The sequence below is a fragment of the Cebidichthys violaceus genome, unplaced genomic scaffold (assembly GCF_023349555.1).
Source record: "Cebidichthys violaceus isolate CVI_PGR_0920_01 unplaced genomic scaffold, fCebVio1.0.p SCAF_22, whole genome shotgun sequence".
In the NCBI taxonomy this organism is placed as follows: Eukaryota; Metazoa; Chordata; class Actinopteri; order Perciformes; family Stichaeidae; genus Cebidichthys; species Cebidichthys violaceus.
The window spans coordinates 10,000,550-10,144,728 of NW_027176395.1; the positions used below are offsets into that span (position 1 = coordinate 10,000,550).

At 39.2% G+C, this 144,179-nt stretch overlaps 5 protein-coding genes across 5 annotated transcripts; all 5 read left to right on the forward strand.

Annotated features, from left to right (window-relative positions):
- Positions 1–13,276: 13,276 nt before the first annotated feature.
- tunar (TCL1 upstream neural differentiation-associated RNA) lies at positions 13,277–21,623 on the forward strand. Its single transcript, XM_068717818.1, has 3 exons — positions 13,277–13,306; positions 13,673–14,065; positions 18,763–21,623. Exons 2-3 carry the CDS (start codon positions 13,994–13,996, stop codon positions 18,946–18,948), a joined length of 258 nt encoding a protein of 85 aa, XP_068573919.1. The 5' UTR covers positions 13,277–13,306; positions 13,673–13,993; the 3' UTR covers positions 18,949–21,623.
- A 33,588-nt stretch (positions 21,624–55,211) lies between these two features.
- LOC137877917 (uncharacterized protein C14orf132) lies at positions 55,212–108,584 on the forward strand. The gene is made up of 2 exons (XM_068718103.1): positions 55,212–55,529; positions 105,516–108,584. The coding sequence occupies exons 1-2, from the start codon at positions 55,503–55,505 to the stop codon at positions 105,750–105,752; spliced, it is 264 nt and encodes an 87-aa protein (XP_068574204.1). The 5' UTR covers positions 55,212–55,502; the 3' UTR covers positions 105,753–108,584.
- A 23,284-nt stretch (positions 108,585–131,868) lies between these two features.
- Positions 131,869–136,327, forward strand: LOC137877756 (B2 bradykinin receptor-like). Its single transcript, XM_068717834.1, has 2 exons — positions 131,869–131,929; positions 134,813–136,327. Exons 1-2 carry the CDS (start codon positions 131,895–131,897, stop codon positions 135,825–135,827), a joined length of 1,050 nt encoding a protein of 349 aa, XP_068573935.1. The 5' UTR covers positions 131,869–131,894; the 3' UTR covers positions 135,828–136,327.
- A 1,073-nt stretch (positions 136,328–137,400) lies between these two features.
- On the forward strand, positions 137,401–138,429 carry LOC137877878 (B2 bradykinin receptor-like). Its single transcript, XM_068718043.1, has one exon. The coding sequence runs from the start codon at positions 137,401–137,403 to the stop codon at positions 138,427–138,429; it is 1,029 nt and encodes a 342-aa protein (XP_068574144.1).
- A 2,244-nt stretch (positions 138,430–140,673) lies between these two features.
- Positions 140,674–144,117, forward strand: bdkrb1 (bradykinin receptor B1). The gene is given in 3 exon segments (XM_068717895.1): positions 140,674–140,762; positions 140,765–140,800; positions 141,666–144,117. Coding segments are annotated over 3 exon segments (1,179 nt in total). The 5' UTR covers positions 140,674–140,732; the 3' UTR covers positions 142,779–144,117.
- Positions 144,118–144,179: the final 62 nt, after the last annotated feature.

The following is a 144,179-nucleotide window of genomic DNA, read 5'->3' on the forward strand; positions in this document are numbered from 1 at the left end:
TATCTTTAGAGCTTAATAACTAAGGAACAGTTTTGAAGCAGGGTGAGTTTTCAGTGGTGGGAAAGTCCTCTGAGGCTAAAGGGGATGAATTAGTGTTCAGATCGAAATGCAGCTGTCGTCATTATTAAAGTGACATGACACAAACAAGCACCAAAATGAATAATAGAGTTACATGATTTGCATTTTATCAATTTAAGTAGGACCATTCCTTTAAATAGTGTCACATCTACTGCACTGACATATACTGTTGTTATCTGACAAAGACGAAAAATGGTGGTGTATTTTCAGTTACTATGGGTTTGGGATTTTTTTAAATATCCGTAAATCACGTTGTACTAATTCTTATCAAAGAATCATGGTGCTGAGAAATTATTGTTGTGACCACAGCAGTAGGCTCACCCATAGCCTACTTTATGAACCAGACAAGAACAGGTTGAGGAAGAGTCATAGATGTTTGTTTCTGGCTGCTGGTGGCATAATGCTAGTATAGCCATAGGCTCATTGCTAACGCTAGCTACTGCTACACCCCAGTGTTTCCGTTATATACATTTTGCAACAGCGGCCCTCAAGCCCCATTTTCTCAGGAGATTGCAACCCGTTAACAGACAGAATGGCAAAGAGGAAGCGAGGCTTAAAGGTGTCATTATTCTAAAGCCTTGTTATTGTAAGCCTTGTTATTACATTTATATCATGATGATAAGTTAAAGCAAAAAATGTAACTATTGCCACTTCAAATCCCATCGAAATAAAGTAGCCTACAATATAGTAGAATACAGTCTTCAGTTGTAAGATGCTCTGATTTTGAATATTGATTATGAATCTTTGATTTTCAAATGAATTTTATGAACCAAACATAGCAATCCTTATTCTATTCGAGAGAAATTTGAGATTAGATTAGAGGAACATCTGAATAATAATAAAGAGATCAACTTGTTTATTTCTTTCTCTCTGCAAGACAGAGACTCATCCAACTGAATCATTAACAAACCACAAATTGAACACTCAGACTCCCCCTCACATTTTCTGGCCAAATATAGAAAGCCTGGTACCATATGGCACCTCAGTGAAATGAAGTTCTCAGCAATATAGGCTTGAACTCAGTCCAAAGGTGCAACCAATAATCTCTCATGTCTGAGTGAGAACTGGTGTTTCTTTGTGTGCATGTACGTAAAAAAGAGAGAGCGGTCAGAGAGAGGAAGACTTATCTTCCTACAGGATCAGTACTATTGTTAAACCTCCTAAATCACCTGCAGTGAGCAGAGCAGAACAGAGCAGCCTGATGCTGCAAGATTTCTTATTTCATTTTTAATACCTCCAGATTGGATCCATCCAGGATTGTTATGCTGTAATCCCTTGGCTCAATATCCCCCATGTTCAATATGTTAATGTTTCCCACCAAATGGATCATTCGTCAGACAGAAATGGCAGATGGGCTTGCAACAGTTTCAGAAAAGACATATGTATCAACAACCCTTTCTTGAATCTCATTGTGCTTTTCAACACTCGACTCACCATCAATACAACAATAAATCTGTATATTTGTGTATCGGAAGAAAAGAGAATGCATTATAAGCAGGACCAGTGAGTTACCCCAGATTTTTACAGGCGTATAAAAGATGGTACACAGCGGAGGATGAACATTACATTGTCACCACCCAGAAGACCGAACATAAAAGAAGCTTTTGCATGTTTGAATTGCCAGAATCATTTCTCAACACATTATTTTTTTCAGTCAGATAATGATCTATTTCTCAGTTCCACAGTGTCCTACTTAGCCCAGTTATCTAAGTTGGAGAGAAACATAATCATTTGATGTGGAGGATGTTTCTTAGCCTTGCTAATGCTGCTCTGTCCTTGATTATTATCCTTATTATTTAATAGCTTAAGGCTAAATTTCCTGAGGATGAGATCGTTATTGCATTTCTATATGTTAGTGCTGTATTGAGCAAAGGCAATGCTGTGCATTTGTTGACTTGAATAAAGTGCAAAGAAAATGGTGAAGAAAGAGCAGAGGGAGAAATCCACCTGATTATCACATTGATGTTTTTCAACAAATATTTTCAAAGACAAGAAGACTGAAGGCGGTTCTCTACTTTCTGATTCAGGCCTCGTCATCTCAGTATTGACTAGCCTATGAGCTATTATGATGCTTTTGTATGCAACACATTATTTATTACTGCACCTTCTGTTATACCATCAGATACTTCAAAGACAGCATGCTGTTAGAGAAACTCTCCTAAGCAAACTCAAACTGCTTTTCTTCTGTTAATCAACTGTTTAAAATGATGAGTCTGATTCATTTGTAGGCTATTTTCTACCGGCAGCATGCTGGCAATGTGAGATTGTATCATCTTGATGCACTCATCCATTTATTCATGTCATTAATACTCAAAAACAAACACAAGCCACAAGATTCAGGAAGCTGTTTATTGCACAATCTACATCAATTTGTATTGTGTCAGTAGATGTGTGCAATATTTCACATATGCGTAAATGTCAAGAAAAAAATCGCACAAAGCAAGATGTTGTTTACTGTATCTATTGAAGTCAGAGTGGAGACGCATCCTATGCCTGTTAGCAAACGAAGATGGCCGCCACAACTGACTTTGAAAGTTGACAGTAATATTGAACGAGCTCAACATCAAAGCTGATTGCCTCATACCTTTTTATCCCAAGTTTCAGCCTGACCGATGATGAGGCTTTGTTTGTGGTGCAGACGTTTAGACTTTATAGTTTACGCTGAGGGAACGATGTAAACAGGAATACATTTGAATGTATTTAAATTGAAAGAAAACACGTATAAAGTGTACTATATGTGTGCTGACCTACAGATGTCTGAGGATAGACTACCACAATGCGCTTCTCTGTCGAATGTTCCGAGGATGAAAATTAAAGCTGCGTAGAGTGTTCCAGTCGGACAACTAGCCGCTCTCAGAAAACAGGCTTTCATACGTTCAGGCTGACAGGCTTTTGATGTAAGTAGCAGAGTCTGAGATTAGGCTCGGAGGATATCAGGCTGGCCTTTAGAGAAAGAGAAGAGGAGGAGAGAGGAAGACTGGGAGGAAAAGAAATGTGTGAGTGTCAGGGGGGGTGTACCTGATTTTTAAAGATGAGAGAGAGAGAGAGAGAGAGAGAGAGAGAGAGAGAGAGAGAGAGAGAGAGAGAGAGTGAGAGAGAGAGAGAGAGAGAGAGTGAGAGAGAGAGAGAGAGAGAGAGAGAGAGAGAGAGAGAGAGAGAGAGTTAGAGAGAGAGAGAGAGAGAGAGAGGGGGAAATGTCATATTGTTCATTCTTTGACCTTTGTAATAGTCAACAATTTAGCAAATAAAAACTATATTTTGTAGTTTTTGTGAAGCTTTTGATAATATCACACGGTCTTCCTCGGCTGATGGCGTTTGCCCAATAGTCATCAAATTCCAGATTTTCCTTTCACTGAGGTAGATTATGTAATCTGATCAAAAGCTCCAAAACAGCTTCAAAACCGACTTTGTGGTGAAATTGTTTTGTCAACTACTGTTTGCAAAGTCAAAACTAAGTGCTGATTCAAACTTTTACACCAACATGAATGAGAAACGCTGCATTTGTTGTTGGCAGATTTTATCTAGTTTAACTTGAAAACTTGAAAAAATTAAAACTGTAGCCTATTTTTCAAATGATGTTGTAGGTTATTCCCAAAAATCCTGTATAGTCTTTAATATATAGTTATGTTGTCTTCTAATAGTATTAGTTAAACAAATAGTAAAAGTATTTATTTTTTTCCTCATTTGGGGGACAACTATGGATGGATGGCATTCGGTTAGCCATTGTCACCATTGTCATGCCTGGTAATCAAATTGCTCCTAATCCCAAATTACATGTTAAAAGTATTTTACCATGCCCCCTCCGATACCACATCTGTCACAAAAACACATCATTTGAATATGCATGGAACAAACTAAATTAACTTTATGGCAGCCTTCCAGCTCAAACATTAATCTTTCATTCATTTTGAAATATTACATTCTAATCACAATATGACCACTAATTTATCTGCCATTCATCATCTTAAATGGAATACATAATTCTCTTCAAAGCCAATATGTGGAAGACTGCTAAAATCTTGAAGTAGGGGTCAAATCAGACTTCCAATGAACATATAGTATCTTATTTGATTATGAAGCTCCACAATGACATAATTGAATGAAAATGCAAATAGGAAGCCAAGGTTTATGTTGGCCCGCAAACTTTGACCAATCAAGCCTAAAAGCATTACTACAACTATTTAAATCATTTATAAATGATTTAGCTTTTTCTGTAGGTCAAGCGTTTTTTTATTTTTTCATACTATCAGACTTTAAGCCATTAGAGCACTGAAGCAGAAACAAAACTTTCAAATCAATCTTTAATGGCGTTTCTTGTTTTTTTTACATTCTTTAGCCCACACACAACACCGATTTGAGGTTACTAGGATCCCATTGCTACAGGATAAAAAGGAATGCTTTTACATCGTCTAGCCTCTGCTTATCACCTATCCATCTTTCCCAGATAGAATGAAGGAATAAAACATCTTTCAAAGTTTGGATTTTTTATTTCCCTTGTCTTGGCATCTATATTAGTGACAGGAACAGGATTGTGAGAGCAGCCGTCTGGCTCTCTGACTGGAGGACACCCATATGCTGCTGTCATGTTCTCTGCTAATTAGGATTAATGGCAGCCATGACACCACCTTACTCCTTAGCCTCATAGAACCACTCATGACTTTCAGCCATGTCTCTTTACCCGTACAAAAAAAAGAAAAAATGCCTGTGTGGAGATTGAAGTCTGGTGGAGATTTCTAGACAGCTTTCTTTCAAGACCAACACTTTGTGGTTTCTCAGACCTTCAGTCAGCATTTGATGTTTCTTCAAGGTTTCCTGACGCCTGATGGTTTAGCGGAAAAAGCTTCATATATTTCTTCTGGAATCAACAGAAGTTCTGGGCCTTGATACTGATATCCAGTGTGTTGAGTGCAGTGTTTGTTTAACTTTGATCGTATGGGGCACGACTCTCTGGCTTCTCGATAACTAATGAGGTGGCATTACTGAGCTGCATTCTCTGAAGGACAAATTAGAAAGTACAGGTTGAACAAGCGAATACAAACAGTCTAAAGAGAGCAGATGTGATGAGGAAAACCAGAGGCATTAATTGCAGATTACTTCTTCGCTAAGACCCTCAGATTCCATTAGCTTTACCCTTGAATCTAAAACAAAACACTAATACCTGGCATTTGTGTGGATGAGATTTTCTCTCACACCAATTTGCAGTAAAGGCCTTTGTGTCCTTAGATGTACCTCATGAAAGGTGTGCTAGTGCAGCTTACCCTGTGAAATTAATTAAAGTAAACTCAAAGCTTTCAGAGTTGAAACCTGACACCTTCTCAGCACTCTTTTTTTTAATCTTACTTTTACTTCAGAAATATATTTCTGCCACATTTACCTCTAGGTGTCATAAAAACAAATTCTTTTTTTTTTTAAAGCTAAACCTGAATTAAATGAGTGCCCCCATGACCCTGAGGGCTATGTTGTCTAGAGCCTAGAGCTCCTGGTAGGGTCTCCCATGGCAAATTGGTCTCAGGCGAAGGGCCAGACTAAGAATGGTTAAAAAACCCCAATGAAAAAACAAAGAAGAGTCGAGGAGACCCTGCCCGGAGGAAGCCCGGGGCCCACGTCTGGAGCCAGGCACAGTCGGAGGGCCCGACAGCAAGCGTCTGGTGGCCGGGTTTGCCACGGAGCCCGGCCGGGCACAGCCCGAAGCAGCAACGTGGCACCCCCCTCCTCTCCATCCTGTGGGCTCACCACCTGCGGGAGGAGTCTGGAACCGTACTCCTGGATAGGGGTTGGACTCTTTTCTTCTCTGGAGTTGCCCAGGGTGTGAGGCGCCAGGCGGGTGTGGGGATACTCACAAATCCCCGGCTGAGTGCCGCTGCGTCAGAGTTTATCCCGGTGGACGAGAGGGTTGCCTCCCTACACCTACGGGTTATGGGGGGGAAAACTCTGACTGTTGTCTGTGCATATGCACCGAACAACAATTCAGAGTATTCGGCCTTCTTAGAGAACCTGACTGGAGTCCTGTATGGGCCTCAGTGGGGGACTCCATAGTTCTGCTGGGGGATTTCAACGTGCACGTGGGCAACGATGGGGATACCTGGAGAGGCGTGATTGGGAGGAACAGCCTCCCTGATGTAAATCCGAGCGGTTGTTTGTTGTTGGACTTCTGTGCTAGTCATGGATTGTCCATAACGAACACCATGTTTGAGCATAAGGATGTTCATAAGTGTACGTGGTATCAGAGCACCCTAGGCCGAAGGTCGATGATCGATTTTGTTATCGTATCATCGGATCTGAGGCCGTATGTTTTGGACACTCGGGTGAAGAGAGGGGCGGAGCTGTCAACTGATCACCCTCTGGTTGTGAGTTGGGTCAGAGGGTGGGGGAAAACTCTGGACAGACCTGGTAAGCCCAAATGGGTAGTGCGGGCAAACTGGGAACGTCTGGAGGAGGCCCCTGTCCGGGAGATCTTCAACTCACACCTCCGGCGGAGCTTTTCTAGCATCCCTGTGGAGATTCGGGGCATCAAACAGGAATGGACGATGTTCAAAGCTTCTATTTCCAAAGCTACGGCGGTGAGCTGTGGTCTCAAGATCTTAGGTGCCTCAAGGGGCGGTAACCCCCGAACATTGTGGTGGACACCGGTGGTCAGGGAAGCCGTCCGACTGAAGAAAGAGGCCTTACGGGATATGTTATCCCGGAGGACTCCTGAGGCAGTTGCAAGGTACCGACAGACCCGAAGGGCTACAGCCACTGCCGTGAAGGAGGCAAAGCAGCGGGTGTGGGAGGAGTTCGGAGTAGCCATGGAGAAGGACTTTCGGTCGGCACCAAGGTGTTTCTGGAAAACCATCCGGAACCTCAGGAGGGGGAAACGGGGAAACATCCAAGCTGTATACAGTAAGGATGGGACTCTGTTGACTTCAACTGAGGAGGTAATCGGGCGGTGGAAGGAGCACTTTGAGGAACTCCTGAATCCGACTAATACGCCCTCTACTGTAGAGGCAGAGCTGGAGGCTGATGGGGGAGCATCATCAATTTTCCTGGTGGAAGTCACTGAGGTAGTCAAACAACTCCACAGTGGCAAAGCCCCAGGGAATGATGAGATCCGTCCAGAAATGCTGAAGGCACTGGGTGTGGAGGGGCTGTCTTGGATGACACGTCTCTTCAACATTGTGTGGAGGTCTGGGACGGTGCCTAGGGAGTGGCCTGTGGCAGGGTGGTGGTTCCCCTGTTCAAAAAGGGGGACCAGAGGGTGTATGCCAATTATCGCGGTATCACACTACTCAGCCTCCCTGGTAAAGTCTACTCCAAGGTGCTGGAAAGGAGGGTTCGGCCGATAGTTGAACATCGGATTGAAAAGGAACAATGTGGATTCCGTCCTGGCCGTGGAACAACGGACCAGCTCTTCACTCTCGCAAGGATCCTGGAGGGGGCTTGGGAATACGCCCATCCGGTGTACATGTGTTTTGTGGACCTGGAGAAGGCGTATGACCGGGTCCCCCGGGAGATACTATGGGAGGTGCTGCGGGAGTATGGGGTTAGGGGGCCACTTCTGGGGGCCATCCAATCCCTGTACGCCCAAAGCGAGAGCTGTGTTCGGGTTCTCGGCAGTACTCAGACTTGTTTCCGGTGAGGGTTGGCCTCCGCCAGGGCTGCGCTTTGTCACCAATCCTGTTTGTGGTATTCATGGACAGGATATTGACACGTAGTCGTGGGGAGGAGTGTTTACAGTTCTGTGGGCTGAGGATTGCATCGCTGCTGTTTGCAGATGATGTGGTCCTGATGCCTTCATCGGGCTGTGACCTCCAGCACTCACTGGATCGGTTCGCAGCCGAGTGTGAAGCGGTTGGGATGAGGATCAGCACCTCTAAATCTGAGGCCATGGTTCTCAGCAGGAAACCAGTGGATTGCCCACTCCGGGTAGGGAATGAGTCCTTACCCCAAGTGAAGGAGTTCAAGTACCTTGGGGTCTTGTTCGCAAGTGAGGGAACAATGGAAGGTGAGATTGGCCGGAGAATCGGAGCAGCTGGGGCGGTATTGCAGTCGATCTACCGCACCGTTGTGACGAAAAGAGAGCTGAGCCTCAATGCAAAGCTCTCTATCTACCGGGCAATCTTCGTTCCTACCCTCACCTATGGTCATGTGGACTGGGTCATGACCGAAAGAATTAGATCGCAGGTACAAGCGGCCAAAATGGGTTTCCTCAGGAGGGTGGCTTAGAGATAGGGTGAGAAGTTCGGTCATCCGTGAGGGACTCGGAGTAGAGCCGCTGCTCCTTTGCGTGGAAAGGAGCCAGTTGAGGTGGTTTGGGCATCTGGTAAGGATGCCACCTGGGCGCCTCCTTAGGGAGGTGTTCCAGGCACGACCAGCTGGGAGGAGACCCCGAGGGAGGCCCAGGACCAGGTGGAGGGACTATATCTCCAAACTGGCCTGGGAGCGCCTCGGGATCCCCCAGTCAGAGCTGGCTGATGTGGCCCGGGAAAGGGAAGTTTGGGGTCCCCTGCTGGAGCTGTTGCCCTCGCGACCCGATCCCGGATAAACGGTTGAAGATGAAATGAGATGAGATGCACATCCTAGTTTAAACTCTAGATGTTGACTAAATTTAGAGAATTATCTCTGTCCTAACCTCTAAGCACTGAAACCAATATTTAACCATTTCTGACAGTTCTGTTTGTCACATCTTAATATTAGATTTACAGATTTGCATCTTACTTTGACATCGTAATCTTTAAATTGGGCCCCTTGTCCATGAACAGAAACCAGTATATTTGGAAATTTCTGCTTTACTAACTTTACTTATTTAGAGATTTACACATAACATCATAATATTTCAAGTGAGCACTTAAACTATGCACTGTATTCAAGTTTAAAAGTATTGAATTTATTTAAATATATTTTGAGAGAAACAGCTACAGAAACACACTAATTCTCTTGCAGTGTAACTACATTTAGTTGAAAACTACACATTTTTTATTGTTTGGCCACTGTTACGTTAACATCATCTTATAAGTTGTTTTGGCTAACGTGTTAGCAAAAAGCTACTTAACATACAGGGCTATTGAACCATTACAATTAGCTGAAATAAGATGCTAAAATGTTTTTGTAGAGCTATAGGGAACAACTCCACAGTGATAATTATCTTCGGGTTCATCACTACAAACGACCCCTTTCAGATGATTGATCTATTGTTAAGATAGAAATATTGATTAGTGCAGCTTTAATAATTGGACTTTAAGTGAGTGTCAGAAAAAGCACAGTTCACTCTGTGGTCAGTATAAAGAGTAAAGACACACATTGCTTGATAACAATTTAGATGAGCATGCAAGTGCCTGAGCCTGAGCAGAGACTGACGTTATCTTATTGAATGGAAATTGATGTGAGCCAAAGGATAATCACCAGAAGAAGAAACACAAGAAGAACAAATTTAATGGACATCCTGATTAATTGTTATAAATGCTTGTGCAGGCAGCAACAGTCCAAGTTAGTTAATCTTGAGGCAGAGAGGAATGGGTAGTCTGCAATAAAATTATGCACACCAGTGGTTTCAGTTCGGAGGGAATGTTTCCTTTACATTTTCAATTTTATTGCTGTCCATTCCAGGTCATTTTGTGCGCAAAGCAACATCAAGCCTAAACTAATTTGTTGGCAGCTGTTACACATTCTAAACATTTCCATTAGCAACCAAACTCATCCAAGTAATGAAATATTGTTCAAAGGAAAATCTATTTCCAAACTGTTTTATTTAGTTTCACAACCCTCAGGATTTTCACCAGCAATGCTGTAATATAAAAATCATCATTCAGCATTAAAGATGACATCCGACATTTCTTCAAGAATCAGTGACTTGAAAAATGCTGAAAGAAACACAGGAATCTAAAACAAGCAAACTGGTACCCCAAAAGTCCTATTAAAACATTGATTCTGTCCTCTTTACTTAAGAGATATATTCTTTGCAGAAAGCCAAAGTCCCAACTGATGAATACTAACTATAAATATTCAAGTAGTGAAACTGCTTTTTATTTTTAAATGAGAAATGGGTGGCATGACCCGGGTGAGTCATTCCTTCTAAAAGACAGAGAGATAAGTCTCTTGCAGTTCAAACACTGAAAGCTTGTGTCCTTCCCTCTGGCAGAGGTGAAGTGAGAAAACAAAATCAGAGAGAGAGGACTGGGACGAGACGAGGTGCACATGTTTGCACCTCGTGCACAAACACACCAAGTACCTTTATTTTTTCACACATACACACAAATCCTGGCATCCTAACGCACAATCACACACACACACACACACATGCATTTGCACCTTAAGATAGGCTGACACTGTACATTTGTATTAATGTGTTGACATACACTACACCTTTTATTTGGCCTTTCAGGCTCTGTGAACCCCCCTAATGGAAAAATCAAATGATGGCAGATTAAAAAATGAGATGGGCTTAAACTTGCTCATACAAAATTCAGAGCGAATCTATTGCCTCCACATCAATATGGCGACGGCTGAGCTGGAATCTCGCAGCTAACGGCGCTAACAACCCTAACAGCAGCAATGTTGAGGACAATACTAACAGTGTTTACCAGGAACTGGAGAGTGGGTGCTACACTTCTGCGGCGAAACGCCTTCAGTTGAGACGGCATTATCAGCTGCATGACAACACATGCAGAACAGTAGCCGTGAGCTAACCAGTGGGACACACAAACATGCACTAACACACACCTGCAGCTGGCCCAGCAATGTGAACAAAGCACAGAGAAAGAGCGACTTCATTCTCTGCTCAGGTAGACATTTCTCCACTATACTATACTATACCTGGCGCCTACATCCACTATAGCCACTTGTTGAACTGGCCTATCCTAAATTACTAAGAGAACATATATTTTAGTGCATTTTATTTTCAAGTATCCAAATTAACATTTAAATACACAATATAAACAAAGAAAAGTTTCACTCTCTAAAAAAGTAAGAGGCAACATTTATCACTTTAAGTTTTAAAGCATTCCTAGTGCTGGATATTATGTGTCACAGTGTGTTTACTTAGGTAGTGTTAAACCAAGGAGTGTGGTCATTGAATGTATATTGAGTCTGTAAGAGGGGGTTTGAGGAATGTCTCAGGAGCAGGGGAAGAAAGTAGTTGACAGTGGTGTCTGCCCAGGACAATGGGTCAGGATCCAAGGAGGAGCTCATTGGACTTCAGCCAATCGTGGAGCTGATCGATAGGCTAAGGAATGTGATGTATGTAACTTTGGGGGGACAAAGGAGCTGTTTGTCCCCCGAGAGAATCAGACTTCCTTCGTACCATGGGGCAGATACATCAATCTGTCCTGTGATGTGAATGAGGTCTCATATTTCTTGAAATATTTTACTATCGATAGTGTAATTTGGTTTGTGATTGTTTTGGCTTCTGTTAACAATATTAAATACTTTTGATTTTGACCTGCTGACTCCTGCCCTGCTTGCTGATGGAACAAAGAGTGCAAAGGGGGGGGGCTGCTGCTTCTTCTCCTCAGTGGCCTTCTTCTCCTCTATGGCCTTCTTCCCCTCTGTTTGACAAATTTCTGAACATTACACTACGTGTGTGTTTGAGTATTTGAGTGTGTGTGTGTGTGTGAGAGGGCAGTGAGTCGAGGGGTGTTTCGAGCTTGTGAGTGTGGTTCACTGTTTGTTAGCCTATAGGCTACTAAGCCTGGTTTTCTCCTGTTGTTTATGAGATATTTTATTAAGAGAAATCCATTTTTCGGTCAATCTCTCTCCCTGTAATCACCTAATAAACAAATAATAATGCAGCTAGATCTTTCAAACAAGATGATGTTTCCATAAATAGAAATAAATGTAAGTTTTCTAAATGAATGATGCATCATCTTACAATCAACAGCAAACAAATTGCCAAAAATGCTAGATATTTTTTTACATGATGTGAGAATTACACCTGCATGTGCCACTTGTAATAAATGCAAGCTGTTGTGGGTAAATAATTAGCTATCTCGGCATTAAAAATGTTTTACAAGATTTTAAAAGTGTCACAATCCACAAGACGCGCTAGTCACCTTCCACAGAATGATAGCCTATCATATATGTTTGAGCCCAACCAGTTAAAATCCGTTAAAGGAAGGCAAACAGTACTAACTTCTGATTACTTCTAATTACTTTGTCCCATACAAATTGATATCCTGGCGATGTGCCCTCTCTAAGCTTTTCTATACTCTTTATTGCTCTATTTCCTCCCCCCTGACATTTTGTTAATCATTGTACACCATTTTGTTCAATAAATCGTGATTAAAGAGGGGAAATAATGCTCTCCCTTCTCAGAGTTGAGGGTGTATTTGTGCATTTGACTCCTCTCTCATAACTGTGTGCAAACCATTGCTTTTTTGTGGAATATTCCTTACTTTGACAGAGAAAAACTAAAACGTGAATGGTCCAACACAGCTCATTAGCTGCAATTGCTTCCTCCATTTTGTACAGCGACTCTCCGGTCCCTGAAAAGTGAACACTGTCAAGACAGCTTTTTATTGGTCACAGTGCGGATTTGCAGGTCAAATCTCACCAAACTTCAAAGTTAACTTTATCCCCACATCCACTAATCATGGCAATTCTATTGGAATTAAATAAATTCAGTGCTGGTGTGACCAGTACTTTAATTTGTACAATGTCTGTTTTGCTCTATGCATTAAAACACATGAAAGGTCTTCACATACAAACACCTACACACACACACACACACACACACACACACACACACACACACACACACACACACACACAACTACTACTCACTCTGTCTAGAACACACACCCATTAACTGACGGTTGTCCAATGGAGCCTGCACAAACACACAAGCACACCCTCACATACTGTACACACATACACTGACTGATTTGGCTGGTCAGCTCTGCATATTTTACATCAAACACAATCATATGTACACTCAGTATTATACAAAAACAGAGGAGACCCTCGCTCCTCATCCTGGCCTCTGTCACAAATGCCTCTCGTCGTCAGGCTCTGTGTGACTCCCCTGAGTCGGTTGCCAGGCAACCGTGGCTGCATTAATATGCGCTGGAGAAAGGGAGCAGGGGATACCTCTCGAAAGCAACCACAACAGCGTCAGTGTGAGGCAACGGGTTCCTTCACTGCACCCCCCCTGTATCTCTCTCTCTCTCTCTCTCTCTCTCTCTCAGCCGTCCAGCTTTCACGCTCTGCTCAGTTAGTTCGAGATAGACGCTCAGCCACTGGAGTGCAAGAAAAGGTATGTTAGGTTACACATCATGTTGGCTAGAGCAAGCAGGGGCTTCCACCACTTCAGCAGGGGTGCCTTTTTTCCATTTTTTTTTTTATTTCAGCATAAAATATTTAGAAGCCAAGACATCAGCTAAACATGTTTTACATTGCTGAGTAGTATGACAGTTTGATAGAGGAGATGAGCCTTTATTGAGGCTTGACAAGGGGGTCTTGGCAGAAGAGGCAAGACTGAAATCTCTCTTTTAAAAAAAAAAGCTTTGCGGAATAAAGACAAAAGAGGATGGAAATATTCACATGAAACAGCTTTGTCTGTCAGCTTTGTCTGCTCATCAACTGACTTAATTCTTTAACTTGACATCATCCTTCCTCACAGACGAGAAGAAGAAGAAAAGGAGAAGAAAGAAGCAGAGGTGGGGAGGCAAACAAAACAGATAAAGAGGAGGAAGAGCCAAGACGAGGTGGGCAGCACAGTTTTCAGTTCTCTCAACACTGAGGAGGAGAAAGTGACGGCAGCTAGAACTTGGCCACTAGTGAGATGAAATTCGGGGAGGAGACGCTGGAGCGCTGCAGGGTACAACATCCAACGAGAGCCCTAAAATTGGAGCGCCTGGAAGACGAGCCTGCCCTCTCTGGATCCTGTGCCCCTCCACAGCCCAAGGATGAGAGGGGTTGACTTTCACCTTAGTTGCCAGGGATGTCTGTGCACTACGGAAAGGCGTCCCCCTCCAGCATGTCAAATGTTATGTTATTCCTGATGCTTTGCAAGGTAGGTCTACACTGTCATCCCACATCCAGAGTTTTTTTTTCTTTTCTTTATTAAACCCATTATCATGTGCAGAGCAGCTGTGAACTGTCAACAAATACAGTTTTTAAATGCCATGACAGAGTGTAGCTATGAATTTATTATGCATCGTGATATATTCTTTATAAATGTGGGATATTTTCAGGCTCAGTTATATTTGTATGAATCATTGATTAAGGCAGCAGAGACACCCTGAATCATTCTCTTTTTGTCTTTCCTGTTTTACTCTTACTAGATTACTATTAGCTGTGTTTGTCCAGAACATCCACATGCCCCTCTAGGAGTTGTTCCTCATGCATGTTGCTAACAAGTTTAATTGCTTATTATGTAACAGCAGGACAATCTTAAATGTCTCTTGTTAGCTTTTTGTATATGGGAAAATTAATTTGTGACTCAACCAGTCCTTTGTTCAAATGAAGAATAGTTGAACTGAATTCCAAACAAAGCTTCTGCTAACCTGGTTTTGGACGGACTTACTACACTCTCCTCATATGGAACATATACACAGGATCATTTTTTTTTTGTAATACTATGTAAACCTTCTTTTTTGTCAAATATAGATTCCATGTTAATCAATTCAAATTGTAGATTCTTGCATGTCTAAACTTTTCTGTAAGGTCTTTAGCAGGATCGTTTTGATCAAAGTTCTCTGCAAATTCAGTTCTTGTCCCATCCAAAATAGATCTGTCACTTCCGTCTCACTCACAGAACAATGAGTACAGGTTATGGAAAATGGGTCACACTCACTGGCAGAATCTCATCCGATTCCACAACAAAACTGTGAAATCTTGTGATTTCTTCTCCTCGTCTTCTTCTTTTTTGATTTCTCTAAATATATGTTACATTGTTACTAGACCATATGTTTGTGTGTTTGTGATTGTGTGGTTGTCAGTGTATGATGGCCGCCAACCTGTGTATGTGTGTGTGTGTGTGTACACACACTCAGGAGGGAGCTGTTTGCTTATATTCCATTTTATAACAATGCCAAAAGCGACTTCTGCCTGTCATACTCTGTTAGCATCTACATGTCGTTTGACATGCTCAGGATTATTCAAGTGGCAAAAGGTTTTACTCTTCACTGATCTGATCTGAGGATGTTAGCTTTTGTTAGGTGTAGCAGGAGTGTCCGGATTTGTTGACCCAGGTATGGCATCGCCCCCTTTTCTACTTCTCCCTTTCTCTCGTTGTCTGTTTGTCTGCTCTTTTTATACAAATACGCTTCTGGCTGTTGCTGTACAAGCAAAGAACCAGGTGTGAGCTTGCCTTGTCAGGGAAAAACATCTCAAGGAGATGCTGCATGTATCATATTTGGATCATGAGTGGCCCTGACAGCGACAGACCTGCTCAGCTTTATCAAAGACGGGAAAGTTAAGACGTATTAGAAGTGTTGGAATGGTTGGAAATTACCTCTTGAGTGACAACTGGGATCAATACTGAGATAACTAAATCCTATCTCAGACTAGCACACAGTCAAATTACTAATCAATAAGAGGTGGATAAGTGGAGACTGTGTACTGTATCTTGACTGGATTAATAATCCTTTTCAGTTTATCCTGAGTGTAAAACAGAAACAGGGAGTCATTATGGGTGGTTAACGATTATGGCACATTGCAGGATTCCAGCACTGGCTGCCACTTGAAAACGCTCTCTGTTGAACACTGGAGACGTTGGTTGAGGAGGCACTGGAAGGCGTCCAGAGGGCTTGCTGTGTGACAGCTGTACTCTGTGGTAAAGAATATCTTCTCGGCACCTAGGTTTTGGCAGAGCCTGGACCCTCCTACTCCACCATCCTTCCTCCCTCTCCTCATGTAATAATAATGCAAACATACTACATAAAGGTCCAACTCCTTCTTCTAAGTATTATCAGTAATATAGTTAAATCAAAAGTAAAAGTACTTGTTCTACATTAAAACGTCCCCTGTGATAGATATATTATATGACATTATTGGATCATTAATACGGATGCATCAATGTGTAAGGAGCATCTTTATGTTGTAGGTGGTCAAGGTGGAGCTAGTTTTAACTACTTTGAATACAGTTAGGGAGTTTAGTCCAGTGGTTGCCAACCTACACAGTCTCGAGATAAATCTGATGCGTCCCGAGATGATTAATGAGAAATAAGAGGAAAAAACATATTTTTTCATACTTATTTCTCTGTCTTTGTTTTTTTCAAAAGAAATACCAAAAAAGAACAATAATTAAAATTAAACAATTTAAAAAGTTTAGAGGGAAAATGTGTCCTCTGAAGCATGACAAGGGACCCCAACTTGACACAACTTTTGTAGGTCCCAAGACAAAGAGGTTGAGAAGCACTGGCTTTATCTTGAACAAAATATTCTATTCGCTCATCATAGTTGTTTTATGCAAAATCTTGAAAAGTAACCTGTAACCATAGATTTCAGGTAAGTTTAGCGGAGCAGAGGTATAAAGTGTCAAAATGGAAATACTCAAGTAAAGTACAAGTACCTGTACATAAGTACAGTACTTAGTTCAGAAAATGTACTTAGTTATTTTCCACCGCTGCTTCTCCTCGTCCTCCTTCATCTTCCTCAACATCCTCGGGCACATTTCACCCCCCTTGTTTTTTTTTTCTTTTTTGCTGAGCGCTTGTTTATATCAGCAGCGAGCAGGCGTCTTTATGCATGAGGGCACATCCAGCGCGCCTCACAAAGATCTCCATTCATGTTGAGGGAAACCCTGTTTATAGTGCTCCCCAGGAGAGGCAATCAAAGCCCATTGTTACAGATCAGAGGAGGAGGGCACACTTCAACACAGAAACACAACCTGATGGGGGTTTTATGTGCGTCAAGAGAACAATGCATGCCGATGATTGGACATTGCTATCAATCACAGTCACCGTGTGGGATGTTAGCCTTTCAGTGAAGACAATCAGTTTCATGCTCTTAACCTTATATAAACAGGCCTGAACAAAAGGCCTTTGACTTTAACATTATGAAAGGTCTTTTATATAAACTTATAGGAATCCATAAAAGTAAGCCATTGCTGGTCCTTTTATAGTTGACTTGAATTTTCTAGGATTCTTCGCCAGGAAAAATAAATATTTAATGTTTTCTTTTACTTCAATGTGTGATCATGTGAGTGGACAACATCATATTTTCTAATGAATGATTCCTCTTCAGGTGTGTAGACAGAACGCAATACAGATGCCAAAGAAAACAAATGGTGAATATGATTGAACATGTCATTTTAGCAGGGTGTTCTAGCTGAGATGTGTCACTACATAATAACATTAAAAGATAGTGCAGATTTGTTTTTTTATTGCAAATTTGTTTTTATTATTGTAAGTCAGTACATCAACCAAAAAAGGTATGATCTGTACCCAGGTAGTACATATTTTTGTAAACTTGAAGCTAGAAGTAAAAAAAGATGTTGTTTATCTAAGCTTTTCACCAAAAGGAACAGTTCCCTGGTAAAATATACATTTTTAGTCTGCATTAGCTAACATGCCTTACTGTTGCTAGTCGGCGTATAAAACACATTGACCCGCAAAAAGAGAGCTTGCCTCCTGAGAGGTATTTGGATGCCAACTTGCACAAACTGCTGTGCCTGAGGGCTGAAAACATACAGCTAGTTTCTAATAATCCACTACGGGCTACACCAATCAATACAAACACACCTACACACACACTCTTGAAAACTCACACATGCGAGCTGGCACACTCAGAAGTTGTATGTGATCACAGCAGTTGAAGAAGTAACACAGCTAAAATTCAATAGAGTCTAGTGCAGTCATTTTGTACTCAAACAGCTGCCAAGTCTATTCCTCTGATGTCCAGCATGTCAATCAAGAGGACTGTCTGTTTTCAGAAGTACACAGTTATCATGTTTGCCATAATTTTCACTGTGTATATAGTGTGCATTTTTTATATAACATCTTTACTATATTATAACTGTATATATTGTGACGTGTATTTTTCTTGTATTTTTCTTTATCTTTTTATATAATATTAAGATTTTTTACCTGTGACCTATTGCTGCTCTGTAACCTATTGCTGCTTGTAACAAAATAATTTCCCCTCGCGGGATCAATAAAGTTAGTATCTATCTATCTATCTATCTAATTTATTGCGGTATAAGGTGAAGTTAATAGCATGAAAACAAGTGTTAAGAATAAGCAGAAAGGAACAAAACAACCATGTTTACATTACTGTATTTAATGTGAAGTATATATGCAGTGTATACGGCTTAAATCCTACTTTGATGTTAATAATACCTGAACGATAGATTAAGTATGGTATGCTAATGTTCATATACGAGTAGACCTGTAGTATTTGTGTCTCAGGAGTTGAACAGTGCCTCACTAGAATATTTAAATAAATGTCACTAAAATAACCATTTCGAAGTGAAAAGAAAAGCATTCCTATTTATTAAAGGAGAAGTAATTGGTTGTATAATTACTTCTTGAATATGTCAAGAAGTATTATACAACCGTCTTGACATATTCAACCACTCAAGTGCTTTTCATAGTTTAGTGTTAAAATATTGTATTGCCTCACTAACACTTTTATTTTTGTTTAATTGGCGTTATCGCTGTTCACTATACACTGTGCAAAGCCCATCTTCAAAAGGACGGAAGTTAATCAGTTGTAGTAACTAACTCACGGATTGTTTCTCTTTTCTCTCTTATCTCCTTGCTCCAGATTGGTCTAAGACAAAAACTGCAGACTTTTCCAGGGAAAATGGTAAACACTCTCCACAGTGATGAGGAAAAGGGAATCCAAGACAAGGAAAGTAAGGAGGAGAGCATCTTGGCCATGTTGGGCATCATTGGGACCATTCTCAACTTGGTAGTCATCATCTTTGTCTACATCTACACCACCTTGTAGGTCTCCAACTCTTGCTGTACTTCATCAGCGGGCAGATCAGAGCTCATCTGCGTTGTTGCAGCTACACTATGTTGACTGATTTGGAGATGAAGACGGGAGGAGCAAGGAATAGGCCGAACTTCCTCAGTGGTGAACTGAATCTACGACGATGTGATCTCCATATGGCATCCATCCTGCATAACTTCAAACAATTAAGACGATGGGAAACTGGCTCCTTCCTCTTCTCCTTACAGGTAGAATTATACAGAATACCTGGTGACATTTAACTTGTACATAAATGCATGACGCTGACAAAAGATGCTCAAAAGATGCAGCTTTTCTCAAAGACATGGACATGAAAGACTGCAGAGAGGGAGCGTGGACACTCTTGGGAAAATATGTTTCACATGTTTTTATTAACTGAAATATGGAAAGTACCTGACATGCTTCGATGGGATGATATATGTGGATGTACAGAGAAGGTAAACACAGGTATCTGCATTGCTAATTTTTTTTTCTCAAAGATTCTCTCAGTAAAACACAACATACATACATTTATATGAAACTTAAACAGAGTATAGTAAGGAAAATTGTTATGTATTTCTCACTGTTTTCGGTAAAGCTTTTTTTCCCTGGAGACTGAAGTGTTACATTGATAGAATTATAAGTTGTTTAACGTACATTTACTAAAACAAACGTCGTAAATGGCATAAAGTCAGTTTGAAGTGCTGAAATGGGTGCACTTGACATTTTGCTTGACATAAAATGAAGGGAGATCAGACAGATTAGTACAAAATGGCTTGATTATCTATATTACTTAAGTTTTTAATTGCATCACTTGAGGGTCATCAACACCAAGATAAGATGCATCCATTTGTGGGAAAATTATTTTAATATATTTGTCAAAGTCTAAGATCTGGAAGCTGAGGAGCATCTTCTCAGAAGAACCAAGAAAAAAGGAGTTTCAGCAAAATGAAGCTACTAAGGTTCACACTGAGTTCTACCATGAATTTCAGAATGCAGGACAATAGCAACATGCACATTTACAAACATATACATGGGCCATGATCACACTGTAATCGTTTTACCTATAAGTGTACATATAATTCAGGACAGTCTGCATTTTTCAGCCATGGATCTCAGTTTGTGCACCACTGATTCAAAACATAGACTTGTGCATAATGACTGTATGCCTTAAAACATGAGGAAATGGCTATTTCCATGATGTATTAATGATCAGGTTATTACTACTTTTCCAGACCTGGGCCAACGTTTCTTCATTTTTATCTTTCTCTATAGTGTAAGACAGTTGTGCGTTTTTTTTGCCACACTGGACAACACTGTGGATGTTGTTAAAATATCACAGGAATTTTTAGAGTAATGTTTTCCTCTTTGATTGACCAAACCTGTGTCATTTGTTCGCAATATCTTACACTCTTGTGTCTGGGAGATGATAAGCTGAATTTGATTTAACCCTGGACTGAAAATAAAGCAACATCTATGTACTTGAGGGTAAAACATTTTCAGAAAGTGTGACTAAGATCATTTACTCATGTATAGGTTGATCAGCTGCTGCGCTAGCATGTTTCAGTTTGTACAAATAGAATCAGGTGGGGTCATGTGACTCAACTGATATTCACTTGCTGTTTTTCATTCATTCTTGTACAAGAGGCCTGCAAAATGATCTGCTTGTAAGAATCTTCTCCGATAGCTCTCATTTATAGATTAATTTAATAAAAGTGCATTAAAGGAATCGTATAACATTTTGGGAAATAATCTGGTTTCCTGGCAAAGACTCAAGGAAGTCATTGTGCTCAGCCATGAGCACAATGGCGCATAACACCTTTCAAAACCATAACCTGTTAATTATAAACTTAGATCTATGTACAAATTATACTTATGTTTACTCTTCAATAATTGACAATTTTAAGTGCAACAATTTTGATTTTTGCATCATGTTATTTTCCCCATTTCCAGTCAGTATGCTCCTAGCTGTAGCTTCATATTTAACGGACAAATATCTGAGCGGTATTAATCTTTTCATCTAACTCTCTAAGCAAATAAGAGTATTTCCCAAAATGTCAAACTATTCCCTTTATAAAACTAAGTTATAAGAGAAGAGAAAATGCCTTTAAATAATGATGTACAGTATTTAGGGAATGTAAGGCTATAGACAACAACAGGCTACATTATGTGTAAAATATTACATTTGTTCGCCAGTCGACCACCTCATGATTTCAGAAAGTGCCTGAGATCAAAGTGTCTCAACCTCACTAGTCAAGAGGTGATGGAAATAAAAATAAAACAAAACAGTGAGAGAATCTTTAAAAGGCCACCGGCAATATAGCCAGGGGGGTGGAAGAAGAATGACAGAATTAGATTTCTATTTCATTGCTTAGTTAATAGTAGTAGTTAAGTCAGTTGTCTTGGGTGAGGTGCTCCTACTTGTCAAACGTAACAAGGAAAATTAAAACTTAGTAAGCACATGGACAAGCCTTATGAATGTATTCATATTTGATGTAAAAGTTATTATTATTCCTGTTATCCATATTGTTGACTTATCTTTCTTAAAGCTATGTAATCTGAACTTATTATGTTTTATTTATGTGTATGCTAAATATATTTAAACTCATTGAATAGTCTCTTGTGGGTGACAAATGGAAGGGTTAAATGTTTTTCAGCCTGCGGTTTGGTTAAAAAACATTAAATGAATACATCATGAAACAGAATTAATTTGGATGTTTTGTCTTGGTTTATAAGGATGAACATCAATAGTAATACATTCAGTTTTATGCAACATAACTCTAGTATCGGTGAGCATAAGCTACATTCATTAATGCAATATATATATATCAATTTTGAAAGATTCTTTCAGCATCAGGAAGTCTGAGATAAAATGCTTTTTGCACAAGTGGAACCTGTTAGCAATGAGAAAAAAATCTTTGAAAATCTATATTCTCCTGCATCTGACAGCTGGGTAAGATTACAACAGAGCCTTGAAGAAGAAGATGAAGGAAGAAACCAAACCTCAATAAAGAAGATACAGCGTTACATCCTGTGAGACATATTTATCTGTCTCCCTGCAAATCGATCTGAAAGATGGAGGAACAAAAAGAGCACAGAGCTAGCAGGACAAAGACACAGAAACCAAATCGCCCTGAACAAATTTATTTTTATTCCCTCTCCTTTTGCTTTGAGGTCATATGTGTGTCAAGATAATTTCCCACTCCATTAAGAGTGCTCTGTGACTGGTAACATACTGGAATAATCCTGTTGGAGGAGAAAATACGAGCCTAAAACAGTATGTCACCACTTTTTCTTTAAATATAATGGATTAAGCAATGAACCAAGAAAAAAACAGCCGTTGACTGAGGAACCCTAGCTGCTTAAATTCACACATGCCCAGAAGCCTGCTTTAAGCTATTGTTTCACCTGGATCCAGGAGCCAGCCAGCCCAGCCTTGTGAAATCATTGCCTCCTTTGAAGCTGAAAGATGCTTGGTGAACAATGTGCAGGAGATTGTGGTGCATTGCAGATGGATGATTCAAGTGAGCAGATTGTCCTCGCAGACGTTCCATCTCTATCTAGTTGAGCTGACGTTGTTTTGATGGTTTCACAGAAAAGCTGTGCGGGTGATTAATCCATCTACCGCACAAGCCACACCAAATCAACAAGACATATTCAAGGCTGGCAACGTCAGGCTGCTTCTGTTGTGATTCAAAAGCAACTCAACCTGTGGCAGCAGAATCACGTTAAAATTGAATGCCACATTGCAAAGCATTGTTTTCAGTAGGCCACAAACCCACTGTTGTTTTTCCCCAATAATCATAACAACAGAACACAGATTATTTCATTGCAAAACACCACCCTTCAAACATGATCACACCCCATGTGAAAATAATTCAACTCGACTGGGAAAAGGTTTAAATGTGTAATCTGTTTTTTTGGATATCATTTTACTGTAATTCAATCAGAACAGTGTGTTCACAGCAAGAATCAAAATAAGAATTTGATAACATTTATATTCTTTTTACAAATTGAAAATGTATCGCTTTCAAACATGGATCTAATGACGGATGAAAAAATTGAATGAGCTTTCATGACTGCAGCTTTACAATATAAAGCTAAAAATAAAGCTGATTAGGATCGTTTAATCTGAAGGGAGATCTTTTCCGAAAAGAAAGACAAATATCACTCGTACAAATAATAAACGTAATGCATCGTACCAAATTTAGTTATTCATACCAACATGAAACATAAATTGTACTTTTATCCCTTTGATTTTGTGACATTTTACACAAAAAAAACATTACATATTTTTCTGAAAGTGATATCAATCTGTATCTCTACTACAAAAGTGAGTAAGATTTCCTAAAATGTTGAATTATAGCCACAGATAAAGTGGGCAGTCCCCTTACACACCGGTTAGGGATGTTAATAATTAACCATATATTCGTTGACTGATTAATGATATTGGTTAAACAGTTAAAAGTGTTAAACAATTTATATTCAAAACAAGCATATTCAGAGCAGCGGCTTGTCACTTAAAAGAGAATAGCTTGTCCACCTTAAAGGTCATCCCACTTTAAGTGAGCCTGAGCTGGAGTTGTTAACTTGCTAACGTCAGGGATCACCCCATTCACTTTAATGAGCTGGTGGCAAACACAAAAAGGGAACCTGGCTTGGATGTTGAGTTGTTATTGTTTTCACCGACAAATAAAATGTACTCACACTGCACTGCTACGCTCTCACCTGAGTGGTTTGTTAAGAACTTCAACCGTAGCATTAACTACACAACAATAATATTTCAGCTAAAGTTTTCAGCAAGTTACTGTAAGTCATAAACTTTGAAACATTGCTTCTGCAGTTGCTTAGTGGAGTCAACAAAGCAGAAATACTGACAGCCCCATTCTGCTGTTGCTGACCACACTGTGGTCAAAGGTGGTATATAGTAAAATCCTGTCCTTAGGATTCAAGTATTTGCTGCCACCTTGCATCTCCAGTTAGTCCTCCCGCCACATTTACCGCCACAACATCAATGTGGTAATACAGCGGCAATCTCCATCAAATGAAATGAGGAAAATTCCACCATAAGTAGTCAGAGACCATTACGACAAGTTTCAGACTGTGGATTAAAGTAAAAGCAGGGGTAGAGCTTCCTCACTGCAACAGAGTCCAGTTTAATGCCCACTATGAACGAGTTAACCGTCTAAACACAAAATTAAAGACTCTTTAGAATATGAAATGTGTAGTTACCATCTATTATGGAAATCATCAAAACAAACATCGTTGAGGGAAGTTAATCTACAAACCAAATCACATTTTATGATACTAAAAACAGTGTACCTTAAACTCCTGGGTCAGTAGTTGGTTTAGATAGTTTGTATTCTTTGCGATCAATCAAATATTTCTAGCAGTGATTAAACATCAACACTAGTTTATGGTCAGTTGCACAAAATCTTTTTCCTTAATGGACCAGGACGTGCTTGTTTTTCTCGACTGGAAAAACTCACCACCTCACCTGTAAAATCCCTGTCATTGTTGTTTTCTTTTCCTTGATACATATATAGGCCCAACAGCTGAACACATACAACTGCACATTTTCCGGGGTTGTCAAAAGGCATTCTTGGAAATGTAGGAAACCACTAACTGAAGCTGATGCAGGTTGAAGGAGAGAGGAAACAGCATGAAGGTAAAATACAGCACCCTCCTGGAATATACTATAGACCAGCGGTAGAAACGTGACTGCGAGTGGGGTATCTAGGGGTGAAATCTCAGGTGGAGATCTTAACAGGACAGATTTTGGTTTATCATTCTGACAATTCCTTCGACACACTCAAATACAAAAAAAAAGAAAAGAGAGATGTAGATTAGATCAGAATCATGCCGAGTTCCAATAACCTTCTGTGCTCTCAGTCTACGGTGAAGTTCAAAAGTTTAAAGAAAATCTGGAAACAAAGCAACACTTTTTCTACCTAACCCGGTCACAGTTCACTCCGGAGTATTGATTTTGTGACTTCCCTGAATTCAAAATCCTTCCACAATTAGAGATCTCAGAGGATTTCCCCAACAGATATGTCCTATATAGATTTCCTGTCACAAAGGATGCACATATCCAGCTGCCTTTCTTCACATTTATTCATGCAGAGAAATAAATCCTGTGATCAAAATCAGGGAACGAGCTTGAAAGCCATGACTAATCCTGATATAAATGTAAAACTTGAGAGAAGAAAGTGTCAACGTGTCAGGTTCGGCTTGACTTTTTTTGTTTTGCATGGGAAATGTTTTTAGTCGTTTTATGCTGGAGATCAGCCTGTTGGCCAACATAGTTGCTTAAGATCACAAATATTTTTGGAGTTTTTATTGTAGCCCATTGGTGAGGTGAAGAGGATTAGTAAATTACAGGAGGTGCAACAAATATACTTTTCAATGGATTTGAGCAGGGATGTACTGGAGTGTTTCCCTCTTTCTTAAAAGTCTAGCTGAAATTAAATCCTTTACTGCTTGGACAGTTTCATTTTGACGTAGGCTAGAGTATTTGTTCAAAAATGGTAGGGTCTAAACGATAATAATGATGTCTAACATCTAATAATGATGCAGTGTGTTTACATTGGAGTTAATTGAAAGCGTTGAGGTTAAGTTGTTTCAGTACTTCCGATCATAAACCCAAATTGTGTTGCAAAGCTAAGCTACATTCCACTTACCACGAATAAGCTAGTTAGCCTGGCTTCCTCGAAATTACATGATCCAAAAATTGTTGTGGAGTTCAGTTCAAAGATTTGAAGTCACTATGAAGTTTGGAAGCTTGTTTTCTAAGCTAAGCGATCGCATGACTGTTGAAATGCACTTCAGTATGTCCATCATTAAGCGAACGCATCGCCATTAATATGGCTTAGATTTCCGGCGCTGATTCCAACTTTCTATGCATTCAAATATCTATTGTCCGCTTCAGAGTTGACAATGGAGCGCTCAATCACCAGTTGGGAGAGTGCCACAGCTAAAAGCTACTGATTCGAATAGTGACAATGGTGATTAAGTACAGTGTTCAGTTTGACGATTCAGTGTTAAAGATTTGTTTGTACAGGTAACGTTAAATTTTCCACTTTCTGAAGGAAAAAGAAACAGCACAATGTGTCCTCCCAAATGTCCAAATGTTTGCAAAGGGACTGAGGACTAATGTAGCTAACAATAACAAATGCTACGCGGGCTTGATGAAAGGGGAGACAGAAATGTGTTGTATAAAATGATCAGGGCTATGACATGCTCCAGACTCAGTCCATCCATAGCAACGCTGGCTCTCAGATGTTCGCTGCCGTAAGAAAACACCCATTTCCACAATTGTGTCCAAAAACCTGTTTTATGTTCTTTTGAAAAATAAAGGCATCACTATAGTTTATGTATCCTGACACAAAAAGCGAGGAGAACATAGTCTACATTTCAGTACAACTTTGATGTGAGGAATTTACCTGTCTGCAACATTTGCACAGTTTGAAAAACTAGGAGCTAAAACCTGACGAGCGGAAAGTAATGAGAAAAAAAGTAATTAGTGTCCCCCTCACTATCTCGTTCTCGTATCATTATGCTTGTATTAAGATCATAAAACACATGCAAACAACACACCCACACACCCTCTTCTTTCCCTAAAGCACATGTCACATATTGCTTTATTAGCAGAAGACAAGATGGGAAAGAGAAAGTCAGTAGAAGGAGAAGATGCTTCAAAGCAGTTTGTCTTGCATTTAGGACGCAAGCCAAGGATGCTCACTTGACGGGGCAAACATGCTTTGTAGTCATCTTTACCTTAGAAAGTGGGTAATCATTATCAACTCTGTGAACAGAATATAAAACTTTATGAGCCTCTGTTTGGTAACACACTAAACTGTATATTTTAGTCATTCGTATTTAGACATGTTGATTTTTGAAACACTTAAATGCTCATTCCAGCCACAAATTATAAAAATACAGAGTAGTGGAACCATTATGAGATTAAATTACTAAACAGTAATCAGTAAATAAAACTTACAGGGAAGTTAAAACATCTGTATTCAAAGTAAACAGGGCTTTTCTTTAATACATTCTGCTCCACTAAGGGGAATAAGTGTTGAAAACACCCTAAGAAAACTGTTAACATTCATTTTCATCGCAGCTCTCTGACCGAAAGTGATGTGCTGACTATGATTAATTATGTTAACATTTATTTAGTGTCTGGTGTTACAGAGCAGCATGATTAAGTAGCTCTCTTGTCAACTGTAAAACAACTTTTGCTTCTTTTCTATAATCCAGTAGTATTGTGTTAGCCGACTGCAAAGTCTTACAGTAAGAGGAAGAGTGGAAATCACGCTGTGCTGCAAGTTTAAGGGTTTAGCCTTAAAAAAAAAAAAACATGTCATTGTTTATGAGCTAATTATCAATCACAACTAACAGAATATGTAAAATTAGACTTCACTGAGTCGTGACATTACTGTGAAAGGATAAATACGATGCCTATTTAAACTTTGGAGAGAAAATATAGGCTGCATGGGAAAGGAAGGATCCCAGCGTGTAGTTTCTTTAATGGGTAAAGGAGAAGGAAAAGTGGAGGGTGGTACAGCTGTGGTGTCTCAAGCTGAGACCGGACGACTCAGCTCACAGTATCCGTCACTGTTGTCTAAACAAGGACTGCTGAGATGATCTATAGAGTGCAAACCGTGGGGCTTCAGCCAAACTGGCTATTATGGGAAAATGTCTGTTTATAAGCGCAGCATGTATGAAAAACTACTGATTCAAATAAAAGCTCCTTTATTTCTTTTTGCATTGGAACTCCAGCGTTAAATTCAAAGACCGCTGGTCAAAAAGTACAAGATAGATTTGATCTGGTGTGAAATCAATGCTCGCTTAGACTATGGATAAGCTCAGCAGAATGGGTTTTGCTCTTACTATACTTCTCACTTTGAGTCTGATTTGTACCCAGAGGAGAGGAATGGATGACTCCCTGGCCACATGATTTTAAGGCCGGGTAGAGGCAAGGTTTAAGCAGAAAAAAAGCCACGTACAGTATTCAAGGGTCGAAACACCCCAGTGCACTTCAATCTGTCCAGTTGTTGAGGTGGCACACGCGCCAAACGGTTGCTGGATGTTCATTCACTCATTCCTGCTGTTAGAAGCACATTTCTGGTATATTCAGGAGCATCTTATATGTTTGTATGATTTTTGCCCTGGTGCAAAGTCTTCACATGATAATGACAACATACTGTGTCTGCACATTCACTATACAAGTTCTATTTTGGGGAAACAGTTTTAGCTTATTAAATCAACACATAACAGCATTAGTTATGATATCAACATGTTAATAATATTTACGATTTTAGTCCTTCTTTCCATAAGGCACCCTTTATAAAGGATAAAGTTGTAACGACTTTATTGATGGTCAACAAATTATATAATATCGCTCAATAGATCATTTATAGTATATATATATATATATTGTGATGTCTTGAGAGGTCGGGTTCGGCTTCTGAGACGTGGGTGCACAAATTAGGACAAGCGGTAGTTTCAAACTCAAAATGCTATATTTTCAAAGTGTTTCAGCAAAAAGGTAAACTGAATTCCAGCAGAAAGCCGCTACAAAAAACAAACATAAATATCTTCAGTTAATTCTGGTTCATTGTCTTTAACATAACAAAACTCTCTCTTTTCATCTGCTGTCATCCTCCTCCCTCCTTCCAAACATTTCTCCTTTCTTCTCCACACCAGCACCTCCAGGGTAATCAGCCACCCCTCTTTTCAGCTGGGCAGTAAATAGTAAATAATAAACAATTGTGTTTAGTTAAAACCTATGAACCGTTAATAAAAGGTGCTTTATTCGAAAATGATGCTAAAAACAGATCTTAAAGCTTTTAGCTCTTTATTCAGTGGGTTTTGGGATGACAAGTTTTTCTCTACTCACATTGGTTTATGCAGTATAATGCATAAACCAATGTGAAAACAGGGATAAATGGCCTCAACAAAAGACAGAAATCCACACTATAGTGCAGATCAAAATGGCACTAGCTGATATAAGCTTTACTTGAAGAACTAGTAACACTTATCCTACAAAGGGATGAATTACATAAGAAAGTGAATCTTATTCCAACAGTAAGTACAGTGAGCATCCTGCATTGAATATGTCAAAACCAAAATCATAAGATTTGACTTGAAGTGTCTGTGCAGGGCTCTTCGTGGCAGCAAGAGGGATAACAAGGCTTATATCCTCACCACAGTAAGTCACAGCACTTCATGCTCACCAGCCAAAGTTAAAGTTAAAAAAACAGTACATTTTGATAACCTGACATGAAAAGCTTAAACTGTAAAAATAAATTGAAACCTACACAATAGATGCAACTGTAAAAATACGCTCTACATGAAAAATCTGGTTCCAAACTAATAGTTTGAATTACATAGAAAACAACACTATATTGATGAGTTACAACATGACTAATCATGTCAGGTGTTTGAGCAGCAGCAGCCGCAGCAGTCCAGTCCAGCTTTGGCACACAGTCACATTTTAATGGGGTCACAATCATCACAGTCGCTGTCTGCATGTTGGAATTGAGCACCCTCCTCTTTCAGGCTAAAAACACAGAGCTGTAGTCTTGCTTTGTTTGACATTAGACGGTGGTGTAAGGACAGGCGTAGGATACAGAGGAAGACAAAATAAGCATGCAGATGGCTGCCATGGAACAGAGGGGATGTCTTCATTTGAGCCACCAGAGTAATTTCACAGCTCAAAAGACAAGTCTGTTCTACGGAGGAGGGAAGAGAGAAGGAAAAAGGACACACACTGCCCTCTGCTGATGAATACTGAGAGAGGGGAGTCAATCTCAAGATGCATATTAAGCTGTTCTAATTGTAAATGATCATTTTATTGTATTCCATATATATTCATTTAGGATCGATTAATATACAGTTTAATCAATACAATGGTCATTAATCCAATACAGTGAAGGCTATATAATTAGTATACAATGAAGAGAAAAAGAAAAGCCTCGAAAATTAAACATATTCAAAACTAAAGTCATAAAAACAGCCATTTGCTGTGTTGTTTTTAGATTGGTTTGCATTCATAGACTGCTTGCATTAGATTGTAAAGTAAAGTGCTAGTGTTTCTGATATTTTGTCAATATGAGGTCATCCCAACATTTCACTGTGGTCTGCTTTAATATGCGACCCCACTAAAGACTGTCAGCTGCTGACATCTAGCTGACGCAAAAGGTAACTACTAAGAGTATCCAGGCAAACAGAAAAGATATACAATATGACAAGACACCAATACTGTAAGGGGAAATCAATTTTTTTTTCTGCATGTGTAGTTGCCGACTTATTTCATCGGTTATATTCTGTTCAGAGCTTTAAAAGTTTGACTTTGCTACTGATCTGTATTCACTCTGTTGCAAATTGTGCCCACTCCACTTGGGCATTGACATTCAACAGGGTGATTTAAACAGACAGTGCTATATTCAGGACAAAATCTCATCCCTGACTCTGTGTTCTAATATTATCGTTCAGGCAGGGATTTAAATAAAAATAATCACACAACCAAACTACAATGACATCTTCTATCCACTGGGATGTGGCATCATGCTGGGAAAAAAACCCATTAAATCAGGGACGTGTGGTCAGGCAAGTAAAAAACAAATAATGCTAAAATAAAATAAATATGAATATGTCTCTACTGATCTGTGCTATAAATGTAATTTCTGTATGATTCCAATCATTTCAAGCATTTTTATAATCAAAATTGCTAAATTAACGCATGTCCTGTTCAAACAGAGGAGACACGCGAGGTGAGGCAGCGACGAGCTGTGCCTCACCTCAGATTGCGCAATCCCTCACTAACTGGGTTGTGACGCGTGCCTTTTGCTTTCTTGTTGTTTGTCACCACTGTAATATCTGTAGACACTTTTATTATATGTCCTTTCTTTCCATAGAATAGGTACTGTATTTCATGTATGTGTAGAACATATTTAGTGTTGCTGATCTGACATTAAACCGCAGTGACATTAAACTGCAGTGGGGAGGCAAACACTACCTCTGCCTCAAAGAAGATGGCGTGCGAGAGAACAAATCAACAGCAATTCAACGTCGGACAGGTAAAGTAACCTTAAGTGTGTTTGTTGTTCTCTTTATGCATCCGTGGTTGTTACGCAGATTATCGCGGAATCTCACGACTTTCGCGGGTGGTGCCCGCGAGCGCTCCGCTTCTGAAACGCTCCCGGTGGGGCAGATCGGTGGGGCAGGTCGCGGCGCACACGCTCCCGGTGGAATCAAATATGTACCTTACCTATGTGTGTGTAAATAATGCTGATATGAAAAACAACCAGTAGTCAATGTGCAAGCTGCCAATTGAATGGTGATATAAGCTACTCTATTGGGTTCATATATTTGTAAATCTGACTCACCAGCCACGAACCTCACTGCACGTCACTGCATTAAACTGTTTTAAATCACTCTGCAGTATTGTTTAACTCTAGCAGAGTGCAGTTGTCCATCGTCGCAGGTGATCATGTCAAGACACTGGCTTACTCAGCTGAACTCATCCTGCAGGTAATCAGGTTTTTTGTCATCCACAAGCAGGAATCCAAAGAGTCAAACAACGCACACAGAAACAAGAGAATAATGCAACGACTGTGAAAAGAGCTTGAACAGAACCTGCACTGCAAGAGCTGATTAGTCATTTAATTGATTTTGTGAGTTGTTTAAAGAACCAACCAGAGTGCCACCTACCACAAGCTGCAGCTTAGCATGGTTAAATAAACACGTTTATTTAAATGTTGTCACAAAATGAAGAGACAAAGACATGTAAAGCTAAGCTGTTAAACACACCGGAGACTAACACACATGTCAAAACATAATTTAAAACCAATTTGACCCGAGTGCCCCCACCGGCGGGGGCAACGCATGCATCTAAAAATGAATCCACTCATAACGTGCACTCATAAGTAACGAATATAATGATGCCGCATACCTGCTCAAACTGCAGCTCCTGCACTACAAAGTCATCTCAGCTGTTTGTACACACTCCAAACACAACATATGACAAAGCTACATATAATACCAAGTAACACAATCGATATAGCACCCCCTAGGCAGTCCCACTCGCCACATTTATGCCAATAACGTTTTGAAAAATTAATTCAATGCTAACACCCATTAGCTCAGGACATCGCTAGCGACCAAACGGTCGCAGCCATTTTTTTTCACATTCCGCTACGACACAGCCTCGCAGTTTTACTTACAAAACAAAGCCATCATCATAATCCGCATAATCGATCACATCATAAACCAGCTCCTTACTTTGAGATGTTCTGCAGCAAAAAAAAAAAATTAATCCGTTCATGTTTACTGTCCATCTGTTCATCGGACGCCGCTCTGTGTGGATTCAAAGCTGGCGCTGCCGATGTGTGCCTTGTGTGCCTGCTAGCGGAAGGGGCAGGGTTATACGTCTCAGCAAATCGGATTTGAGAAATTTGACACTCGGGTAGTTTTTATTTTCTGATTGGCTAACGGGTTCTGTCATTCAAAGTCACGTTAGGTTGTTTCAACAGAGCAGGCTGTGACGCGTCTATGGAAGGTTCATTGGGTCAAATCGTCCCTTCACACAGGCTGTAAGGAAGAAAAAAAAACTGGAATTCAGACGATAAAATCCCATGGATGACAAACATTAACAGTCTCAGAGAGGATCCAGGCTCTCAAAATGATGCCAAACTGCTGCATATGGATATATTGAACACTATTAGTGATAAAAGAAGTGAAATATATAATTATATAGTATATAAAATTGCAATGAAACAGCTGGAACAAAATTACATTTTGGTTGACCTCGTTTGACCTCTCCGTACTAGATCAAGATGTACTAGATAAAGCTTCACTATATCAAAGTAAAACTTTGTTTAGAGACCCTCAACATATAGTTATATGATCTGGCAGAGCTGAAAAGCTTGGATTTACATGATTTCTAATAAAGAAATATCCTGAAATTGCTTTTTTTTCCAGTCGAAAATTTGAATTTTCAATTTGTGCTGTGTGCCATCTTAATTTACTCTTAACCAGTAACATATATACTGATAATTACACATATCAACACATCTCACAAGTGTTAAGGTTATTTTAATACCAAAAGTATTAAAATAGCCCTTACAGTTGCAACGCTACACTCATTATTGTATGGCTATGCTATTTTTGAGCTGAGGGCCTAAAAATCGGTCTAGGGTCCAAAAATTAATTAACAGGCAATTCCTTACTTAATACCACATAATGCTTTGCAGGGTACAAATGAAAATAGAGACATGAAACATTCATGAGCTTCATGAGATTTACACATTAATACTGACAGTAAATATGTCGTCAATACAGACTGTGTAACACCAGACCAATTTCTTAAGGAGTCTACAAAACGGATATGACCTTGGAATTGTCCCTCCTCCTCTTTAAATGTCTGGTAAAATATGAGTCCAACATGAAATACGACCTTTGGAGCCAGTAATTTTCAAGTGTCTGTTCCTTTGACTCTACTGACAAAATGAGAAGAGACAATTATTCCACTAGCTTGGGCCGAGAATGTGTCACCTTCTGGGGATGAACGGCTAATGTATTGCATCTTCTTGTACACATGAATAATTCATGATTGTTAATTGCACTATTGCACGACCTCATCCAACCCTCAAAAAGAAACCACATTATTACACATTTAATCTTGGACTCTTTGAGGATTTGGGAACATAAGGAGGAAACAAAATGTTCTCCTCATAAAAGGAGTTGTAAAACATAACAGGCATAACAAAGCTTGGCACTGTGGAGTCTGGGTCCCAGGGTACTTTAAGGAAGTGATATTTTGTGACATCTTTTCCATTTTGGAGACTTCTTTGAAAAAAGAAAGCAAAGCGTTGTTCAATTATGTTTTTGTTTTGAAACCGCCACACATTTCTTGTCCATTGATCAGTTTGGTGCCATGTTTAAGTGCCGCTTTTTAAGTTTTCTAGATGGTATTTGTCAAACTAGCAAAAGCACTTGTTCAATAAAGCAAAACTTTGTTGCTCTACTATATGATTAAAGGAGCATATAAAAGTATTTATGGAGATGATTCTTTTTAAAAAAAATTGTTTTTCTGAGGCCTTGACTCCTTGATATTATCTTCACAAACATCCACATTTTTGCTGTTTCCTGTTACAAGAAGACATTGAGCACTGTTTACAGCAAAAGGGTCCTCATGTGATGAGGACAGCTCAGAATCTGCTTTCACTAAAATAAAGTTGAGGGATGAGCTCATGAGTTTTTCAAGGTAATTCAAAAAGGCAATAAACTAGATAATTTCACTGCAGGTGAATCATTGTCACCTAATCAGCTAAATAAAGCTAACATATTTGAAATGATAGCATTATTTCTGAGCTCAGAATGACATTGTTTATCTCTCAATGTTGAGGCTCACACTGCACATCTTCCTTGCTGGAGGGAATGGCAGGGGAGGAATGGTTATGTTTGTGTCTGTGTGTGTGTGTGTGTGTGTGTGTGTGTGAACAGACAGGGTTGCTGACCTTTTCAGAAAGCTATCATTTAATAACACCTGACAGCCTTTTAGAGACCACTTACCATTCATCTGGGCTACAAGATTAGGCCTTCCAGTGAAACTACATAGTGATCGAATCATTGTCCCCAGACGGCACAGTGACAGCAAGAAAACACAAAATCAATATAGTAGGGATTCATATTTTAGGAAATTCTGGCAGCAACAGTATTCCATCCATCCATTTTTTTACCTGGTTAACTATCCAGGGTCATAAGGAGGTGGACTCTATATTATATTTGATAAGAGGTGGGGTTCTTTCTGGACAAGACACCAGTCTCTGACAGGGCTATCGCACAAGAGCCGTGTCCCATTTCAGAGCCTTTACCTTTACCTCCTCTACAAGTGAAACGTCTACTCTAGCAGAATCAAAACTACTGCAAGCTCGCCACTTGCAAATAATTTAAAATTTAGGATACAAAGTTGCACTATGTTGAGTGTGGAATCCACTACTGGGAGCTTGACTAATACGAGGAACTGTTAAAGTTACTATAAGGAGTTTTTAACTGTTTATGAAACTGCTTCTATATGACCTAGATAAGCAAACAAGAACATCAGCGAGAAGATTGGCCATTTCAACATTATTATTTTTAATGCTTGTTACTAGATGTTTGAGATATCAGACAAAACACTTAATGGCACCCAGCTTGGGGTAAACTATGTTTACATTTTCACAGGTAAATGTTAGCAGCAAGTAGTGCAATAGCCAGTAAAAAAGGACGCAGGAGGATTTTTCTTGGGATAATTTAATTGTATGGCTGATACTGGGCAAGATCAGCGAAGATAAAAAAGAAAGAACTGACCTAAGAAAAAATAAAAAAAGCTAAACCATGGACTGATCAACAGATCGATAGAGTTGAAAAGCATTAAAACCGATCCTGAACTCGTCCTTCAGTGATTTTCTCTTTGTCTCTATGGCTTAGCTGCAAAATCGAATGACACACTTGATATGAAGAAGAACTAAAGATTGCTCCTCTAGTTGTGGTGTGCAAAGTAGCTCAAAAACATCTTTGTTCAGCGAAAATAACATGCAGAGTGCAGAGGATGTTATGGACGAGGAGTTTTTACAGAGTAACATTTTACGTGGTAGATTTGAAAGTGTTTTGACTGACTTGGATATTCAGCCATTTTCAGACGAGTTCAGCAGGAGAGAGGCAGCTTGGAGCTTGTAGCTGCAGTACGCAGGATAGGGCTGGCAGGGACCCTCTAGAATCTGAGCTTCCGAGAGCAAACAACAACTGGTGGTGCCTTCACTCAAACTGCCCTCCAATGCTTACAGATATGGCATTATTCTGCTGTAATGAATGTCAGCCTAGGCAGTTTTCATTGGACACTGTCGACAACGACAACCCATAGAGAACAAGCCGTGTGTGCGATACTATGCATGAAAGTTTTCCTCCTCAATGTGACAAGTGTGTGCTGGAAACCTTCAGGATCCAGAAGATAAACTGGAAAAGACAACCAAGACCAGCAGGACGATTTTGGGGCAATTTGTTCATTGTATTTTTCTCATTTTAATCAGAATTCAGATTATTGTTGTATTTTTAGGTTTAGGTGTATTTCCTTCATGGAAATTTTGTGAATTTGTCACCTAAATCAGTGCTCGCACGCAATGCAATCTGGTACATGTAGGCACAGCTGGCACGGCTCCGCTGCAGGAGAGACCCAATTTTTCAGTCAATATAGCGCAATGGGGAATTTATTTCTTCAGTGGACTTCATTTGCAATCAGCACTGATTGGACATCCACATAAAAAGGTAACAAAATTAAAACATCTGTAAATCTCACTGATTACCACAATGTATACACAATGTAATGACAGTTTGTCTGCCAAGATAACAACTGTCCTCCAACGGCATCCAGTATTTGGAAAAAGAAACTGAGATTCAGATAAAAAAAAGAAAAATCGTCCAAAAATAGTCTAAGTACATTTCAGTGCAACAAGACAAGACCGATTTAACATTACTAACCAACTTCCACTAAACACACACACACACACACACACAAACGTCTGCACATACACGCCAGTGAGACAGGTTCACCGTGAGTGCTTGGCCACACTCATCCAGTGACACGTTTCATGCACCGCTGCAGCCAACACAAGAACTGCATACCGGAAACAGGCCGACAAGGATAAAAGCAAGAGCACGCAACCGCTCCTTTCGTCTGAGCCAGCTTCTCTCCCACCCGGCCTAATGTTTGTCATATTAAATATGAAGCAATTACACAGCCTTACACAAGCCACATTGCTTCTCAACCTCACTTTTGAAGAGAATATAAAATTCCTCTCCTCTCCCATGTTTTCCCTGCTTTAAGGAATTCAATATTCAACAACATCTGCTGGTGGAATCAGATGTCCCCACTCCCCACTTCTCTTCAGACCAAGTTTTGCTGCATGTTGATAGCGAGATGAGGGATAAATTGATCCCTCATCTCATTTGGATGAATAAATTAGTGGACCAGACACATTTACATGTAGATGAGATTATAGCCCTGACATACAAGCTCATTACTGGCCTCTGCTGCTGCCCCCAGACGTCATCACCCAATTGCATCCTAACTCATTCAGCCGGGTCGCTGCTGTGACTGTGAGAACAATACGTACAGTAACTCGCTGATGGATGTGATATATTAGAGGAAGAGAACACGGAGGAACCACAAGCCGCACATTATGAAAGATGAGTTTTAGTTACTGCATCACAGGGACCCCGGGGTGCTGATAAATGTCTCAACATTGAGGTTGAAAGGTTCTTAATTAAATGCTAAATAGCACATCTTCTGCCCACAAACATCATCAGAAGACAATCCTCGAACAATTCACATGCTGACCCCTAAAGTCTTTCCTTACCTGCTAGTATGAAGCATTGGACCTTGGAGGGCCTTTTATGTCCACAAATAAACCACACTGTTTATATGTAATCATAAAGAAATATGAATCAGGGATTGTACTGTAATCGGGCTCTAGGTTCCACAAGGAGACTGTGTACCCAACATCATCTAAAAATGTATCTACAAACAGTAAGTGCATCAATACTTCTACTCCACTACATTTTAAAGGGAATTATTTTTTCGCAAATACAGATATGACATTCAAAACATAATGGTGATCTTAAAAAATATGATGCATTGTTACAGATTAATACCCAACAGTATACAGCTGTTAAATTCAACAGCAAGAATATGTTTTGTAGCATCATTAGTAACAATGCTTTGAACCTTTTAATGAAGAGGCTAATAAATAATTAATTCATAACTGTGCATCAAATGACAATATGAAAATATTGTGACAATGTGTGAGTTTTAGCTCATTGTTGTCTGGCAAACAACTTTACTGTTTTGGTTCACTCTAACCGCTCTCATCGCAGGCAGCTGTTTCCAGAAAAAAACCTCTAAAAACCCACTGTACACAATCAGCTCACCACTAAACAGCAATGAGACATAGTCAGCGACTAGCTGGTGGAACATTTGCCATCTGAAAAGCCAGATATTTCCCTCAGCAGTCGAAAGAGAGCAAAAAAACAAAAAAGGACAGAAATTTGCTCCAAATAACTATTAATGATGTGTCGTGTCTGCTTGATGTGTAAAAGTCAAAGTGCAAGCTTGTAAATTGAAATGGTCAAATTAAATTACTACATTCAATTCTTTAGTATTTTCCACAGTCCTCTCGGACAACAACAGCAGGCTTTCAGGTGTACAGGATCAAAGCGACAGAGGTGAAATGGCCTGCAGCTATAAGTGAAAGTGAAAAGCCCGGACATAAACGGAAAGTGAAAAAAACACAACAGTGTGGAAAGGTAAAGGTGGCTCTACAGGGAAATCTGTCAAAGGGGAGGCTCAAGGGGAGGATAAGACCCCTGTCATCAGTGACCCGAGGATTCACACAGGCGTATACGCATGAGCACACACACATTCAAGATGCAGCATGAAGGAAAGCCTGATATCATCTGAAAACATATTATTTTCCATGTACCAAATAGGAATTATGACATGATAATGATGCATTGTACTCAAAAGAAAACAAGACAATAGAGTTCACCCATGTACACCCTTTCAAGGGCACAATCTTGGGAGTGGGCACATCAGCACCTGTCACTTCTCATCCCCAGATGTCTACACGGCCTATCTATTACTCAGCACAAAGCCATAACCTCCTGCTTCCCCATTCACCTAGGTATATTCATGCAGGAATCTGAATATGGGAAGCATGAGAAATGAGAGGTTAAGTTGTGGGCATGCTGGTGACAGCACAACAGGGGATTGAGGATGTGTTTTGGCAGTGACACGTTATAGCTCTCGAAATGTCTGCTGTTATGGCTTACAGCAGGAAAAAAGGACAAAGCCGTGCTGACGAGGACCTCGTGGTTGCCAGCTGATGGACAGGCCGTGCTATTTGTATTAAATCTCAGATGATAAGTGTGACTCCATGGGATAAACTGCCCTGTCTTTCTGGTGATAAGGCCTTGTAGCAAGAGAAAGACAAAAAAAACATCTTAGTTTTTATCAACACTCGTCTGTGTATTTTTTTTTTTTTTGAGAAACAAACAATAAGACTAAAAAATAAGACTTGTTTACTGTGAAAACATCCATTTTACCCATTTGGACCCGCAGTGGACGTTTCTGATGTATTCTTAGAGGGAAGCACACCACTGAACTTCATGTTAAAGAATTTGAGTAACATTTAATGCTCTTTTTATGTTATGGTGTCAATGTAAGTTTTTCACGTTTTCAAGACTTTTTCACGTTGCATATATTTTTGTTGAAATATTCTGAAGGGGAAAAAGTGAATTATAAATCAGCAAATTGTCCATGCATTCAACAATGTTAAAATAAAGTTCCATGGTTTTACTTTCTCCATTGTAGTAAGTTCTTTGCTAGAATTGATGTAAGATTCCTCTGAGCAACAAAAGTGTAGTGATGATCTTTTTTCCTTAAGAGGAAAAGGCCTGCAAATACCAGAGTGAGTTAGATTTAAAATTACTGTGTAATCAGTGAGCATGGACACATGAGTTATTCAACCCAGAAGGCAGCAGATTCTCAGGACACACATCATCCCATTTATTGTAAACATGAAAAATTGAGGAGTCAGGTTAGGATTTTGTGCTTATTTCATCATATTTACTTTATGTTTCTTAGCATCTTTAATCCTACTGTCACAATGATTTAAAGGGAAGCCAAATCCCTAGAATAAAGACAAAAAACGATGGCATGAGAGTTTTTACTTGTCTAGAGGCAATAGCAAGCGGCAAAGGAAGTTAAGATAATGTGAGGTTTCTGATTAATGACGGTGTGAAGGAAAACACGTCATGCAATTACTTGTTGTCAGTAATTGTCTTAGTGGAGTTTTAGTTTTGCCTCAGCTTCACTATATCGCTCATTAGATTGTAGATTTGCTTGTGTATTTTCTAAATTTCTTAATCAAGCAAATAATTTCACTCCATTGATTGAATGTCTTAACTGTATTATTGTGACAAAGGTTTCATATGTGATTAAATATATTTTTGAAATGATGACAAGCAGTATGATCTACTATTTCCAGAAGTGTATATTAAATTAAATCATTAAACACTGAACAATGTATTTTGACATTTATCTGCAGCCTCGAAATAAAATCTTGCTCTTATAAAACAACCATGAGCAGGTTAAAGAGTAACAAAAGAAATTGATACCAAAATGGACTTCTAATCAAAAAATAGGACATTTACTGTAGCGGATTTGATCAGAGATATGAATCACCCATTGTCCTTGAATGCAATTTGTGGTGCAGTACGACCTTTGACCAGGGTGTGTTGTGAGAGTGCATTCATATAGGTCACAAGGGAAGCCTATGACCGTGATGTTAGTAATGACATACGGAAGGAAGTCAAACTCAGTAGAGAGTAAAATCGGAATAATACATTGGCAGCAGGCGGTCTAGGAGCTGCTGCCTGTCAGTCAGTTATATTCAGAGCAGGAGTGTCTGCTTTGAATCACAGGCAGCAACACAACACTATGTTCTCAAACAAAGTCCCATAGACATTTTTTATTGCTTGGTTGCAAGACACTTTTTTGAGTGGTTCACTCCAAAAATCTCTAATAACCTCACTTTTTGTGTTTTTGTACAATTTAATGCACTTGTCCTACAGTGCCAGTGCTGTCTAGCTTAGTGAAGGTTATAATGTTCTGTGAGAGAAAGGTGATCAAAACCACCTGCTTAACATTTAAAGGCGCTAGAAAAGTTAAACAGTTCAGATGATGTACACACTTGATGTTCTTCATCTTTTTACTACCAACAAGCTAGTGGAATATTTTTAAATCACTACCTCTCTCACAGTAAGATGAATAATATACTGCTCTATAATGGCGCAAAGAGCGGTGTAGACAAGTTGCTATCCTAATGTGCAGCCCAAAAAAAACTAACCTTAAAATTACCATTTGGAGCCTTTCACAACATGCTTGATGTTTGGGCATAAATGCAACAAGGTATTTACTAGAAGCAGGTAGTTATAGGTTATCAGTCCAAACAGCAAACAACCCTATAGACCTCTAATCTGCAGAACAAGACCAACTGTCAAAACTGCCCAAGTCTGGAGGGAAGAGTCCACCTCGCTGCTGCAGGACTGTTTTGAAAACACAGATTGGGAGTTGTTTGCACAGAGCACGAACCTGGAGGAATATAGCTCATCTGTCTTGGCTTACATAGCCTTCTGTAATGAGACCGTGCTTACCACCAAAACCATCAAGGTGTTGAATAGACTGTTTGTGTCTGTGCATGCAACCTAACCTGTTGCAAAAGCTTGTTTTCAGAATTTGTTTTGGTCCACTTCGGTTTGAATGTAAAAATCAATCAGTACCAGGAAGAGCACAAAAATGACAAGAGGACATTTGAAAGTACATTTTTTTATAGTGGAAGACGTGGGTGAGTTGAGCCTCGGGCTAAGATGAATATCCCAGACGGACATACCCAAATTGAATCAGGTGATCATAGAAGAAGATTAGAGGCAGTTCATTTCCATTTATTTAGGATGAGTGACAGCCAGGTTGCAGAAAAATAATAAAATAAATTAGTTTTCCTGTGTCACATGGTTTCCCAGGGGGGGAGCCTTGTATTAAATGGAAGCAGATACTTTTGAGACCGTATTAAATATTGCTTCATGGAAGAAAAATATTATTGGCATGGCACTAAAAAGATCAAGATTAAAAATAAACCATTGGTCCAAAGGATGTGTTTTTGTTGCTGTGCATATTGTATGCTATCCCTTTGGCGATAAATATTGATCATTACCCAACATTATTCCTGGTAAGACGCACTTTATTGATACCCCGGATCTCGCTTAATTTGACAAATTTAAACTTTTTTTGGTAACACTTTATAATAACTACACACTATGAAGCATTAGTTAAGTATGAGTAAATACTCAATTCATCATTTATAAAGCATTGTTCCTACATTAACACTCATTAGTATACAATTCATAACAATTTATAAATGTTTTGTTCTTGATTAATAAGCTTGTCTATTATGTGTTTGATGATTGTGTTTTCATACTTTATAAATGATGGATTCCCCATTTGTAAATTAAGTATTATATATATTACAAACCAATTATTAAGGAGTTGTAGATGATTAATAACATCCTCTGTAAAGTGTTAGTAAATGATTAAGAACTTATTTAGATGTGCATTATACATGGATGTATATGTATATATATATATATATATATATATATATATATATTGATTTAGATATGCACTAAAGCAGGGGTGCCCACGAGGTATATTTGTGTCTTTATTATGCAAACAAAAACAAATGTTTTGAAAGCAAATTTCTCACACTGCAATCAAAAATCAAGTTTGCAAGTGAAAATATATAAACTGAAAATAAATTATGCTTATAAAACTAGAATTTTTGGCTGCAAATCAAAAACCTTTGCTTTCAAAACGAAAACCTACGCTTTCAAAACGAAAACCTACGAGTTCAGTTTGGATGTAGTGGGCATACGCTGCTGAATGAGCAAGGAGTTTCTATTGGTGGGTTCGACTTGGATCCCGGTATCTGCTTCCACTGTAAACACTGCATATGTCCCAATCCAGCGGCTGCATCCTTCAGTGGACCCAGCCCTCGCGATCCACGTCGGCCGCGTCCTTTGAGGACCACAAAAGCTGGACCGAGCGGCCTCCGAAATGAGACGGCCTATGCTACAGAGGACTTCCTGTTTGCGTCACCAGCTAACTTTATGCTGCCTATATGTTGATGAAACAATATAGGCTCCCGTGCCTAGATTGCCTGCTCAGAAGGATTATACTGTGTGTGTGTATATATATATATATATATATATATATATATATATATATATATATATATATATATATATATATATACTGTAAAGGTTTTAGTTTTAATCAGTTTTTCAATCATATATTCAAAAGTTCTTCATCGAAACACAACAAAAGTGAGGCTACATGTTAACACAGCAGCCCTCCATGTCGTTCTTCAAAAAAAGAGACTCCACGACACTAACAACATGAAAAGAAAGTGAAGTGCTGCTACATTTAAAATAATTTTGACAAAACAGACCAATATAATGTCAACTTACCTCCATGTCGCTCATCACAGTAACCTCCCATCAGTGTTTACAGTGGAGGCAGATACCGTGATCCAAGTCGAACCCACCAATAGAAACTCCTTGCTCATTCAGCAGCTTATGCCCCGCCCACTATGTCCAAACTCAATTCGTAGCTTTTTGTTTTGAAAGCATAGGTTTTCGTTTTGAAAGCGTAGGTTGTTTTTTTTGAAAGCGTAGGTTTTCGTTTTGAAAGCGTAGGTTTTTTTTTTGAAAGCGTAGGTTTTCGTTTTGAAAGCGTAGGTTTTCGTTTTAAAAGCAAAGGTTTTTGATTTGCAGCCAAAAATTCTAGTTTCATAAGCATAATTTATTTTCAGTTTATATATTTTCACTTACAAACTTTTTTGCGCCACAGACCGGTTTCATGTAAGACAATATTTTCACGGACCGGCCTTCAAGGTGTGGCCGATAAACATGACAAAATAAAATGATACGATCGGCATGAAAACAAATGTAAAATGCATAAAAAATACAACTCACAATAACGCTGAATCAGTAGGAGCCCTGAGCTTGTTTCTCTGCAACGAGACGGTCCCATCTGGGGCTAATGGGAGACAATGACACCAGAAGTGTATTTTGATTGCTGTCACTGTAGAAAATCCCGCTTCACAAAGACAGGATGTTGGAAATGGAAGCAGGGTTTTCAGTGCTTTTGTGGCGATATTTAATTAGACTCCTGATACTGTCTGTTAAATGAAGATTTCTTTTTTCTTGGAAGTTGTAGGCTCTTCTTCTGTCTCCATAGTGGGCCTTTTCCCCTTTGCAAAGAAGCTCTCCAAAAGTTTATTATCCATTTTCGCTAGCTTGCGGGCTTAATTTTTGAGGTAACGTATCACGTGACCGAGACAAGCGTCTTGAAATGTGTCAAGAGGCACAGGCGGATGAAATTGCGAGAGAATCCGGTCATTTTTCAAAATAAAACTTATTTCAGATATTAAATAAAACTTATTTCTCTGATAATCAATAAAACGGAAATAATATAATATTTATTCTTTCTGTGCGGCCCGGTACCAAATGACCCGCGGACTGGTACGGTGGTTGGGGACCACTACATTAGTGCATATCTAAATCTTATATATAAATGCATGAATAATATACATCTAAATAAGTTCTTAATTATTTATTAGCACTTTATGAAGGATGTTATTAATCATCTACAACTCCTTAATAATTGGTTTGTAATATATATAATACTTAATTTACAAATGGGGAATCCATCATTTATAAAGTATGAAAACATAATCACCAAACACCAGTGCATTGCACCATGCATTTTATACCTGGGCCTTCTGTGCTGTCCTACTTGAGCTATCTCCTAATAAGCTCATTATGACGCCACAGCTATGGTTATTTGTTTCTAGGGGTGTAATAATACATGTATTCGTATTAAACCGTTTGGTACGAGGCTTACGAACCAAAGAATACGTTTGAATAGTACTAGTGCATTTGAAAAATGCATTAGCTTAAATTGTGGGAAATATAATGTTTTCGGTGGACTGCGCTCACGTAACAGGCTTTGTGACCTCTGAACCCGGAACAATAACAAAAAACAGCTGAGGCTGCGGCACCACAGCTAAGCTAGTGGGGAAACAACAGCCCGAACGGATTCAATTGTCCGGACAATAACCCCGCGCATGACGGGATGCTTCGTAATTAACAGACAATACATATAGTCCAAATCAATGTAATTAACACAATGACAATAAAAACTCACAAGAACCAGTCACATATATTTATATGATAATAAAGCAACAAATCAATCCAGCAACAATGCAGCGCTACAGCACGAGCCATTCATATTATTCATAAAAACGACACGATAGACAAATTAACACAGTAGAAACGCTACTGCAGATGTAAAGACGCAAAATCAGTTAACTTACCACAGCTGCTCTTCACTTAAAAAGTCTCCAAAAGTTTTCAAAAGCACATAGCTTGTGTGTGTCCTGTCATGTAGCTGCCTTGGTTAGCGTAGCGTAGCTCCAAACAGCTCCAAACACCAACACTACTAGCTGTGGGCTTGACCAACCCTTTGATACGATGTCCAGCTTTTCTGGAAATGTCCTCCAGAAATCCGTTTAAAAAAACGCTAAAAATGTCATGTCAATGTCATAACTTCTTACATATGTTTCAACTTGAACTCTTAGTAAACACTAAGATCTGCTAGCTAGCTTTCTGTTTGACAAAAGTCACGATGGCCAACTGACCAATCAAGGGGCACCTTAATGCTGACGTACTTAGCAGGCTACCTCGGTACCACTGGCACGTCAAAGAATACGCCCAACATGTCAAACTAAAGATCTGATTGGTTGAAGACGATGACAATCAACAATATTGTCCCCATATACTTTAATCTGCAAGGTCTACCTAGAAGACCTCGGGCCTCTCTCCTTACATAGAGAAATAGGGGCTGAATCTGATTGGATAAGAGCTCTACTTAAAACAAGCTGCACTGGAAGCAGCGCTGCAGGCTGGAAGCAGAGCAACACAGGAAGACAGGAGCTGTACAATGAGAAAATAAGCTAATGGGAAAAAAATTATAGTACTTGTAGTGTATTTGTGAAAAATTATTAAATTATAAAATAGCTATAACTTTGTGATTCTGTTTAGGCCAGCAGAGAAGGCTTAGCTGGCTCTGACGGCCCACCACTGCCAAACACATAATAGATGAGCTTATTAATCAAGAATACAATATTTATAACTGTTATGAATTGTATACTAATGAGTGTTAATGTAGGAACAGTGCTTTATAAATGATGAATTAAGTGAATTACTCATACTTAACTAATGCTTCGTGTGTAGTTATTATAAAGTGTTACCCTTTTTTTTTTTAACAATTTAAGACAACAGCATTCAAGTGGTCAAATTAGTATATTATTACATGGGAAGGGGGACTAATGAAGATCAAGGTGTGTGATGAAACTGGGTCAAGCATGAAGGGATGAACGGATGGTAATCGATTATGTACTGGGAGGTGTGGTAACGAGGGATGCAGGGAGTGAGAATTGTGGTTCCTCTAATGCAGGGGTGTCAAACTCATATTCACTCTGGGCCACATCAACATCATGGTTGCCCTCAAAGGGCCGGTTGTAACTGTAAGACTGTATAACTGTAACTACTCCCTAACATGTTGTTAAATAACAGTCTCTGCATTTGATTATTGTTTATTCAAGTGTAAAAATATTGTACATGCAGTTATATAAATATAAAATTATATTTAAGCACATTTCTGTTATTATAACATAAATCCTTTTAATTTAGGGGTAAGAAACCCACATTACTCTATCAAAGATCAAACTTTTAAAGAAAATAACAAAGACAAATATCATCAAGCCCAAGTTCAAACCTATTTTTGTCTTTTCTCTGCATCACTAATGTCCCTCCCCGTCGTCATCCCATTCATGCAGTTACATCCAAGAGCTCCTCACTGACAGTCAGGTCTGCCTTCAGCCTCTTATAAACACTGATAGATGATAGATGATGTGTGATGTATCCGTGTTGTCTGTGCTTTCATCAACAGCTAATGAAAAAGACAAGTAACTGCTCGTCTCTTCAGCTAGCTATGTTGTTAGATTGCCTGCTAGTTCCTGAACTCGGACTGCGATGGTGTTTCTTCGCAAACTGACATTTGTAAAAGTCTGTATCTGGTTAGAGCACACCTGCTCACATACCTTTAAGCATGCACTGGGCTGTAGCTTTTGTAAATATATTCTGCTGCGATTGCAGTCTGCCTTTTAATTCTTGGACAATTTTATGTTTTTCTTGGAGGCTAAATTTAGATCCATGTTTGGTTTCAAAATGCAGACGTAAATTGTATTCCTTCATCACAACACTGCCTCATAACATAGAAGACAGACTGTTTTTTCTTCTTGAAGCACAAACATGTATTCTTTCACATCTTTCATAAAATTTTCTTCCCTCTGCATAGATTTTTCTCTTCGTGGACATTTTGGGATTATTTGTCGATCATTTTCAACTCAATCACTTGTTGGAAAACCACTTTATGGGCTGATGCCTCTCCTGTCCACCTGTTGTGTCTTTCTATCTCATAATTTCGACAATGGGGATATTTAAATTTTCAAGTCTAACTTTTAATTTTTTTTTAAATAAAATAAAATAATATATATATATATATATATATATATATATATATATATATATATATATATAATTATTATTATTTTTTTTGCTGCCAGATTCACAGGCCACGTAAAATGATGTGGCGGGCCGAATCCGGCCTGCGGGCCTCGAGTTTGACATGTCTGTTGTAATGAAAGAGAGGAAAAGAAGCAGAGGAGACGACATGGAAGATTGGATTAGAGTGAGGCATGGCCTTTGTACCTGAACCTACATTATAATGACTTAATTTAACGTGGCCAAAACCGGAGCACCGAAAGGAAACCCACCCAGATGTTAGGAAACCCACCCAGATGTTGAAAAACCAGGCAAACTCACAGGAAAAGATTTCACTCTCTATCCACTGAACCACTGTGCTGCCCAAGGCAGTTATACCTGAGCTATGAATATAACACACAACAACATATGAGTGGAAGCTTTAAAGTGTGGAATGATATGTTTGCCAGAGGCTGTTTCTTCAGATACTCTACACTCTTTGTTTATGATATATACCCATAGGCCTGTTAGTCACAACCACAGGAAACGGATGAATTCTACTGCTACATAATCGTCAGTGAACCGTGCTTGGCATCTTCAGGTCCTTCATGATGAGGTAATGTCGACAGTTCAAGCACGTGGTAGCATTTTTATGTGCACCGATTGGTCTGCTACCCGTCACCCCAGGGCTTTACAACTCATCACACCCACAGTATGGGACTGTCAAATCATTCTCTGCCTACTTTTATCACTCAGCTACTGTTGGGCCAACAAAAGCTGAATCTGGGATAAGAGATACGATCATTGCCTTCAAGTGAATACCGGTAACTCTGCTGAGAATGTGACAGAATAAGAAACAGACGGACAGATCAGAAACCAAGCTGTAATCGTGAACGTTTTAGTAGGAGAAGATTATTTAATTTTCATGGATGCTTCAAACACTTTAAGACCAGCTTTTGTTGGGATGAATATGATGTACACAATCCATAATTCCTATGGGTGCGTGGCCCCATTCCAGCTGTCATGGGCCATGGTTATACATGTGGGACCTTGATGTTGCTGCAGCAAAAGGAATGTTTCTGGTCAGACTGGTGCAATGAGAGCTGAAGGGTGAACAGACAGGGGTCAAACCACTGTGCGGATTTCTCCTCCATCTCAAGTGAACGCACACACATGCGCACACACTTGCTTGCTCCACCACCAGTATATTGAGTGGTATAAAGCAGAATGTGTAATGTATTAGGCATTAGTGTAAACCTTCAATTACCTTGTAAAGCATCACAATTGGTATGGAATTCCTCATAATGCAAATGTTAATGGTGGGAGTGATTTGGTTGATTTTCACCACCAAAAACATGAGGGGCTCAAGCAAATGAATAAAGATATATCATAAAATTTTCCATTTGAAATATGATTTAAAAACTGTATGATGTCACGCAAAGAAGTAAAGGTATTCTGGTCACAGATACATGTTGAAAGTTAGAGGATTACCTCTGAGAATCCTTTAAGTAAAAGCAGAGAAACTCTCTCGCTCTCATCAGGTTGAGATTGGCAGCTGGGTCTTTTGATGTGACTGGTAATCTTCCCCATGCCTGAAGAGTTGCCTGGTAGCATTAAAGCACTGTCCAAAGCAGTGGCACACAGGGAGCTAGGCTCATGGTGTTACGCAGATTAATTTTCTTTCAAAGTGGGAAAAGGGCACAAAGCGTCCACTCTCTTGGGACTCTACATACAACCTGAAACTAGGTATTTAGTCAGGACAGATTCCGTAAAAATATTCAGGCAAACACTAGCAGGGTAGCGGTTAAACTGACCTTTTTTGTGGCATAGTATCAACATATAAGGCTGGCACTAATCTACAGTGTATTTTTATTTGTGTCAACAAATATCACATAAATACCAAAACCAACAATGTAATATACTCCTTTTAATTTACATCTTCAGTAGGAACCAAATGGTTTGGAGCTGACTGCCACAGATAGGATTGGGAAGTCGGAAAGTATTGAGGAAAGAATTTAAACAGATTTGCTTCTGGTGTTTTAAATTGGATTTCAAACAAACACAGGACTTTCAACCACTACACTTCCAGACTAATGTTTGTGTCCCAAAGTGTTATTGTTATTGTGAAGTTATCTGCGTGATGTTTTTCCTAAACCTAAATCGAAAAAGTAACAAAACAAAGACAACAGGGTTAAAGCCACTGTGAGCATATTTTTGACCTTCTGTGGTCAAGGTGTATACACATTTCATAGCTACAGCTACAGAAAGTAATGCACTGTGATATATTATATATGTATGTATTCCCCAAAATCTAAAAGCATGTAATCCACGTAATCATTAACCTGCAAGTATAAAGACCGAAAACTCTGCTCAAGGAGTAGGTTTGGGTGTGTGGGTGGGTCAAAAAACACCAGATCAGGGACCGTTGACCAGAAGTTAATTTTAATTTTTTTGTCAGATATCTTCCGTATTTAAGTAGCTCCACTTCCTTACTTACTTAAATCCAAACAAAGATCTTTTCCCAAACCTAACCAAGTAATTTCATGTAAAGACTGAAGTTTATTTTGAAAAGACTGAATGTATGTAACAAGCGAAAATGAACATGAGTTGCTAGACATTTGAGGAGAATGCAAACAAAATGCCTTTTCGTAACATATATGAATTATTGTAACGTTTGTGTGGGAGTATTAAGAAGACAGAGAGCAGAAAAAAGGCTTAAAGCAATTCTACATAGTAGCTTTAGGTAACATATACAAGCATGATACAAATACAGTAGAAATATGCTCTGGCTTGTGGTTGCTACAGCATATTTGCATGAGTGCATGATGCAAACACACATACACGGCTCTCTTTCACCTGTGGGCATTGAGAAATGTGCTTTATCACATCTGACCGGTCTGTAACAGCCGCTGTCAGCGAAACAAAGCCAGAGAGGCTATTGCAATTTTGGACTGTGATATGGTTGAAAAGCATTAATTTAGCCAGAGCAGATGTGGTGTGCAGATGCACAGAGAGGCTTCTCCACTCGTCCTATTGGTTGATGAAAATCAAACAGGCTTGGCCAAGTGGAAACACACACCAAAAAAAGGCACCCTGACGATAGATGACTCCGGTCACATAAGGTACAAGTAACAAAAAAAATTATATTCTGACTGAATATCTGGAATATGAATTTGCAAGCAACTCATGTGAGGAATTCTGGAGAGGAACGTGGTGTTTAAAGCGATGTTAAGACGGCATCCCTGCTGTACTCATGGTCAAACACACACATGATGAATTTCGATATATTTAGTTGAGCATTAATTATGAATCACCTGCCTTGTTGGCTATGCATTAGTTGAGGGGAGCAAACTAAGACATACTGTACGGTGACTGCATATAGCACATGAAAAGTGTGTGTGTTGCATGATGTGTTTGTGTGCAGACGTGTGGTAGGCGGAGCATGAATTTACTCACATCTTCTGTGACAAATAATAAACCCGTGTGTGTGTGTGTGTGTGTCTGTGGGAGGAATGTTCAGTTCTCATTATGTATTGTTTCCCTTGCGGTTTTGGCTCAAAATCCCCTTATTTGATGCTGGATACATTTCTTTTTGATTGATTACGCATAGATTTTCAACTCCAGTAATGCTATTCATAAGTTCTGACATGCAGCTGTCACAGCCAAAATTACAACAAAAGTCTCCCAAGATTCAGGATATTTAGGATTAATCAAAGAGCATGACCAATCTTCCAAGAATCCACAAGTACACGGGCACACAGGTATATATAAATACAGAAAATCACACAAATGCAAACACATATTCTGGGCAATGCAGGCCTGTGTGACAGACCACATCAGTCACACCACAGGCATTCATAAATGGTGAGCAGGCCAGCTTAGTAGGTGGCATGACATTATTCCAACTCATTACCATCAACCTGGAATATTGTAACATGACAAGACCCAGTTTGATGCTTGTTAATAATCTATTTTTACCCCGATTATACTGTTGTGAATCCGGGTCAGTGAATGCCCAGTGGCATGTCCATCACAAAATAAAAGAGGCTGCAGAACAGATGAGGTTGACAGAGAAGGAGAACCACAAAGATACACATCAGATTAAACTAAACGTTAATGTGGCTGCAATTTTCTTGGATTCAAAGCACAGACTAAGTTGATGTAGCAATATGTTGGCTTATTCTGGCAACATGAACACGGATCTGATAAAGTTAGACCACATTGGCAATGTCAACAGGTGAGACAAACCTGGTCAACATTTCTTCTTCTGACACACTTACGATACAAAGTGGAACATGCAAATCATATAGGCACTCCTCTCATTGATCTGAAAGATCCACATTACCATAAAAATAGCTGCAGAAAACAAATGAAGATTACTCTTCATTCACCTCATTTATTACCAAATATACTGTATATGTGTGTATGTATAAGTGTACCACTAGAAATGTCTTGATAAAAAATTAAAAAGCAGGAATTTTCCTTTGTTTCTTATGAGCAATAGTAATGATAAATCAGACGACGCACAAATGATTTAGTGATATCCTCACAGTTGTGTTCTTGACCAGTCCTGAGATAATATCCAGAATCTTCTTTGTCTACAACCAGGACAAGACCCAGTAAAAATGTGGTGGATTCCGAGACGAGTCTTGAGATCTAGTAACAATAAGACTAAATACTTAATGTATAAAATTTAAATAAAAAAATAAATGTTTTTTACTCAAAACAGTCTCAAAATCACAGATTTCTTTTTCATAACCATGGTGCCAATACATCTCATTAAATACAATGTTTCACAAACCAAAGAGCCAGTCAGTTTCACTCTTGAAACTCTACAAGTTTGGCTCAATAATCAGTGTTCAGGCTATGATTTAAAGAAAACATAACTGTAACTTCAACATGCATTACACAGTTCTTGGATCATTAAATCAATTTAAGTTAAATAAGTAATTTTGTATGGAGCTAAATCCAGGTCAAAAGTTTTGATCATTTGAACCTGAAAGTTCAAGTTGTGGTCTTGAACATTGAAAAATACATCAATGTATTCAAAATAAAAATAAGTGAATGAAAAGGTTTTTTGGGCTGAATATAATTTTGATTCAGTTCTGGAATTTTTTTGAATACATTTTTTTTTAAATTTTTCACTTTCATATATATTTTGATATTTGAGTTCTTATATTTTTCAGTTTTAGATTTTATATTTTCAGATTCAAATCTTTTTTTTTGGTTTCAAATCTTTTTTTCATTACATTACATTACAATCTTTTTCACTTTCAGATCATTTTTTTTCAGTTCAGACTTTTGACCCTGATCTAGCGTGGGGGCGTGGCTTCACCTGAGAGGGGCGTGTAATCATGAGTGACAGCATAACAAAGAAGACTGAGGACCGTCCTCAACCGCGTTACCCTCAGGTAACGTGGGCACCACGAGAATTATGATTCAACCCTTTCTATGTACACTATATTCACGTGAATGCAGTGGGGGAAAAACTGGTTCGGCGGGAACCAGCTACTGGTTCGATTAATCTTTCGCCCCTATACCCAGGTCGGGTGACCGATTTGCACGTCAGGAAAAACTTTTCATTCACTTATTTTAATTTTGAATACATTGATGTATTTTTCAATGTTCAAGACCACAACTTGAACTTTCAGCTTCAAACTTTTTTTTCAAATGATCAAAACTTTTGAACTGGATTTAGCTCCATAATGTTGCCTGTAAACTCAATTCAAAGATTTTTCTTCTACTAATAAATCACAGCATCATTGGGGAATATGAATATGTGCTGATTTACTAACTGGATCACTGAGTCACTCAAGGCAAAGTGTATCCACCATCTCACGGTCCTCAAAGTAACATCATATTATGGAGAATACAATATTTGAATTCCTTGTCTCCTGAAACCTAAATGCCTGTTTTTCAGAGTACGGCTTATCAAAGTGTTTTCCGCCTGTAAAGATTAACATAAACGTACTGATCCATGTCAAACTAGACATTGTAACAAAGTCATTCTGTGTGTTTGCAGTCTCTTTACAACATTTATGTGCAGGACGGATTATAACTGGCAAAGTAATTTATGTTCTATTAGACATGAAGCCACTGTAATACAGAAGTTGATGAAAACTGAAAGACTTCTTCTCAGAAGCTGGACGTGAGGCTGTGAACTGAAGTGAAGTGAAATCCTCCACACTGGAGGATTGGACTGGATGTTGTGTATGCCTGCTCAGCGAAAAAGCAAACATGCGGATGGAGTCTTAACTGCTGATCTAGGAGATCTGCTTCAACCCCTTAGTTATGGCAAACTATCAAAAATGCAACATGGATTAAGCTAAGGATGTTAACATAAGCCAGTGCCCATCAGTATTTACCCCCTTACTCCAGGGACAATCACTTAAACTGTTGACAAATATTTTGTATTTATTTTTATTTCTGAAAGGACATATAGCTTTGTGTTTATGTTTGAGAAAAAAAATATTAAGTTTAAGATTAAAAGAGAACAAATAATATGTCTGGGATACTTGACCCATAGAAAATGTAAGTGCAAGCTGTCTGGTCTCTTTGAAACGGCTTTGTAGGTAGACTATGGTGTTACTTAACCAAGGAATACATTTTAGTATTCACAGTGAAGGCCCGGGACACTATTAAATGAATCACTCCTCATACTGTAAGGGCCTGTTAATTGGCTTTTTGAAGAGGCTGTCCAATGAATAATAGCAGCATCCTTTATATGTAAATTGAAGAATGTAGGTCACCGTGGCTAAGTGGAGAGCAGGGCCGCCTTTCAATCAGAGGGTCAGCGGTTCGATCCCCGGCTCCAGCTAGTCTCATGTCATTGTGTCCTTGAGCAAGACCCCAAAATTGCTCCCGTAGCTGCGTCTACGGTAAATAGATACTGAATTGTAAGTCGCTTTGGATGAAAGTGTCTGCTAAATGACTGTAATGTAATGCATGTTATCAGTTTTAGGTCACAGGTTTTCAAGCCTCTTGACAGGCTCTGGAGAAAGAAAGCTCAAGTGCGCATGCTCGCAGCATTGACATCTGTTCATCTACAGATACTGTACCTTCGAACATCACAATCACACACCTGTTGGGTTCCTGGTTGACTTTAGAGGCACAACTAGGTTTATTTCTGCATGTTACACTACATTAGTTCAGGTCAGGGACTGATGTTGGGTAATAAGCCCTTCTCTCGGTTAGTCAGAAATAAAGCAACCTGATATCAAGAGGCCTATGATGCGCCACAATAGTGTATTTTAAAATGGCAGAAGAAGCATATTGTCCATACAATATTTGGGGATTTTTTTTGTGATTTATTAATCATTGACGAACAAGCATAATAAAACAAAGAAAAGAAACTGGCACATTTGACCCCTTCAGGTGCATGCTAGCCCTTTACAAAAAAAGAGGTGCCTACAGTATGGTGCTGTCCAGTTATTGAAAAATAAAACAAAGCCCTAACAAAAGCAGATGAATAAATAAAATACGGTTATTAGAGGGAGCAAGGGGCCTTGCACAAACTGTTCTTACCTGGATGAAAAATATTAGGTCAAATATACAAAGAAGAACCCGTTTCAATCGAAAACAAACATTGAAATGACATATGTCCATGCTCTATTAGTATGATGTGAACATTGATTAAAACATGTTATAATCAGTTAAAGATATTACTTTCTATTATTTTATATTTCAAAACAGAAATAAATACTTCTCAAATATTTTTCTTGTGTCATACAAGACCTTGTGCCCTGTGACTTGAATGTGATGATACACAAGAGGCAAAAACTGGATCTAGTTCCCAAACCATGAGAAACAGACCCAGGTCAAAAGTACACAATGTATACACGTAAATGTACAATTCATGCACCTCCAAATACATGTAGTGGAGATCTGAATTCGAAGATATTTAAAATAAATAACGAGAGAGAGAGAGAGAGAGAGAGAGAGAGAGACTCCGTCGACACATGTGACAGTCCAGCTCCACAGCCTCCTCTGCCTCCCTCTCTCACTCTCCTGCTGTCTCTCGCAACCACATCTCTTCATTTCTCCGTCTGCTCAGCCGTCTGCTTTTTTTGTCACATCTCTTCATTTTCTCCTGCTTCCGTCTCCTTTTTATTGTAATACTTCATCTTCGACATGTTTTTCACGTGAGGTCTGCTAACTTGCGGAGAGCACTGTGGATGCCGACTTAAACAAGAAAAAGAAGGCAAATGCTCTGTCGGGGAATACGAGAAAAAACTACGCACGTTTGCTTCTTTCATTGAGTGCCTTGGATTGAACGGAGCAACACTATGGATCTGTCATTCATGGCTGCGCAGGTGAGATATCTTTCCTCCAACTTAACTAAAGATAGTTGGCTCGTCCGAACTTTTTATTACATTTGTCCATTTATTTCATGGGCGTGGCCGGTCAAGTTTATGTGGCGATTTGGAAATTTTACATTTTCATTACCTTAGAACTCTATTAATCGAGATGGATTACCATACAAAATTGTTCTGCTTCACTGGAAAATCAATTCCATATCGATAAAGGGATCTCATGGTATCTTACTTCCCTATTGGATTATTGTAGTGGTCTTTTAGTACATACGTTTATATGGCTTTAGGTTTGTTGTAGTTAAGGTTATGTTCGACATGGACATGCTGTACTTTAGTGCGATTTTGTGTCAGAATCCAATGTAGGACTGTGACAAAAAAGCATCATTAAAACTTATAAGACTTCATTATATTGAATTAATATATTTTTTATTTTGTTGCATTTTAGTTAGTTGATTGGACCAATACCATATGGCACATTTGTGTTACTTGTTCCTTTGCATATTAATACATTTTAATGTTAATTGATTTTGGTTTCATAGATATAACGTTATTGAGCATCTGCTTTGGACATGTGGTTTGTTTCCATTAAAAGCTTATACTGCAGGCTATTATTCCCTCCAGTCTCAGTGTCCGGCTGCTTATAGTTTGTCTGGTGCCATCTACTTTGCCATTTTATGCACAACTGCTATTGAAAGGGTTCAGAGGGTTAACTGTGCTGCCAATGGCTGTTCAATGGGCCAAATGCTCTCAAATCTTTTTAAATCTTGTACCCCTAAATAGAAAATGTATTGCCATCCTAGAATACATTTTGAACAACAACAGAGCATAAAACCTAAAGTCAAACAAGCCAAAATGATTCACTATCATTGTGCAAACTTGTAGTGAGTAATATAATACATATATACATTAAAATGGTGATACCATGTCTTCTAGGACTTTTTGTGCTCTTAGAAACTTTGTTTAGGTGGTAGTGCACAGGAAACAGGTTTACTGACAGAAGCACTGTGTAGGAGGCAGACCACTGTCAGCCCTTTGTGTGGGCAATCAGTTACTCATATTCACAACTGGGAATGGTTGAATACCACAGTGTTTGAAACCACTCAGCTGGAGCCAGTGTAGTAGGTTCCTTGTGGACTGATGAGGATGCACAGCAGCGAGCTAAACACTGTCAGTAATGGTGGAAGACAAGGAGCTGATCTTGGATGTTTTCATTTAAGCAATTGTGCAACAGTATTGTCCAACACATGGTAGGCATTACAAATAAATAAAAAATAGATAAAATGTATTGTAAAAATGAATTTGTTCAGTAACAAAGAAAATAAATTACCACCAGTGAAAGATCAACGCAGCACAAAATGTAATTAATTTACATTGATTCATTAATATTTAGTCTATGAAAGTGCTCAGAACAGATGGTGACCAAATAAAATGTCCCCACTAATGCCCTACTTTGTTTTAACACATAAAATATAAAAAAATTACTTCAGCAATTATAGGAATAACAAAATGTGCCTGTAGAGAAACAGGAAAGCTCACTTGCAGACAGGGAACTTTGAACAGTTGTATAGTTAATAAATTCACATATACAGCAGGATATTTGTGCAATTTAAATGTCTGTCTATGCAGATTAAGCTTCACTAAACACAACTAAAATTGACTTGGCACAGAAGTGTGGATTGATTCATATGTACTGAAATGGAAGCGTATCTGTTCCTTGAGACGTGTGAGCAGCGGATGTCAAAAAAGTGTTTAGTGTGGATTGGCCGTTTTGGTGGCAGGTGACAACAGTTTAGCAAGAAGTCACAACTTGAATGAGGTTTTGCTTCCAGTTCCCCATGACATCTTACTTATTTCTTGCTGCTCCTCCAGTTTTTTCCAGGAATCCATATCCTCCTCTCCAAGAATGCAGCCTATCCGAAAGCTAATGGCTAATTTTACTGAGGTGAAATTCTTTCCAGTGCCCCGAGTCACTCTGTAATGGTGACTGTGAATGAAGTCAGGCAAATGTTCCCGAAGTTTTCAACGTTGACTTCACAACGGATGATTTTTTTGTCACGGGAGTTCAGGATCTGGACCCAATAGCAACCACAGGACACAGAATACGGTACCAATATATCCATTTTCTACCGGCGAAGACAGGAATGCCTGTGTGGAGCCAGTGGTCCGACACAGGATGCAGGCCGGATCGACGATGTGGTACCCGTGGTCCAACACCGAAGGGTTGGCAAATCGACGGTGTGATGTCCCATGGCTCGACACCGGAGGGCTGGCAGATTGTCCGCTACTCTATACCCATAACAGAGAAGAGAGCGATTAGAGTCTGGACTAGACAATGGGAACTTGCGTAACTGCGGTAGCAAAATACCGAGGCAGAAAACAGTACGGACTGACAACCCAGGCCTGCAAGACCAGGGTAGATATACTGCCAGGCGGTGATTAGTGGGATCAAGATCCAGTGTGTCCAACTGCAGGTGGTAACGAGCCAGATTGTCCGCAGCTGTGCACCGATCAGGGGGTGTGACCATGGGAGGTGTCTGGAGGCAGGCCCGAGAAAACAAACACAGAGCACATGGCACACAATAACAAACAGGGGAATGACAGACACATGAGGAGAGGAGATCGGGGGAAAACAGAGGTTAACACACAAAGGGTCAGACAGGGATCCTGACATGTTTGCCCATTCAGCTAAGCATAGCTCTGCCGCCTGCAAATCACTGGACCTTCACTATCACTTTGTCTCTAAAAGATGACAGATGCTGCCATAACTGTTCTCTCCTAAAGACAGGGAAAGTTTTCAAAGAAGTCTAACTCAGAGGACCTGGTTACTGAGGATGACAAAGGAGAAGTTCAGAGGATGTACTGGTCGTTATTGCTGAGGTGTAATTTAAGAGACATGACATTAAACTCTTTGCTGTTATAGTAATCATTAATTAATTAATTTCCTGAAGAAACTAAACTTGGCATTCACATCCTCCAAGACAAGGACATGCATCTTGTGTGTACCTCGATTGGCCATAATTTTGCTGCATTTGCCACTCTTCTTTTTGTTAAAATGATTTTGTATGATGTCACAGAAACATGCCTAATAGCTCTCTGCAGAACAATGTGTACGCTTTTGTGTTTGGTGAATGATTTGCATTTGGTAGCAATGCCTCACTGGTTTGAAATGAAAAAGGGCATACTTCATTAGGCTGAAAGCGGTGGCATCCTCAAGCATTGCAAAACATGGATTAAAAGGTGACAATCACAGTGAAGCTTTTGAATACTAAACTGAGGGGCAATGAGGCAATTTGTTCCGTATATTTTTAAATAGACTGAATTGAGTAATGTAGGACTAATTTCCTGTAGCTCCTTTGAAATGGATATTGAGATTTATTTTTAACTTTCACTCACTTAAACATTTGTTTTTCCAGATCGACGACTGTGATTGTTCATTACTCTGTGTATACATCTTTGCACCTTGAGCAGGATGTCACTGTTGGAATGATTCAAAGGGTTTTCGGTGGTTACTAACTGATGTTGGGGTCAAGTTTGATGTGTTGTAGACAGGCTCCAGAGCCATCCTGGGCATTTTGCCAGTTACAGAGTTGCTTCAACTGATCTGATCTGCCACACAGGGTAGCAAAACCCTTACAGCTCTGTCGATCCAGTACACAGTGACCCTCTGGCCCTGGCCTTTAACTCAGTTTTGCATGTACACATGTGCACACATCATATTTGATACGTGAGTTTCAGAGACCTCTACGTAATTAACATGAGCAATACTTTCCTGAAAAACCTGTTGTATACAATCCTATACATGTCTGCTACCATCTGGTGGAGTTTCCATGCACAGCAGGCAGTAGCAGGCATTTAAATTCCATTTCCAAAATGGCAGCCGTCATGAAGTGACTTTTTTGTTTTCGGCAGGGAAATCGTTGCTAATTTTGAAACAGTTACGGTAAGAACAACATTTATAATGTTACTAATATTTCAATATGACTATTTACTGTATTGAAGCAAACTATAATTAGTTCATATTTCGTTCCTTATTTTATAGTAAAATCGTGTTGAAAACATAGGTATCAAATATGATGCAGCAGGTTTATAAAGTAATAATTCACCTGTAAATCCTTGTATTGTATTTCATTATGCAATCTGGATTATGCCATATCACAATGCCAAATACACTGTTTTGGTCATTTAATTTAAGTAATTAAAGGTAGTAAGCTAAATTGAGTGAAAATGTATGTTTCTAATGTATAAAAAAGAAAAACCTTGGCTATCATAACCTTTTGTTGTATTGCTAATTAATTAATTAATTAATTAAAAAAAAAAAAATTCAGAGTAAACAATCAGATGCAAGCACTACACAGGCAATCACTTCTCCCATGTCTACTGTGGGAAATGTAAAGTCCATTTTTGCCTGAACAAGGACAGAAACTGTGCTTTTCCTGCCACGAGGCGAAACAAACAGGTTGTAAAAAGGTTGCTGTTTGGGAAAAAATAAGAACCAAACCAACTGAAATGTTCCAAATGTTCCAAAAGCAATGAAAATCATTAGTTATTGTTTCTAAAATAAACATTGTTGTGATCAATAAATTGACAAATATGCCTGATGTATCAAATGTGATACAAAAAAATATCATGTATGTAAATACAAAAAAAATATTTTTTTTATTTTTTTGACTAAAGGTCCAATAAACACTTCAATATCAAAAAATTGGAATTGTCTGAATATTATATGATGTGTCAGGCTTTACAGGGTTAAAAAAAAATTGTACTATCGTGACAACATTTGATCCCCATGCGTAATAGAACACAGAAAGAAATGTCAACACAGAACTTTCTACAGGTATTTCCTTTATGTTACTTTCATGTCTGGACAGTTAACTCTTGAATGGAATGCTATAGGTCCGTTTCCATACAGTAGTCTCACCTCAGATGATTTGTCTTTTCATGACCGGCCATCAGCATTTCTCATTACTCAATTACTTATTTAGTGAAGCTGTGGCTCTGAGTCATTCTACCTGATAGGGTTGTCAATCTCAGTCATCTTAGAAAAGACAGATGAAAAGGAAAAGATGATGATGGAGGGAGCAATTTACAGCCTCCACACAAACATAGCCATCTGTGTTCACCCACAGCAAAGGACCAGGAACAGACAGGAGAGGCAGATACGCTTCACTTTGGTGCCATGATAGCACAATATAGTAAGTGCTAGAAAGTCAATTCAATCAGAGTAGATGATTTTAAAGTTAGTAGTTGTGTTTAGCTGGATTGCCTCGATGCAGTCTGTTCCACACTCTCATGCAGGTTACATCCAGAATTCCATTTTCGTTTGCAATATCATTTGCAAATGCAACTTTGATTATAAGGTCATAATTAAACAATTGGTCCAAAATTAACAGTCATATAAGGGATATATGATCTAGAAAGACTGGCTGACAACGTGGCAAGAAGACTTGTTTGTGCTCCACTGCCCCCCTGATAAGAAGCCAGATATGGAAATATGGTTGAATAGTTCACGGATGAGATTATTTTCCTATTAAACACATTTTGCAAAATAGCAGCTGCCACAAGGCCTATATCAAGACCATCTTTGTGCTCAATTGCATAAAAAATTAAATTACATAATCATGTTATCTTACTGTGCATTCTTCACAACCGGGCTCTCCCCTTGAAAGAATAAATCTCCTGGTCTCTAAGAGGAGGCTTATAATAATGTCAGACCATCCTTTTCATCTCTAGGAGTTCATTTCCCCTCTGGTGTTCAGTTTGCCATTTCAGCAATTGGTTTTATATTGTGAAAACTTGCAACAGCCCCGGTTCTCAGACGCCTTCCTCTTTTATGATCCTGCAGTGTTGTAAACAGGTAAAAAAAAACAACAGTTACCTTAAACCAATTACAAAGAGCTGTATGCACAAGAATAACCAATGCTTTAAATACATGAAAAGCAAGTGAATCTGTCTTTGTTAGGTCTGCTTTCTATTTTTAGTAGCTTCCCCAGGAATAGATGTGACAATTTGATGCCTTTTTATTTTAATTTTATTCCTTCATGTATCATTCAGATAAATCAAACAAAAAATTGCAAAATAATGTTAAAAATCAATCCACAGTGTGTGTGAATTAATTTGTTGTGTCTGTGTGTAGAAAATTAATATTTGACTTGACACAGCCAGTGTCAAAGGGCCAGTGTGCAATGTCAAAAAGTAAATCCTTTTAATGAGGAATCAAAAAACACAGGACATGATGTTTGTCTATCCTTTGTGCCAAGATGGTGAGCACTTCCAGGAAATTAACCTTGTTTTGAGTGGTTGACGATCGAGTGGGGGTTTTCCGGCTTGTGTGGGGTGTATCTTGGTCTGGTTTAGGTTGTAAAATTTTGGGACAGTTGGGCCCAGAACACATCATCAGTAATGTTCCCTTGTGTCATTGGGTGTTTCAGCCTTTCAGCACTATACACTCTCCCCAAGGGCGGCCAGCTGCAGGATGATCAGCCCTCAGGTTGTGTGCCGTGCCCAACTGTCCCGAAATTGACAACATTGAGAATGGTAGATGCTTGAATGGTTAGCAGGTGGGGATTCTCAAGTGGGTTATGCTGAAATATTTGGAGCCCAGCATGGGTCATTCCGCTTGATTCCACGTACTGAAGCCTTCAAGTGATGAAGGTGTAAGTCTGCTTTTCACAGCAGGACAACTTCATGGTTTGCTCTCACTTGATGGCTTTACTATATCTAGAGAGAACATAGCAAACACTGGAGGCAGGAGCATTTAGAACGAACACGCTTTCGTTGGAGGTTTGCTTTGAATGATGTCATCCTCCCTATAATCAAAACAAAGTAATTTAAAAGGAACAGTTTACGTTTACTAGCTGTTGCCGATAGTGGAGAAAGTCTAGTTGAATGAACAGCCCCAGGTTCAATCGCGCCCTGTTAAAATGAGAAATTGTAACGCGCTCATTTGAAACAATTGACGAACCACCAGGATGCTGCAGGTCTCTATTTTTGGCTGTGATAAGTGTTGAAGCAGGCGCCAGACCGCCTTGTAAACAAATTGACCGTTTGCTAAACCCCTTGCCTGAGCAGAGATTGTCCAATCATAACATAGCAACAGTAACTAGGCACGGCAGGCCAATCAAGCTTTGGATTTCTCTGAAAGATGAAGCAGACAGACAAGAATGGAACTGAGTATATAAAAGGTCTGAATGATGGTTTGTTTTATTATTTATTTATTTGTCTCTCTTTGTTGGATTTGGAGAAGTTGACACACCAAACAGCCAAACTCATTACTTGAGATAGTGTTACGTGTGTTAGTCTTCTTGCTTTATCCTCTGTGTTTTAGCACAATATCATGTATATAGCCAACTGCATATTTATGATCTCTTCACAGGGTTATTGTTTCAAAATGAGTCAGCTGGAAACATTAAAAAGTCAGTCAGAGACAGTGTTTTCAGTCAACTCATTGAGGTAATGTTAGCATAGAACAAGGGTAAGTAACCTTATGCGAGCCACCATTGGGACCCAGTAGCTTAACAAATGGCACACTAACAAGTGTGCAAGAGAGTCTTTTCGAAAAGTTGAAGTTCCCTCTCATCCGCATGCCAAATTATAAAAAAATTTCCCACCTTAATTCGGCAAAAACTAGAATTTGTTGCCTTCTTTCAGACATTTAATTTTTTGGATGATAAAAAAAAATGGTGGATGGTTGGTAGGCTTCATGATTTCAACTCAGACATAGATGTTTTCATAAGGATGGCAGCCGATATAGTACTCTCATATATAATTGCAATGTCCTGATTATGTACAATAATGTTGAAATGCCACACATTAACAAGAAGCTTAAAAATGGCCCTTCATACGTAAATGTTGCCAACCCCTGGATAAGAAAGAAAGAGGAGGCACTGCTAACGCCTCCCAAGGAAGAACAATCCTGTCCGGTGCTCTCAGAATCTCAAAACTAATTTTATTAGAGGATTAATGTTTCGACACCAGGCTTAGCTTCATTTAGCCTAGTTTGCTAGCTATAGCTGTTACAAATCTGTTAGCTTTATTTCAGCCTCTCTGAACAATCTCTGGCTGGAAATAAGAACCCAGCTTTTTTTTTGCATCTCTCTGAAATCAAACAACCCTATCTTCAAAAATCTATTTTTGAGGGTAAATGTGCCACCATTTTCATTGTGCCGTGCAAGAACAGAGACCCTGACAGCCATAGCAACCGCAATTAAGGGCAAGGCTTACCGATATGCAGCTGCTGGTTAGATTGGGGGGCACTTGCCAGATTACAGTGATGGAAATAATGTGACTCAGCTGCCACATTAGTCTAAATAATTCCCAGTGTCTTCATGCTATCTTAGCTTACAACATGTTTGCACTACAGACAAACATCTTCCAGCTGTTTTGCACCTGAAATGAGTGATAGCATATTGAAAAAAGTCCTGGGGAGAATGAAAGGGAGACTTAATGGATTGTGACAGCCAAGTATGAAGTAATAACATCTTTCCCTGACAGACCTAACCCCCCTAACTGCTTGATGGTTCCTATATAACCGTGGCTCTGATAGTCAGCAGGTATGAATTATGTATTCTCATATAAATAATCTATTTTTAACTCATACTGAGATCATTTCAAAGCAGCTTTATCCCTTTATTGATATGTTAATGAATTAAACTGATGTTTTAGGGTTAAACTTTGATGTATATTGACTCATCCTATTCATCTTTTTGAAAAAAAAGAAAAAAAAGAAAAAGACGCTCCACGCTGATTTTTACATTGAAGCGCACAGAAAATTCAGCTCATGAGCGGTTCTTTGAATGAAATGATGGGAGTTAAACAGTGTGCTGCTGCTTTACTTTTGTGAAGGCTGGCAAAAAGCTGAATGGCAGCAGCTGATTAAACACTATCAAGGAGGAAGCAGAGATGAAGGATCGTAGTTAAATATCACCACAGCTACTGTAAGTCATTGAGCTCATTATGCAGGTTTTTAATCATTAGCATGCCTAGCATAAAGTAATAAAACTATATGATCATGTTGAGTCTCAAGCACAGTTTTTCCAGTTTTCCAGGAGATGTTTAATCACTGGGTGCAAGTCCAGTAAATAACCCTTGTGAGTACAGGTGAAAAAATAGCTATTTCTTGTTGGTTTGAACACAAATTTATCAGACATAAATTTAAAGGGGCTTTTAGATTGTTTTCCATTTTTGGACAACAGAATTTCTGGTGCAGTTTTTCCACAATTTATGTCAGTTTTCACCCTTCAGCTTTAAAACCCATTGTGACTTTAAACAATTCCTCTGTAATAACACCAACAGCAAAACCTGCTTTTGATTCGATCCGTTTCACTGGGCCTTATACACTTTGAGTCTAACCTTGGGCTTTTTTTAAAGAAAGTTCCTCTGAAACAAATGACAGTGTTCGGACAGGCCTTTTTTCCTTCTTTTCCTCTCACTCACCTCTTGTTCAATTTGCAAAGAAGCTGAGGTTATATCGAACATAATGCACCATCACTCCCCAAGAAATACTATCGCCCTAAGAGGTAAATCTTAAGTTTGGAGTCCAAGGCAGACATTAAGGTTTCAATGTCTCAGCATGGAGCCACAGCTCAGGAACGATCTGACTGTATCTACACAGCAGCTCATTATCCTGGATTATGAGGACTCGCTGTAGTTCAGTCTCATAGCTCATTTGTGTCATAGGCATCTGATTATTAGGCCACAAATGGACTAGTTTCAATTTCCCTGCTGATGAACTCCTCAAAACATAAATTACAACTGTCCTCTGTGCTAAAGTATAATGTGTTGTTGCTGATATTTTACGCCATCTAATTTACAGCAGCTACTTTCATATAGTACTAGCCTCGCTTATGCTCCACAGCTCTTATTATGTTTTATATGAAACAAATCCAACTGCGACCTTCTCATTTCGGATGCATGCCACTTTAATGGCCAGATGATGAATCAGGCACTTACAGTCAGCTGTATTACGTATGGAAATCATTTGGAATGCCCGCTGGTATGCATGAGTGGTGGAGAAGTACACTAACTTAGATTTTTCTTAAAATGTTGAATTTTTTATGGTACTTACAAGGAGTTGTGAATCAATTCGCAGCTAGAGCTTGAAGCTATTTCTTGTAGATGCTGTGATGTGTTTGTGCTAAATAGGCATACCATAATGTTTTTTTACCATAGTGTAACAATGCACCAATCTTAGTAGGGCATATAGATCTATGGTCTCTCTCTGTTGCTGTTATGTTTCACTGTTCTACCCCTGAGCTATTTATAAAACATGACCTTATGAGGTTTTTGCCATGATTTCAGGCATTTTGCTCCAGTCAAAATGAGTATTGAGCTTCTCCATGTTGCAACCTGTAGTGCAGTACACCACTCTGGTGTGCAGTACATCCCTTATCCATTTGGGCTTACAGCTACTCTGTAAGCATTACACAACCCCCAGGGTCGATGCTGCGTGGGATAACCATTTACCCACCCCTGTGTAAAAAAAACCCAAAACATTCAAACACTTGCATAATTTAGAAGCAAATTATATTGTTTATTCTTGTAATTACTAATCAAAGACCGAACACATTCTAATTGAATTATTTTACACCTGAGTCTTGGATTTTATGCAATGCCAACAGTTTACACACAAACACACACTTATGTACAGGCAAGGCTTTGTCTCCTGGCACCCACTTCATTTCTACCTGTGATATATATCCCTCTCAGAGAGTGAAAGACACAGAAATCTATTTATTTATAGTCATAATTTGTGGACAGAAGGCCCTAAATAATGAATGCAGTGCCCTGAAGAGCAAGTGTGTGTGTTTGCATGTAAAAACATGTTACCATATGAACAGGGATTTTTTCTTTGCAAAGGAATAATCCACATACGATTTTTCTGTTACGTACATGTGTTTTGTTACATCATCCGTAAACTACCAAACATGTTTTTTCCTTAATGCCTCACACTTGCATAAAGACTTGGACATATACACAAACTGTAAACATCAGATTAATTCAAGACTGAGGGCAAGCAGAGTTAGGGAGCACATACTGAACTGTTACAGTATTTGAAAACACTAACTAGGCCAACATGGCACTCGCGTGACAAATTCATAACGCACCCCCTCCTCCTACCCCGTCCTCCTCCTCCCATGGGGAAAATACAGACAGCAACCATTCATAAATGCTGATGCCAACCTGCAGCGGTATATACAGTACTGTAGCAGCTATACCAGTGCAAGTGAGATGCTAATTCCATTTTACAGCAGTTGTGTTGTTATGCTGATGGCTATATAAACACTGAAGAAATATAGGAGCTGATTATGGCATCAACAAAAACAATGTAAGGACACTTTCCTCTTCTTATCCTAAACATCTCTTATACTTTTATCTGTGAGGTTTGCTTCAGCTGTTCTTAGTCGGATTCAGGAAACTCCCTTAATTGGACAAACAAAATGTCACCTGTTCATGAGGAGAGGCGCTGTGTTGAGATTTGGTCCATAAAATTGCCATATAAGGCTGCCTGTTCGGAGCCATTTGTGGGGAAGTTTCTTTCAGATAAATGTTACCAAAGAGTAAAAAAGAAGAAATGAACATGCAGAGCTCCAATTTCTGTTTTTAAAAATTAGCAAACAATTGCTAAATAATATGTTTCTAAAGAAAAGCAGTTCATGACTAACGTAGTATGAGAGGTGGTCATGTGACAGATATTATAAGACAGAATACTATAGCCTAAAGTAGGTCATGTTACACTGTTTGTGTAACAGATGATGATATTAGACAGCGACCTGCATAAAGACCCTGAGGCAGGTGTCACAGAATTTTACAAACTACTACTGAAATGTACAAGTTTATGTGCCGAAATATGGCAATAAAAAGTATGCAATCTAGAAAAAGAATGTCAGTAAAATGGCAAGCCATGATGATCATGATATGGTAAACAGAATGTTATTAAGTTTGTCTTAGATCTTTGATTTCTGTTTATTTCTGTATCATATTTAAACTTTTTTTTTCTTTCAAAAGAGTTTTCTTTTTTCCTGCTAATGACAACATGTACGACCACTCATGAAATTTGAAAAACTTGTGAAAAAGTGGTGAATGCCACAAATTCTCTCAAATCACTTGTATGTACAGAGTTCAGTGAAACAGTATTTAGACTGAATGAACTTTATCATATAGGCTAAGATAAATGGCCAGTAAAAAAAACGTACACTGGCTTATTACAACTGAACGAAGAAGAGTTAACATGACTTAGAGCCTGGTCTCACAGAAATACATGACCCGTTAACGCATTGCGTAGTGGTGTGCCTGTGTTCAAAGTGTGTGTCGGCACCACGAAAACCAATTGTAAGTCAATTTGTATCCTTTTTCTTTGATGGATACACCTATTAAAGACATTCACGTGACTATGCAAGGACAAATGTTTGTTTGAAAGAAGTGCTGAGCGACACGAAAAATAAAAGAAGAAAATTTGTGCCCGTGTACACAAATCAATATAATACATTTTGTGTCTCTTTCACAAACTGCCATGAGACTGGGTTGGGAATTAATGTGCACTGACGGTTATTGGACAGGTTTGGGTGATGTCATCCTGCATCAACTTAAGTAGTTTTTAGTATGCATACTAACTTTTGATTATACTTTATTTTTTGTCTTTTTTCCATTGTGAACAGAAATACATAGTCAAAACCTGCTTAGAATTAGTATGGTAGTGGGATACAGCTTTAACAGAGGGGATAATTAATCATGTTTCTCCATGAGATTGCACATTTGTGACAGATGCTCGCAGGCTATTACACAAGAGAGGAACAGAACAAGGGGAACATAATTGAAAGGGTACTTTTATATGTAAAAAACAAAGTGAAAAAGCAAACGATATAGGGATAAAGGCCCAGAAGAATTGAAAGGGTTATGCTTAATTTATATTTTACAGAAAGAGTGAAGGTTCAGAGAGGTCTGCAGCAATAGCTGAGGTTTGTAGAACAGGTTGACACTGTGCACAACAAGAAAGACTGCTGTGTTTGATTGGCTGATCAGACAAGTTGTTGGATTTTCATTAATAACAAAGTTACAGTACATTTATTCCAGTGATTTATTCCACACACACACACACACACACACACACACACACACACACACACACACACACACACACACAGGATTAAAGAGAAGTTAGTGGAGAAGTTTGCTGATACTGCTTAATGAGTCTGCTCTGTGTTTGTATCAAAGTTTGTGTTTTCCGGATTTAGTAAACATTGGCAAATAATATGCACTGAACAGACTCAGAACACTAAGCACATAATTATGTCTATATAGTACAGTGTGTGTGCATGCTTACTTCAATGCATGATGTATGTGCAAGATGGAGTGAGAGAAATTCCTTCCATCTGGCTATAATTTCTGAATCACTCCTGCTACCTTTCAGTCACATTTCCCAATGGAGTTATCTTGCAGTACTGAAAGACACAGCACTACAGTGCAAGTTGCTGTGGATAAGAGCATCTGCCAAATACTATAAATGTAAATGTAAATATTTAATGGTATGTGGGGTCATGCAGATCACTTTAGCTCTGAAACACAGAAATTAATTAGTCAGCATATTAAGAAGAGATCTACAGAAAGATGTAAATACAAATTGCCCAATAAAAACAGAAAAAAAGAATGAAGCTGCGAAAGATGCCGATGCCGAGTGTGATTACATTAACTTTAACACTGTATTCATATATATTACATGCACGCCATAACAAGTAACTAGTATCCTTGTAACTATTGCGTGACCAATATATACAGTATATTTTTCCCCAGAAAACAATGAATTGTGGGGTTTATATTGCAGTTTTTACAATATCCCATAGAGGGCGCTAGATGCAGGCAGAAAAGATCCATATTCAGCCGAGGTCAAAGGAAAAAACTTCTCTTCTTGGCAAGACCAACCCTGCATAGATTGTTGAAGCGACGATCGGTTAAGGTTAGGCATTGACATCGAGTAGTTAGACTCAGGATAGCCCATTGGTGCGGGCAAGGTTCCTGATCAAATCACGATACCCTGGACAACATGGACGCCTGGCCAATCCTGGCGCATGAATGATACACAGGGCAGGACTGCAGGTATGCAAGTTAGCCACACAATGAGAAGAAAGTTGTTTTAAAAGTTGTTGTTAAAGTTATTCAGGACAGGCGCAGGCGCAGCGTTTCGGTATTTTGTGGAAGAAGGTTATGGAAAACCAGGATTTGATGTGTTTTGATGATTATTCTCTGGTCAGTGTATTTCATGGATGTATGAAGAGAACTGGATACAGTGTTGGAGGCGACGGCCCATTTATTCCTATGAAAGTTGCTCAGTGGCACAAAGCAAAAAAAGTTTGACTTGAGTATGAAGTCACTCAGATTAACTGCACATACATCGTGTTCATTTTCATGACCGCAAATTGACTTATTCAGATTGTTAGGGAAAAAGCAAGAAATATATTACAATATATTGTAAATCATTCACAATGCTGCTCAGAGGAATTGCAGTCCACAGCTCTTCTGCGAACAGCAGGGAGTCTCTTGTTACATGCGCAGGCAGTACCTCCTTACAATGACCTCCCCATTAAGCAAATGAGTGTATGATGTAATCTTAGACAATTGGAGATAGTGCTAGCTACATACATTTAAAAAGGTGGCAGACAGCATTGCAAAGTGCTCATAGGGAACCAATTTAAACACAGATGGTGTCATTGTTCTCTAGCCATGGGGGAAATTATTAACATCCTGAGCAGAAGAGTGTCTAGAATGTTCACCACCTATATAGAATTGGCACGGTGGTGCCACAGCAGATTGCCGAAATGGTATAAAAATGGTAAACGCTTATTGCTGTTTGTGTTGGCGAAATTGCTAGCTCCATAATCAACACAAGTCATACCCACTTGGTACATACAAAGTGTTCACTAGGCATTATGGAACAAGATCAGGACATGGACAAACAACTCGCAAGTGATGACTTGTACTTTCGTAGTGGCCTAGGTCTATGGTTCTGGAGTATTAAGAGGAAATCCATAAGCGGAGAAGTGGTTGATTTAAGTGTTTGCACCGTTTGGGACATAATATTCCATGTGGGATGGGCCACGTGTATTGACAGAGCCTTGTTCAGAAAAGAGCACATAAAAACACAGTGTGGTAAGGTTGGTGATGAGGAATAGAGAGCCATCAATGAGGACATCAACACAGCTATGGCAGTCATCAGCAAGTCTGAAATGCCAGTCATCCATGGAGAGACAGTGTTAAACATGAGGTTGAAGTGTGGATTTCATATTATGTTGAACACCTATCAGGTAGTAGTGAGCAGTGTCCACCCTGATGGCAAAGTTTTTGTAGCTCTACCAACAACAGACAAAGGAAATATTAGGCTGTCAATCTACAAGAGGACCAAACACAGCATTCAGCTTGTTGGCTGTAATGAATGGTTTGGGGACAGCAGTGGTGAAATACAGAGAGAGCATGTTGTAAACACCACAGGGAAAAAGAAAGTGAAGACACACAGCAGAGGTGATCTTATGATAATGACATCATAATGCATAACAATAAACAGTGCAATCGTATAAGACATCATTTAAAAGACAACAGAGTGAGGTCTAGCACCCAGGACTGAACTGTGACCTGGACGCTTTGGGTTGGAGAGGAGCGCAGATCTCTTCTGGGCCTTGTAGGGTTTTGCAGTGAGAAAAGTGATATGAAGTAAATGTGAGGTTTGGCTGTAATGCTCATGCTGCCATTTTGTTAATTTTGATGGTAGAATTTCTTCTGTGTTGTTATTCATATTTAGCTGTGAGGAAAACACACTATAATCTTACTTTTAGCTCTGCAGCATTAATAGAGCTAAATGTATTACATTCTTCAAACAGTAGCTTTCTTCTTTGCAAATACTAAACCAAAGGGTGTGCATATCAATGAGATACTGAAAATAGTCTGCAGAGCAAATTAAAATATTTGCATTATGAAGTACTGTTGGATATAATCACCCTTTGCTTGGATTGGTCCCTACAAACAGGAAGCATATCACTGTGCTGAAACTTGCTTTTTGGATGGTGTTAAATGTATGTTTCTATACTGTGTGAGACACAGATTACAACAATATTTTACAATATATTGAACAGTGATTCAGAATTACAATTCTAAACTTGGTAGTTCAATAGCAAAAGCAAGATTTACTTGATGGTTGAGCTAAAGTGAGAGCTTTTCATCTCCAATCTGCTTGCTCTGTATAGTAAGAGTGGGTGCAAAGCATTGCCAACCCTGCTGCACCTCACTCTGAGCAAAGTCTTACATGAGTGGAGATTCAATTAAGGGCTACCATCTCTATGCCTGAAATCTATCTGTATTGCACAGTGAATGAGTAGGCATGGATGGAGCCGTAGGGGCAGCTGACGCCAGCAGCAGATACATAAGAGGTGATCTTTTTTTACCCACTCAGGTAGCTTTATACACAACTTGTGAAAAGCTCCTCAGAAACACTACCTCCCTCAGGTTTGATAATGATTTGATTGTTTTTATTACAGAACAAATCTTCTGCAATAAAAAGATACATGATAAGATATCTTTTTAACAGGCCATTTTGTCTACTCTGCCCTCATTATTTCCAATGCAAAGCAATGCCACACGTATATTTAACCATGACAAGTTAAAGAACACTGCAACCATTTGCAGCAGAAAATCAAACAAAGTTTTGTTTCCCAGCTTGCTTTCAGAAATGATTTTCTGACCTTTTTAAAAAACAATATATTCTTTTTGACTGATTGGTTTTCTTCTTAGACTTAAAAACGTGCAATCATTCACTCTGACCTCTGATGTTATATTTATGTTGTATGACCTAAATATTCTATATAATTCAGTGACACTGATTGTCTTTTACAGCAGTGGTTTACTATGGTTTTAAATTCAACACATTGTGTCAAAACTCAGGCCAAGGTTCAACACAGAGCAGAGCCTCGATATTGAGCCTATGTGCATTTTAGTTAGCAAAATAAACAAAAGACAGCCAAAAAATGCCAGGAGACAAACAGAGACAGTCTGACGACCACAAGCTTATATAGTGTTATGTGTAATCCGCACAGGTGAGCTGAATCTTCATGATGTGCATCAACTCCACCCTCAGGCTCCTGCAGGGAGAGGCTCTCCACAGAGTGGGGGTGCATGACAATTACTTTAATTGCATCCACATTTTGCACCCACGCCAAACACACATGACGTGTTTTTTAATCTAATAATTATTGCATCTTGGATTATTGATATTCTGTTTGTAAATTAATTATTTCCTAATGCAGGTTCTGATTAGAATGTTTTAGAATTAAAGGAATTATTTATCAGCCCAAATGGAAATAATGGAAATATTTCACCAACTTGTTAGTGCACAGGGATTTTCAGCCTCACAGATAACTGAATTTAAAAAACAAGTCACTTAAATTGTTTATTGCTGACATATTACAGACTCTCCTCCTCTCCATTACTATAATATTATTCATGGTACAGATTGAAATTGGAAAATTGCACAGATAATCTTGTGAATGAAGGCAGATATGGTTGTTTTGTACACACAGATCCATTATTTTCAACTAGATGGAGAGTCGGAAAACATGAAACCTAGGAGCATCATTCTAAAGTTGGTTTTGTTATAAGTCTCTCCACTTCTGTATAAAACAGATTTTTTTCATGAATAAAGTCAGTTTTCTTAGCAGCCATGAACATGCAAGAGATAACATCTGACTCTACTGGGTGTGTTTTAATTGAAATTGCTCACAATGTAAAATACATGAGCTCTGCATGGAGATTTTGAAGTGGTGCGCGACATTGCACAGCAAGAAATCTCTTTTGCTATAGCATGACGTGTTCTTTGGTGTAAACTGTACCATAGAACACATGCTGCTGCACATAATCCAGTTTATGCATATTTAAAATATCTGCTCCAATAAATAATAAATGGCCCCCAGGCTTTGGTGAAAAACATTTTTTCTGTAGATTTTGAAAAGTATCTCAAAATGAAGGTGTAAATGGTTAATGAATAAAATTAAAATATGTCAAAATAAAACAGAAATGTATTTTAGTAAAGGGATTTGGCAGTGCGAGAGAAGCCTTTTCATGATTTATCAACCTGTAAACTAAGTTAAACACCATAGTTTCTTTTAAAAATGAAGAAGCCGAAGAAAATGTGTTTTATATCATATCTTTGACTCTCTCGTCATTTATGTACATGTATTAGGTAACCTTATGTTAAAAAGCCTGAATGATTGTCCTCCTGATTGTAGTTCTTTAAAAAGCACTCCGAGAAACTGCTACTAAGTCACTGTTCTGCTTTTTTCTCCTGTCTTAAAAGAGAGAAGAAAGCATGAGCAGATTTTCAGCAGTGTGATTTTAAACCTCAGAGAGGTATTCACCACAATAATCATCTAAATAATTGACGTGTGGAAAGACTATTATTATTTGATACTGTATCTGTGATCTGAGCTTCTTAATTCCTTATAATAAAGACGAAAAATTGAATCATTGTCAAAATGTAAAAGTCTTTCACCTTTCCAGCTCCACTTATTCTTCACCCTTGCCTGCTGTCTGTGTTGTGTTTGAGACGCTGCTGACAGTTGTCATGTTTGGTTTCAGGATTTCTCGGGGCATCACAGAGCAAAGCACTACAGACTCAGACATACACTTACACATGTCAAGAGTGAGACACTCGGACAATAGAAACTTCAGCTTTGCAGACACACAGACACACAGCCTCAGTCTCTTTCTTGTCACTTGAAATTGTTGCCCCTGTGATCATCTGGCACTGCTTCTCTGTCCTCATCTGGCAGGAATAACAAATCACTGTTTGTGGTGGGTTTTAATGTTTAATGTTTGCTGACGAGTTTAGTTTCAAATGAAATCTTAAGCCATCACGCAACTGCTAATTAGTGGCCTATATTAGTGAGTAACAGCTCCAAATGTGAACATGTATTATTTCCTCCACTTGTCATGTTTTAAAGAAATATTTTTTTACAAGCCTTTATTCGTTTTTCCTATTTGTTGTACTGCTATGAAGGCCAATAATGGTAAAAAAAAAAAAATATCATATTGAGGTCAGGTACACCATTGAGAAAAGAAGCATGAAGGTGATACATTTATCATTCATAATATCCAAGAAGTATAATAAACTTTCCCTTGTGCTGCTCAATTTCCACTAAGCTGACAGATTGACCAGGGTGTCAACAAAGGATCACTTGGGCTACACTTGTTCTACTGAATTATAAGATGTATTGAAAAATGCTGCTGGGCTGCTGAAACAGGGAAAATCAATGAAAGCACAGTTGTAAATCTGACCAGTAGGAACCAGGCCTTAAACTACAGGTCTCACCACTCCTGCGCGGGTGAACAAGCATCCTTAAAACCTCTGTAAATCTCCCACCAGATTTATGGCAACACTAGGTGTATAGTATGGTACAGACCAAATATATTGTTTTCACTAAGTCCCTGCTATTGTGTTAAAGGAGTGGCTAATTTTTTTCTTCAAACCGCCAAGTTAACACAAAAGGGAAAGAGAGTTTAAAGAGCCCTGCAAAAGGGAAATACTGTCCAGTGTTTGACTATGTCTGAAATCACTCCCTATTTACTATAAAGCCCAATAGTTTCTTATTGCCATTTAATAGTAGTGTCTGAATTGAGTGTGGAATCTATTGCTGCCATTCGTTGTACTCGGAACTCGTAAAAAACAACCTCCGTACCGGAAAAGCTTCAACCAGACTATTGCGGTATGCATACATTTTTTCAAAAAGCAGTGATTTCTTAACTCCCAAGTCCACACATGAATTAAACATGAGATATTTTGTTCAGTGGTCCTCTTAAACACCACTGTGATACCACAGCACTTAACAGGAGGAGTTTTTATATATAATATGGTTTCTCCCTGCAGCAACATGTACTTACCTGACCCGTGTGGAAACTCTTTATTAGGGCCCGAGCAACCGACAACGTTGGGCCAGCGAAGGCCCTATTGAAATTCAAAGAATTATTAGGGCCCGAGCAACCGACAACGTTGGGCCAGCGAAGGCCCTATTGAAATTCAAAGAATTATTAGGGCCCGAGCAACCGACAACGTCGAGCCAGCGAAGGCCCTATTGAAATTGTAAGGATTTTTATTTTTATTAGGGCCCGAGCCACCGACAACGTTGGGCCAGCGAAGGCCCTATTGAAATTGTACTGATTATTATTAGGGCCAGAGCAACCAACAACGTTGGGCCAGCGAAGGCCCTATTGAAATTGTATTGTTTTTAGGGCCCGAGCCACTGACGTCGGGCCAGCGAAGGCCCTATTGAGATTCTAATGTTTCTTATTATTAGGGCCCGAGCAACCGACGTCGGGCCGCGAAGGCCCTATTAAAATTCTATGGGGTATTATTATTAGGGCCTGAGCACGACGAAGTCGGGTCGAAGGCCCTATTGAAATTCAAAGAATTATTAGGACCTGAGCACGATGAAGTCGGGTCGAAGGCCCTATTGTTATTCAAAGAATTATTAGTGCCCGAGCCACCGACAACGTTGGGCCAGCGAAGGCCCTATTGAGATTCTAATGTTTCTTATTATTAGGGCCCGAGCAACCGTCAACGTCGGGCAAGCGAAGGCCCTATTGAAATTGTACTGGTTTTTATTAGGGCCCGAGCAACCAACAACGTCGGGCCAGCAAAGGCCCTATTGAAATTGTAAGGATTTTTATTTTTATTAGGGCCCGAGCCACCGACAACGTTGGGCCAGCGAAGGCCCTATTGAAATTGTACTGATTATTAGGGCCTGAGCATGACGAAGTCGGGTCGAAGGCCCTATTGAAATTCAAAGAATTATTAGGGCCTGAGCACGATGAAGTCGGGTCGAAGGCCCTATTGTTATTCAAAGTATTATTATTAGGGCCTAAGCACGACAAAGTCGGGTCAAAGGCCCTATTGAAATTCAAAGAATTATTATGGCCTGAGCACAACGAAGTCGGGTCGAAGGCCCTATTGAAATTCAAAGAATTATTAGGGCCTGAGCACAACGAAGTCGGGTCGAAGGCCCTATTGAAATTCAAAGAATTATTATTATTAGGGCCTGAGCACGACGAAGTCGGGTCAAAGGCCCGATTGAAATTCAAAGAATTATTATTATTATTATTTCGCCTCTTAAATCGCATTTTTCAGGGCTTTATCATACTCAAAAACTCCCCAAATTTGACAGGCGTATCAGGGCTGCGTGAAAATTTGAGATTTTATGGGTCCCTTTTTCGTGGTATGAAAAAATGGCTCACTAGCGCCTCCTACAGCTTAAGAGACCACGCCCTTCATCCGACATGTCCGATTGACTTGAAATTTGACACACATGTTCACTTGAATTTGCTCTAGATATAGACCCTGAAAGAGCACTTGATGTAGAGCAACATAATGCATGTTTGCATGTGTTCTCTAGCGCCACATAGTGAATACAGGAACGAGTAGAATATTGGTGTAGCCCTTGTTAAAAATTAATTCAGACATCAGGATATAAATAGTTTTCTAAAACCAAGTTAAAACTTTACAAGTATGGGTAAAAATAGATATGGGAGGATAACATGTATTTAAGAGACTCATAACCTTTACAGTTCAAAAGTTGCAGTTCATGCAAATGAGCATAGTTTGTTTGATAGGTACATGATTCAGAACGTGTGTTCTCCCTAACAGCCTAACTTGTGTAGCAGTATGATATGTCAATCTTTGTTTTGACTTTGTTTAATTGGCTTGTCCTGAAACTAACAGCCAATCCGAGCCCATTCTCATGTAGAGGGGTGGGGCTTAGTCGTATGCGGCCAGGTTCAGTGTGTTGGAGAAATGGAGAAGCGAATTATCACCATCAAGTGAACAGTGACTATTGTGAGAGTGCAATAATGTTCACAACTTAATGGCTGACGACCAGTTATCCTATGGTTTGGACTGTTGTGATCTACAAGAGGTAAATACGAGTTTGTGTATTGTTTTCTATACTGTGACTAAATGTTAAAGTGTAAAACAAGTTGTGTTGCTAATCGCGGTTAGCATTAGCATCATAATTAAAGCTGCGAGCAGCGATGAACGGGCCCTTGCCTCCTCCCGCACGTCGGGGGTGCCGGCGGGACTCCAACGTATGCGGCCGAGATCGTCTGCAACAGTCGGACAACGCGCTTAGGAGTCCGATGCTTTTTTTCTGCTTGGACCGCGTGATGCAGGAAATTATAAATGCAAATAGTCCACAGCATCCTGTATCCGCTGTGTGGTGCTACAGAACATGCACAAACATGTATTATGTTGCTCTATAACAACTGTAGACGACATTGTGTAAAAGTCATGTAAATCAGATGCCGGTTGTCAAAAAACGCAGAATTACTTTGGCCAGCAGGTGGCGCTGTGAGTATTAGTGAAAATTAGCTTGTAGACATCCTCAGGCCATGAGTGTTATCAACCATGTGAAGTTTGGGACTGTTTGGAACAAGTCCGGATGAGTTATATCAGCTCCTTTGATGGGGAATCACGCAAAGTAGCCGCCCGCTACGGCTAAGCCATTCTGTCAAACGTAAAGCTTTTGATAACTTTTAATCACAAAGGTCTTGAGACTGTACCGACCAAATTTGAAGGGGATCCGACAAAGTGCCTAGGAGGAGTTCGTTAAAGTATAGCGACTAGAAATGAGCCTAAATCCATTGAAAAATGACACAAAAATGAAAATGGCCGACTTCCGGTACGGTTTAGAGCATGGTCCCAAGAGACTTATTTGTAAGTCTCTCTGAGATACATGTTCCTACCAAGTTTCATACAGGTACCTCAAACGTAGCACTGGGGCTGCTCTTTTGAAATATTGTAGGGGGTGCTATGGAGGCAATTTAAAACGGCCAAGCCAAACACCCATATAAAATATGTCCTCCCATTACCTAGAACACATGTATAAAGTTCCATGAGTTTTTGAGAATCGCAAGCCACTGCTCCATAAGCCTATTTTTTCATGGCGAATGATGCATTGCCATGGCAACAGCGTTCAACAAAAACTCCCAATATTCATGATGATGCATCATCAACGTGATAAGGCTATGTTTACAAAATTTCAGACTGATCTGGTGAACTGGCTAGGAGGAGTAAATAAAAGTATAAAATATGACATTTCCTTTTGCCAGTAGGTGGCGCTATGAGTTATTGAACATGTTTCAAATGAAATGTGCTCAGGGTTGAAGTAGCATCATGCATAAGAAATTTCGTGCAGATTGAATAATGTACCTTGGAGTTATAACAAGTTCTTTCTTCCCGGCCAATGAGGCAAAATGGCCGCCCCGCCACGTCAAGGTTGTTCAATGAAAACTCTAGCTTTTGATAACTTTTCATCACAAAGGTCTTAAGAGCATCCTGACCAAATTTGAAGTTGATCGCATGAATTCTCTAGGAGGAGTTTGTTAAAATACAAAGGCTGAAAACGTGAAAAATCACCAAAAAACTGAAATTGAGTGAATTACTGTAGCGCCCCCTATTAGATGAATGGACTGAAAATTGCAGGGTTTGTTCTGCCATGCGATGTGAACATATACTGCAAATATGGTGATTTTAGGATACACGGTTGAGAAGTTATGTGTATTGATAAACAAGCCACGCCCCAAGAAGTTCATTGGTCCGTATCTTCTAAACACTGTAAGATATCAACAAGCTTTTGATAATTTTTTGTGATCTTGATCCAATAATGATCCACAGCAAATTTGGTAGCAATCGGACTAAGTTTGTAGGAGGAGTTCTCAAAAATGAGTTTTTCACAAAATTCAAGATGGCGGAAAATTTTGGAAGGCGGAGCTTAGGGGTCTGAGAGGCTTTTTTTTTTAGATCTAACGGATCTGGACATGTGTGTTGAATTTCAAGTAAATCGGACATATTTGTGGGCCACCGAGGGGCGTCGCCGGTCCGACTTGTAGGGGGCGCTAGAGAGCCATTTTTTTTCACACAAAGATGCAAATTATATAATACCTCTATTTTCACCAGGCCTGACAAGTCTGAAAAATTTGGTGAGTTTTCGTGCATGGCAAGTCCTCCAGAAATGCAGCCAAAGTTGAAAAATAAAAATCAGAAAAAAAATTAAAACTGCAAGCAGCGATGAACGGGCCCTCGCCTCCTCCCGCACGTCGGGGGTGCCGGCGGGACTCCAACGTATGCAGCCGAGATCGTCTGCGACAGTCGGACACTGTGCGTGGAGTCCGATGATTTTTTTCTGCTTGGACCGCGTGATGCAGGAAATGATAAATGCAAATAGTCCACAGCATCCTGTATCCGCTGTGTGGTGCCACAGAGCATGCACAAACATGTTTTATGTTGCTCTATAACAACTGTAGACAACATTGTGTAAAAGTCATGTAAATCGGATGCCAGTTGTCAAAAAACGCAGAATTACTTTGGCCAGCAGGTGGCGCTGTGAGTATTAGTGAAAATTAGCTTGTAGACATCCTCAGGCCATGAGTGTTATCAAGCATGGGAAGTTTAGGAGCGTTTGGAACAAGTCCGGCTGAGTTACATCAGCTTTTTTCATGGGGAGTCACGTAAAGTAGCCGCCCGCTACGGCTAAGCCATTCTGTCAAACGTAAAGCTTTTGATAACTTTTAATCAGAAAGGTCTTGAGACTGTACCGACCAAATTTGAAGTGGATCCGACAAAGTGCCTAGGAGGAGTTCGTTAAAGTATAGCGACTAGAAATGAGCCTAAATCCATTGAAAAATGACACAAAAATCAAAATGGCCGACTTCCGGTACGGTTTAGAGCATGGTCCCAAGAGACTTATTTGTAAGTCTCTCTGAGATACATAATCCTACCAAGTTTCATGCAGGTACCTCAAACGTAGCGCTGGGGCTGCTTTTTTGAAATATTGTAGGGGGCGCTATGGAGGCAATTTAAAACGGCCAAGCCAAACACCCATATAAAATATGTCCTCCCATTACCTATAACACATGTATAAAGTTCCATGAGTTTTTGAGCATCGCAAGCCACTGATCCATCAGCCTACTTTTTCATGGCGAATGATGCGTTGCCGCGGCAACGGCGTTCAACGAAAACTCCCAATATTCATGTTGGTGCATCATCAACGTGTTAAGACTATCTTTACAAAATTTCAGACTGATCTGGTGAACTGGCTAGGAGGAGTAATTAAAAGTATAAAATATGACATTTCCTTTTGCCAGTAGGTGGCACTATGAGTTATTGACATTTTTCAATTGAAATGTGCTAAGAGTTGAAGTAGCATCATGCATAAGAAATTTCGTGCAGATTGAATAATGTACCTTGGAGTTATAACAACTTCTTTCTTCCCGGCCAATGAGGCAAAATGGCCGCCCCGCCACGTCAAGGTTCTTTGATGAAAACTCTAGCTTTTGATAACTTTTCATCACAAAGGTCTTAAGAGCATCCCGACCAAATTTGAAGTCGATCGCATGAATTCTCTAGGAGGAGTTTGATCAAATACAAAGGCTGAAAACGCGAAAAATCACCAAAAAACTGAAATTGAGTGAATTACTGTAGCGCCCCCTATGGGTTGAATAGAATGAAAATTGCAGGGTATGTTCCACCATGCAATATGCACAAATACTGCAAATTTGGTGATTTTAGGATACACGGTTGAGAAGTTATGTGTATTGAAAAACAAGCCACACCCCAAGAAGTTCATTGGTCCGTATCTTCTTAACGCTTTAAGATATCAACAAGCTTTTGTCATCACTTCATGTGATCTTGATCCAATAATGATCCACAGAAAATTTGGTAGCAATCGGACCAAGTGTGTAGGAGTAGTTCACAAAAATGTGTTTTTCACAAAATTCAAGATGGCGGAAAATTTTTCCAGCCGGAGATTAGGGGTCTGAGAGGCTTTTTTGTAGAGCTAGTGGATCTGGACATGTGTGTCGAATTTCGAGTACATCGGACATACTGGCCGAGGGGCGTCACCGGTCCAAATTTGAGGGGGCGCTAGAGAGACATTTCTTTTCACACATATATGAAACCTATATCATACCTCTATTTTCACCAGGCCTGACAAGTCTGCAAAATTTGGTGAGTTTTCATGCATGGCAAGTATCCCAAATATGCGCCCAAAGTACAAAAATAAAAATCAGAATAATAATAATAATAATACCCCATAGAATTTCAATAGGGCCTTCGCTGGCCCGACGTTGTCGGTGGCTCGGGCCCTAATAATAATTAAAGCTGCAAGCAGCAATGAACGGGCCCTCGCCTCCTCCCGCACGTCGGGGGTGGCGGCGGGACTCCAACGTATGCAGCCGAGATCGTCTGCGACAGTCGGACAAAGCGCATAGGAGTCCGATGCTTTTTTTCTGCTTGGACCGCGTGACGCAGGAAATGATGCAATGCAAATAGTCCACAGCATCTTGTATCCACTGTGTGGTGCTACAGAGCATGCACAAACATGTATTATGTTGCTCTATAACAACTGTAGACGACATAGTGTAAAAGTCATGTAAATCGGATGCCAGTTGTCAAAAAACGCATAATTACTTTGGCCAGCAGGTGGCGCTGTGAGTATTAGTGAAAATTAGCTTGTAGACATCCTCAGGCCATGAGTGTTATCAAGCATGGGAAGTTTAGGAGCGTTTGGAACAAGTCCGGCTGAGTTACATCAGCTTTTTTCATGGGGAGTCAAGTAAAGTAGCCGCCCGATACGGCTAAGCCATTCCGTCAAACGTAAAGCTTTTGATAACTTTTAATCACAAAGGTTAAGATTTATTAATTATAATTACTGTAGCGCCCCCTATGGGTTGAATGGAATGAAAATTGCAGGGTATGTTCCACCATGCAATATGCACAAATACTGCAAATTTGGTGATTTTAGGACACACGGTTGAGAAGTTATGTGTATTGAAAAACAAGCCACGCCCCAAGAAGTTCATTGGTCCGTATCTTCTTAACGCTTTAAGATATCAACAAGCTTTTGATAACTTCATGTGATCTTGATCCAATAATGATCCACAGAAAATTTGGTAGCAATTGGACCAAGTGTGTAGGAGGAGTTCTCAAAAATGTGTTTTTCACAAAATTCAAGATGGCAGAAAATCTAGGTAGGCGGACCTTAGGGGTCTGAGAGGCTTTTTTTTAGAGCTAGTGGATCTGGACATGTGTGTAGAATTTCAAGTAAATCGGACATACTGGCCGAGGGGCGTCGCCGGTCCGACTTGTAGGGGGCGCTAGAGAGCCATTTCTTTTCACAGATATATGAAACCTATATCATACCTCTATTTTCACCAGGCCTGACAAGTCTGCAAAATTTGGTGAGTTTCATGCATGGCAAGTATCCCAAATATGCGCCCAAAGTACAAAAGTAAAAATCAGAATAATAATAATAATTAAAGCTGCAAGCAGCATTGATCGGGCCCTCGCAACGTCACACACGTCGAGGGTACTGGCAGGACTCTGGTTGTTGCGGCAATGCATTTCTGTGACCATCATACACTGCATGCACAAGTTAGATGATATTTCCTGCGTCGACCAGCAGCATAGCAAGACCATGTTGCCAGGTCTTAAGCCTCAAATGTTTTGAGTGTACCTCCGATACAATCATAAATGTAAGCCTGTTAAGATCATTAAGAAAATGAACGTGTGAATGTGCTTCAGTATTTGTAACATAACAGACTGTCAGGTTACTGGGATGGAGTTCAACTCCCTGCAGTGTCCTACTGATTGTATTTGGACTTACATGAAAGTTAACAGAACAGCAGTGTCATTTGTTTTTACTTGAACACTTTAATTTGACACTGTTTTCATTTTAAGCTCTTCTGTAACTTTAGATTGTAGTGTGAAGCATTCATTATAACATTTAACGTGATTTTCATGTAGAAGCTCTAGACAGATCATTTATACTAATGCCCACTGACATGGTTTGAAAAACACTGTTGATTAACTTTTGTTCTCCAAGCATCTTAGTTTGCACATATTTAGATCAGAGAAGTCTTTTTCTCATGGTGTGCCCACAAACCCTGTTTGGGCCGCTGTTATTATAGAATTCTGTTTACGTCCGTGGTTGCCAGTAGGTGGCGCTATGACAATGAGTTAATATTGGCATGCAGAAGTCCTAAAATCACGACAGCAATCAAGCATGTCAAGTTCGGGGCAGTTTTGACAAAGTAAGGTTGAGTTACAAAAGCTTGATGGATGATGGCGAATCATGTAAAATTGTCGCGACACCAAGTCCATGTTATCCGATGAAACATCAAGCTTTTAGTAACTTTTAATCGTTAAGGTCTTTAGGTTGTTCTGACCAAATTCTAAGCTGATCGGATTATTTCCCTAGGAGGAGTTCGTAGTGCAGCACCTGGAAAAGGAAATAAAACCACAAGAAATTCATACAAAATTCAAATTGGCTGACTTCCGGTTGGGTTTAGAGCATGGACCCCTAAGACTTTTTTTTTAAGTCTACATGTGATACACCTGCTTACTTAATTTCATACATCTAGGTGAAACGTACTGCGAGGGCTGCATCGTCGAAATATTGTAGGGGGCGCTATCGAGCCTAGTTGCCACTCTGAAGCATTAAAATCACATCAGATAACTACATTCAGGATTTTAAATGTGTGACAAGTTTGATTTTGTTTTGAGTATTTTTAGCCCCTCAAAAACACCTTTGTTTTTCATGGCGAGGAATGCGTCGCCACGGCAACGGCATTTCACGAAACAACAAGCTTTGACTAACTTTTAGTCGCAAAGGTCTTTAGATTGTTCTGACCAAATTCTAAGTTGATCTGATTAATACCCTGGGAGGAGTTTGTTAAAGTAGAGCGCCTGGAAATTGCAAAAACGACACTAGAAATTCAGACTAAATTCAAAATGGCTGACTTCCGGTTGGGTTTAGGGCATGGCCCCAAGAGACTTTTATTTAAGTCCACATGTGATACATGTGCCTACCAAATTTTGTTAATTTATGTGAAACGTACTGCGAGGGCTGCTTCGTCGAAATTTTGTAGGGGGCGCTATTGAGCCGATTTAACACTCTGATTGAATAAAATCATATTATATAACTACATTTTGGCTTTGTGATCTGTGTGTCAAGTTTGCTTGTGTTTCGAGCTTTTTTAACCTCTCCAAATGACCATCGTTTTTCACGGCGAAGACTGCGTTACCACGGCAACGGCGTTCGACGAAACATCAAAAGCTTAGAGAACTGGCATTATGAACTTCTTACATTTGTGTGGAACAAATTTGATGTTGATCTGATTTTCCAACTAAGAGAAACAAGCCAAAGTATAAAGACTTTAACTTACTGTTGCCAGTAGGTGGCGCTATGACTATGATTCAAAATTGGCTTGCAGATGTCTTCAGGCCTGGAGTTTAATCAAACATGTGAAATCTGGTAAAGATCTGATGATGCGGAGTCGAGTTACATCAGTTTATTCGTTCATGGCGAAGGATCGAAATTCGCAGAGCCGCCACATCGCCACGCTTCGACAACTTCCTACACTTTTCACAATGAAGCATTATCAAGGTCTTAAGGCTTTTGTGACAAAATTTGAGAGGGATCCGATTAATCTGTGAGCAGTAGGGTGTCAAAGTACACAACCTATGACTTCCTGTTGCCACTAGGTGGCGCTATTACTATGATTCTAAATTGTCATATACATGTGTTCAGGGTCAGGATGTTATGACATATGAGAAATTTGGAGCAGATTAGGCAATGTACAGCCGAGTTACAACAACTTCCTGTTTCATGGCGAATGGTGTTTTTTTGCCGCCACGCCACGGACACATAGTTCGATAACTTTTTGATCTTTGAGTATCGTTTCACTGCCAAGGTCTCAAGAGCATACTGACCAAATCTGAAGGCAATCGGGTTTAATCTCTAGGAGGAGTTCGTTAAAGTACGGCGCCTTGAAACGGTCCAAAAACGTCATAAAATTCAAAATGGCCGACTTCCTGTTTGGTTTAGGATATACCTCCTTTTGACTTTTTTGTACGTCCCATCACGTTCCACATACCTACCAAATTTCATACAGCTAGGTGAAACCCAAAGTTGGGGCTACTCTGTAGGGGGCGCTATTGAGCCAAAATGTCATGCCGCAGCTGGACACCCCAATAATACTGGAATTTTCACCACGATTGAATTTTGTGCCAAATTTCAAAAGATTCCCAGTATCCCAAGCACCTCCTTTTTGCGATGAAACTGGTACGATAATAATAATAATAATAATAATAAAAAACATTAGAATAACAATAGGTCCTCCGCTCCGACTACGTCGGTGCTCGGGCCCTAATAATAAAAAACATTAGAATAACAATAGGTCCTCCGCTCCGACTACATCGGTGCTCGGGCCTTAATAATAATAATAATAATTAAAGCTGCAAGCAGCATTGATCGGGCCCTCGCAACGTCGCACACGTCAAGGGTACTGGCAGGACTCTGGTTGATGCGGCAATGCATTTCTGTGACCATCATACACTGCATGCACAAGTTAGATGATATTTCCTGCGTCGACCAGCAGCATAGCAGGACCATGTTGCCAGGTCTTAAGCCTCAAATGTTTTGAGTGTACCTCCGATACAATCATAAATGTAAGCCTGAGATCATTAAGAAAATGAACGTGTGAATGTGCTTCAGTATTTGTAACATAACAGACTGTCAGGTTACTGGGATGGAGTTCAACTCCCTGCAGTGTCCTACTGATTGTATTTGGACTTACATGAAAGTTAACAGAACAGCAGTGTCATTTGTTTTTATTTGAACACTTTAATTTGACACTGTTTTCATTTTAAGCTCTTCTGTAACTTTAGATTGTAGTGTGAAGCATTCATTGTAACATTTAACCTGATTCTCATGTAGAAGCTCTAGACAGATCATTTATACTAATGCCCACTGACATGGTTTGAAAAACACTGTTGATTAACTTTTGTTCTCCAAGCATCTTAGTTTGCACATATTTAGATCAGAGAAGTCTTTTTCTCATGGTGTGCCCACAAACCCTGTTTGAGCCGCTGTTATTATAGAATTCTGTTTACGTCCGTGGTTGCCAGTAGGTGGCGCTATGACTATGAGTTAATATTGGCATGCAGAAGTCCTAAAATCACGACAGCAATCAAGCATGTCAAGTTTGGGGCAGTTTTGACAAAGTAAGGTTGAGTTACAAAAGCTTGATGGATGATGGCGAATCATGTAAAATTGCCGCGACACCAAGTCCATGTTATCCGATGAAACATCAAGCTTTTAGTAACTTTTAATCGTTAAGGTCTTTAGGTTGTTCTGACCAAATTCTAAGCTGATCGGATTATTTCCCTAGGAGGAGTTCGTAGTGCAGCACCTGGAAAAGGAAATAAAACCACAAGAAATTCATACAAAATTCAAATTGGCTGACTTCTGGTTGAGTTTAGAGCATGGACCCCTAAGACTTTTTTTTAAGTCTACATGTGATACACCTGCTTACTTAATTTCATACATCTAGGTGAAACGTACTGCGAGGGCTGCATCGTCGAAATATTGTAGGGGGCGCTATCGAGCCGAGTTGCCACTCTGAAGCATTAAAATCACATCAGATAACTACATTCAGGATTTTAAATGTGTGTGACAAGTTTGATTTTGTTTTGAGTATTTTTAGCCCCTCAAAAACACCTTTGTTTTTCATTGCGAGGACTGCATCGCCACGGCAACGGCATTTCACGAAACAACAAGCTTTGAGTAACTTTTAATCACAAAGGTCTTTAGATTGTTCTGACCAAATTCTAAGTTAATCTGATTAGTTCCCTGGGAGGAGTTCGTTAAAGTAGAGCGCCTGGAAATTGAAAAAACGACACTAGAAATTCAGACTAAATTCAAAATGGCTGACTTCCGGTTGGGTTTAGGGCATGGCCCCAAGAGACTTTTATTTAAGTCCACATGTGATACATGTGCCTACCAAATTTTGTTAATCTATGTGAAACGTACTGCGAGGGCTGCTTCGTCGAAATTTTGTAGGGGGCGCTATTGAGCCGATTTAACACTCTGATTGAATAAAATCATATTATAGAACTACATTTTGGCCTTGTGATCTGTGTGTCAAGTTTGCTTGTGTTTCGAGCTTTTTTAACCTCTCCAAATGACCATCGTTTTTCACGGCGAAGACTGCGTTACCACGGCAACAGCGTTCAACGAAACATCAAAAGCTTAGAGAACTGGCATTATGAACTTCTTACATTTGTGTGGAACAAATTTGATGTTGATCTGATTTTCCAACTAAGAGTAACAAGCCAAAGTATAAAGACTTTAACTTACTGTTGCCAGTAGGTGGCGCTATGACTATGATTCAAAATTGGCTTGCAGATGTCTTCAGGCCTGGAGTTTAATCAAACATGTGAAATCTGGTAAAGATCTGATGATGCGGAGTCGAGTTACATCAGTTTATTCGTTCATGGCGAAGGATCGAAATTCGCAGAGCCGCCACGTCGCCACGCTTCGACAACTTCCTACAATTTTCATAATGAAGCATTATCAAGGTCTTAAGGTTTTTGTGACAAAATTTGAGAGGGATCCGATTAATCTGTGAGCAGTAGGGTGTCAAAGTACACAACCTATGACTTCCTGTTGCCACTAGGTGGCGCTATTACTATGATTCAAAATTGTCATATACATGTGTTCAGGGTCAGGATGTTATGACATCTGAGAAATTTGGAGCAGATTAGGCAATGTACAGCCGAGTTACAACAACTTCCTGTTTCATGTTGAATGGTGTTTTTTTGCCGCCACGCCACGGACACATAGTTCGATAACTTTTTGATCTTTGAGTATCGTTTCACTGCCAAGGTCTCAAGAGCATACTGACCAAATCTGAAGGCAATCGGGTTTAATCTCTAGGAGGAGTTCGTTAAAGTACGGCGCCTTGAAACGGTCCAAAAACGTCATAAAATTCAAAATGGCCGACTTCCTGTTTGGTTTAGGATATACCTCCTTTTGACTTTTTTGTACGTCCCATCACGTTCCACATACCTACCAAATTTCATACAGCTAGGTGAAACCCAAAGTTGGGGCTACTCTGTAGGGGGCGCTATCGAGCCAAAATGTCATGCCGCAGCTGGACACCCCAATAATACTGGAATTTTCACCACGATTGAATTTTGTGCCAAATTTCAAAAGATTCCCAGTATCCCAAGCACCTCCTTTTTGCGATGAAACTGGTACGATAATAATAATAATAATAATAATAATAATAATAAAAAACATTAGAATAACAATAGGTCCTCCGCTCCGACTACATCGGTGCTCGGGCCCTAATAAAAAACATTAGAATAACAATAGGTCCTCCGCTCCGACTACGTCGGTGCTCGGGCCCTAATAATAATAATAATAATTAAAGCTGCAAGCAGCATTGATCGGGCCCTCGCAACTTCACGCACGTCGAGGGTACTGGCAGGACTCTGGTTGACGCGGCCATGCATTTCTGTGACCGTCATACACTGTGTGCACGAGTTAGATGATTTTTCCTGCGTCGACAAGCAGCGTAGCAAGATCATGTTGCCAGGTCTTAAGTCTCAAGTGTTTTTAAGTGTACCCCCAATACAATCATAGATGTAAGCCTGTTAAGATCATTAAGAAAATGAATGTGCGTGAATGCGCTTCAATGTTTGAAACATAACAAACTGTAAATTTACTGGGATGGGGTTCAACTCCCTGCAGTGTCCTGCTGATTGTATTTGGACTTACATGAAAGTTAACAGAACAGCAGTTTCAGTTGCTTTTACCTGAACACTTCAATTTCACACTGTTTTCATTTTAAGCTCTTCTGTAACTTTAGATTGTAGTGTGAAGCATTCATTGTAACATTTAACCTGATTCTCATGTAGAAGCTCTGGACAGATCATTTATACTAATGCCCACTGACATGGTTTGAAAAACACTGTTGATTAACTTTTGTTCTCCAAGCATCTTAGTTTGCACATATTTAGATCAGAGAAGTCTTTTTCTCATGGTGTGTCCACAAACCCTTTTATTAAGTTCAGTGTTCGGGCAGCTGTAATTATAGAATCCTGCTTACGTCCGTGGTTGCCAGTAGGTGGCGCTATGACTATGAGTTAATATTGGCATGCAGATGTCCTAAAGTCATGACAGTAATCAAGCATGTCAACTTTGGGACAGTTTTGACAAAGAACAGTTGAGTTACAACAGCTCAGGATTTTAAATGTGTGTGACAAGTTTGATTTTGTTTTGAGTATTTTTAGCCCCTCAAAAACACCTTTGTTTTTAATGGCGCGGAATGCGTCGCCACGGCAACGGCATTTCACGAAACAACAAGCTTTGAGTAACTTTTAATCACAAAGGTCTTTAGATTGTTCTGACCAAATTCTAAGTTGATCTGATTAATTCCCTGGGAGGAGTTCGTTAAAGTAGAGCGCCTGGAAATTGCAAAAACGACACCAGAAATTCAGACTAAATTCAAAATGGCTGACTTCCGGTTGGGTTTAGGGCATGGCCCCAAGAGACTTTTATTTAAGTCCACATGTGATACATGTGCCTACCAAATTTTGTTAATCTATGTGAAACGTACTGCGAGGGCTGCTTCGTCGAAATTTTGTAGGGGGCGCTATTGAGCCGATTTAACACTCTGATTGAATAAAATCATATTATATAACTACATTTTGGCCTTGTGATCTGTGTGTCAAGTTTGCTTGTGTTTCAAGCTTTTTTAACCTCTCCAAATGACCATCGTTTTTCACGGCAAAGACTGCGTTACCACGGCAACGGCGTTTGACGAAACATCAAAAGCTTAGAGAACTGGCATTATGAACTTCTTACATTTGTGTGGAACAAATTTGATGTTGATCTGATTTTCCAACTAAGAGAAACAAACCAAAGTATAAAGACTTTAACTTACTTTTGCCAGTAGGTGGCGCTATGACTATGATTCAAAATTGGCTTGCAGATGTCTTCAGGCCTGGAGTTTAATCAAACATGTGAAATCTGGTAAAGATCTGATGATGCGGAGTCGAGTTACATCAGTTTATTCGTTCATGGCGAAGGATCAAAATTTGCAGAGCCGCCACGTCGCCATGCTTCGACAACTTCCTACAATTTTCACAATGAAGCATTATCAAGGTCTTAAGACTTTTGTGACAAAATTTGAGAGGGATCCGATTAATCTGTGAGCAGTAGGGTGTCAAAGTACACAACCTATGACTTCCTGTTGCCACTAGGTGGCGCTATTACTATGATTCTAAATTGTCATATACATGTGTTCAGGGTCAGGATGTTATGACATATGAGAAATTTGGAGCAGATTAGGCAATGTACAGCCGAGTTACAACAACTTCCTGTTTCATGGCAAATGGTGTTTTTTTGCCGCCACGCCACGGACACATAGTTCGATAACTTTTTGATCTTTGAGTATCGTTTCACTGCCAAGGTCTCAAGAGCGTACTGACCAAATCTGAAGGCAATCGGGTTTAATCTCTAGGAGGAGTTCGTTAAAGTACGGCGCCTTGAAACGGTCCAAAAACGTCATAAAATTCAAAATGGCCGACTTCCTGTTTGGTTTAGGATATACCTCCTTTTGACTTTTTTGTACGTCCCATCACGTTCCACATACCTACCAAATTTCATACAGCTAGGTGAAACCCAAAGTTGGGGCTACTCTGTAGGGGGCGCTATCGAGCCAAAATGTCATGCCGCAGCTGGACACCCCAATAATACTGGAATTTTCACCACGATTGAATTTTGTGCCAAATTTCAAAAGATTCCCAGTATCCCAAGCACCTCCTTTTTGCGATGAAACTGGTACGATAATAATAATAATAATAATAATAATAATAATAATAATAATAATAAAAAACATTAGAATAACAATAGGTCCTCCGCTCCGACTACGTCGGTGCTCGGGCCCTAATAATAATAATAATAATTAAAGCTGCAAGCAGCATTGATCGGGCCCTCGCAACTTCACGCACGACGAGGGTACTGGCAGGACTCTGCTTGACGTGGCCATACATTTCTGTGACCGTCAGACTCTGGATGACGCGGCCATGCATTTCAGTGACCATCATACACTGAGTGCACGAGTTAAACCGTATTTCTTGGTACTGGCAGGACTCTGGTTGACGCGGCCATGCATTTCCGTGACCATCATACACTGCGTGCACAAGTTAGATGATTTTTCCAGCGTCGACCAGCAGCGTAGCAAGATCATGTTGCCAGGTCTTAAGCCTCAAATGTTTTAAGTGTACCTCCAATACAATCATAGATGTAAGCCTGTTAAGATCTTTAAGAAAATGAATGTGCGTGAATGCGCTTCAATGTTTGAAATATAACAGACTGTTAGTTTACTGTGACAAAGTTCAACTCCCTACAGTGTCCTGCTGATTGTATTTGGACTTACATGAAAGTTAACAGAACAGCAGTGTCATTTGCTTTTACTTGAACACTTTAATTTAACACTGTATTCATTTTAAGCTCTTCTGTAACTTTAGATTGTAGTGTGAAGCAGTCATTATAACATTTAACCTGATTGTCATGTAGAAGCCCTGGACAGATCATTTATACTAATGCCCACTGACATGGTTTGAGAACCACTGTTGTCTAACTTTTGCTCTCCAAGCATCTTAGTTTGCACATATTTAGATCAGAGAAGTCTTTTTCTCATGGTGTGTCCACAAACCCTTTTATTAAGTTCAGTGTTCTGGCTGCTGTAATTATAGAATCTTGCTTACGTCCGTGGTTGCCAGTAGGTGGTGCTGTGAGAATGAGTTAATATTGGCATGCAGATGTCCTAAAATCATGACAGTAATCAAGCATGTCAACTTTGGGACAGTTTTGACAAAGTACAGTTGAGTTACAACAGATTGATGGATGATGGCGAACCATGTAAAATGGCCGCTACACCAAGGCCATGTTTGATGAATTCTAAAGCTTTTAGTAACTTTTAATCGCAAAGGTCTTTAGATTGTTCTGACCAAATTCTAAGTTGATCGGATTAATTCCCTAGGAGGAGTTCGTAGTACAGCACATGGAAATGGAAAAAAACAGGAGAAATTCATACAAAATTCAAAATGGCTGACTTCCGGTTAGGTTTAGAGCATGGACCCCTAAGACTTTTTGTTAAGTCTACATGTGATACATCTGCTTACCAAATTTTATACAGCTAGGTGAAACGTACTGCGAGGGCTGCATCGTCAAAAAATTGTAGGGGGCGCTATCGAGCCAACTTGCCGCTCTGAAGCATTAAAATCAAATCAGATAACTACATTCAGGATTTTAAATGTGTTTGACAAGTTTGGTTACGTTTTGAGCATTTTTAGCCCCTCAAAAACACTTTTGTTTTTCGTGGCGAAGAATGAGTCGCCACGGCAACGGCCTTTCACGAAACAACAACCTTTGAGTAACTTTTCATCACAAAGATCTTTAGATTGTACTGACCAAATTTGAAGTTGATTTGATTATTTCCCTAGGAGGAGTTCGTTAAAGTAGAGCGCCTGGAAATTAAAAAAAACGACAGTAGAAATTCTATCAAAATTAAAAATGGCTGACTTCCGGTTGGGTTTAGGGCATGGCCCCAAGATACTTTTATTTAAGTCCACATGTGATACATATTCCTACCAAATTTCATACATCTAGGTCTAACGTACTGCGAGGGCTGCTTTGTCGAAATATTGTAGGGGGCGCTATTGAGCCGACTCTCCACTCTAGAGCAATAGAACCATAACATGTAACTAAACTTTTGGCTTTAAATCTGTGTGCCAAGTTTGCTTATGTTTCAAGCATTTTTAGCCCCTCAAAAGCATTTTCGTTTTTCACGGCGAAGACTGCGTCGCCGCGGCAACGGCGTTTGACGAAACATCAAAAGCTTCATGAACTGGTATTATGAACTTCTTATATTTGTGTGGAACTAATTTGATGTTCATCAGATTTATCTACTAAGAGAAACATGCCAAAGTATAGAGACTTTTACTTCCTGTTACCAGTAGGTGGCGCTATGACTATTATACAAAATTGTTCTGTAGATGTCTTCAGGACCACAGACTCATCAAACATGGGAAATCTGGTAAAGGTCTGATGATGCGGAGTCAAGTTACATCAGTTTATTTGTTCACGGCGAAGGATCGAAATTCGCAGAGCCGCCACGTCGCCACGCTTCGACAACTTCCTACAATTTTCACAATGAAGCATTATCAAGGTCTTAAGGCTTTTGTGACAAAATTTGAGAGGGATCCGATTAATCTGTGAGCAGTAGGGTGTCAAAGTACACAACCTATGACTTCCTGTTGCCACTAGGTGGCGCTATTACTATGATTCAAAATTGTCATATACACATGTTCAGGGTCAGGATGTTATGACATATGAGAAATTTGGAGCAGATTAGGCAATGTACAGCCGAGTTACAACAACTTCCTGTTTCATGGCGAATGGTGTTTTTTTGCCGCCACGCCACGGACACATAGTTCGATAACTTTTTGATCTTTGAGTATCGTTTCACTGCCAAGGTCTCAAGAGCATACTGACCAAATCTGAAGGCAATCGGGTTTAATCTCTAGGAGGAGTTCGTTAAAGTACGGCGCCTTGAAACGGTCCAAAAACGTCATAAAATTCAAAATGGCCGACTTCCTGTTTGGTTTAGGATATACCTCCTTTTGACTTTTTTGTACGTCCCATCACGTTCCACATACCTACCAAATTTCATACAGCTAGGTGAAACCTAAAGTTGGGGCTACTCTGTAGGGGGCGTTATCGAGCCAAAATGTCATGCCGCAGCTGGACACCCCAATAATACTGGAATTTTCACCACGATTGAATTTTGTGCCAAATTTCAAAAGATTCCCAGTATCCCAAGCACCTCCTTTTTGCGATGAAACTGGTACGATAATAATAATAATAATAATAATAATAATAATAATAATAATAATAATAATAATAATAAAAAACATTAGAATAACAATAGGTCCTCCGCTCCGACTACGTCGGTGCTCGGGCCCTAATAATAATAATAAAAAACATTAGAATAACAATAGGTCCTCCGCTCCGACTACGTCGGTGCTCGGGCCCTAATGATGTTATAGTTCTGGAAAAACATCAGAAACTTGGGAACAACATGAACCAAGCCACAACTCCCATCAGCCAAGCAAACAAATAACAAAATATCATAAATCATAACTCAATATCACTGGACCTGACCAGAGAAAACAGCTGCTACGTGCTAGCTACGAAAATGCATGTCCGCTTGACGCAGATTACGGAGATATCCTCCATTTCTCTCCCCGGTAAACCATCGCAGAGATATTCAGCATCAAGCACAAAAAAGTCACACAGCTTTATCGAATATTGTACTCACTTTTGGTCGAATCACAGCGGAAAAATTAAATATTTCCGTACTTCCACGTCTCTGTATGTCCAGCTGCATGTGCTCCGTGTGAATCCGTTCGATTCGTGTCTCTCCGATACTGGTCGGCTTCTGGGGAGGGATGTAGTCTCAGCAAATTGGATTTCAGATCTGACATCAGATGGGACGTTTTTTATTCTGATTGGCTATTAGTGCTGTCAATCATCTAACTTTCAATTCCCTGCAATTCTATTGGCTTATAGGAGGGCTCAATGGCGAAAATCTGAGAAAGGGGGGCTGAGCTGCAGCCCTGAACAGAGAGAGAGGGCTGGATCTGAAAAAAGTTGAATGAACACAGAGTCTTAGAAAGAGCTTAGAAAGGGCTTAGGGCCTTCAAATAAAGCCCAAACTGCTCTATTTAGATGTAGTGAACACCATTAGTGATATATACAAGTGAAATATATAGTTTGGTACATCATAAAGTTAAAATAACACACATTGTGCAACATGTGTAAATATTGGAATCCTCGCCTGAAATTTCTGTACTGTATCCTCTCTAGCTTATGAATGCTTCACTTTATCTAAGTGAAAATGTGAATAGAGACATATAGTTCTATGATCTGGGACAGCTTGAAAGCTTGGATCTACATGATTTCTAAAAAAAAAAATCCTGAAATTGCTTTTTTTTTCAGGCGAAAGTTAGAATTTTAATTAATCTTAATTTACTCTTAACCAGTAACATATCTACTGATATTTACACATATAAACACATCTCACAAGTGTTAGGGTTATTTTATTACCAAACGTATTAAAATAGCCCTTACAGTTGCAACACTACACTCATTGTAGTATGGGCATGCTATTTTCGAGCTGAGGCCTAAAAATAGGCTGGGGCTTAACAACTGGTTTCAAATGCACAGCTAACAGTATAAAAGCACAGCTAACAGTATGAAAGCAAAGCTAACGGTTATTATGCTAATGCTAACGGCTAATCGCGATTAGTAACACAACTTGTTTTACACTATAACATTTAGTCACAGTATAGAAAACAATTCACAAACTCGTATTTACCTCTTGTACATCACAACAGTCCAAACCATAGGATAACTGGTCGTCAGCCATTAAGTTATGAACATTATTGCACTCTCACAATAGTCACTATTCACTTGATGGTGATAATTCGCTTCTCCATTTCTCCAACACACTGAACCTGGCCGCATACGACTAAGCCCCACCCCTCTACATGAGAATGGGCTTGGATTGGCTGTTAGTTTCAGGACAAGCCAATTAAACAAAGTCAAAACAAAGATTGACATATCATACTGCTACACAAGTTAGGCTGTTAGGGAGAACACACATTCTGAATCATGTACTTATCAAACAAACTATGCTCATTTGCATGAACTGCAACTTTTGAACTGTAAAGCTTATGAGTCTCTTATTGAAATACATTTTATCCACCCATATCTATTTTTACCCATACTTGTACAGTTTTAACTTGGTTTTAGAAAACTATTTATATCCTGATGTCTGAATTAATTTTTAACAAGGGCTACACCAATATTCTACTAGTTCCTGAATCCACTATGTGGCGCTAGAGAACACATGCAAACATGCATTATGTTGCTCTACAACAAGTGCTCTTTTAGGGTCTATATCAAGTGTAGACAACATCATGTAAATTACATGTGAATCGGATATTGTTTGTCAAATAACGCAGATTTCCTTTCGCCATGAGGTGGCGCTTTGACTTATATGGAAAATTGGCTTGTAGACATCCTCAGGCCATAACTGGTATCAAGCATGGCAAGTTTGGGACAGATTTGAACAAGTCCAGTGGAGATACATCAGCTTGCTGTTTCATGGGGAGTCACGTAAAATGGCCGCCACGCCACAGCTACACCATTCAATCAAACGTAAAGAATTTGATAACTTTTAATCACAAAGGTCTTTAGATAGTACTGACCAAATTTGAATTGGATCCGCAAAATTCCCTAGGAGGAGTTCGTTGAAGTATAGCGCCTAGAAATGGTCAAAAATGAATGGAAAATTCAAACAAAAATCAAAATAGCAGACTTCCAGTGTAATTTAGAGCATAGTCTCAAGAGACTTTTTTTAAGTCTCAATGTGATACATGTGTCTACTAAATTTCATACATCTAGGTGAAATGTACCGCTGGGGCTGCTCTTTTGAATATTGGTAGGGGGCGCTGTCAAGGCAATTTCTAAAAGAAAAGGCAAAACCCCATATTAGTTATTTATGTTTATCACCTTTGACACATGTGCAAAGTTCCATGACTATTTGTTCATCCTAAGCCACAGAAAACTGAGCTTCCATTTCACGGTGAATAATGCGTTGCCATGGCAACATATTTTAACGAAAACTCACAAAATTCATGATGAAGTATCATCAATGTCTCAAGGCTTTTCTCAGAAAATGTGAGGTCCATCAGATGACCTCGCGGCCCGACGTTGTCGGTGCTCGGGCCCTAATAATTCCTACAGTTTCAATAGGGACCTCGCGGCCCGACGTTGTCTGTGCTCGGGCCCTAATAATAATAATAATAATTCCTACAGTTTCAATAGGGACCTCGCGGCCCGACGTTGTCGGTGCTCGGGCCCTAATAATAATAATTATAATAATAATAATTCCTACAGTTTCAATAAGGACCTCGCGGCCCGACGTTGTCGGTGCTCGGGCCCTAAAAACAATACAATTTCAATAGGGCCTTCGCTGGCCCGACGTCGGTTGCTCGGGCCCTAATAATAACACCCCATACAATTTCAATAGGGCCTTTGTGGCCCGACGTTGTCGGTTGCTCGGGCCCTAATAATACCCCATACAATTTCAATAGGGACTTTGCTGGCCCGACGTTGTCCGTTGCTCGGGCCCTAAATAATAAAAATCCTTACAATTTTAATAGGGCCTTCGCTGGCCCGACGTTGTCGGTGGCTCTGGCCCTAATAATACTTTGAATTTCAATATGGCCTTCGACCCAACCTCATCGTGCTCAGGCCCTAATAATCATTTTAATTTCAATAGGGCCTTCACTGGCCCGACGTTGTCGGTGGCTCGGGCCCTAATCATAAAAAACATTAGAATCTTAATATGGCCTTCGCTGGCCTGACGTTGTCGGTTGCTCGGGCCCTAAATAATAAAAATCCTTACAATTTCAATAGGGCCTTCGCTGGCCCGACGTTTTTCAGTTGCTCGGGCCCTAATAAATAGAATAATTATACCCCATACAATTTCAATTGTGTAAATAAAATATACTGCCTCACATTTATTTGAAAACTTACACTTGTGTTGTAGTCCAGAATGGGCAAAAACTCAAGGGGTATATGTCTTTTTCAAAGCACTGCAGCAGTGTTCATAAATGTTTTCCACCTTGCATGAGCCACAGCTCATTTTCTACTCTGTGAAACCACTGATATCCCTGGACAGATAACTTTTAGGCATGAATACAACTGTGTAGTGCTGTGAAGTCTAAAACTGTGTGACCTGACCTAGAGAGTGAACTCCTCTCTGTACTGGGCAAGTATTGTCTTTTATTTCATATATAGGGAACTTTTTTGTATAATAGCTGTGGGTATTGCTCATTTCAAAACCAAACATAAATCCAGAAGTAAAGTCTTTGAAATCAGTACATTTACAGTACGTACCGTACAACACTCTCTCTTAAACAGCAATGTTGTGTGCCCTTGTGTCCTACAGTAATCTGTTCTAACGTTATGGCTAAAGTGTGATTTCAAAACAAAAGTTGGATAAAAATCCATAAAAACCAAAGATGACATCATATGGTGACAAAGCCCACAATAACACCCGTCCATGCAGTCAATAATGCAGAAAGGGTTGTGACAGCTGTGTGTTTTCACTGATTGTGCGAAAGGCACAGCAGGGGTCCGCCTCTCTGTGCCTGTTTTCTCTGTTACAATTTGTTCTCTCGAGAACACCTTGAAGTTTGTTTTCCACAAGGACACAAGTATCAATTTTGCGATTTGACCTCATATTCTCCCTGAGAGCAGAAAAACAAGTTATTCGCTCTGACTTCGTCTTAACAGCCAATGCTTGAGTGCTTTTGTGGGTAGGTACATATTTTGATTTCCCCACTACCAAAAGACATTTATTTGGGCTTTGCTTGTTTTCTCAAAAGCCATTTCGCTGAGCACTTACTTGTGGCGATATCCCACAGGAGGCAATTAGAGTTCATTCTATTTCAGAATTACTGTGATCACCCGTGAATGGCACAGCTCGAGGAACAGCTGGGATGAATAAATCAAAGCTGTGAGAGCAGAGCAGGTGGAATTGTACAGTGAAAGGAGCTTCACTGTATCGTCTTCCATAGATTGGTTGTTTTTGGAGTAGTGCACAGGTGTAGGCATCACTCAGAGCCAAGGAGGTGTGAAATATGCAAGTCAGGAATTTTCTCTTGTGTTGGTTAATGGACAATAGTTGTTTTCCATATAATACACACAATTTAATGAAACAGTTGTTTATTTTTAATCCTATTAATTTCACTCATCACCTACAACATCGAATCAAAAATGTAAACGTCAGATTGTAGTTTTAAAGGATCAGACAACTAAAAGTGTTTTCTCTCAATAGCTTTCATTTCAACTACTTTCTTCTGCTGGAAAAGGCCCTTTGGAAGATTTCTAAAATCAGTGTTTGTGCTAATGCTACCTTTTTCTTTCACAATTAAGTGATGTAAGTCAGAAAGAGATTACACAAATTGCTCATATTTTACATTCAATGTTTGGCTCTGATTCTTGTGTTTATCTCGCTGTAGATTAACTAATTTACTCTTAGTCACTTGGAAGGATAGGAAAGCTATTGGATATCCAAAAACACAAGGTGTAAATGCATCCAAGAAGCATTTCAGACAGATTGAAATAAAATAGTTTGAACCACCTCGGGAGCTGCTGAAGCTACTGTAGTTGTAACTAAATTGCTAAAGTGCAGAAATCATTCTTCAATTGTTTTAGCAGTTACCAAACAGCTTGAGGTGCATCACCACCACCCTCTGGACTGGGATAGGGCCAACCCTGATTTGCATGTAGCTCAGGAAAACTGCAACAGATTGCAATTAGATTTGTGATCTGGCCAACAAAAAAAAAATAATATATGAGGCTATGTGTAAATGAAAGTGCTTTAAATCTCATCTGGACTATTTTTGGATATGAGACACTTGAGATGACAAGTGTAAATGTTCTCTATCATTCCACCATTTGGCAGCAACTGATCACAATATGCTAGTGTGGTTTGTTTTCCAATAGGGCCATCCAATTTAGGACATCTCAAATTTGTATCTATAGATCTATAATCGCCACTCTCCCTTTTGTTTACCTGGTGTGTTTAAACAATTAAAACAGGTTAACATTAGTTTAAAAAAGTCCCACGAGGTTCACATTTGCTGGATCTTTATTCTTGAAGAGTGACAAGCACCAACTTGTTGCCTTCCACTGTTGGTACACACTGGAAGAAATGGTTTACAGAAGAATAAAGATACAAATTGTACAATTTTAATTGTGACCTTCAAGAGACAATTTCTTAGTTTGAATGTGATCCAGATCAACTTCAGTTTTAATCTAAAGGTTAAAACAACTACAACCTATTAATGAGACCACTTTCATCTTTGCTTAAGCTGTGTGTTCAGGGGGCTCATTTCTAAAACCCTTTCAAACTGAAATGTAGTACCAACTTTTCTGTGTTACCTGTCAGCAATGCCTAGGGGATGACCTTCATGGAATGCATAAGTGCTCAGATGCTTTGGGATGCTCCTAATCGAGGTCTCTATTTCCCCTCTTTTCCATTAACACTTAACCGCTTGCTGCAGAATATCCACATGGGAGATGTGAGCTTGGATGACTGGATAAAGGAGAAAGTCTCTTGAAAAATGATGATATACCACTGACATGTCATCGAACACCATCTCTGCCAAAAATAGCAAGCAATCAAATATTTAGATTCAGTCTTACTACTGGAATATGTTTACACACACTCGCAGTATCCACTTCATTTTATATGGTACACTTCCACATTTATGCAAACAGCTCACTCCTGTGGACAATGAGTTACTTATAAATTAAATATTTAAATATAAAGAATGCAGACAGGGTTGAGAGCTTCAGTTATCATCTGAGTGAATGTTAGATTAAGCTAGATGTATCTTTGAATGCAGGATAAGGTTGTCAACATTGTGGTGTCTCCAGATCACAGTGCGGTAGGATTTTGATAAATAAGAAATCAAATCAGCAGCATGTTGATGAGAGTGATGAGATGGGCCAAGACAAAATTGAAATAACAAAACTTGTGTAGTTCAATGTAACAATATATGTCAGAAAAATAAAATGTTTTTAATGTCAACACTTTTTCACAATTTTCTTTAGAAGTTAAGGACAGGAGGGCAGTTTAAAGCATATTTTTTATTATTTAGCTTTTTATGTTATTCAAATTAACACCTCTTGAGCTTGAGCACTACCCGGGGCAGTTGCGTATATCACAATGAACACTAAATAAGGATATGTTAAACATGTAGCAACATATTCATCTTGCATACCCACATAATTGCAAAAGGCTTAAAGAGGCTTAAAGGTCATCATAACCATTTTTAACTAAACTAAACATGATTCCAACACAAAGCAACTAAATGAGCACACACACGCTAATGGTACATACACATTAGCTGTCAAACATATGTCAATATAAGGCTCCACAGATTCCAAAGGTATAAGTCTGATCACTCTACAACCAAAAATCTCTGAACTAGCTGCCGAAAAATAGAAAAAATAAAGTTCACTAACCATTAATTATGTCTTACCTTTGCTGTTTTGCGATCAAACATTGTGTTAGACGGCAAATCAATGCTGAACATTGCTACTCCAATGTCCTATGTCATCTTTGAGTCGATTCCAACTGTTTGTATTTATTTGCATAGCATGGAGGAGTATTTCCACCCTGCCTTCCTCCAGCATTGAACAACCTATCTCAGTCTTCCATGTGAAAACATGGTCTATGTCTCCACCTGGTGGATGAATTGGAGTACTGCACTCATCCTAAAAGCATTTCCTGCGATACAGGTATGAGCTGGTCAAATAGACCAATGAAAAGGTTTTCTGAAATTAAATCTTTCATTTATGCTGTGTTCCATCATTTACATATACCCAATAATATACAGATAATTACACCATTGCAAACATCTTAAAAGTGTTACCTTTACTATGATACCAAGAGCAAGGGTCTGAATCAGAAGCCTATAGGGCAGGAGTCACTAATAGGCGGACCGCGGTCTAGATCCGAGCCCAGACGCCGTTGTATCCGGACCCAGGACCTAAAACCGATAGATAATTGAGAATTATTACATTTTGACAGAGCACTTGTATTTTACCGGCGCAGCTTTTTCAGCCTTTACGGCTCTTGTTCAGCGGCGTAAATTCTGACAAATTTCCTGACTCAAGTGAGATTTACACACATGGGGGAGACGAGGAATGAGAACGAGGAGTAGGATAATTATTACGTAAGTCAGAGAAGTTATTTCACTTGACGTTCTCCAAAGAGAGAAAAGTGGTCAGAGAGACCAGTCTTTAATCAAGAATGAACAAACTCTTATAGGTGAATTCTTCCCACGGACAGTTGCAATAATTGTTAAAATAGAATTGATGTGTACTTTCTTTATTTGATTTGACAGTTGTTGGCTACACAGAGACGTTGTTACTACTACTAGGCTTCTTGAATACATATATATATATATATATATATATATATATATATATATATATATATATATATATATATATATATACAGTTGTGGTCAAAAGTTTACATACACTTGTAAAGAACATAATGTCATGGCTCTCTTGAGTTTCCAGTTATTTCTACAACTCTGATTTTTCTCTGATAGAGTGATTGGAACAGATACTTCTTTGTCACAAAAACCATTCATGAAGTTTGGTTCTTTCATGACTTTATTATGGGTTAACAGAAAAAGTGATCAAATCTGCTGGGTCAAAAATATACATACAGCAACATGAATTAGCAATTTTGGTGACTTAGAAAGTTGTGTCAATGAAATGAGCTTCATAGCATGGCCTCTTAACTTCTTGTGAGTGATTATGAGTGACTACAGCTGGTGACTTCTCTGAGGCCATTTAAATAGGGCTCATTGGATACAAACGCCCACAAACGCTACAATGGGAAAGTCAAAGGAGCTCAGCATGGATCTGAAAAAGCGAATCATTGACTTGAACAAGTCAGGAAAGTCACTTGGAGCCATTTCAAAGCAGCTGCAGGTCCCAAGAGCAACAGTGCAAACAATTGTTTGTAAGTATAAAGTGCATGGCACTGTTTTGTCACTGCCACGATCAGGAAGAAAACGCAAGCTATCACCTGCTGCTGAGAGAAAATTGGTCAGGAGGGTGAAGAGTCAACCGAGAACCACCAAAAAGCAGATCTGCCAAGAATTAGAAGCTGCTGGAACACAGGTGTCAGTGTCCACAGTCAAGCGTGTTTTGCATCTCCATGGACTGAGAGGCTGCCGTGCAAGAAGGAAGCCCTTGCGCCAAAAGTGGCACCTTAGGGCTCGACTGAAGCTTGCTGCTGATCACATGGACAAAGATAAGACCTTCTGGAGGAAAGTTCTGTGGTCAGACGAAACAAAAATCGAGCTGTTTGGCCACAATGTCCAGCAATATGTTTGGAGGAGAAAAGGTGAGGCCTTTAACCCCAAGAACACCATGCCTACCGTCAAGCACGGTGGTGGTAGTATTATGCTGTGGGGCTGTTTTGCTGCTAATGGAACTGGTGCTTTACAGAGAGTAAATGGGATAATGAAGAAGGAGGATTACCTTTAAATTCTTCAAGATAACCTAAAATCATCAGCCCGAAGGTTGGGTCTTGGGCGCAGTTGGGTGTTCCAACAGGACAATGACCCCAAACACACATCAAAAGTGGTAATGGAATGGCTAAATCAGGCTAGAATTAGGGTTTTAGAATGGCCTTCCCAAAGTCCTGACTTAAATCCCATTGAGAACATGTGGACAATGCTGAAGAAACAAGTCCATGTCAGAAAGCCATCAAATTTAACTGAACTGCACCAATTTTGTCAAGAGGAGTGGTCAAAGATTCAACGAGAAGCTTGCCAGAAGCTTGTGGATGGCTACCAAAAGCGCCTAATTGAAGTGAAAATGGCCAAGGGACATGTAACCAAATATTAGCACTGCTGTATGTATATTTTTGACCCAGCAGATTTGATCACTTTTTCTGTTAACCCATAATAAAGTCATGAAAGAACCAAACTTCATGAATGTTTTTTGTGACAAAGAAGTATCTGTTCCGATCACACTCTATCAGAGTTGTAGAAATAACGGGGAAACTCAAGAGAGCCATGACATTATGTTCTTTACAAGTGTATGTAAACTTTTGACCACAACTGTACATCTGCTCATAATAAAGAAATGTTTGAATGGATGAAAGGTACATGTGACATGTTGTAGCAGGAGGAATCAACAGTTACTAGGTTGCTGGACTTCATCATGCTCATTTGAGCAGCAAGTGCATCACAGGATGTGTCATGTCATTATTCACCACCAGGGGCCAATGAACAGAGAGCAGCAGAATGCTTTCTAAACAGTGTTTTTCCCTGTGTGAGGGAAGACCGGAGGTATGTGTGTGTGTGGTAACGTCTTTGTGTGTACATGAGAGAAAGAGGGGGGGATGAGAGGGAGTGAAGGCGAGCAAATGAGCAAGCAAGACAGCATTTTTGTGTTCATTCCTCCGAGGTATTTTTAGCATTGTTTTTCAACATCTTCATCAAAGTCTGTTTTCCAGTCTGAGCGTGGTACAGGTCTCTCATGCATTTCTCATCGTCAATCATACCCATAATCACACACAACCACACACACGTAAAATACTCTCTCTCTCTCACACACACACACACACACACACACACACACACACACACACACACACACACACACACACACACACACACACACACACACTAAAGCATTCAGTTGCTTGAATGGCTAACCTGCACAGGGTGCCGAATGTCCCAAGCAATAAATAATTTTCACTTGCCACATCTGAAATACATGCAGCGGTTGTGGGCGTCATCGTTTCTAAACTTATCCGTTTACGGCCATCCACACAAATATGCTCCCCAGAGTTTTCAAACTTATCCGTCCTCAGGAGTGTTTCCAAACTCCTCCGTTTTCGGTGCTCGAAAACGTCGGCATAGTGTGGACGCTCAGCGTAAACGTAGCAAAACATATGCGTTTTGAAATGGAAACGGAGTAGTGTGGATGTAGCCTAAGTCATGTCGAACTGGATCTGATGTTTTGAAGCTGTCTCCGTAGGTCTACTGCAAGGAGCAACATTCTGAGGAAGAAATACTGAATTCTTGATTTAAAAGATTACTTAAGATATTTGTTTTGATTACTAAAAGTAGTCAAATTTGAATATAGTCCAAAAGTACTGGAACCAGGATCATTAATATCCTGCCACTACATAAGGTTTTAAATGTGGAATGTTACACCCCCCTACACCCTCAATCTCCTTGAAAAAAATCAGAGGACATGTCCTCTGTGTCTTAAGTAGCTACAGCCCTAATAGGAAAAGCAAAACCTGCATGAAAAGACAGATGTCCAATGTCTTACTTCTCTCCGTATACCCTCTCCTTCAAATGAAGGTTGACAAGAAGTGACAAAATTTAAACTTTTCTCTTTACTTTTTCTCCTCCTCTCCTAGATCCCAGTCATGACGGGAGCCTTCATGGACTCCTCGCCCAATGATGATTACAGCGGCGAGCACTCGCTCTTTAACTCCTCGGCCAGTGTCCACGCCACTGCCTCTGCCGCCTCGGTACACGGTCAGCAGGATGAGTCGCAGTCCATGTCTAGCGATGCCATCTGGCTATGGATCGCCATCATCGCCACCATCGGCAACATTGTGGTGGTTGGGGTTGTCTACGCCTGCACTTTCTGATGAATATATGCTTACAAAGACAAACTCGCACACACACACATACCGAGTTTTGTGGAAATCTGGACCCCTGAGTGAGGCAACACTTTGTAGACAGACACTTTCTCTCTCTATCTCTCTCTCTCTCCCTTGCACTTGGCTTTTGGATCAGTTTGAGCCCCTAAGGGTGTGGAAGTTGTGATACTAGACAATGACATATAGACTGCTATATTTCTTCATCAGAGGGGAAGACTGTGACTTGCCTGCATTCATCAGCACCAAGCTTTTTTTGGATGCTTCAACTGGCAGTTTGAAAAGAAGCGTTTGTGTTCGACAGCTCTTTAGTTAAAAACAGAAACATCAGACCTGCACTCTCAACCAAAATTCAAAGGAACATGTTTCTTTCTTTTCAGCTAAGTTTGTTTCCATGTTTCTCCTCAGACAACACCCTCATTATAATGCAGAGATGAGAATGGAGATTAAATGGGGCTTAAGATTCAGGTTGATCCAGGCCATCTTAAACATCTACCAGGTAGCTGCTTAGCAATTGAGGTCACTGCTGTTTAATTATGCGGGAGATGGTGAGTTTTAAAACATTAAGAAAGTGGTGGGATTATGTTCATGCCAGGCAGCCCTGAGGCCCTGAACGTTGGAGCTCATTTAAGGATTCATTTGTAGATAAAACATGGTGTGATCATCAGTGTATATAGCATCTAAACAATTTTACTGACAGGAAACAAAAAACAAACATCTTTAAAATCTCATAAAAATGGTTAATGCAATGCTAACTCAATTATACGCAATGAATGACTTTATGATTAGATAAGTGGTGTAAAACTAAGTCAACCCCTTTGAAATGGATATTCTTATTGTCAAAAACTTACAGTAATATTCACCAGGGATTTGAAGAAAATCTAATTGTATTCTTATGGTCTGTTGAGTCATGTTTAGATATTATCTACAGATGTTAACAAAATGCAATTAAAAGCACAAATTGAATCGCAAGATGACGTAGCCTACTTAACTGACTGCACCTAATTATTTTTTGTAGTTTGTTTATTTGTTTTTTCAAAGTACAGCTTGTTTAAAAGTATTTATTATCACTCAAAATGAATACTGTGAACAGGGCAGGGCAGATTGGAAGAATGGTAAATGTATGTGTTCAAAAGTAATTTAACACTGACCATATCCGTAGTGAACTTTGTGATAAATGTATGCCAATGTGAGGAGGGAGAGGATGCCACATTTTTAAATGAAATGTAGTCATATACAGTATTAAGCTGTCCCTCTAAATTTGTCACTGTTTAGTAAATTTGCTTTGTGTTACTGGGGAATCTGGAGGCAGCTGTCTCCATGGCAACTAATCCTTGTCCTAATTGGACGCAACTTTACTCTGAGACTCAAGAATCAACCTGCAGCCACTAATGCAATTTGTGCTCTTTATTCTGAGCTGTTAAAAATTGCTTGCACACAAAGAAAATCACAGCAAACGTTACACTGCATTAACACAAATATGACATCTGGAAACCATTAATTGTGCTTTGCTAACACTGTTTTATTTACATTTGTTTTAAGAATGAAATAGGACCATAGGACAACTAATAATAATGTTAATAATTTTGTTTTTTGTTGACAAACTGACTGACCTATATATTTAGACACAGAGAGAGAGAGAGAAATAGAAAGAGGGTATTCTTTTTTTTCAGCAAACTTATTTCTTCTGGGATTTAGGAGTAAATACATTTTTATGCTTTAGGTTAAAAGATATTAACCTGTCTTGTAAACACAATACTGTACATGTTCAAATGCCCATACACTGCGGATTACAATACTAGCTTACTGTATCAACTGTACCAATGTAGTCTTATTATGACTTCTGCAATGTTCAAAGAAGGACTTTTCAAGACGGTTACTTTTAATAAATGGTTGATGTAGAAATACTGTATTTAGACATGTTGTAAACCACATACACAATGCTCCTTTTGTAAAGACATATGCTGCTAATACAATTTCTGTAATAATGCATTTTAGTTTTTCTCTGTTGACAAAAGAGGCACAGAAACAGTTCATCTAGACCTTAAGTGTCAAGTGAAGAATTATCACTGGAAACAATGTTGGCTAAATGCAAACTTCTGGCTTTGTTCACAGTGCTTGGTCATGTGAGAAGGTGTTTTAGCTCTATCTTTTCTCTGCCTGAATCACCTGGCAATGATCCTGGTGAAGCCAACCCACTGAAAGACAGCAACAGTTGCTGCTAAGCCATCAGGTGAGGTTGATGCTAAACTTAGATGGCACCATCTGTCATTTTGACACAGGCACAAGTTGTTTAGAAACCACCAGGATGTAATCCTCTGTGGACCCCTGCTCCCCTCCATCTCTCTCTGTCTTCATATTTGTTTTGCTGAACCAACAGACTGTGAAAGAAGTTAAACATACAGTGGTAAAATGATGCAAGATGGTTTTACCTACTCAAAGAAGTTGAATGTTCTTATGTGCAAACATCCGCATGCTAACATGTTTAACAAGGTATAATGTTTACATTCACCATCTTAGTTGGTAAGTAGGGCTATACACAAAAGCACAGATGAGATTGATGGGAATTTCATTATCACAGGTATGTGTGCATATTTTGTGGTCATATTTTAACTTGATGGTGGCAGGAGATAAAAAGTTAAGGGATCACTAAAGTAAGGACAATTTATCCTGAGGGGAACATGAATGTTTCTACCAAATTTTCTGGGAATCCATAGATGTTGAGAAGTTTCACAGAATCGATTTTGACCAGTTGATGACCAGTTGATGACTAAAAACCTCAATATGGTAAGACAATGTAAGATGGTTTAGTCTATTTCCAAAAAATAAATGTTTTTTTTATTTTTTGATACATTTGTCCAGTAAGTTTGAGATTCACTTCAAGCCAAAACTACTGGATGAATGATAAAGTAGTCTAACCTTTCTATCATGACTTTACAACTTACTGAGATCAATAGCATCACAAGTGATTTTATAACTGTAACAGGTATATGCTGAGTGGCTTACTTCCAGAAGTTAGTGGTTGCAAATTCCTGTCATCCTGGGAAGAAGTGATGTCAAAATTATTGGGAGATCACATTCATAATTCCATGAAACTGCTCTGCTCTTCCTTTATGCCACCTTACAGACTGAATCAGCCCTTTTGATACTGAAAAAGCAGCTTGCTTTCATAATATGTCGATCAGTTTCCTTTAAATTTGCCACGGACCTCTCTCATCCCCCTCAGCAGAGGAGATAGAGCTGTAAATTAAGTCGGCTACAGACGATCCTTGAACAACATTCACATTGCTTCCGTTGCTTGTTGTGCTTTTCCTCTTTATCCGATCAAGCGACTCAATTGTTGGGAGTCCCAGGGGCGTTGCCACAGCCGACAACTCCGAGAGGCCAGGGAGTCACAAAAAATCCCTCAGAAAGAGCAGGGTAAAATGGACAACTATTGACCTTGCCTGGTCTAATCTATGCTAATGCATAGTAATCATTAGACTTTCAGGTGATGGTTTGTGAGAAATCCACAGTGGCTAGACTTCATTTATATGGTCTATGCGAGAAGAAGCTGGCCTTGCCTGTGAATAATAGATAATGTCGTTAATTTAAAGCCAGGATGAGATTAATCGGTCTGAAAGTATGAGGAGAGGAAAGGAGAGAGTGTGAAACAGGAGAATGTAAGGAGAGGTTGTCTTCTCCTCCTCTGTTGCCCTCGAGTCTCACAGGATGTAACACTTCAACCCAACTCCTGTCCAGTCGAGAGTGACAGCTTGGTGATGAGGTGCGGGGTATGCTAGTATATGCTTAGACACATCTTGTCAAACTGTCACTTCAGAGACATATGAGAACGTACATTATGGGCCTATACTTATCCAGCGCCTTAACAAAGGCTATACAATATCTACTGTACATTTATACAATGTGTCTCATAAATATGCCCACAACAGCAAAGTCTTATATGTGACAAAGCATTGCAACAGCAAGAGGAGAGAGGATGTCTATTACATCATGCAAGTGTCTGTGCTCACACTATATGAGGGTGTACAGTATTGGTTCTTTTTGCTCTCATTAGTTCTTATTTCACAATAATGTCTCACTGATTATAATATAATTGGACCAGCTTTTGATCACTCAACTATCTCATGAGATGACATCATTAATTTAGAACTCAAAAAACAAGACCTTAAAGCAGTTCCATGCCTGGATGGTTGGGTGAATTTGTATAAATAATTCATTAACGAAAGTTGTAGCATTTAGGAGGATATTTTTGCAGAAATGGAATATAATATTAACAGCTATGCTTTCTTAAGTGTATAATATCCTGTAAATAAGATTTGTTATGTTTTTGTAACCTAAAAATGAGACGTTTATCAACATACGAAGCGGGTGCCATGTTTCTACAGTGGCCCAGAAAGGACAAACCAAACACTGGCTCTAGATAGGTCCATTCACATTTTCATGTTTTTACATTGACTGTGGTAGTCCTCCTCCAGTAAAACACAGTTGTAATAATACAAAATGTGTCTTCATAGGAAACATCATAATGGTCGACAAATTATTCTAATAAAAAAAATTGAAAAGTCTTTATGTGCTTACGACAACATTACAGTGCGTTATAAACTATTTCTAAATGTCTATAGGGTAGCCCTACTAGATATGGGGGTTACAGTTAAGAGTTTTTGTTTTAAGAATGGGACTGCAGAAAATATATGATCAATACATTTCCCTTCTCCATGCACCTTTGAAGAAGGTGACGTTGCGCCAAATAATCCACCTATTAATTTTGGATTGCTACATACTTCATCATATGCTAACAGAGCTGACAGAGCTACCTACAGCGCTGTCCCAGAAGTTGACAGACTGCACCAAACATTCAAAAAGTTGGTTTGGTCTATTCAGGCTCTAAATTGATTTTAGAGCTTTCTAACTTTTTTACCTCACCAGATGCATTAGACACATTAGACATTTTTTGGTAATGATGTTGTAGCCAACAGTCAGTCAATAAGATACTGTTGTGCAGCAGGGACCTGAGGTCAAAAGTGTAATGGCTCTCCCCAGGTAAATGAGCTCATTGCAGCAGACCACAATAGAGCATAATAGAGATACATTAGTTTGCTTCAGGTCAATTAATTTGTTTCTCTGACTCAGTTTTCTGATTAAGTTGTTATCAGAATCAGTAATGGGCTTTTGATCACAATGTTTCCGGCTTGAGGTCAGTTTTGAGGAATAAAAAAAGAGTACTTGTTACCATCCGATCAACAGCCTGCCTCCACTCCACAACATATTTGTTGAATTCTGATCAAAACAGGCACCGATATGACACAAGATATCAGAGCGCAACATGTATCTTACTGTGTTTGCATCAACTGTAATCACCTCCGACGTTGGAATGATAGATGTTTCTGAGCGCACAAGCAGGATGGAGTTTTATTTTGTGGTCCGATGACGACGTGAGTAACTGACAGCTGTCATCACACTAACAGAGACTTTACAGAGATTTCACCAACTGGCTTTGTACCTCTTGGTAACATACAAGAGGGAAGATAGGGTAGTGAGAAAATAATTTTAGGTTGGCTGCTACCATGGAAACAGCAGGCTGTAATGGTTTTGGACAGCATCTTTGGCTTGTGGCAGCCACTTCTGGACCTTGATTTTGTTTGTTTCTATCTTGGGTTTTCTTCTTTCCACTTTTCTTTCTCACTCTAATCTCTAATGATGCTGCTCATTACAGATGCTAGTTAATATAGCTAATAACCTCTGATGAGGAGCTCACAGAGCAGCACCTTCAATTCTGACTAAGCAGAACGATTAAACAAGATGATAAGCCCTGTGAGCATCCTGCAGAAATTGACACCGGGTAGTTAACTGATAATGTGCATTCTCAATAAAATTAAATTTGTTAATTTCCCTCATAATTGAAAGCTTACCCACTGATTAATTGGCATTTGTTAGGACACAAGATGCAGGCAAAATATAAAAGAAATCATATAATCCACTGCATTAAGCTTTCTATTCTACCACCAATTGCATTGGATGGTAAATAGTGTGCCATGTGCAACAGAGAACAGAGAGTCTTTAATGCAATCCCGGGGGCTCCACCACCCACTGACAGTGCTGCAGCCTCGGTGAAAATGCTTCATTACTGTTACTCCATGATGGGAGCTCAGCATCACCCGTCATCCAAAAGGCAGGAGCCCTATTCTTTTGATTTAGGATGGCTTACTCTCTCTCTCTCTCTCTCTCTCTCTCTCTCTCTCTCTCTCTCTCTCTCTCTCTCTCTCTCTCTCTCTCTCTCTCACTCCTATTAGGTGAGAAGAGAGACAAAGTCTAGCTCTCTGCCTGTCATCTCATATCGAAAACATCCTTAGAAAGAGAAGGCATTTTATGAGGAAGCTGCCCTTTGAACAAGATGGATACAGCGCTGCCCACCTGTGCCCTGAGCTAATTCTCGAACATATTAAGCTTGTTACAGTTATTATTTTCGTATATAACCTTCATTTTTATCAAGGAAGTTGATATAGAGCAGAGCAATGGCGGGAGATTCAAAATACCAGGGACGCGCGGTCGTCATCATGAAAAGTAAATAAATATGAATATTTCTCTACTGATCTGTGCTGTAAATGTAATTTCTGTATGATTCCAATCATTTCAAGCATTTTTATGATAAAAATTGCTGAATTTGCGCATGTCCTGTTCAAACAGAGATGAGACACGCGAGGTGAGGCAGCGACGAGCTGTGCCTCATCTCAGATTGCGCAATCCCTCTGTTACGTGTTGTGTTTTCTCCCCTCCTGCCCTTTCTTTCTCTCTCCCTCAGTTCCCTATTTAGGTGTCAATCAGTTGATTGGGTTCCACCTGTGGGGGCCGGTCGTGCCGCTCAAAGGATTACACCCCCTGCAGGCTGGCCAATCGACAGAGGGAGAGCCACAGATAAAAGCAGGAAGACTCAGGAGTTCAGCGGGTTCTTCACTTCACATTTTCTGTCAATGCTGAGAGTTGGATTTGTTAGACTTTGTGGTGAGAGGTTGCGGACAGTAGGTGAGTCTGGGGTACCCTGTACATTGGCAAACACGTAGTTGACTTTCTGTGTCTAGATACACTAGGCTTATTGGGCAGTGCCCCATCTGTATTTGATTTTGGTCGAGTACTGTTAGATAAGCTAGAGCAGGGGTTCTTAACCTTTTTGACCTCGGGGCCCAACTTTTCAAATACAAAGTGGCCCGGGGCCCATTCAAATATTAACACTGTATTGGTTTAACTAATTGATCTCACTCTTGGTTTGATTTGTATTCAATAACAAAATCAAATTCACTTACAGTTTAACAAGCAAAAACCTTGTCAAATAAATGACATGATACAATGTGATCATCACATTTATTTATCATGTTTATGTAAACCTGCATACAACAAGACGCCCAACAGGCTAACAATTCATGGAACAAATCAATGTAATACAAGAACAAATTTAAAGGCTCAAGTCAGGCTTATTAACACAAAAATAACAATTAGATTTTACTACAGAAAAAAAGGAGGGACTCTCAAAAAAACGAAGAAAAAAATGGAAATTTGATAAATATGTGGTAATAAAATACATTCAAAATAATAAGTTTCAAATTAAACTAGAAAATTTTGCAAGAAATTTTGACAGTGTGGCTTCTACTGCCCGAAGACGTCGCAATATATACGCACACGCTGATGTTACCGGCAGTATCGTTGAGGTTTGATTGAGATAATGCTTCTCTCTTTTCTGCATTTTAGATTCATACTCTTGAAAAAGTTAAACCAAGTTAAAGCTGACGCTTTTATTTTGAAAACTTACCGGATGCTCTATCCCTTATCGGTGTCTGACTTCCTGCCTGGGTCGATCTGCTCTGTGTTAATTGACGCGATAAACCTGAGCCTTGGGCTCTCGCACGCCCCCTTCATTGAGGCAGAGTAGTGTTTGCCTCCCCTTAATGTCAGATCAGCAACACTAAATATGTTCTACACAGACGTGAAATACAGTACCTATTATATGGAAAGAAAGGACATAATAAAAGTGTCTACAAATATTACAGTGTGTGCAGGAATGAGACAGCAAAAGGCATGCGCTCAACCCAGTTTGTGAGGGATTCACAGTCTGAGGTGAGGAACAGCTGGTCACTGCCTCACCTCACTGTTTCCTCTCTGTTTGAACAGGACATGCGCTAATTCAGAGATTTTGATAATAAATGTTTGGAATAATACAGAAATTACATTTATAGCGCAGATCAGTAGAAAAATATTAATATTTATTTTATTATAGCATTATTTGTTTTTTATTTTTATTTCATCATCACACCCTGACCGCACGTCCCTGCGTAGAGCTCTGGGTGAACACAGATGGCTACAGTTTGTACTTCCTGATTCAACAACAACAGGACGTCAGTGATGACAGGAGGAACATCGCCCCAAACGCGCCGCCCCAAACGCGTCGCCCCAAACGCGCCGCGCAAAATTCGTGTCACTGCAGTCTCATCGTGTCTGTGCAAAGACTTTGTATGTAATCTCATCACGCGAATAATTCGCCCTGCGATCGGTGTGAACACAGCTGGCAGCCTCGTGGGGAGGGGAGGGGGGAGCTGCGCTCATGTGATTGCTTGAAAATGAGGCTGACATCTGATTGGCTACAGATAGGTCCATGTTAAAAAAAACGTATTTGTGAATCCGGCCAGGCAGGGGAGTCTCAAAAAACCCACCAACAAATGTGAAGAGATCCACAAACAAATACACACAAATCCACAAACAAATAGAAAACATCCACATACAAATGCAGAAATATATTTGTTCTGCGTGCATTTGTGAGTCACATTTATTTGTAAATCCTTCTGTAGACAGACAGACAGACAGACAGACAGACAGACAGACAGACAGACAGACAGACAGAGTCACTGGTTGCCATGGTGACGACGCAGGGCCTGGAGAGTCTGTGAGTCTGTTTGTTTATAAACATCAGTAATTAGCTGAATTAAGAACACCTGTGAGCTTGGCAGACTTTTCATGAGAAAACACTGGAAAACACCTGTCAAACAAATGCACTTTATACCAAAACCATGAGTCCAATCAATAAAATAAGTGCACCGTGAGAGAGATAAGACTCTGCCGAACGCACTGGTATGTTTTTTATGTTCATAGTGTTATAAATGTGAGCGCCAGCGCAAGTTACAAAACTGGTACCGTCTGCTTTCTTTGACAAATTTCTTTTCTGATTTAACATGGGGTCTAATGGGGCAGTCGGTTGGAATTCATGTCGCTCCACGGCTGTTTGAGCCAAATGTGTAAGTCCGTTGGATTCCATAGACACTTTGTTGCGACCAGCACAACATTTCCAAGCTTTTTGGCCAAAAATGGTGTATAAAGAGTAACAATTGTGGGAATGGGAGCAATTTGTTTGGAAAAATCACAGAACATTTTCCTGCTCTGCTTCACTCTGACCGTGATGTCATCACTCTAGCACTTAACGAGCTGCGCAATACACACCCATTATAAAATCTGAAACAGACCCAAAGTTTTGCTGAAACTAAATCGGTGACTTCATGAAAACTATGCTAGCTAGCAAAATGTCCATTTGGCTCAATAACGTCCATCAATTTGTCTATGTTTTAAACTTTGAATCATGTTTCTACGTTAAAGTATGGCTGGTCAATATGGGTCCAAAGTTAAGTGTTTTTTTTGCTTTCTTCACGCCGAAATCCCATTCAAGTCAATGGGCCGATTTTTCATCGTAGATCGCGATTTTCGGGGAAACCGCTGGACGAATTTCTTATAAAAGTCATAGCTCACGATTCCCGATCAAGCCGCACGTGTTGAATTACTTTTTGAGCAGGTGTTGGCAACGCTGTGGGACTAGTTTCGCGGCAAACTCTGATGTGGAAGATGGAGAATAAGAATAACTAGAAAATGCATTTCCTGCTGAAAATGCGTTGGAATGCTGAAAGCTGAAATGAATTGCAAAAACATTGCTGAAAATACAGAAATGAGAGACTACCTGTCTGAAAAATGTTGAAGCCCGAAAGCATTTAAACTGCACTGCTGAAAACCCTTCTAGTTGAAACGTCTAACTATGGTGTCAGTAGCTGAAAATATGAGAAAGAAGAAGGCTTTGAAAGTTGAAGTTTAACAGGATTTGAAGATTTTCTCCATAGATATCTTATTCAAAACAAATTGCAAAAAGTTTAATAATTCAAAAATGTAGATTTCAAAAGTCATATCACCCTCTCCTGAAAGAGCTGAAAATTTTGATATTTGAATGGTTTCTGTGGTTTAAACAAAGTGTAGTAGTAGTGATATTTGTAGTAGTAGTAGAAGTTGTAGTTGTATTAGAAGTATTGTTCAAAGTAGAAGTATTAGTAGCAATAGAGATATTTAAAGTAGTAGTAGAAGTTGTAGTTGTAATAGAAGTATTATTCGTAGTAGAAGTATTAGTAATTCAAAGAAGTAGTGGAAGTAGTCGTAGTAATAGCTGTGGTATTGGTTGTTGTATTTAATATAACAGTAGTAGAAGAAGTAGTCGTATGAGTAACAGTAATGACAGTAATTGAAGTAGCAGTAATAGCAGTAGTAGAAATACTAGTAGCATTCATACTTTTAGCTGTAGTAGTAGTATTAGTATTGGTAATAGCATGAATAGTAGCAGTAGTAGTAGCAGTTGTAGTATAAGTAATAGTAGTACTGGTAGTATTAGCAGTAGTGGTAGTAATAATTGCAGTAGTAGTAGTAATAGTTGCAACAACAAAAGTTGTAGTAGAAGTAGTATTAGTAGTATGAGTAGCAGTAGTAGTAATACTAGAAATATTAGCAGCAGCAGCAGCAGTAGTAGTAGTTGTCGTAGTATTAGTAAGAGCATTAATTATTTCAACAAAAAAAGCCTCATTTTGAGCTTAATGTTTAAATACAGTTAATCCATGGGGCTTTTATTTTGAAAGGGTGGGGCTGGGTGGGTTAGACAGGAGGAGAGGAGACTGAATCATAATGTTAGATAAACACAAACAGGTTATTAAATGACAGGCTTCATCAAAAGCATTTCAGTTGGAATTCATTCGGTGGGGCTTGTACTTTAAAATGGTGTGTGCGTGTGTGTGGGGGGGGGGGGGGTCCTCTAAAAGTCTCTAATACCTGAATGACTGTATAAGAGAGACACACGCAGAGAGAGAGAGAGACACACGCAGAGAGAGAGAGACACACGCAGAGAGAGAGAGAGACACACGCAGAGAGAGAGACACACGCAGAGAGAGAGAGAGACACACGCAGAGAGAGAGAGAGAGACACACGCAGAGAGAGAGAGAGACACACGCAGAGAGAGAGAGAGACACACGCAGAGAGAGAGAGAGACACGCAGAGAGAGAGAGACACACAGAGAGATAGAGAGACACACCGAGAAAGAGATACACACGCAGAGAGAGAGAGACACACCGAGAAAGAGATACACACGCAGAGAGAGAGAGACACAGAGAGATAGAGTGAGGCTTGTGTCTGTGAGTCTGTGTGTTTATAAACATCAGTAATTAGCTCAAGTACGAACACCTGTGAGCCTGGCTGCCTTTTCATGAGAAAAGACTGGGAAACACCTGTCAAACAAAACCCCAAAAACCCCATAACCATAGCCCCTATTGCTCCAATATTAATACTGGAGAGGGAGGATGACTTGAAGAACAGATCATGCGAAAATTGTGTCTGTAGTGTAAAAAAAAGTGGCTTCAATGGCAATTTAGAAATGGGGTGCGGTTGTCTGTGTAAGACTTTTTTGAAGTACGTTTTAACATTGGGGTCTATGGAGGAGAAAGTTGGTTTTCCTCTCAAGTAAAGGCTTTTGTGCCAAATGTGTACATCTGTGAGATTCCACAGTCATATGTCTACAAGGACAAGATTAGCTACGTTTCCATCCAAAAATTATGCATGTAGAGTGAAAATTGAGGAGTCAGTCGCAAAAGACAAATATTTTTTTCACAGGAATCTCAAGCTTCTCTTCACTCTACCGATGACATCACGCACTCTAAGCTGCGCAATACACACCCATTATAAAAGCAGAAAAGGACTGAAAAACACATAAAAGCTAAATTGCTACAGCTCAAAAAGTATAAAAGATATCAAAATGATTATAACATACAATCATTGATCAGGGTTTTCTCAACATTTGAAAGTTTAAATGGTGTCTGTAGCTGAAAGTATGAGGAAGTAGAATGATCTGAAAGTTGAACAAGTTTAAGAGGATTTGAAAAGTTTCTCCATAGACATCCCATTCAAAAAAAAAATTGCAAAATGCTTAATAATTAAAAAAGTTGAAAGATTAGAAACATAAAAAGACATAGCACCCCTCTCCTGAAAAAGCTGAACATTTTCATATTTGAACGGTTTCTGTAGCTTAAGAAATGTGGACGTTATTAAGTGCCAAAATACGTACGGAAGAAATAGTTGAAGAATAAAGATTCGAAGAACAATACTTGGAATGCTGAATCAGCATTCCAACAATAATAAGCCCGCAGGATTACAGTCAGTGTGCTTTGGCACAGGCAGTATTACTGCCTTGTGCCACAAAGCCACACTGAATAAGCCCGCAGGATTACAGTCAGTGTGCTTTGGCACAGGCAGTATTACTGCCTTGTGCCACAAAGCCACACTGAATAATAATAATAATAAGCCCGCAGGATTACAGTCAGTGTGCTTTGGCACAGGCAGTATTACTGCCTTGTGCCACAAAGCCACACTGAACTAGAAAATGCATTTCCTGCTGAAAATACGTAGGAATGCTGAAAGCTGAAAGCTGAAATGAATTGCAAAAACATTGCTGAAAATACAGAAATGAGAGAGTACCTTTCTGAAAAATGTTGAAGCCCAAAAGCATTTAAACTGCACTGCTGAAAACCCTTCTAGTTGACACGTCTAACTATGGTGTCAGTAGCTGAAAATATGAGAAAGAAGAAGGCTTTGAAAGTTGAAGTTTAACAGGATTTGAAGATTTTCTCCATAGATAGCTTATTCAAAACAAATTGCAAAAAGCTTAATAATTCAAAAATGTAAAGATTATAAATATGAAAAGTCATATCACCCTCTCCTGAAAGAGCTGAACATTTTGATATTTGAATGGTTTCTGTGGCTTAAAAAATGTCAGCAGTAGTGATATTTGTAGAAGTTGCAGTAGAAGTATTGTTTGAAGTAGAAGTATTAGTAGCATTAGAGATATTTATAGTAGGAGTAGAAGTTGTAGTTGTAGTAGAAGTATTATTAGTAGTAGAAGTATTAGTAATTCGAAGAAGTAGTAGAAGTAGTCGTAGTAATAGCTGTAGCAGTGGTTGTTGTATTTAATAACAGTAGTAGTAGTAGAAGTAGTAGTATTAGTAATAGTAATGGCAGTATTTGAAGTAGCAGTAATAGCAGTAGTAGAAATACTAGTAGCATTCATACTAATAGCTGTAGTAGTATTAGTACTGGTAGTAGTATGAATAGCAGCAGCAGCAGCAGTAGTAGTAGTAGTAGTAGTAGCAGTTGTAGTATAAGTAATAGTAGTACTGGTCGTATTAGCAGTAGTGGTAGTAATAATAGCAGTAGTAGTAGTGGTAATAGTTGCAACAGCAAAAGTTGTAGTAGAAGTAGTGTTAGTAGCAGTAGTAGTAATACTAAAAATATTAGCAGCAGCAGTAGTAGTAGTTGTCGTAGTATTAGTAAGAACATTAATTATTTCAACAAAAAAGCCTCATTTTGAGCTTAATGTTTAAATACAGTTAATCCATGGGGCTTTTATTTTGAAAGGGTGGGGCTGGGTGGGTTAGACAGGAGGAGAGGAGACTGAATCATAATGTTAGATAAACACAAACAGGTTAATAAATGACAGGCTTCATCAAAAGCATTACAGTTGGAATTCATTCGGTGGGGCTTGTATTTTAAAATTGTGTGTGTGTGTGTGTGTGTGTGTGTGTGTGTGTGTGTGTGTGTGTGTGTGTGTGTGTGTGTGTGTGTGTGTGTGTGTGTGTGTGTGTGTGTGTGTGTGTGTGTGTGTGTGTGTGTGTGTGTGTGTGTGTGGGGGGGGGGTCCTCTAAAAGTCTCTAATACCTGAATGACTGTATAAGAGATACACACGCAGAGAGAGAGAGACATACAGAGAGATAGAGAGACACACGCAGAGAGAGAGAGACATACAGAGAGATAGAGAGACACACAGAGAGAGAGAGAGAGAGAGAGAGAGAGAGAGAGAGAGACACACGCAGAGAGAGAGAGAGACACACAGAGAGATAGAGAGACACACAGAGAGAGAGATAGTCATATGTCTACGACAAGGACAACATTAGCTACGTTTCCATCCAAAAATGATGCATGTAGAGTGAAAATTGAGGAGTCAGTCGCAAAAGACAAATATTTTTTTCACAGAAATCTCAGGCTTCTCTTCACTCTAGCGGTGACATCACGCACTCTAAGCTGCGCAATACACACCCATTATAAAAGCAGAAAAGGACTGAAAAACACATAAAAGCAAAATTGCTACAGCTCAAAAAGTATAAAAGATATCAAAATGATTATAACATACAATTATTGATCAGGGTTTTCTCAACATTTCAAAGTTTAAATGGTGTCTGTAGCTGAAAGTATGAGGAAGTAGAATGATCTGAAAGTTGAATAAGTTTAAGAGGATTTGAAAAGTTTTGCAAAAAGCTTAATAATTAAAAAAGTTGAAAGATTAGAAACATAAAAAGACATAGCACCCCTTTCCTGAAAAAGCTGAACATTTTCATATTTGAACGGTTTCTGTAGCTTAAGAAATGTGGAAGTTATTAAGTGCCAAAATATGTACGGAAGAAATAGTTGAAGAATAAAGATTAGGATAACAATACTTGGAATGCTGAATCAGCATTCCAACAAATATAGCCTTATAATAATAGTTGTAGTAGTAGTCTTCATTTTTGCATGGCAGAACCAGAAGTTGTTTTTCATATTTGTGACAAATGAACAATAACAACAGTCCACACATTGGGCTCTCGGCTCTGCCTCGTTACCTCCGTTCACAAAGCTGTACTTAATGAAGTCAGGATTGTAAATTTAGACTTTTCGGGGGGTTTGGCACCACTTTCGTCTTCATTTTTTTGTTTTAAATTAGTGCTCGGCAACGATTACAATTTTTAATCTCATGATTTTCTGCGATTAATCGCATTGTTATGCGCAATGTTCAATAATGAATTCAAAAGTAGTGTATTGTGCAGTTTTATTTTAAAAGTACTGCTATATGAATAAAAGTACAATAACATTTGGTTTGCACATTTTAAACAAATCAGGTTCTTTTTAACAGCAGTATTCCTTTACACAGTTGTTAAAATATAGTTATAATGATTCTGATAATAGATATTCAGCCGGTGTTCACTACTTTATTTTCATGTTTGTAATAGATGTAATTTGAAATATACATCTTGAAAACTGCAAACCTATCTGTCATGTTTTTTATGTTTGTTAAATTCTCAGTAGAATAACTAAATGATATGCTTATTATACATATTCCAAACAAAACAACTTTAAAAAATCAAAAAAAGTAATTTAAATGAATTATTTCTTTTTTGCTTTTTTTTGGTCAGAAACATATGCAATGCTGAGTACCGTGTAATATGTGTGGTATTTGCAGTGACGTGAGGTTCGTGGCTGGTGAGGCAATGACACTACATAAGTCAGATTTACAAATATATGAACCCAATAGAGTAGCTTAATTCACCATTCAATTGCCAGCTTGCACATTGACTACTGGTTGTTTTTCATATTTCATATCAGCATTATTTACACACACATGGGTAATGTACATATTTGATTCCACCGGGAGCGTGTGCGCCGCGATCTGCCCCACCGACCTGCCCCACCGGGAGCGTTTCAGAAGCGGAGCGCTCGCGTGCACCACCCGCAAAAATCGTGAGATTCCGCGATAATCTGTGTAACAACCACGGATGTATAAAGAGAACAACAAACACATAAACGGTTACTTTACCTGTCCGACGTTGAATTGCTGTTGATTTGGTCATATTTCCTTGTTTTTTGAGACGTTTTAAGCTTGGATATAGAATCTTACATTTTTGTGGTTCAAGCAAAATATAAGAAGAAGAAAAGTGTAGAAGAGCAGCAACGTCAGAACAAGCATAAACCCAACCCGTGGGCTCTCAGTCGCCCTCTTCTTTGAAGCAGGGTAGTGTTTGCCTCCCCTGTGTGCTTTTTCACTGCGGTTTCTGTCAGATCAGCAACACTAAATAGGTTCTACACATACATGAAATACAGTACCTATTCTATGTAAAGAAAGGACATAAAATAAAAGTGTCTACAAATATTACAGTGGTGACAAACGATGAGAAAGCAAAAGGCACGTGCTCAACCCAGTTAGTGAGGGATTGCGCAATCTGAGGTGAGGCACAGCTTGTCGCTGCCTCACCTCACGTGTCTCCTCTGTTTGAACAGGACATGCGCTAATTCAGCAATTTTGATTATAGAAATGATTGGAATCATACAGAAATTACATTTATAGCACAGATCAGTGGAGAAATATTCATATTTATTTTATTTTAGTATTATTTGTTTTTTACTTGTCATGATGACAGGTGAGGCCCTACCTCCCCTGACTGCATGTCCCTGGGTATTTGTTATAAATGTAGTTGGTACATAGAGTGATAAGAAGCTGTACTTGGAGGGACTTAGAACCCAGGGGAATGTCGGTGAAGTATGGAGCTAAATCCAGGTCAAAAGTTTTGATCATTTGAAAAAATAATTTGAACCTGAAAGTTCAAGTTATGGTCTTGAACATTGAAAAATACAGCAATGTATTCATAATAAATAAAAATAAGTGAATGAAAAGTTTTTTTGGGTTGAATATAATTTTGATTCAGTTCTGGATTTTTTTTTAATACATTTATTTTTTTCATGTTTCACTTTCATATATATTTTGATATTTGAGGTCTTGTATTTTTCAGTTTCAGATTTAATATTTTCAGATTCAATTTTTTTTTTTGGCAGGAAGAGACGCTACACAAACACACGAACAGCTGTTCACCGCTTGCTGCCCGGTTCTTGTGTTAAAAGTGTCCGCTTAATAATAATAATAATAAAAAAACTGCGTTAATGGACAATAAAATAATTGTCGGCGTTACTTAATTAATGTGATAATAACGTGTTCACTTGCCCAGCACTATATTAAATACTTCTCCATAACTTTCGCTACAGGCTAGCGGCTAGCTGTGTGTCTGCTTCTGCTTATTGAAGCTTGTTAAACAACTAACTGACGCATTACCGCCACCAAGTGGTGGGAAGCTATAATGTAACTGAGCGTCTCATGGATAACAGTAATATCTCTGGTGTCTTCAAGTGATAACCTTTGCTGTCCCGTGGCCCACAGGTGCAAAACTGAAATTTTTCTGTGGCGCTCGCGGCCCAATCGTGGGCCGCGGCCCCATGGTTAAGAATCACTGAGCTAGAGAAGCCATTTTGTTTGTTTGGTTTCAGAGGTTAGTTAGATAGGCCAAGTTTTGTTATATTGGTTTCAATTGTTTGGCACGACCACACCTGTCCCATCCTCTCCCACTCTGTGTTAAGACTCATTCTGATTGAACTGTACGTGAGCAAAATAAATATTGTTTGTGGTTCATGGTCTATTTGTTTATTATTTTGGTTGCTTCGTGTTACTCCCTCACCCTCCCCTTGACCAATAGAAAAGGACGTAACACCTCAGAAACTGGGTTGAGTGCATGCCTTTTGCTTTCTCATTGTTTGTCACCACTGTAATATTTGTAGACACTTTTATTATATGTCCTTTCTTTACATATAATAGGTAATGTATTTCACGTATGTGTAGAACCTATTTAGTCCTGCTGATCTGACAGAAACCGCAGTGAAAAAGCACAGAGGGGAGGCAAACGGTACCTCTGCCTCAATGAAGGGGGCGTGCGAGAGCCCACGGGTCGGGTTTATCGCGTCAAGCTACACAGAGCAGATCGACCCAGGCAGGAAGTCGGACACCAAAAAGGAATAGAGCATCCGGTAATTTTTCAAAAATAAGTGTTTAGTTTATTGTGTTAGCTTGCTCACTAGCACAAATTAAAACTAAGGCTGTTGGGAATACCATTAGTTTTGTATGGTATTTGGTTATAAACCAAAGTAGTGGACACATTTAAATGTTGATGGCTGCACTGGTGAAAAGTTAGGGGAATAAAAGTTTAATTGTGTAGCACCTTGTATTGCACCTTTCAACTACAAGGCAATTCACATTGACAAAAAACTTCAGTTAGACCAGAGAGACTACAATAACAAGAATGATTAAAAAAACAAAACAAGCTAGACTTGAGGTATCACCAAAGTCATTACACATACAGATATTTACAGGAACATAATGCCCTTTTCCAAATTTCCTGGCAATCCATGCAGTAGTTTTAGACATTTCACTGAAAACCACAAATGTCAACCTCATGGTGGCGTTAGACGAAAAGTCAAAGTCATTAGGACTCATCTTTTGTGAACATTGAATATCTGTACAACATTAAGTGCCAAGCCATTCTTTAGATATTGAGACATTGCTTTGGATAAGTGAACATTTTTAATCTGTTGGAGGTATTGGAGGAAAGGCTGGAGGATCACCAAAATTACTATGATTTATTCTCAAGGCGTCATGGATATCTTTGCCAAATTTCATAGCAATCCAACCGATGGTGGTTTAGACATTTTACAAAAAACATGACAACCTTGTGGTGGTGGTAGTTAAAGTCAGGGGTCTCTAAATAAGCAGGATTTATCCTTTAGGGACCATGGATGTCTGTACAATACTTAATACTCCTGAATAGTACCTGGACTGCAATTACAACCAGCACAGCTGTTCTTATACTGCTGGCTACAACGAAACACTTGCAAGTCCCAGGCAAACTTCATCAATTATTTATCATCCAGCAGATATGACGTTTGATCTATAAGTGGAGGTAACATGAAATATAAGTCCTAGAGTGTACCAGAGGAAGCCTGTCACCATGGAAACTGACATGTATCACTCCGGTTGCCGACGCACCCATTGGCAGACACAGTTGGGTCTCACTTACTTGGTTGCTGGCCAAAATTAAAGTGGAAACCACTGGGGGGGGGGCTAATGGGGGATACCTTGAACAGAGAGCGAGACAAGCAAAGAGATGGAAATGACAGGATGATTGAGAAGAACAAAAATGCAAGAGAATTGGGAGGGAAAGGATCGGGATTAACAGTGAAAACCTTTGTGTTGTGATGAATGTGTGACAGGTGTTCTCTCAAAAAAGAGATTGATCGATGCTGATCTTTGTCATCTCTAGCTCACTCTGAAACACTGCTTACTGTTATTGGCAATTCCTTTATCTACCATGTTGTTAAAGTACACAATTATTATGATCAAAATAAAGCATCAAAAGTTGTAATATGGAGAGTGATCCATGTCAGTGTTAAAATTAGTAGTGGAAAGTAACCGAGAAAATGTACACAATTTTGAGGTATTGAGATTCTTTTCTATTCTAATATTTTACTTTAAGTATAAAGTAGCAGAAAACTTTTTAAGTACGGAGTGAATGTACTTACCGACTGCTCAAAGTTAGTGTCGGTTTCAGATTTTAGATGGGTCGGATGAGGTTCATTTTTGGTCAGAAATCATCAAATTCATATTCTCACAAACCAAATATTTCATTATACCCTCGATCATGTCTGATGACAGTCACTTGGACACCAAAGTATTTATTAATTATTTTCTTACATGTTCTAATGTTTATGTGTGTTTTCAAAACAGGAGGGCCAGCTGCCCTCTCACTTTTTCTATTTTGTTTATTGAATTATCATGGCTCAGAACACTTCATAATTCATCCCGTAGAGGGCTCTATATCAATTTTTTTTAAGGCGGAGGTCATTCATAGAGTGGGGTGTTTTAGGCTTGTAGTTTGTTGTCTGTCTGAGACCTCTCCAGACAGAAGCAGAGTCACTTGCTGAGAGCTGGTTTTGCAGTTTCTCAGAGTACAGTTGTTTAGCGTCTCTCACCGCCTTACTAAACATGTATTTTGCCTCTTTGTACAAGTCCTTGTCCCCACTCCTAAATGCTTGTTCCTTGTGCAGCCTTAGCTGTCTGAGTTCTGCTGTAAACCAGGGTTTGTTGTTGTTGTTGTTGTAACTCACCCTGGTGCTTGTTGGAACACAGCTGTCCTCACAGAAGCTGGTGTATGAAGTTACAGCCTCTGTGTATTCATCCAGACTGTTGGTAGCAGTCCTGAAAACATCCCAGTCTGTACAGTCCAAGCACGCCTGAAGATCCTCCATAGCTTCACTGGTCCACTTCTTGAATTTCCTCACCACAGGTTTACAGAACTTTAATTTCTGCCTATATGAAGGAATCAGATGGACCATGACGTGGTCAGAGTGGCCCGTGCAGTACGAGGAACGGCGTGATAGGTCCCGCTTATTGTGGTGTAGCAGTGATCTAGAATGTTCTCTCTGGTTAAGCATTTAATAAACTGTCTGTATTTAGGGAGTTCATGACTGAGGTTTCCTTTGTTAAAGTCACCAAGGACAATAACTAAAGAGTCCGAGTCCGGGTTGGTCCGCTCCACACACCATATCTGTTCGGCAACTGTGCTTCCTGCACGTTGCCCTGCAGCGGCATGTAAACACCGACCAGTATGAATGAAGCAAACTCATGGGGGGAGTAAAATGGTTTACACTTTATAATGAGAGATTCCAGATCAGGAGTATTCCAAGGTGAGGAGGGAAAACAGTACATGCATTATATACTGTATACTGTAGAATCAGAACCAACTTTAGGGGAAAACATTTAACTAGTTCTAAAAATACGTGTGCCAATACATCATAAAACTGCAGGAAATGCAATAATTCTAAATAGTATAGTGTGATAAGTTACACATATATGTACACTATATACAGTATGCTCAGACTGGTTTTTGTCTTTTTTATATACTAAGAGATTCATATACAAAAATATCTATTGTTCATGCATACAAATCATAATTTAAATTATTTTAATTCTAATATCATTGTATTCAAGGTATACTGTATTTCTATAGTCTGATTACATGACTAAGACATAACTTAATTGCTTAAATGAAGATTAAAAGAATGAACGTTTTAACAAAATGTGTCTTTACATTGTTCTTTCATTACATCAGTAAAAAGTTGTAATTTTTCAAATGGAAACGATGTTTCATGGATACAGAGGTGACAAGTGAGTGATATCCAGTAACAATCCTCTCAAGCTTCACCATACCGTCAAGTCATTCAGTAAAACAAGCAGTCATCTCTTTTGTCCCTCTGAGGCTAACATTTGTAGTCTGTCAGTCGGCATCAGAGTAAAGAGACACAATATTCGACTGGCTAAGACATGACGTGCTTGTCTGCCTGTCTGTTTGTCTTGCACTACATTTTAGTTTTAATTTAGCAGACTTTCCTTAAATGGTGGAAAATACCAAGTTGTCTCATAATAAGCAGTTTCTATTGTGTCATATTTTACACTATGGACTTGAATACAGGTGTTTTTTAAGAAAATTTTGAAAGTTGGAGTGTGTAGCAAAGTGATTTGCTAAGGTGGGTTAAAAACAAATAAATACTTGCAGGAATTGGTCTGATGCATTTGGGAACATTCTGCTATTTCTCAATAGCATTTTCCGATGTTGACAAAGTGGATGCTCACTTAGAAGTTATGTAGTTTAATGAAATCATTTGGAGTCATAACCACGATTAGTCACTCTACGAGCCTCTGGATGATCAAATATTAATTCCTAATCAAGTGGCCTTTCCCAAATTGTTTACCTCTCACTCAGTTCTTCTCTAAATTACTAACTCTCACTGCCAGACACATCAGTTTGGTCATTGCACAAAAACACATTTATTTCACCATGAACTGCAGATTTCCTGGCATAGCTAAAATGTTAGCTGGGGAGGGTTTCTGACTTTGAAGTCACATAATGAAAACAGAACTAAAATTCAGACAACAGATGTTCGGATCGCCCACCAGTTTGTATTGCATAATGTCTTGTGACTGGTTTGTTAATATGGAAAAAGGGATGTGAAATTGAATCCTATTTGTACTGTGTTTGATTTGCTCATTTTGCGTTGCCTTTATCTGAAAGCAAAAATGATACATCAGGATTTTGAAAGAAACATAGGGACGACACAAATCATTTTCCAGAACCTCTCAGCCTTTTGTATAGAAACTTAAAGTCTCTGTTTCTAAATACTGCAATATTGTGTGTTCTATGTATTTTATGCCAGGAACATTTGAGCAGTCAGACGCACAGCATTAGTAGCAGGGGTTGAATTTAACTTTCTTTAAAAAAATGCGTGTTGTTTCCCGGCTGGCTGCATTAGTGGTATCACACAGTGTTCGCTTGCATTAATGGTTTCTGACGTGTGTGTGTGTGTGTGTGTGTGTGTGTGTGTGTGTGTGTGTGTGTGTGTGTGTGTGTGTGTGTGTGTGTGTGTGTGTGTGTGTGTGTGTGTGTGTGTGTGTGTGTGTGTGTGTGTGTGTGTGTGTGTGTGTGTGTGTGTGTGTGTGTGTGGTTATGAAAGAGGGGGCGGGATCAGCATAGAGTAATAGAGCTCACAGCCTTGAAAAAAACGCTAAGCAGACGTGCAGAAGGAGACAGGAAATGAGCTGAGTATTTTCGAAGTGGAGCATGAGCCATGCCGCCCCCTCGTCCAGACATTTGTTATATACCTCATTACGCACCACTGAGACATAACTAACGGCAACGGACAGTGTTGTAGTCTGTTGTTGTGATTACTTAAGCTCCTTTCAGTTTGCTGTGATTAATTACTTTACAAAAGATTAACCGTCACTTAGGATCCAATGTAATGGATTCATAGAGTGTGTCTCTACAAATTTACTAAGAGTTGTGCCAGGAAAAAGGTTTAGATCACACAGATTAGGATGATAAATCTAATTAATGTTATGACTGAACTTAGACATTGTGTTTTAAAGGGTCATGTTTTTATAATTTTTACATATAATTAAGGTTTTATTTGAGTTTTTTTTAGATAACCATTGTGTTTGTGGTGCTCATAGATAGATAGATAGATAGATAGATACTTTATTCATCCCCAGGGGGAAATTTGTTTGTTGCAGCAACAAACGAAGTTACAGAGTAAACATAACAATATTAAGTATGAACAATGCTCAATATATACCATATACCATATATATATATATATATATATATATATATTACACAACCTGACCATTTGTGCAATTAATTTAATGGCTAAGGCAATTACCAGAAGTGCTGTAATTGTTTTTGAGTGCCAAAATAATGATTTGGATCAGTTGTTTGTGGGAATAGCTGCCACCTTTTCCAATCTGGTTTTCCTTATTCCTTATTTGCCTCATTTAGCTTTTATATATTTAGCCTATTAAAATATTGCTTAATGTTGTTTTTACTACACTAATGCTACTTCAGTCAAAGCAAATAATTTACCCAGACATCCAGCTAGTCACCTCTCATTTTAGATTCAGCATCAGAGGTATGGAATGAAAAAAGAACAATATTTGATTACTTACAATTCCACAAAGAGGGCTTTCCATGGTCATTTTGTGTATGTGAGGTATTTTGTTGATTTAGAGTAAGCCTATACTGTAAAGCAACTCAAGAGTTGTTTCTATATGTGAACACAAATCAAAATAGCTTTATTGATTAAAGCTGTTCATGCCAATCATTTCCAGTTCAGAGAGTAGTTTAGAGAGAAAATTATGAACAAACCAGATGTCATTGTCAAGCAAGGTGACCGGAGAAGCCTGCAGGTCTGTAGGATGTTGGCTGAAGATCAACAATTCTTAAATATTGTGAGAACAAACCAGGGAGAGCAGTGCAGTCTGAAGTAAAAGTCTCTCAAGGAGTTGCCTTCTTGATATCATATTATTAACCCTGGCCAACCCTGTTACATAACCTTGCATTCCGGTGTTTGGATATCAACTTTCCTACACATTTGGTTCCAAGGAAATGTTTTTTGAAAAGTGTCGTGAGTGGGAAATCAGTACTGTGTGATACAGTCAGTAGTACTTTAATCATACAAGTATATAAAAATCCAGTAACAACACAGGAACAGAGAAGAGACCGTTAATAACCCACAGAGTGACACAAACTGACTGTTAAATCTATTGGTGTTCTGACTTCATCCACCAACATCAATGATACAAGTGGATAAAAAACAACCATCAAATAAGACATTTAATTTTGATTATTAGCATTTCAAATGGGAAAAGGAGGAAACAATATCCCAGTTGCAAAACCAGGAAGCCTCATGACTTGGCTGTTAGTAGATTGTATGATAAACAACTTGACCTGTCATGGGAAACAAATGTTGGGTGAGAGAATGGTGCCAGCACCAACTGGAAATAGGCAACTGGGTGCTAACTGCTTCCGCCTGGCTACCAGGTTCACTCCTTTTATGGGTCTCTCCCTAAAAGCATGTGTAATAACAGCTACACTTTTAATTAAGGTATACATTGCAGAATATCGCAGTGTTGCTCTTCAATGTCTCTGCAACAGTAAGTGGCAAAAAAGAAAATCATCATTGCAACGGAAAGATCAGTCATGCGTTTACTGCTCTCTAATCATATGAATATGACACAACAGATTATTGACTGCTTTTAAGCCCATTGTCTATTCTAATCAATGCTAACTCAAAAATGGCCTTTGGTTTAAAGAGCATTCCCCCTATTTAGCTCTTTATGTCTCTCAAATTACCATGTTTTTGCTGTCTCTGAGATAAATTAAAATAGCAGTCCTCTGATTAAGCGCTGATAATCACAGGCTTGATGATAGAGCCACCGGTCAATCTTCCTGCATTGTCAGCGATACACATGAACACAGTGTAGAAAATCAGATTATTTTTCTATTATAAATCTTAGTTTGGTAGATTAGACAGAGATTGGAGGGTCAATATTGACATCACGGAGAGGAGAAGGGTCTGAGTAGCAGCAGAGCAGCGATGGATGATGATGGGCCATTTTCTCAGATGTCTTGTAGAAGCCCAATATTTCATCTTGAAGAGGAGCTTGAAATGGTTAAGATTATCATAGACTTTACATAGAAGCAGCAGCAATGTCAAAGCTTCATTGTACATAAGTTCTTGCCTCTTACCAGGAGTTCAGGCGTAAAAAGAAATTGAAAACTTGCATTGAGACATGATTAAATAGGATTCCGGAAGCAGGGCTCGCAAATTGCTTTAGTGAAACGGTGACAATCATTTTATTCTCCATAGTGATCACATGGTAAACAGTAGAAATATGCAAATCCCTTTATAAAGATTTGTCAGGAATGTGTGCACTGTGCCAACGCAGTGACTTTATGTTTGCTTCTTTCTGCAGGAACAGGGTTTGGAGGCAGGTTTCCCTCAGTAATCAAACATTTCACTGCATAACATTGTTCCTATTATGATACACTACTGAAACCACTCAAATGTTATACTTCAGACCCAACTCTGGCAGAGTTATTCACTGTAATAATAATAATAATAATAATAATAATAATAATAATCTTGCAATAAAGTAAATGCAGTGCAGTAAATGTATGTATTTCTCTCTAATGTAGTCAAAGCACACTTTAATGTCGATATAACATTGTGATCACATTATGTGATGGGAAATGTATTTGAAATGATTGTGACTATCATTATTGTTTCCCACTAAATTTCCAATAATTCCTCAAATATATTATTCATGTTGTTTATGATGAAATTGTCAATAATAATAATAATAACTTTATTTACATAGCACCTTTAAAAACAGAGTTCACAAAGTGCTTTGACAGACAAACCAGCAAAAATAAGTCAATAATACCTACAACTGTAATACCTACAGTGTTTTGACTCAAAGGCAGAAGTCACCCACTCAATTTGAAACTTTAAATTCCAACTGAAGTGGCTGCATACAGAAAAATCGTTATCCAATGAAAAAACTCCAAGCAAATAAACATTAACTTTGCCTAATCACAAACACATAGACATGCTGTGTTAGATCTGACTCAGAACGAGAGAGAGTGCAAAAGAGAACTTGAAGTTGGCAGACATCCTTTTAATTACAGTTTTCCATAAGAGAGTGAGTCAGAGACGGACTGAGGACAGCAAGGGAGGGTTGCTGAAGCAGTGTTGCCAGACATCTGGACTTTCCTCATCTGAATGTACTCAGGAAATATGACTCTCCAACTTACAAGGTATGTAAGGCTTAATTTGTTGTTTATTATATATTAGGAAATGTTCATACCATAATAAAATATTTTCTGTATAACTTTATAGTAGTTTTGTGCTTTATCATCTCTTTATGTGAATAACTATGTACAGAAACCTATTCAAACTGTAGTGACGTGTTCAGATTTATCATATATCAAGATGTGTTGGGTTACAGAATATATGGATACATAGCACTAAAAAATACAGTGAAATAAAGCAACACAAACTAGGAGATGAAAAACCCAACCGGTAAAAATATATTTTGTGGTACATGTCAGTGAGCAGTAGCCCGCTGTGGTTTTTTATAATACAAATTCTGGTTAAATGTCCATAAATGTTTTGTTTGTACTATCCTAATACAAATAATTTATACATGTGTTGATTGAATGGCAATCATATCTGAGCTCAGTTGTGGCACAAGAAGATAAGAAATCAGACACTTTATAACAAATATTAATAATAAAATATTAATAAAATATTCAAAATATATAAAGTAAGTGTTTCAATTTGCAACAGTTGCTCACGCATTTAATTTGCCCACTGCCACAGAGCTGGTATCTACTACTTACAGTAATAATAAAAAACTTGTCTGTGACACATTTTATGTAAACCTATTGTCACGGAGGGAACTCTTGATGAGGACTCGGACGCAGGTGTTAAGGTTCAACTGACGATCTTTTATTTTCAACAAAAAAGGCTCAGGAAAATCCCTGGAAACATAACCTCTTTTAGCGAGGCAGGAAAACAAACTTACAAAGCAGAACTAAAAAACTCCGATTTAACTCAAAGAGTAGTAAAGTAAAAATGGCAAAAGCCAAACCAAAAATCACTTCGCAAGGAAGGTAATAATGCTACAAATAAAAAGGCTCTGATTCTACTCAAAGAGCTGGATGATCAAAATGGCAAAATGCAAAACAAGGTCGCTCTTACAGAGAAAACTAGAAACAAGAAACGAGAAACAAGAACGGGATAGACAATACTCAGGCTTGGACTTGCTGATATCATGAGGCGGGTGTGCAAGGCAAAAGGACATGACACACTGGCACAGGACAAGGGGAGACGCAGACTATAAGTACACATGAGGGAAGTGGGGGAGCAGGTGGAGACAATCAGGAATCAGGGAAGACAATCAGACTGGTGACACATGAGGAAGGGCAAGGAACCTGAAACGAGAGGAGAGTTAATTTCCAAAATAAAACAGGAAGTCACAAAACAAACGTGGAGACAGGACAAAAACTCAACTTGACATACAGGTGTGACACCTATGCTTTTAAATGCCAGCTGTACTGATTGTCATTGATTCCTAATACATTTAAAAACATTCTCATCTGCGTATCATTTAGAAATGTCGTTGACTTTGACAAAAAAAAGATTTTTGGAAGAAGATGATATCTCATATTGTGCAGAGCAAAGTGAAATACCCCCAGGGAAATTAGGACAGAACAGAGCCCAGCATGTTGCTCATTATTGGGACATGGTGACCACTGTACTACGATACATAGACGCAGGTACAATGTAAATGCTTTATTGGTGGAGGCAGGGCTGCTGGTTGAGCATTGTAATAGTTCCAATTGCAGTTAGATATACAGTTTTGGACATGGACATTTAAATAGATGGCTTTGTTATGAAGTTGGTGCTCAAAGAGCTCAGAGGATATGATGAGCTGTCTGTAGAGGCTCAATTATTAGTCATGTGGGTGTGTTATAGCTTTCTTATTTTATTGCACTACAAAGCTCATACAGCTTGAATGTGATTAAAAAGACTGTAAAGCAGTTGTGTTCATCTTTGCTCCTGTGGAAACATTAAGGCCAACTCAGGGAATTACCCTTATTAACATTTCCTCAACAACAAATCACACAGTTAAACCCGGTGGATTTATTACTTTTGGACAAAGCCTATAATTATTTCCCACCATTTGCAGTCTGTGTGCTAAGATAGGCTAACCAGCTGCTGGTCCAAGCTAAATATTTACTGTACAGTCATGAAAGTCATGTCCATCTTCCCATCTAACTCGAAAAAGTGCATTTCAAAAAATATAAAACAGTTGTTTTAACTAGGGATGTCCTGATCTCAAAGAGAGGTATCGGGGCTATCAAGGCCTTTTTAACTGATCGGTATCAGCTATATTGAGCTGAGACCAATCCAATCCTTTTGTTTTATGTCAGCTGTCACTCAGGTGTTTACTCGCATAGCTTTCATGCACAGCAACGCTTTTCATCTAATATATGGAATTTGCTTTATTTTGCCTGAGAATGGGAGTATCTTGCGCTTACGGTGCATGATGTTTCACCATGGACATCGCAGACACAGAAAGTGGCTGAGTGTCGACAACAACCATAGTCACCACGCCACTGCTAGTGCAACAAAAGCACCGGGAACAAAAAACAATAAGAGTAATTTATAAATGTAATCCGCACAATAGATGTACGGTCAACGATAATAAACACTCAACAGAATACATCAAGAAGTTAATTCAGGTAAGTCAGGCAAAGACTATACTGGGGCAACAAACACTGGAGGACACTTTTAAAACGAGAGAGAAATTCCCTCGAGACAGCAACAAAGACAAAAAGATTATAGAAAGGGTTTTATTTTATACTTTGCTTTTTTGCAAAAAATAAATGAACAGCTTTGATGCAGTTTTTTCTCGATTTAACTGTCAAGCAATTTAATAAATGTAATCTAGTTGAAGTGAGCACTGTGCAGCTGTATTATCTAGAAAAAAAGAAGTATCATATCGGGACATTGTATGGGAAGATACTCAATATTAAACTAATCGGATCAGGATTGGGAGCAATAAAACTTCATCGGAACATCCCTGGTTTAAATCTCAATGTTTAATTGTGTTTGTTTTATGTTTTCCACAGTGTCCCAGACCAAAACAACACTAATGGCACGGATTGTACTGATTCGTACGACTGGGAGTGGCTCTACAATAGTCAGCCAGTGTATATCCTGCTCATCACTGTGCTGGGAATCATGTTCAATGTGTTTGTCTTGATGGTTTTCTGCTTCCACAAGAAGGCCTGCACTGTGGCTGAGATCTACTTGAGCAACCTGGCAGCTGCTGACCTTGTCCTGTTGTCCTGTTTGCCTTTCTGGGCTGTCAACATATCCAACGGTTTTAATTGGCCTTTTGGTCTGTTCATGTGCAAAGTCGTCAACCTGGGCATTAAGATGAACGCCTACAGCAGCATCTACTTCCTCGTTCTGGTTAGCATGGATCGCTATGTGGCACTGGTGCATACAATTTCCCATGGCAGAATGCGTAGGCCAAAATATGCCAAACTGGGTTGTCTGCTGATGTGGGGTTTCGGCTTGCTCCTGTGTGTCCCCACACTTGTCTTCAGGAAAGTGAAATATTTGCCTGAGTTTGGTATAACTCCATGCTTTCTGGAGTACCCAAATTTAACTGCAGAGCTGTTCTTTGATGGAATATTGATCATTTTTAGCTTCATCGTCCCCATTTCAATTATCTCATTCTGCACTCTCAAGATTATTCAGGCTTTGAAAATCCAGGTAATAGAGAGGTTCAATGCTGAGAAAACAGAGCAGAAGGCCACCAAGCTGGTGCTGGCGGTCCTCCTGGCATTCCTTATCTGCTGGGTGCCATTCCATGTGGTCACTACACTGGACGTGCTCTTACGAGCTGATATCCTGAGAGGTTGTCACCTCCAGTCTGTCCTAGAGATCTGCAATCAAATCTTCACCTACTTGGCCTTCTTCAACAGTGTTCTCAACCCCATCCTCTACGTTATTGTAGGAAAGAACTTTCGTAAAAAAGTTTGTGAACTCTTCAAGGAGTGGAAGATCAGGAAAACAGCCACGTCTGAGTCCTCACGTTCATCAAACGTGTCCTCTACACTAAAGACTTTGGTATAAAATACTGTTTTCCAAAGCAATGTTCTCATTAAAAATCTACTTTGTAGAAAGATGTCTGTAATGGTAGTAATAGTCTTATGCAAATGTAAATCCTCGATGATAAGCTTATTCGTTATTAGATTTGTAGTGGATGTAATTGTGTAATAGGCCTAATGGGACTAAATCACCCCTTTCTCAAATCAATCTTTGACGATACATCTTCTCAAACAGATTACCAGGTTTTAATTATTTTTAAATGATGATGTAATATGTGTAAAGACAAGGCTTGATTTGTTTTTCTCACTTTTTAAACAGTTTCACCACGTGCAATAAACAACAGCTGGCCTCTTGTTATAAACATACATATTTTAAATGTACAGGTGGTGTACAGTTGCTGTAAACTAACTTATTTAAATACAGTTGTCATATTCTGTTTTGTATTGCTGATAACTCAGATAGTAAATAGTACCAGTATGTGTTTTTCTGAACAAATTAGGTCAAATAAAACATACATGTTTTTATGGATGTTTTTTATGTATGTTATGAATATTCTTAATGTATTTAAATGTTTAGTTGAGCACAAGTGTGCTCAATCCTGTGGACATACTGTAACAGAGCCCCAACAACATGCCTGGCTAAGTGTTTTCTGGTGTTTGTGACTCAGTCTGCAGAGTAAAAAACAGGATTCTGTCAAAGAGTTTCCAGTGGTGACACACAAACATGCTCCTTTTTGTTGGCTGTACGCACATCAGTTGACTCATTCTACATTTCTCCCCACTCCACAATTTGATGGCCCAATGTTGACTTATTGTGGGCTGTGGCCAAGGGTACACCCTTATTAGTATCCAAAATGAAGGCATGTTACAGTGCCAAACAGGAAATCTTTGTTAGGAGTCAGGCTTTACCACCATTGCCAGAGCTGGAAATTGTTGTGGAACAAAAAAGCATGCAGACAGACAAAGTTACCTCAAAGGGTAAAATGCATGCCAAAAATACACAGTTTGACCTTGTTCCATGTATTTTTGTCTGCCTGGCAGGATTATGGTAGTTGGTCTAGCTTGCTAAATTCCACTTTCTCAGAGGAATAAAAACATAACCATATGTGTGCGCGGAAAGGCGGGAATGAATGCAATACAGTACAATAACGTGCCATGGAAGTTACAGTGTGTCTCCTTGTAAAGCCGGCCCAAAAAGCATAAGGAAATTAGACATTTCATTTGGACTACAATTGTCATTGCGTGTGTATGTAATCATACTGTTTGTGTTTGTTAGTCTGAATTTGTTTGAATGTGTGGCCTGGGTTCCTTTAAATCACAGACATGCTCCACACAGTTGCTAAGACTGCCCACTTTGACGACGGCATGTGCGTGCTGTGTGCTCTGACTGATAAACCCCCATTAAGTCCCAAACACTCCATTGAATCAATTATCCTTCTCACTTTGGAACTCAAACCAGGATGTGAATGTATAGAGACACAGACGATAAACCTGTGTTGACACAGTTAAAAGGTTTCACTGGTATGTACAACCTCATTTTTCTACCTTTTAAAATCGCTGTTACTCTGCAACAGCTTTCACAGTGATCCACATTACTGATGGAGAGTGCCGCAAGAGCTGAGCTCGTCTGCAACCACACAGATGCATGGGACTGGGTTTACACCATGCAGCCTGCCTACATGTCCATCATCTGCCTCCTTGGAGTGATCGGCAACTCCTGTGTGCTCTGTGTATTCTGTCTCCAGAAGCGCCGCAGCTCTGTGGCCGACATCTACCTGAGCAACCTGGCAGCAGCTGATCTCCTCATGGTTTCCTGCCTACCGTTCTGGGTGGCAACCATTGTCAACAAGTTCCACTGGAGGTTTGGGGAGGCCATGTGCCAGCTTATCAACATTGTCATTGGGATGAATTATTATTGCAGTGTGCTGTTTCTTACGCTTGTGAGCATGGACAGATACCTGGCCCTCACTAGACCTCTAACCCAGGGGAGGGAGAGACGGGCCTTCTGGGCGCGTGGGATTTGCTTCAGTATCTGGATTGCTGGGGTCTTGCTCAGCTTCCCTGCTATCCTCTTCCGCTCCGTTCAGTTCTTCCCTCACCTGGGCATTGACGCATGCTACCTAGCATATCCCCATCAAGGCTGGAGACTGCGCTACAACATGACTGTTAGCACAGTAGGCTTTCTTATCCCTGTTCCCATTGTGTCCTTCTGTAGTTATCACATCACTAAAGTCCTTCACAGCAGCCAGAAGTTGAGAAAAGGCAGCAGAGGCAGTGTAGAAAGAAAGGCAGCATACCTCGTTCTTGTTGTTCTGGCTGTGTTCATTCTCTGCTGGCTGCCCTACCAGGTTCTCATCTTCTTGGACACTTTGGATCATTATGAAGTCATCACTGGATGTACGTGGGCTTACGTCTTAGACATTGGAAACCAGTTGGCTACTTACCTTGGCTATAGCAACAGCTCATTGAATCCTTTCCTCTATGTGATTGTGGGGAAGCACTTCAAGCAGAGGGCAAGGGAAGTGTTTACACTAGTGCTGTGCAGGAGGAAAAGGCAGTGGAGGAAGTCCGGTCATTCGAATGCCAATCTCAACTCAACTAAACAAACTGAGAGTACTAAAATCTAAATCAACAACACATACAGAAAAAAGTTGTTAAAGAAATCTGTTTATATAACAGATGGTAAGTCACATCATACAATTACTTATTAAAGCTAGAGTTGGTAATCCTGAAAGACTAGCAAAGAGTATGCTAGATTTTAAAATGATCTAACTGAAAAACCCAGCCCAGTGTTGCCAACTCTTTTCCAATGAAAAGAAGCTGGCCGCCCTAGGTTCAAATGTTGCTAAATCTAGCAAGAAAGTTGTGAAGTCGCAACACTGACAGTCCGTCTTTTCAGGCCTCCTTCCACAGCCACTCTCCCAAAATTATCATTATGAAGATAAAAATGTAATAATGAATGTTATAGTACTCATGGCTGTCAATCTAGCAGCTTGTGGAAGACTTCGGTTACGAGCAATTTGTTTATTTAAATCCTGCTACAGTCACAAATACCAAATGTTCTTTTTCTTTTTTTCAAAGCATTTCATTTATTAGTTGCTTTTGAGATCTAATGAGAATTTAAATCAATATAGCAAACATGTTTTTTAAGAAGATTGCCAACCATACATTTAACCCTAATGCCACAGGAGTAGTTTGACATTTTGGGAAATATACTTATTTGTACTCACTTTCTTGACAAGAGAGTATATACCACTTTCATGTCTGTAGGTTAAATATGAACATTTGCCTACCAGCATCTCTAAAGATGACTCGTTAACATATTAAATCTTGTTTGTCACAAAAAAACTGTTTTTGATAAACAACCTCCAAAACTAACATTGTCCAACATTTGCCATTATACTGTACTGTGTTGTGTTTGTCAATCTTGAATTTGATGTGATTATAATTATTGTATTGTAACAGTAGTTTTTGTTCAGAACATTTCCACTTTTGTTTAACAAAGTCTTTGGCTGTCTTAACAAAGTTTAATCTGAGGCTATGCTTTCGGTTCCTATAGCAACTATCAGGAAGGAGTTGTTTTTCTAAGAAGTTAGAGTTTGTCTTCTTGAGCAAATAAGGATTCCATCATGTTTGTGTGTTATGCTGTCACTCTATGTGGAGAGTGAAATATAACTTTTGCTTCTGCACTATCAATATCCTAAAAAATTAAGTCAACCATGTATCGACCACAAAGCATTTTTTAATTCCAGCAGACGAAATGTCCACTAGGGCTTTACAAAAGATAATTTTTTTTCAAGATAATTCAACAATGTATGTGTTTTTTGTCTTAAATAAAGTATTATTTATTACTATTAGAAGCAGAGTCTTTGTTTTGATAAGAAAGGATTGTTGCTTCAATGACAATGAGCCAGATTCCCTTTCAGGATGTCTTAATGGACTGCAAAATTCAAGTGGGCTGTTATCATTTTGACCATAAAAGGTATGCTGCAGCTCATAGTCATTTTTAGATAACACTTCCCACTGCATACTGACGAAAAAATGTGTTTAAGCTATATCAAGTTTGTTATTGTTACCATTTCATGAGCTTGCGTTAGCATGGAAGTTAGAATAGATTAAGATAGGATAACACATAGGTACATGCATAAAAGACGCTTATTCTTAAGTTGGTTCCGAAGCCTTTGCCATCGTCGTATGAATCGGTGTAAATGTGAAGTTTAGTTGTTTAGTCCTGGTAGCCGCTGCCATCAGTATAAGAATGTGTGTGAATTGGTGAATGATGACGTGTAGTGTAAAGTGCTTTCAGTGTTTGGAAGACTAGAAAGGCACTATACAAATGCAAGTCCATTTACCATAAATTGTTACATGGATGAATCAGTTTTCATTATTTATGCAAACATGTAATAACTGTAGACAAACAGTGAAATGTTCAGAAATTTTAAAGCAAATCATTAATTACTTATTTTTCAACAACAAAGACCAGAGGTATTAAAGACTGTATGAAAAGGCAATAATCCTGTTTATCAGTTAAAACAGATGGATAGGTACCACATTTCATTTAACTGCACATAATCTTCCCTTTGTCCTTAAGGAATGTTGTAATGATTGCATGAAAACAACAGAATCAACACAGAATTTTTTTTTTTTTTTAAATACATCATTAGTAATGACAAAGCAATGCTATCTTTCTTGATCTTTTCTTAAGTCTGCAGTATTGCTGGTTAAGTTGAACACTCTCTCCAACACATTTTGCGCACTGCAGTTTCAGCTTCACAATATATGCACCGAACAAATTTTGACTCCCATAAACAAGTTGATATATTGAACTTCTTGGCGAAGGTTGTGGAAGAATGCAACTATATACAAAAACTCCCATAGCGGATCTCTCCTCTGACTTGCTGTGTACTCTTACGAGGAGCTCAGTGTACACATGAGCCCTGTTCCAGACGTGTCTGTTATCATTTTGACCATATGAGGAACATTTTCATGAAACCAACGGTAAGAACCTTTCACTTTTCCATCCTATTTTTTTTTGTTCTGACCGTCAAAGTACTAACAAGTGCTACACAGAAATATTGTAGCTTATTTTGTCAAATATTTTAAGTCTGGTTTAACTAAAAGGAAATTAATCAGCTTGTTAAAGGTGATAAAGTCTAAATTCAGTGCCTTAATATAGCAGCAAACAACTATTTGATATGTACAGATAAGGTGGAGTAATGTCATCATGAGCAGAGAATCAAGTCACACTACCTCTGAGTGAGTTGAAATCCGCGCTTCGCTGTGCTTTGTTTTGTTTATATCAATGTCCATGCATTTATCTTCAGTAGACTCGACTACTGTAACGTTGTGTTTACAGGTCTCTGTAAAAAGTCAATCAGAAAGCTGCAGCTCATTCAGAACGCTGCAGCTCGAGTCCTCACTAAGACCAAGAAAGTTGATCACATCACTCCAGTTCTGAGGTCTTAGCACTGGCGTCCTGTCCAACAAAGAATTGACTTTAAAATCCTGCTGTTGATTTATAAAGCACTGAATGGTTTAGGGCCAAAATACATCTCTGATCTGTTGCTATCTTATGAACCATCCCAACCCCTTAGGTCGTCTGGAACTGGTCTACTTTCTGTTGAGGCAATCCTTCAATCATAGATATGCTCTCAATTTATGAATAAACTTGTCATCATGTTCAACCATCATCATTTCATATCATTTTACAACATTTTATATTAATTTTATTGTGTGTAAACTGGAAGTTAGAAACCTAATATGTGGGTTTTATCTCTTATGTGGTAGTAACATAGCACCATGTGTTTTAAATACGATAATAGGATTTTACTGATGAGTTATTTATAATTATTTTGTTTCCTAGCCCATGGACCCAATGACGCTTGTATCTGTGGCAACACTGTGGTCTGAAAACAGCAGTGTGTCCCTGCCATCCGGTCCATCAGAGTCTCCAATCCCTGCAGAATGGGAACTCATCCATTCTATCATTCCCCCGTACATCTTCACCTTATCCCTGTTAGGCCTTCTCTTTAACAGCTTTGTCCTGGCAGTGTTCTTCGCTCACAAGGATCGACTGACAGTAGCAGAGATCTACTTGAGCAACCTGGCGCTTGCTGACTTTATTCTTCTGTGTGGCCTCCCCTTCTGGGCGATGAACATCCTCAATGACTTTAACTGGCCGTACGGAGATACCTTATGCAAACTGGTCAACTCCATCATCATCATCAATTTCTACACCAGCATCTACACCCTGGTCATGATTAGTGTTGACCGCTACCTGGCACTTGTGAAGACCATGAAGGCCAGGTGGCTGAGACGGACACTCTATGCCAAGGTGATCTGCTCCATCACATGGATATTAGCGGCCATACTGAGCATGCCAACAATGGTTCACAGGAAGGTGAAGTTCATCAAGGAGTTCGAGACAATGTCCTGTATACTGGATTATAGTCATGACAGCTCTTGGAAGTTGGCCCATCAGATTCTGATGAATGTTGTGGGCTTTTTACTTCCTGTTCTGGTCATTGTTTTCAGCAGTGGAAACATAATCAAGGTGTTAGTTCAGAGGAGGGAGAGTGTTGCTTTTCATGACACTAATGACACAAAGGCCACAGTGCTGATGTATGCTGTGACTCTACTATTCTTATTGTGTTGGGGTCCCTTCCAGGTCTTAATGTTCCTCGACACACTCTGTGATGTCCAAGCGCTGGACGAGAAGCTGTGGTTCCACACTCTCGATATAGGAGGCCAGATTTCAGTGTATCTGGCCTTTCTCAACAGTGCCCTGAACCCACTGCTGTATGTCTTCTCAGGGCAGTACTTCAGGAGGAAAGTTAGCGCCATCTACATGAGGACTCGACATCATCGCAGAGGATCAGATATGACCACATATCAACGCTCTGTTGTGTCCACTTACATTAACAGAACAGAGCAAATTAAGGCTGTGGTCATTTTTAATGCAAAGGATCAGATGTGACTCTTCGTAACATCCACCACTTCAGTTGCTGCTTATGGAAAAAGCAATGCCATACAGGATATGAGTCTCAAGACTTAACGTAATAATAATGCTGTTATATGGTTTAACAGCATCATCAGAGGATGTTTATTGCTGTTTTGCTAAATAATTGACACACCCAGAGATAATGGTTGTAATCAGGGACGTGCGGTTAGGGGAGTCATCATGACAAGTAAAAAACAAATATTGCTAAATAAATATGAATATTTCTCTACTGATCTGTGCTATACATGTAATTTCTGTATGATTCCAATCATTTCAAGCATTTTTATAATCAAAATAGCTGAATTAGCACATGTCCTGTTCAGAGGAGACACGTGAGGTGAGGCAGCGATGAGCTGTGCATCACCTCAGATTGCGCAATCCTTCACAAATTGGGTTGAGCGCGTTCCTTTTGCTTTCTCATTGTTTGTCACCACTGTAATATTTGTAGACACTTTTATTATATGTCCTTTCTTTACATAGAATAGGTACTGTATTTCACGTCTGTGTAGAACATATTTTGTGTTGGTGATCTGACAGAAACCGCAGTGAAAAAGCACACAGGGGAGGCAAACACTACTCTGTCTCAAAGAAGAAGGCGAGCGAGAGCCCACGGGTCGGGTTTATGCTTGTTCTGTCGTTGCTCTTCTACACTTTTCTTCTTCTTATATTTTGCTTTGACCACAAAAATGTAAGATTCTATATCCAAGCTTAAAAATGACTCAAAAAACAAGGAAATACGACCAAATCAACAGCAATTCAACGTCGAAAAGGTGAAGTAACCTTTTATGTGTTTGTTGTTCTCTTTATACATCCGTGATTATTACACAGATTATCGCGGAATCTCACGATTTTTACGGGTGGTGCCCGCGAGTGCTCCGCTTCTGAAACGTTCTCGGTGGGGCAGATCGCGACGCACACGCTCCTGGTGGAATCAAATATGTACCTTACTTATGTGTGTGTAAATAATGCTGATATGAAAAACAACTAGTAGTCAATGTGCAAGCTGTCAATTGAATGGTGATTTAAGCTACTCTATTGGGTTCATATATTTGTAAATCTGACTTATGTAGTGTCAGTGCCTCACCAGCCACGAACCTCACCGCACGTAACTGGCTGTAATCTTTAGAAGAAATGGAAGCAGATTTTATTTTCACAGTCTCCATAAAGACACTTATGTCTTGCTCTGCAGATATGCAGTATGTACAGTATCTGAATCTGTTTAATTGAACTGACTCCCAAAAGCAGTTCATACTATGCAAGCTTACACGAGAGAATGGCCACCCTTGTACTTTGTAGAATTACATTCACTGAACGGTATATATTGACATGTAAACAAAACATATATTTCAATAAAAATATTACTATTAAATCATACTT

Bases quoted from the DNA above. Each gene is read 5' to 3' on its own strand.
- tunar (XM_068717818.1), top strand. From the start codon at position 13,994: ATGTCTGTGCACTACGGAAAGGCGTCCCCCTCCAGCATGTCAAATGTT. The intron at 14,066-18,762 runs GTAGGTCTACAC...TCCTTGCTCCAG, and splicing joins TATTCCTGATGCTTTGCAAG to ATTGGTCTAAGACAAAAACT.
- LOC137877917 (XM_068718103.1), top strand. From the start codon at position 55,503: ATGGATCTGTCATTCATGGCTGCGCAG. The intron at 55,530-105,515 runs GTGAGATATCTT...CTCCTCTCCTAG, and splicing joins TGTCATTCATGGCTGCGCAG to ATCCCAGTCATGACGGGAGC.
- LOC137877756 (XM_068717834.1), top strand. From the start codon at position 131,895: ATGTACTCAGGAAATATGACTCTCCAACTTACAAG. The intron at 131,930-134,812 runs GTATGTAAGGCT...TGTTTTCCACAG, and splicing joins ATGACTCTCCAACTTACAAG to TGTCCCAGACCAAAACAACA.
- LOC137877878 (XM_068718043.1), top strand. From the start codon at position 137,401: ATGGAGAGTGCCGCAAGAGCTGAGCTCGTCTGCAACCACACAGATGCA.